Source organism: Toxotes jaculatrix, chromosome 5 (genome assembly GCF_017976425.1).
Source record: "Toxotes jaculatrix isolate fToxJac2 chromosome 5, fToxJac2.pri, whole genome shotgun sequence".
Lineage (NCBI taxonomy): Eukaryota > Metazoa > Chordata > Actinopteri > Toxotidae > Toxotes > Toxotes jaculatrix.
The window spans coordinates 13,768,836-13,882,846 of NC_054398.1; the positions used below are offsets into that span (position 1 = coordinate 13,768,836).

A 114,011-nucleotide genomic window follows, 5' to 3' on the forward strand; every position below is an offset into this window, starting at 1 on the left:
TGGTCCAGAGAGGCGTAAGTGTGTTTCTGTGCTGAGTGAATGCTGGGATAACTTTCGAAAACTGACTGTTTGCTAAACCCCTCCCCTGAACAGTGATTATCCAATCATAGCTTAGCAACCATAACGGAAGGCCTGTCAAGCTCTGGATTCTCCACACTCTGGAAAGACTCTTATAAGAGCAATATGCATTTAAAGAGCTTGGAGGGTGACATTTTTCTATCCTCTCCAAAACCAAAAACTTAAGAGCACAAGTGTAAAGAATGCATTAAATTGTGGGTTTATTTGCTCAAACATAAGTTGCAGTTGTTAGCATGTCCAGCTAACTGGCTAAAGTAATTGTAGTTATTGTAGGAAGCAAGCCTACAATAACAAAACATTACTTTCATACATTCAAAGGCCAAAAAGCACATTATTTTAGATTAGTCTGTGGCTCTATAGGTTATGTTAAACAAAAAGCCCTTTCACAGCCAGCACATCCACTGTGAAGTATTTCCTCATACCATGCCCCATACCTGAACAATATGATGGTATGGCCCTATATTGATATTAGAATATTTTCTGATTACTTTAATAAATTTTGTTATATACTGTATAGTCCAGCCCTATTTGGGTAACTTATGAGCCCCTCTCAAAACTGTAACTCCATAAAACTGCTCGTCTGTCTGGCTGCATAACTTCCCTCCTGTCCCCAGGTTCATGTGCACCGGCCTGGTGTTCTGGGTGTTTATCCGACACAACAACACACCACTGGTGAAAGCTTCAGGCAGGGAGCTGTGTTACATTCTACTCTCAGGAGTCTTCATGTCCTACGCCATGACTTTCCTCTTCTTAGCCAAACCTTCTCCTGCCATCTGTGCCCTGCGACGCCTGGGCCTGGGCACGTCGTTTGCTGTCTGCTACTCCGCCCTCCTCACCAAAACCAACAGAATTGCCAGGATTTTCAATGGCGTGAAAGACGGAGCGGGTGCAGCGAGGCCACGCTTCATTAGCCCATCCTCTCAGGTGAGCGATTGCAGCATCGTGTCCATCCATCCATGTCAGTCAGATGGATGGACAGACAGACAGTGGATCTTGATGACTTTACCTTTCCTCTCCTCTCATCTTTTTCAGGTCTTCATCTGTCTGAGTCTAATCTCCGTCCAGTTAGTGATGGTGTCAGTGTGGCTGCTGCTGGAGGTCCCCGGGACACGGCGCTTCACGTTGCCAGAGCGACGGCAGACTGTCATCCTCAAATGTAACGTACGCGACTCCAGCATGCTTCTGTCGCTGGGATATGATGTGCTCCTGGTCATCCTGTGTACTGTGTAAGTGTGTCATAGCTCCTAGGGTTTGCTGTGAACATTACATTAGAGGTTGTGTGTGTTTTGGGGCCATGTGACATGGTGCCAAATTCCTATGTACTCAACAATTGTACTGGAAAAAAAATTACAAATAAGTTTTTCTTTCAATTTTAGAAGTTTTGGTGTCTGTCTAATCAAAAACATGATTCTCTCCTCTAGGTATGCCTTCAAGACCAGGAAGTGCCCAGAGAACTTCAACGAGGCCAAGTTTATTGGATTCACAATGTACACCACTTGTATAATCTGGCTGGCCTTTCTTCCCATCTTTTATGTTACATCAAGTGATTACAGGGTATCTTGAACACACACACAAGCACAAATACTTGTCTCTGTGGTTTACATTTGCATTGACCCCAACCCAAATAAACATAACCCTAATCCTAAAGGAAAAGTCTGACATTTTCACAAAAACATGTTTATTTGCTTTCTTGTTGAGAGTTAGATAAGTGACTGGAAATCAATCTCTTGTCGTACAGCAGCCAGGCAAACTTAGCTTGGCATAAAAACTAAAAACTGGGCGAAACTAGTTGCCTGACTCTGTCCAAAGTTGGCAAAATCCGCTTACCCAAACCTCCAAAGCTCACTAATTAAAAGTAAGATATTAATTATAATATCTATTCTCTATAGATATTATCACAGACATGAGATTAGTATTAATCTTCTCAGCTAACACTTAGCAAGAAAGTAATTAAACGTATGTCGTCCCACTCCTTTGTTCACAAAATTTGGTGATTGTTTTTCTGGGGACCTGCTTTTTGTCCCCATTTGGGAGGGGAGTCCCCTACAATGTGACTGTGTGAGCAGTTTTTGTCTCCTCAACGTTGATTAATACAAGCACATAGGTCACAAAACAGTGAGTACACAAGTGTAGTGGCAACTTAAAACAATTTCTAATCCTGCTGGCAAATGTCCCAGCTCTGCAGTACTGGGATGACAAACAGACAGACTCTGTCAAACTGCTGACACATGTTCAGATTTAACAGCAAAGGGGAGTGAGTGTTCACCTGATCCATACAAATCTTAAGCACACATACACCTTAAGCACACACTTCCACAAACACACACTCAGAGCACTGTATCAAAGGACGTAAGAGAAGAGTGCTGATGCCAAGGCTGCTCATTTGATCCCCCGCCCCACTCCTCTCTTTCCCTCTCTCTCCCTCTCTCTCTCATTTCTTTGGCCTTGTAATCTGAATTTAAGATTAGTCAGGTAGAAGCACAACATCACCGGCATGGACAACCAGCCACTCACACACATACATAAGTATATATATATATACACTCACAAAGGAAGTGTTGAAGGGTTGATTACTGATGGGCGTCTTTGTAAAGTACTGTAATTTTACTGTGAGTTGCTGTTATAAAACTCTGTAACTATCTTTAACACTTTACAGCCACACAAAGTTAGGCACAGCAATTATTATGGCAATCTGAAAGGGACATGCAACATACACCTTTGCAGGCCTGTGATCAAGAACCAGGAAAGCATAAGATTGTATTTACAATTGATTTCATACAATAAATCATAGAGAATAGAGTTAAAGATACTGTTAAGTTTGGCCTCTGTGGTCTTTGTTGATTAAGTCTTTTATTGATCCATCCTGTAATTGTTATCCTCTGGACTGTTGCAAAGTAACAAAGTCTGCCAATGAAGAGTTGTCCTCTCACTTTACAGGCCTCATTGGCTCTGTGTACATTTAGAGATTGGTCAATTACTTTTTTATGCTCTGTGTTTATCTACTGTTTATCAAACTTGCTTGAATTTATGATTGTTTTATTTTCTGTGAAGCTCTTTGTAATCCACATTCAGAAAAGTGCCTTTGAAAAATGTTCGTTATTATAGATTATTATCATCAAATTAGCTCTTAACCACAGTTACTTTGTTCTACATTAGCATAAGATTTATCCATCAAAGTCTGGCAGCTAATTACTGTCTCCACTTTCCCCTTCTTTCCTCTGCAGGTTCAGACCACTACTATGTGTATCTCAGTCAGCCTGAGTGGCTTTGTGGTCCTGGGCTGTATGTTTGCACCTAAGGTCCATATCATCATGTTCCAGCCCCAGAAGAATGTGACCAGCCACAGGCTTAACCTCAATCGCTTCAGTGTCAGTGGGGCTGCCACCACATACGCATCTCACGGTAAGTTACATGCAGTTACCTCATTTTTAAAGAGACAGGGGTTTAGAGCAGCACTCTGTCTGTTGTTTTTTTATTTCCCCTCTGTCAAACGGGTCGGCTCAGGCTCAACATTCAATATCCAGCACAGCGGACAGCCCTCCATTCCCATGCGTACCCACACTATAGGGAATTCAAAATCTTGGATTTTCACGTATCTAGGGGTCTTTGTCTTCTTTAGTTTTCTGTATTTTGTTCCTATAGAGCAGTTTCAGAAATTCTGATGAGTCTAAAGCTATGACCCAAGCCAGGGAGGTGTCCAAATATGTGTGCATGATTGACAGGTTCACTCATGACCTAGTTAGACTGCAAACAATGGCATCCTGCTGATGGAGCTATAGCCCTGAGCAGTGCAGTGGGATATAAGGGAAGAGGGATGCCCCTAAGAAGTGAACACACAACAACATATTTCAAGACAACTTAAATAAATAAATAAATAAAATTATCCTTAGTGTTTATGGAGTACGTATTGCACCCCAGGCTAAATATAAAACCACTGTACTTAATTGGCTTCACTATCAGGTGACTTGTAAACTGATAGTGATACTACATTTCTTACCATTAGATTAAGTCTGTATTTAAACCTCCACTCACATTTTACTGCAGCTGTTGCTTTGTTGGACTTTTAACATGGAATATCTTGTTGATATTGTTAGGCTGAATTAATGTCACTTCTTCCCCGCAAACACACAAGCACATTGTGAAAAACCGGGTTATGTTATTCGATATTGCTGGATTGGTACTAATATGCATTTATGGTCCCTCAGTGTTCTAAAAATGCTTTTTCTTCTAGACTTCCATCACTATTATGTGACTTTTTTTTTATTATTGTAACATGATTTCAGATCAAGCTCCATACTGTAGATTTAAATGTAACGGCAAAATGTCTTGAAGATATTGCTAGTTTTAAGAGAATGCTTTTCATCCCTTTGGCGGAAAAATTCTTCTATGAATAATTACATGGACAAATCTAATGATCAAGAGATGCTTAATTTCCCTCTTTCTGTGTAATTATCTTCACTTTCCTTCCTCTTGCTCCATGTCCTAGCTTCTGTCAGTGCCCACTACGTACCAACCGTGTGCAACGGGAGAGAAATCGTCGATTCCACTACTTCCTCTCTGTGACCACATACAGTCCACTCTCTAAATCTCCCCTTGCGACTGTTAGCCAATCCATGAACAGTGTCCCCTTCTTTCTTTCCCCTCCTCATCCGCGCACTGTATACACTCATACACACACACAAAAACTCATACACGTGTGCACATACACACAAATTACACGCACAAACAAACAAACAAACAAACAACCTTCCTTGTGGACTAGAACTGTATCGTTTCACAAATGTAGAAAGTGTGTAACTATAATTAAATTATTTTCTAGGGATGTACATACATGGAATCGACATTGTTGTAAGTAGAGAAACAAAAGAACAAAAAAAGTTTTTAGGAGGAATTTTTGGAGCCTTTGTTTTTGATAGCTTTGTTATGATGCGGTGTAAATAGACATGCGCTTAATCATGGTAGGAGGGTGTGTGTCCCTCAGTCTGGATGCACATTTGTGGCTATGCTTGCCTCACCTGCAATATCCCACACACTTTTTATTCTCATGCTTTTTTGTAGGTCTCATTGTAATAACCAATTATGTATGCATTTCTATTGTGTATCTGTACATTTGTATATTATACTACTGATGGTTCAAACAGCACAATGTTGACAGTCTTGTAACCCTAAAATGAATGTGGACAGAAGTCTAAACTAGATAGGATATAGTGGCTGGAAAAGACATGTACAAAAAAAAAAGCATCAAATTAATCAACTTACAGTTTTATTGTGCCAGAACACAATTTTCATTTTGAGAATTTGTCCATTCACATCTTCATAGGTGTGATTTGAATCCTAGAATCCTGTATAAAGAACCCATGGTGGCTGTTTTTGAAGGAAAGTAGGTTTTTGCTTTTGATACAAAAGTTCATTTTTATATTTCTGATCATGGAATCCCTTTATCTAAATGGCCATAGTTACAGACATGTGTTCACCAAAGCAACATAATGTTCACTCCCACTCTCAAACTGCTGTTTCTTTAGAGGACTGCTGTAATGGATTGCTAATAATAACTAATAACAGGGCTAAAAAGTACATCAAATGTATTTCTTTTGCTTCAAAACTGTCAATACAGACAGTGCCGGGATAGTTCTGTCAACCAAAACAAATGGGTGTCTTACCTGGTTATTATAAATTTGTACCTGAATGACTCAAACAGTAATGAAGGAAAAGTGGCTGCTTTGCTGAACACGCGTTGAATTTTTCCAGTTACAGGGGAGTGGTAGCTTGTGTTTTTGTGCCCCACAGATACGGTATATGGTGACATTTTGAATATGGCTATGTGCCTTAATGTATGTTTGATAGTGTTCCAGGCAGAGGTTGTAAGAGGTCAGTTTTACATTATCAGCTGCGAATTGGCAAATGTAAACATGACCTCTTTATAGAGTACATGTTTCAGGGCAACACTATGCCATGTAGTTTTATTCCCTACCAAGCCTTCTGCCATTGATTGTTTACCTGAAGTGTTGAAACAGTGACTGAGGAATTCTTAGGTTAAAATGACTTTCTCCACCCCCCCCTTCTTTCGCTGTGATTAAAGAAAAAAAAAAAAGGATATTTCTAATAGACACCTTCACACCGATTTTACGTTTTCATGGCTTAGCAGCTCCAACAAAAGAAGGAAGGGGAAGAGAAGCTCATATACCATTAAGATGAAGTCACTGACTCGTCGACTTATTGAAGTGTGCGGTTTACATGCCTGTGTTAAATGTGTTGTCGTTGAGAGGCACAGTGGAGCAGCTGGCTTCGGCAGTCCCAGAGAGGCTCACGAGAGGAAGCAGAGCACACAGTGTCAGCTGCTGGCAGATCCCAGCTAACAAAAGGATGTTAGGGTAGAACTCATATGCAGAATATACATAACACTTTTCAAAACATCCATACCCATCAAACTCTGTGTTTGTGGCTGGAAATGTGACAGACTCTCTGCTGAGTGACATTTATGAGCCGGAGGAATAAATGACAAAAGCACATATGAATAAAGTTGTTCTAAGAAAATCTAAATAGCCAAAATTAGTGGATTAATTTAGCTTTACAGCATATTTAATTTTAAAGAGTGGCCTCTCATGCGAGAATTTATTGCATTTAGGATGGTAGTAAGTTATTATTACATTGAACTCTTAAGTGGTTACATACTATAATATGCTGTCTAAAATAAAGTGTGACTGTTATACTTGATACTTTTAACAAAATATGTGATCAGAATCACTTATTTGCCTCCCACACCAGAATTGTACATATATTTTCTCCATGTTTAAATTCATATAGTAGGTAAAGGCAGAACTGTTGAGCATTTATTGACCGGTCTACACCTTTGCACAGCCAGTCCTTGTGATTATCACACTGAATGATAGATTGAAAGAATTTTAGAGGATGCGCCAAGACGAGCCGACCTACATTGGGGCGTGTGTGTTAGGTGCAGAGAGCAGGAGGAGAGAGCGATGTGGCAGAGCAGAGGGGAGCTGCCGCTGGATTATGTAAAGCACTCCCACAGCCCAGAAGTCACAGCGCTTCTATGGAAGCTCAAAGCATCTCAGAGATTCACAGTCTTTGTTAGCAGAAGGCTTAGCCATTCACTCAGTGGTCCTGCTCCCACAAGATACACCCCGCATGGCAGGTTGCTATGGACAACCACCGCCACATCCGCTGCTGGAATGTGTATTTGTCTGCATGGAGAGGAGGGTGGGAGGAGGGGTGAGGAGAAGGCGAAAGAAGAGGAATAGAAAGAGGAAAAACGGGTTGCTGGTTCTGATTCAAATTGGCAGGGACTGATGAGACTTGGCTCAGCAAGACCCAGCACTCTACTCCCAGCTTTTAATGGCCGCACAAATAGAGCACTTAACCCTGATTCTCTTCTCACTTAGTCCAGGGACTAGTCTCGGACAACAGTCTCACACTCTTCCACTGACCCTCTCCTTCTCAATCCATCTCGCCCCTTCAACCCCCCCCCCCCCCCCCCACCACCACCACCACCTTTGTCCGCCTCAACTCCACTCCATGTGTGAAACTTTCTGCCGAGTCGGTCTCAGCCAGGACCACCTAAGCCACACCAACAGATTGGTAGCCCACACTTAAACTGAAGCACTCAGAACTGGGTGCCCACTGCAGCACATGCCAACCAGGCAGCCTTGAGGAGGTTGGATAATGGATAAGCGGAAGGCAGATAAAGGAGCTGGAGGGTGTTTGGGAAAATAAAAATGGGATTCAGATGTAAAGAATTGCATCACTTTGAAATACATCACCTTTCTTACTACGCTACACTCAGTTTGTCATCTCATGCACCCACTAACTCTCTCTGGAAGCTTCCTTAATTGGCTTTACTCATGAATATCCCTTTCAAACAGCAAGCCATCGACTACGGACATTGTTCCTCTATTCAGCCTCTGCCAACTGCCATGTGCTCTACAAAGGTCTCTGTGCTGTAGCCCCCGCTATATAACAGAATGTGTCCTTGGCCTCTTGGCTTTGAAACAAGACAAGATTTCTGCGGCGAAATGAAGCTGAGGTCAAGCTGAACTCTGGAGCTGGTCAGTCCCAAAGCAATAGTTCCGTGTTTATGATACGTGCAATAACGAGGCTGTGATGACATCATAATAAATAACAAACAAGCAAACAGCTGGTGTTGTCTGCTCGTCCTTCTGTGTCTGGTCTGTCTTGTTATCGAATGCAGTTCTGCGTGCCTGTCGGCAGAGTCTAAAATTCTCCTAACCAAATGTCGAATGCAAGTGTAGATAGATTTGTCTCTTCAGCGACATTAACAGCCCCACTCCGCCACTTCCACTTCCACACACACGGGCTCTATTCATAGTGTGGGTTGGCAAATGTTGAAAGATGTCTCTAACACTCCTGCCTAATCTGTTCCTTAAGTGATGGAACTCCAATTAAACCATCTAGTGGAGAGCTCCCTGCCTTAGGACAATGCACTCCAGTGTGTAGGCTCAGTCTCTTAAAGTAAGAAAGCCTGAGAGAAACAAAAGGAAAGAATAAAAGAAAAAAATAAATGCAATGAAAGAAAGAAAACTAACGATAGGACAGTGTGTGTCAATAGCTTTTTGTCCTATCCCATGTCCTTTCTGTCCTTGAGCGGATTTTTGTAGAAAAGTGAGAGACATGACAAGTTGTTGCTAAAATGCCTTAAATATTTGCAGATAATTTCCAGCTTTTTTTTTTCCTGGCGACAGCATAATGTCTGTAGTTATTACTTTTGCAGAGCTGCATGTTGACTCTTTTCTCGTAGCCTGGCTATGATCGCCCTCTGGTGGTAAGCTGAGGTCATTAGCTGAAAAAACTTAAAACCCTTCTGTTTAGTACAGGCAGGATTTTCCATCCTCCATTAAACACCTGGGCTGCATGCATGTTTAACAGACTAGTTGCAGGCTAGTTTGCACATTCTTGCGTTCCTGAATTCTTGCTTACAAGGAAGAAAAAAAAGCTGATAAAAATCAAAGATGTGATTAAACAATACGAGAAGTTGCTTTTCAACATCTCTCTGTTGTCCACTGTCCTCTACAGGAGAGCTCAGGTGAAAAGTGAAATCTAGGATCCATGCAGGCTCAAAGCTTCTTAAAAAATAAATTAAAAAAATAAAATTAAGCCACAGACATGTATCTTCACAATTTTCACACTTGCTGCTCAGACATGGTGTGACAACCTGAAATCTAGTTACTGTGCCCCACCTCATTAATATTGTTATGCTGTCTAAGATTATTTCAACCTTAAAGGGACACACTGGACAGTTTTTTCACTTAAGCTCCGTAAAGTGATATAACATTCACATTTTATCAGTAAAACCAAACTATGATATGAGGTAGCAAAATCACTGTAACCATAGCCAGAACAAAAAACTGCTGATTACACCATGAACCCATTTCTCATGAGGACATTTAGTTTCAAATAAAAGAAACCATTTAAGTGTAGCCAATTCTGACCCAACTGGTGGCATAACTTGTGTTAGGATCATTTTGAAAGTAATACATCATGTTAAAATAATACTAACCTGCTGTGCCCCCAGCTTGTAGGATATCACATCAGGGAGTAGCTCATTTCAGGCCACTGACATATCACAGATGTTATATAAAAGCAGGCCAAAACTCTACAGTTCGATAAAATTGTTTTGTAAGCAAAGAGACATAGGCGGTTAAAACACTGAATAAATTTAGGCCACACAAGACACAAATCTGTGCACAGATGAATGTTCACAAGGAAATAAATCTGGCCGAGTGCATAGTTCATTCCACCCCCATAACTAAAAACCTGAACTGCAAGTTGATCAGGAAAATCTTTGTATCAAGTGTTTGATCAAAAAAATGATAAATGATCAGCTTAAACTTACAAGCTTCATTCAGCCCTCACAAGAGATGAGACAAACTGAACTTTTCAGATAAATAATTCCAGTTCACAAGACATAGATCAGCTGCTGCACCACAGAGGTAGAGCACTCCCGTTTCATTTTACATGTCTGACATGTTCATATACAATAATATGTTTTGCCATGTTGGTAATGGATTATTCTGTCAATCTGCTATTTGGATCAAAAACCATTGTGCTGCTTAATCTCAAAACTAATCACACATAATTGTGAGAAACTGTTATTGTTAATCTCAAAGAAAAATCTGTTTCTTGTTGTTCTTTGTGTTGTTGTTATTTCACTTTGTAATTTGACTGCTTTAAAGCAATTTTTACCCAGATAGGCTATATATGTCTCCAAGTCCTCGGGTAGATTTCTCAGGAGAAACAGCTGAAAAGGGGAATTAATCAAACTTTGTCAACTTATACACAAATACACCATCGTTTATTTGACAGACACTGAGCGTCAACACCACAACCTCATACCAGATAATATGACATCTTCATTATCAATTGATCAGTCAATCTTAATGCAGTGACTTCAACAAAGCAAAAGAACAAACAGGTGAGAAGATGTAGGCTTTTATTGGCCAAAATCAATCAAATCAAATCAGTCTGTGTAAACGGCTATGGGAGAAGCACGCACACACTAACCATGGTGATCCTGACGGCAAAATACACCATGGCTGTCTGAAGAAATATTAAACACTACACAGACTGTAATAAATAAACAGAACATCTCAAATAGGTCCTCACCTTACCCTGAGCTCTCCTAACAGGCTTTCTGACATCAGTTTGAATCAGAATATTACCAGGAAGTGTCTATCACACACACCTTCCTCACAGTACTATGCTCCAAGTTGGACGGCTCTGTCATGCCAAGCTTTAAGGCCAGCATGTTAGTTTGACTTCTCTGAACCTGGCTCTAGGTGCCTGATGTGTCCGTATATGTGTATGCGTACACACAGCTGTTATTCCAGGTACCAGAGCTCATAAAGGGGATGGTTGATTAAAGGGGTCCGTCAGTGGAAAGTCTCTTGAGAGTCTGGTCTCGACCCCCTCACTCCCACTCACTTCACCACTATCCTAGCTCCACACCAATGCTTTCGAGTGAGATGAGTTTAGCTGCACATTTTCATACTTCTCACCATTTCCCTAAAATCAGAAACAAACACATTCATTTTTGCAGTAGTTTGAAAGACTTTCACCACAGCCAGCTTTTCTTACTGTAAAAGTAAAACGATACTGTAACTCTCACCTTGGATGCTATGGCTTTGAGTTTGCCAAGCAGAGAAGGCTTTGTGTAGACAACTTCATCCTCCATGTCTCCCTCGTTCTCTCCCTCCATCACAGCACAGCTGTCAGCTCCTGGCATCTCACACTCCTTATTGGCAGACATCACCAGCCGGGAGTACTTATACTCCAACCTAGGAAAGAGACAAGCGACAGAATCAGCACTGTTGGAAAATACAAGAAGAGGATCATTGTTGCCCACATGAATACTGACAAAAACTGTGATGGGGAAAGAATGGCAGGAGGGATGGAATCAAACAACAGGAGTCTGGTGGAACGGAAGAGAGAAAGTAGGAAAGGAGGGCATAGGGAAGGAAAAGAAATGAGTAAGAGAGGGATGAAGGCAAAAAAGAAGATGGGGCAACGGAAAAAAAGAAGGTGAGGAGGTGAGGAGTAAGACAGCGAGTAGGGGGAGGTGAAAGTGTGGCAGGAAGAAAAGAAGGAAAAAGGAAAGAAGGAAAGGAAAGGGAATAGGTAAAGGAGAGAATTAAGTAGGGGGTAAAAGAGGAAAGAAGGGGAGAGAGCAACAAAAAAATGGTACCGTTTGTTCTTCTTCCAGAAGTAGCAGGTGAGGGAGACGAGCAGCACTGCGGTGAAGGCTCCCAGCCCTGCACCGAGCCGTATCCACAACTCCATACCCTCACATGGTACCGTTTTCTTTTCGGGCAAGGTCACACCTCCCATGCAAAGCTTCGGTTCAGTCCACACATAAAGCAGGTCCTGTGGGTGAACAATAATGTAACAGAGCCAGAACATTATTCTGAAAATTTTATAGACAAAGTTTGCACACATACAGTGCTGTCTTTAGGTATTTGGGCAGTGAAGTGTTTTTCATCATTTTGGCTCTACTCCAGGACATTTCGAGTGAAACTGACTTTCAGCTTTAAGGATGTTTGCATGCACATTAGGTGAACAATGTGGGAATCATAACCCTTCTTACACTTGGGAGATGTTTAATAGGCCAGCCGGATGTGGGCGAAAACACACACATCCAATGTACTTTTGGTACACTGGATCAGATGTACCTTAAGTACATCTGCTGTACGCACGCTTATGGACTAAACTCCATGCCCACACACACCTGGTGTCCTCCCTTGCAGGCTCCCTCTATCCGATGGTAGTCTCTCTGTGTGCATGTAGGACAAGCCCCTGAGCTCTCCCATAAGAAGTAAAAGGTGCAGCCGTCACATGTTCCTGCAGGGCACTGACTGTAAAAGCCAAACACAGACTTCTGTCACTTCTACACCAGATCACAGAGTTACTCAAGACAGGAAACTGGAGAAACAGTGATAGAGATGTAGAACCTTGGAACTGAGAGCTCTCCTGTCGTGCTCTTCTCTGGGTTACACCGAAGCGTCACCACTGCACTCCGACCTGACACGCAAGATGACGTGGCCTCCAAGGATCTTATCCACAAATACAAAAAGCAAGAGAAAGAACCTTAGAGCACCGATATGTTTTTTTGATGTAGACCCAAAAATCGTCAGAAATGACAGAGGTACCTGTAATAAAAGTTGACATCAGGGACTTTCTTGGAGGTTTGGGGGTGCAGGTCTGGTCTAGCTGTTATTCCATCAAGTGTATTATCTACTGTTGCTCCTGTTGACAGCATACAAACAAAGGTCTGTTTATTGTGTACATGCACAATTTATGTTATGAATATTAACTTTTCTCTTGTGTCTTATCTCTTCTATACTGTGTATTTACCACTGAGAGACAGCAGTGCAAGATATATCAGATTCAGCTCTCTGCACCAACAATGAATGCACATTATATAAAGCCGGCACCTCATGACCGCACACTAACCGAGGAATGTGTCAGCCAGGTTAATGGACTGCGAGGAGAGTGCTGTGTGGAAGCCTCGTCCGCTAGCTGGGATTATTGTTGACTGGCAGATGAAGGTCTTGACAGCGTTGGCTCCATCGCCTTTCTCTCTCTGGGAGTCGGTGATGGATAGATCCGTCACATTGTCCGTGCATACTGCCAGCTGACCCTTAAATAAATAAAGAGAGCATATAGCAATGCATTTGTACACACAAAAAGCAGTCTTTACTGTGTCTGTGCATGCATGTTTTCATCTCTTCACACCTGTCCTCCACACAGGCTGATATTGAACTGGTGGAAGTACTTAGTTCCTTTGGAGGTAAAGCTCGGACCATTCATCAGTGATCCCACAGAACCAAGAGGGCTGAAGTCAAAAGTCAGAGTGACATTGCCCTCTGTGTGGGTGAAGTGACAGTCACTGTAACATAAACTGTGGTCCTGGAAAAGAAAAACACAAACACAGGTATGTAGTTGTGTGTCATATATATACAATAAAGTTTCACAAAAATGAATGATAAGAATAACTCGACTTCTTCTGTCCACAAGCAACAAACCTTGTCACTCTTGCTGCCTGGCCCGCAGGGTTTACAAGCATCAGGGCCCGGAGTGGCGTGAGAGACAAGGTACGTGTTACGTGGACACTCCGTGCACTGACTGGTACGTGCGTCTATGTAATGTCCAGGTGGGCAAGCCACACAGGTAGAGCTGGATGGCTGGGTGCTGAGGGCACAAGCCCGACACCCAGAGGACACCCCATCCACAGCGTTACTGACCGAGATGGAGTAGATTCGCGCCACGTCGTTGATGTACCGACGTATCTGAAGGTGAGAAACAAATTGAATGAACTAACAATGGCGACACAAGTGTGTGTGCAGATAAAAGGCGCTGAGGAATTTAAAGAGGTTTAAACTAAGACAAACCATCTTGTTTCAGAAGCTCTAAAACCAAGTCTGACACAAAAGTGGATCACAATATACAGTATTTGTACTTTGTACAAGATAAAGTTTTGCCCTCACTGGCCCACATTCCTGAAAAACAGATGGTTTATGAGAGCAAATTAATGATCCTAGCTTCAACTCTGCTACTGCCAGTGAAGTTGGAAGCATCTGGACTGGATGCTCTACCATAAAAAACATCTTTTCTCCACCGTTCACACATTACGCAGCATACTGTGTGAGAGCAGTGATAAATGTAGTTTGTATGATTTGTAGTTTGGTTTAAGCACCGCCTCAGAAATTATCTTAAAGACCAAACAGAAGGGAGTGTTCAGTGTACCAAGTGTGGAGTAGATTTACAAGAATAAGCGAGGATGATGAAACTGTCAGGACGTTTTTTTAAAGCTTTCTTGTTTTGGGACCTGAGGTGACAAACACAAGAGTTTGTCAGTCAGGCCAAGTTTCCAGGTCTTATAAAGGGCTCAGTGGCATGAAAATACTTAAACAGTCGTGTGCACATGTGTACTTGTACTTACATCTGAAGGTTGATTAGTTCTCTGGAAAGCCCATGTGTAGGAAACCGAGGCATTCTTCGTCATGACGTGTGTGTAGGTCTGTCTTTTTTTAGTTCTCTCCCATGACTCCACCACTGTGGTGCTCTTCCTGTTTACGTCCTAAAAGATTCATTCAACAAATTTCTCCTCCAAACATCTATATAACAATGTATGTACCAGCAAACATATGCCAGGATCTGTTCTCACCATCATGAAGTAGAGCTCACAATCAGCTGTGCACAAAGTTTCAAATTCAAATGTGATGCGACCAAATTCTGTCCCTGAACGGCTTGACACTGACGTAGGGAGCCTGACACATAGAGAAAAGAGGAGTCAGATCATCAGAATGACAAGGTTGATGCAGACTGAAAAACACAACATGACTCTACTTACTTGAAGCCAGGAACATGGATGTTGAGGATGAGGTAATCATTATCCGAGCTTCCCGCTCCACTCTGGATATGATCACCTCCCACCTCCCAGCCTGAAGGACAGAACACATCCACATTGCTCATGTGTTTCAAGAAACATACAATTAGATAACACTGACCAGTTTAACCACATTAAAGGATAAGTTCACACTGTGGGGAAATATGCCTATTTGCTTTTTTGCACAGAGTTGGATAAGTAGTTCGATACCACTCTTATAGTCTTATAGTAAATATGAGGCTACTACTAGCAGCCGGTTAGCTTAACTTAGTTAAGTACAAAGACTGGAAACTGAGAGAAACGGCTACAAATCCATACAAAAACCAATGTGTAAAAACTACATGTTGTGGTTTTTAAGGAGGGAAAACTTTTAAGGGGGGTGTTTGTGGTTATAATGAGTTAATTAATGAGCTTTAGAAATGCTGGTAGGACAGAGCTAGGCTAACGGTTTCTCCTCATTTCAGTCTCTGTGCTAAGCTACGCTAACTGGCTGCTGATGGTAGCCTGATATTTACCATACAGAAACAAGAGTAGTATCAATCTTCTCGTCTAACTCACAGCAAAGAAGCAGGTCAGGATATTTTTTAAAATGTTCCGAACGTAACTTGCCTAAAACAAACACCCACCATTCATACTGTCACATTTGGAGTTGCCCACATTGAAACAAGAGGTCTTCATGTTTGCTGGAAGAATATTCCACCATTTATACTCATAACCCAAGGTGGGCTCAGTGCCTGCTGGACACTGCTTACATGCTGGTGGAAAGACACAATGAAAAAATAATTAGGGAAACTGCACAGAAAACAGACAGAAAAAAAAAAAAAAAAAAGGCAGAGAAGAACACAAGATAAACAACAAAGTTTTCAGTACGTTCCATCCCGTCAGAGTAGGTCCCGGGTGGGCAGGGCGAACAGGTGGCTGTGTCATTGTTATAGAAACCAGGGTTACAAGGGGGGCAGGGCTCTCGTTCTCCACTTGGAGGCAAAGTCTCAGCTCCGGTCACACCCTCAAGACAGATCTTCGGCTCAACCCACTTATAGATCACCTGCGTCTGAAATGACACAGAGATGGAAGGTGACATAATTGAACAGAAACTGTGATTACAAAATAGGGTTCCTCTGGGTGTTGCATCTGAAAGTGGCCTCTTTTCTCTCACCTTGCCTTCATGGTCACATGCTGTGTGGATCTGGAAATAGTCCTTCTTGGAACATGGGGGTCTGTCCTTACACGCAGCTGATCCCTCAGCTTAGAAAAGTGGTGACATGGCAAAAAAAAAAAAGAACTATCATTTAAACGGAGCAACTGCAGAATACATTTCATTTACCTAGAATCCCACAAATACTGTTGTGCTTTAATAAATAATAACCTTTGTCAAAGACATCGTAAAGCCTTCACATAAAAGACATCAAGCTAAATAATTAAAACACAAGAATCCAAATGAAATAGAGAACCATTCAGTTCTATTTGAAATAGTAAAGCACATAATTGCACATAATTGTGTAACACAAGATGTGAATGCAAATGAAGAATAAAAGAATAACAGAAAGAATAATTTGCTCTTTGAAAAGACTGTTCTGGTAGGAGACTCACTACTAAAAACACAACAGTGAAGCACAGGTCATGCAATATGCATAAAGAGGTGTACTGAATTAAATATGCAATATGTTCAGAATACTCTAATCTTCTCTCTGCCACTTGAAAGCACTGATATAGTCTTTTCATTAGACTTGCATTTAATTTCATTAGACCAGGTTGAAATATCACAAATGTACAAAAAATGTAAGTAAGTCACATTACTTTATTTAAAACAGAGATTATTCACAACCTTCTATTGTACCTTGATTTGGAACATCTCCACCTACCTACCATTGACTGTTTTACATGTGGAAATGTATTCAGCTAAATCCCTTCTGAGAAATATACAAAGATAGATCAGGGAGTATATTATTTTGTCCTCATAAACAGCATATTAGAAAACAAATCTGTGAAGTGTAAGTATCTGCTGCTACTCCCTTGTGACCACTCAATCACACTACACTGAACTAACGAGCAGATTTCTTCTTCTAAAGTTTGTGGCTGAAAATAGGCTGAGCTCTCTTTCTATCCTTTGGCTGTGTTGTGCAATTCTGTGCGCAGCGCTGATAACAATTAGGCTGCACTGAATATAGCAGTGCAGCTTCATTATGTTGTTCCAAAGAGTCTCAATATGTGCACATCTTTTTCTGTGTGTCAGAGTGTGTTCCTACCTGCGTACTGAGTGGTGGTGTTACAGGGCGTGCAGGAGCTTGCACCGTGGCCAGAGTAGGTGTCCCGAGGACAAGGTTCACATGTGGAGGAGCCTGGGACCTGACTGAACGTCCCCGGTTTACATGGAAAACACTCCGATGTATAGGCAACTCCTGGTATAAGGTAATTACAAATAATTAGAGCATTAATGTCACTGAGTACAGAGTTTGGGTTAAAAAAAAAGAGGGAAATATGTTACTGACCTTCTATTTGGATATTTTTCAGAAAAACAGGCTTCACCACTTTGGTCCCCATCAAGACCCCTCCTGTCCTCCAATAGAGGATGTTGGTGCCAGATTTCAGGTTCACCTAGACACATAATTTCATGTACCATCAGTCAAACTATGAAACAAACACTTTAAGAGATCAGCTTAAATACTGGATCTGAAAAGTTGAGACTTCACTGCATTTTCACCCCAATCAGAATAAGGTATAAAACTTCACCCTTTAACTGTACAAATTACAAGTAGTTTGAGTTCATATGGTTTATTCCAGTAGTCCAAGTTATAAATCTGATTAGCCTAGATTCATTTCATATTGCAGAAACAGCAAAACAGCAAAAAATGGATTATTATTGCCCACAATACTTATTTCTTTACCCTTGACCATAAGCTAAAGAAAGGAAGAAAAAAAACATTTTGTGCTCTCTGGAGGATCGATAGACTGTATTAACACTCCTCCCAGCTAATTGTACTTTGTCCACATAATACAGAGCTGAACTAATTTCATTGTGTGTCTGGAAAAGTACTGGAAACAATAAGTGATGCCTGCCACTTTCTGTGGCAGCCTTCCTGCTTGTATCCACCCATTTCCTGCAGCTTAGCCTGAGTTCAACACATTTATTTGGGAAAAGTGAGGCCAGCTAACAAAGATCCATCTTCCATAGTCACTGTTCATCTGGCAGCGTGAAGCACTTACTGTATGGGTTGCCCATTCACCGTGATTGGTGAGCTTGAGCCACTTCGTATCAGTAGACTGATCCATCTCCTGACACTGGTCATTCTGGATCTAAGCACACACAAATGATGAGTGTTCAGCAGCTGATACTGTCATCTTTTTTAAGGTAGTGTTTTATGACTTAAATATTTATTAAGTACACTTGTGAACACATTTACAACACTTATTTCAAAATGAGCTGAAAGTTATAACAGACCTTACAGTCCTTAGCTCTATCTCAACCAGTCTGTCCAATCTAACAATGGACTGTTTTATTGTTTGCTACAGATTCATGTTGTGTTGATATTTTCCTCCAAAAAACATCTCACTGGCAGTGTATGCATAAACATGCTGTGTAAACTCACACAGAATCCACTTAAGCAGACAAACAAATAAAAAGAAACAATTTTCCCCAGAAGTAAAAAGATAAAAGATGATGAATGTGTGAAACTCACAAAGAACTCAAATAGCAGGTTATTGTCTGGATATTGATACTCAAAGCTGACAGAGCCCTGTTTCTTCAGATGGACAGCATAGATGAGTGACACTGTGCATTCGTCCCTGTTGGATTCCAGATAGTTTCCTTGAGGCACCCAGGAAGAACTGCAAGGAAGATAAAATAAAATTAATTTTTACAACTTACTTCTGTTCTAGCTTTCAGTTTTTCTCGCATCTTAGTCACACACCTATTGCAGGTGAGCCTGTCATCTCCTCGGGGGCCGTTTTCCAGGGAGGTTGCCAGGCTACTGAATCCAGTAGGCATGGAATCCCATTGGTCGAAGCGGATACCGCTGCCGAGGGAGTAGCTTCCTGCTGCACACTGGGTACACTCCTGAGCCGACATCTCCAGGAACTCCCCGGCCTCACAGGAGAAGGCTGGGGGACAAATTGGAAGAGACACAGACGGGTGGGGAAAAGGAGACATTTCACATTCTGCTTCAAAAATCATGCTGACAATATAAAATGAAACGGACTAAAGATGACAGAGAAATGTTCATGCAAATCCCAGCTGCTGCTGCTTTCAGCTGCTTTCTGTACAATGTAGACGCAGTGATCTAGGAACTTAATCCTTACATCCTGTTACACATAGTCTGTGTCTCTGCATTTTTTCCACTGAGCCATTATGTCTTCTGCATCTGTCAGTGTTTTGACCCTGTCAGCTTTTCCTCATACCTGACCTGGCCAAGTGCCATTATAATGCCTCGCCATGCTTCAATGCAAAAAAACTGAATGTGGGTATACAATTTCTGTAGTACAGTACATGCGACTGTGAACAGGAAGTGCTTGTAGGTGTGACTTGATTGATTGATTGATTTAAGAACAGTTTACTGTGGTTGATTAACCAGGCCTCTTGCATTTTATAATCATGAAATGGAAAGAATAATGATATCCTACATGGGATTTTTGTCAAGTTGTTATGAGGAAACAAGTGTCAAGTGTTCACCTAAAGTAAATTCTGTAGTCGTCGAAACAGGAAGAAGGAAACAGAAAAAAATGCCAAAATAGCAAAGGTGATAAGAGTTGTTGTTGTTGTTCTATTGCAGGACTGGAAACATTTCACCTTTACAAAAGGTATGCACCATGAAGGTACAAACGGCCACAAGCAACATGGAAGGAACTCTCCATTTTGTTGTTGAGGTCTAACAATGAAGGCAAATTAACATTCCTCAATACAATCTAATGTGCAATCAAATGTCCATGTCAACAAACACTAGCTTTCCATTAACATTCAGAGAGAAAACGCCCATGCACCTTATTCTGTGAGTGACCTTTCTGGTAGCACAATTATCTTACACACATATTTTGGCAGTGATAATCTCAATTGAGCCATAAGTGAAGCAGTGTTGCAACAGCTTGAGGCAAACCTGTTCTAGGGAGGTCTAACAAAAGACAAACGTGTATGACCACCTTGTAGTTGTAATTAAAATCTGCTTTTCTGTCTTCACTGATAAGCCACTTTTCACTAGTAGTCAGATGTCAGTGAGTACCCCCTGCCAACAAAAGGAAGAATTTAACACTCCCTATGACTCACCTTTTACTTAGCAGATCTGTTTCCATGGCAAAACATTAACACTGAAAGACTCTGCAAACTTACTGTCTTTGTATTTAAATGGTTTATAACTAAGAAACGACTTTTCAACAGATTTCCTACTGGTGACAGATGTTGGTGTTTCCTCGAGAAACACCAACATCTGTCATCAGTTTCTGCAACTCATATTAGACACATACAATAATTTTGAGCGGCAACATGGCTTTGTTGATGATGTGGGTTGTGCAGGAAACCAACAGAAAGCAATTATCTGCTCCAAGGCTATTGACCTGTGGCTTTGTTCTGCGGCTGGTTTGACGATATCCAAACAGTGTCAGTCAGGTTGTAGTGGTAGAAGTTCCAGGTTACTGATAAGTAGGTGAGATACACACAGCAACTTTCAGTCTCTTACAAGCACACACCAAAACATACTTACTGCACTCTGTGCCACGTACTGGCTCTGGTAATCCAGTGCAGGCCCCAGGTCTCTGTGGGATGGCCACTCTCCACCGAGATCCTGTACTGTCACACTCTGTGTACTCATAGTAGTAGTCTGTCTGCCAATTACACACACACACAAAACATCTGCATAAGAAATCAGCCACTACAACCCAAACATTAAGCAAATGTAGGCCAGAGGCAGGTCAGAAAACATCACACCACAAAAGGCCTCCACCCACTCATTCTGGATAAGAATGTTTTGCAAATCAAAGCAGACTAAGTGGATGGAGCTACTGTGTTAGCAAAAAACACTGTAATTAACTTGCATATGCAGCTGCTCGGGCTCACAAAAGATGAGTGCCGGTTACTGTGTTATCTCTTAAGCCACAACCACTCTTCTGCCCTGGATATACAACATGCCATCTCCATGGAGATGGCGACAGGGGTGAGGGTAGCAGAGGGCTGCTGGGGAACCAGGCGTTTTACCAGCAGCTCTTTACATTTCAGGAGGAACACTTAAGACACTTGATTGCTCCATGTAGTAGTTTTAATCTGTGGTCTGGAGTGAAAACCATTAGCTTAATGTTCTCGCTTCCACAGAGCTTCTCTACATCTTCCTATCTACAGAGCAGGGTGGCCTAATTTCTGACAGTTTACATAATGTTGCTCCTTGAGCCAAAGCAGATTTTGACACCACAGCGCATGCAGGCTGTTGTGTGTGGAATGGTTTTCCCTGGTGTCTGCGGGTCTAGTGATAGAGCCCAGTCACACTGTTGATAAAGGACAAGGGAAATGAGGCTGAATCGCATGTAGTTGTAGACCAAACGCAATGCTCAAACTCAAGACACACGAAATCTTCAAAGAACGGGATTGTATATTCTGAACTCTGTTGCACTAAACCCTTATTAGCTTTTGTGATACCTACAAGAACTGATATGACTTTCAATGTCCATCTCACACCATAATTCAGCATCTACTTCTCATTGTAATTTAAACCAATGCATCAGTTCAGATGTCATATGCAGACATCCCACCCAGAAAGGGGTCTTGCTGCACAAAAGCTAAAGCCAGCAGCACAGTAATTTATCACCATATAGGCCTTAACTGGGAGCTGCAGTAATCTCTCTGCCAGGGTGAAAACAGAGATTGAGCCAGTAACTTAGAGGAATGTTGCTCCCCTATCTTGGGACTGTCTTTGTGTGACGATGCTGCCAGCCTGGGCTGAGGAGGTGTTGAGCTGAGCCAGACCGGGGGGAGGAAAGGCCAGTTCATGCAGGAAACTGATAACAGCCAGAACAGCACTGAGTGGTGAAGTTCAACATAAACCAGAGCACATTAGAGATTCATGTTCCTCCATGTTGTTCAAACTTGTTCTCGTCAAAAACAGAGCAAGTGTTAAGGTGCATTTAGTCTATTCACCTGCTCTAAATTTAAACATCACACCATAAATCGACCCGGAAATGTGTCATCAATTTTTAATCGTATCCGATATGGACACTGGATTACTAACTCTCTGTCAGCGTGTGCAGCCACAGCCACCCAAGCAGTGCGTTTTTCTAAATTGTTATCCCCTGTGCCGATCTCTTCCAATAAAAACGGAGGTAGTGACAAAGGATGAAGCCTTATTGATCGACTGGGGCATCTCTCACCTCACTACACTGCCGCTGTCCTTTGGCCCCGTCAATCAGCCGGAGCGCGCAGAGGATGAGAGCGCAACTGGCGACGGACCAAGCCGAGGACCGCATTGTGGATCATCGAGGGGAAGGAAAAAAACAAACAACAACAACAACCTGGATCAAGGAGAGATAATTGTATCATAAACCTGGGACAGATTAAAGCTAGGTCGACACCTGCTTCTGTTGCCCCTTGTCGGCAGATTGTAACCCTCACCACCTGCGATTATCCTTTGACTGAGCGCTCCCAGGCTGCCTCATCAAAATTAAGCTAGATGAAATGTAGAAGCACTTCCGGTTATGATTTTCCAAAATAAAACACGCAACGCATTTGTGAGCGTAGGATCGGGCAGCAGTTTGTTCATGCCTATTTCTTTCCAGATATTGTGATACGCTTTTTATGTGTACACCAATTTTCATTTTGTGCAGTAAATCCTCTATTTTCCTAAAGATGAGCAATTTTGTCACTTTAATTTGAAAGCTAAGCAGAAATGCACCTGGTGTTTTTCTGGATGTACCCGCTCACTTGACGCAGCTGTGTTTGTGCCTTCACCCACCGGCTCTGACGCTTCAATGACGTCGCTCAAGAAAAAAAAATGTTTTGTCATCTGGTGTCAATCGTGACAAAATAATTGCAACATGATCCGTAATATAAATTATAAGCTATATACATTTAGGTTGTAAAATGAAGAGCCGCAGGCACGCGAACGGTCTCTGTCGACGTCACTGTTGCAGATTTCTTTAGGCTAATGTCATTGTGGGAATGGTCATTTTGAAAAGATGCAGCTGCATTTTGTCCTTTCCCTTAGAACAGCCTCGGGTAGATGCAGGATGTTGTTCTTATGTCTCAGCCATTGTAGTCCATATCAGTGACCGCCAGAGGGAAGCCAAGCTCTGCAACAGTTCATCATTACCGGACTGCTTTCTCTGTTATTTATCTGTCTATAATGACAACATCCGATTTGGATTTTGGACTTTAGTGCCTAAATGGAATAATTTTAATGGACATAAATGCCCTGCTGGTAACCATGACGGTCAAGCAGAGTGAGTGTAGTTTGTTCAGCTGCAAAGTCCACAATCAGGCTTGTCATGGAGGAGTGCAAAGAATGTAGGCGTGCATGGTGGGATATGAATAGCTGGTGCCAGTGAGGACCATAAACCTGTTTGGGGTTGCCAGAATTATTTAATGCATTAAGAATCCTACAGAAGTAGAGTGAAAATAAAGGGACACAAGAACAGTTATTATTATTATTATTATTATTTTTTAGGTGTGTATCAGGATTAATGTTACAGACAGTGTACACGTTACACAACATTACGTCTATGCCTCTAAACAGTGAGCGCAAACTTTATCTCCGTTTACATCTGGAGTCACAAGAGTTCAGATGTGTGTCATAATCACACCCTGGTTCAATTTGACAGGGTGTGATACACTCACAACACAAAGCTGCTTAAATGGGAAGTGTGTGGGAGAGATGGACTGAGAGACAGGAAAAACACAAATTGTGATTTTTTTCTTTTTTACATGAAAGCTTGTTGAAGTACATCTCTAGAGGACAGACTGTGTATAAGGTCTATATTATTATCCAAGCAATGTCTTTGTTAAATAAATGTTTACAAGAATATGTTTTATATATGTTCTGTATTATGCATACAGACATTAATCTTTCTTTGCTCCACATGAGTAAAGTCATTTAGTGTGATTGTTGTTGTGTTTGGTGAGTGACTAACGGCACACCCTACTACAAGACAGAGTCCTGCAACTATCAGACCTTAACAGAGCCAACAGGAACAGATCACTGTTCAGGAGAAGATGCTTGGTGTACAATGTGGTCACATCCCCACTGTAAAACAGAAGATCAAAACATGCTTGGTTACTTGGACAGTAGAGTGGGCAATATGAGCAAAGTCTATATTGCAACAATGAATTAATAAATAGTGTAGTTATTACTAGTTATTATTAAACAGAAGTTAACTGGTATAGTATTATACCAGGCGGGGGAGTAAGCCGCCCCTTTAAGAGTGTCGGGGGATTGTTTACATTGCTGCACTGTTTGTCCCCTGCGGGCTTCTGTAGTTCAAACTTTCAGTGTTGGTCAAGTTGTTGTCTCCACTTACGGTCGTTTTTCTTCCTGCTGTACCTGGAAAGGACATACTCTGTGAGTAATATTGTTGTTATGTAAATTACCTGTATGACTTACCGTTATGATGTCCCGCTTTGATTTATTGTTGTTTATTAAGTTAATAGCGCGACCGATGCGCTAATGCGCTAGCCCGTCAATGGGCTTTTCTGTGTTATGTTGCCATAAAGCTAACCGCTATTTTACCACGCATGTTGCGTGACGAAAATAATAATTTCAGTTTATGTTTATGAGTTTGAATTTATGATTACACAAGAAACAGGCAAAACGAAGTCTGACATATTTTTCTTCATTATGTTTTGTATTCCAGTTTTAGAAAAATCTTCTCAAAGCATCAAAAACTTACCTGAAGACTCTGCGATGTTTCAATGAGAAGCTGTTAAGCTATCTGCCACGTTTGAGTTCAGCACATTCTTACAAGGGCAGAATAATTTTTGTGCATTTCACCAAACAACAATCCACCATATACATAATAGAAAAGTTGACGTTACATAACTGAAGTTAATCCTAATTGCATGAATCTTGTATTGTTCAGTTTAGTTGAAACTGTTTTAAGTGCAGGTTTTGATTCAACTTTACAGTCATTCTGAAGGCTGTAGCTTGGGTTACTAGTGAATTGTATGACATGATACTGACAAGTGTTTATAACATTGTGTCTACCCTATGAAAGTAAATGAGAAAATGAATCATCTAAAATAGTATAATCAGCTGTGGTCCAAGAGAAGATCATCTTGCAGTCTGTCATCAGTCATCTTCCTGTTTTCCCATAGAGCCTAGGTGGATGATTTACAACATTCTGCATTAAACTGCATCGCATCCAGATTCCATGGGGCTGCCATGGCTGCAGAAGCTGCCCAAATTACTTTACTTTCTTTGAAAAGCCATGGACAGAATTCCAGGAATCTTGGAAGTAAAGTCTTCTGTTTTTGTTGATTGTCCTATTTCTGGACATCAGTAATGTTTTGGCTTTAATCTCATCACCATCTCTGCTATCACAAAAATGCAGCCTAACTTGCTACCTGGTGTACTAGTTTGACCAAAAGTACATCTGTGATTTAGCTTTAAGTACAGCTGTATGAGGTGTTTAATTTCCCTCTAAGAATAGATCAAAAAGGCTTTCATGAGTGCAGCCCTAACGTATACTTTACGACCAAGTGATTCTGTGGGAGATTTGGATTTTACTCTCCTGGGTGACTTTAATGGGAGGCTATTTGACCCCTGATGAAGCTTAGATAGTAAAGTGGGTGTTAGAAATGGGCATTAGTTTTTTATAGGTTATTTAACCACACCTGCATCCACATACACTATCTGCTGAATTTTGCATTTAGGACATTTTGGATATATACATTCAACTGAGTTTTCAAACATTTTATTGTGTAAAGATTGAGCCTCCTTTGACACAGTATCTGATTAAATAACCAGTGAACCAGTGCAAACCTGTACACACAACCTGACAGTCGGTAAGCTGCTCTGCATTTTTATCACAATTCTACTTCTGATATTGTCTTATGAAAAATACATACTCACCAGTAGACCAGCCTGGATAAAATATAGACGCTAGTCTGCTTTATGTGATTGTATGAATATTTAAGTAGGCATCCACCCAAGGGGCAGCTGGGTTCCTCCTATCTCACCCATTCTGTGAGGAGGGACACCAGGTCTCTCTCTTTCTCTCTCTCTCTCTCTCTCTCTCTCTCTCTCTCTCTCTCTCTCTCTCTTTCGCTCTCTCTCGCTCGCTCTCTCCTCCTTTCTCTTTCTCATCTGAGGCCTATCACTTACGGTGTTTGCCTGTAACTTGAACTCTCATATTCAACCATCTGTAACATTTCAGTAACCTTTACACTCTAGGCCACTGCTCTGTGATCAGATGAGTTCATTAATTAATAGTGGTGAAGTGTGGGGCAAGTGTGTTAGTAACTGACCCTGGATCAGATGGTAACCAGAGTCCTGCTGGAACAGTGAGGCCCAACCCCAGCTTCCAAACTCACAACAGACCAGGGACTACCTGGTCGAGTAATGAGACACCCAGCACTGACACAGTGCAACTCACGTACACACAAAAACCCTGAGACGCTCATACACCTGCAGGTAGACCAGGGAGGCAGACCAGAGACCATGAAGGTGTGCCACCAGAGAAAGAGTGGCTGAAGCCACTTAGAAGCAGCCGGGCTAGGAATCTATTTTCGGAGGAAGAGAGAATGATGCGATGACAGATCAACCTACTGACCAAGAGATGCCCGACACAGTGCAGACTTTTAAGGTTAAGTCTGAGATACACTGATGACCTAACTTGTACAGCTACTACTGGACAAACAGAAAATGAATGCTGCAAGAGGATGTACTTGAAGGAAGGATAACTATCAATAATTGTTGATATGGATCAAGAAGAAGAAAGAGATGTTTTTATTTCATACATCACAAGAGTGGAAAGGGTTGGCTCATTCCTACATAGTGCATATACTTTCAGAGCATTTGCCTTCATCCCACTTAAAGGTAATGATGTATACTTAACTGCCTAAAGCTGCCCCACAGACTGGGAAACCCCAGAACCACCTGATGTTAGTGCAATTAGGATTAGTTTTATTGTCTCTCTCTGTAACTTCACCAGAATGCACGGGCTACCTTGCTCATCTCTGGGACACTGTTTTGGTAATCCATCTGATGTTAACACTGATCCAGCCCCTCCTCAGGAGCCAAACAGCTCCAGACGAAGCAGAAATAACCACGGACTTTCAGCTGCAGATCCAGTTATTTCTCAGCCTGAAGTCCTACCAGGCACTCCACAGGATCAGCAGCACAAGCAGACTCAGAGGACTGTCAGCTGTATCTCCACCCACTCCACCAGAACCAGAAAAGTTAATGGTACCAGTTCAAACTCTGTCTGCCACCCGCAGGACCAAGATGATGATCCATGCTTTGAGTCACCTCCACCCTGCCGTAGCATCTCCCAGAGCTCAGAAGACGAGGCACTGGAAGCAGAGTGTAGTCCAGAGCTGGAGTTGAAATGTCCTCAAATACCCAGACCCTCCATTATTATCAGACAACCCAAGGTAAGAAGGCTGTGGTCAGCAAGTTCTGTTTTCAACTGATATATTCATTTTAAAGTTGACTCTTCTTTATCATTTAATTTGACTTTGGTATTTTACAAATCCACACTCTTTCCTTTTTACTTGACAGCTGGTGCAGGTGATTGTAGAGTTCATGTAATACATTACATAACCACAAGGGGGTGTAGAACCAAATTAAAAGTATTAATCCATTCTGTATGATATTTACAGTAAATTGAAGCTCGTGTCCCTTTGGCTGGATTTAATACATTAATTCCTCATCACACTACTATTTTTTATCAGTGAGGCATGAAAGTCAAAACACACGTGAACACTCACATACCCACTTTGCGGTCAGAGTGCTCAGTGACTGAAGATAGAATGTCAGTGAAATGTGTCCTGAGCTCCTGTTCAACATAATCTGTTTCCTGATCTCTCTAAACACCCGTGTGTGCGCTTGTGTCTGTGTGCTTGTGCATGTGTATTTGTGTGTTGAGAGAATTGTTTCTATTAAGTCTTGACCAAATGCTACCACGCACAAGCTTTTCCTCTTTATCCAAGGAAAGGGATGACACTTTATGCAGGCTAAGCCTTGTCCTCTGATCAATAGTGCTGATCAGCACTGGAAACCGCAGAAGAATGAAAGGGAGGAGGGGCGGGTTTTAATAGGAATCCTGGAATTTACACAGCTGATTACTTCATCCAAAGGGAGATATCTTACCAGCAGATGTTTAGACATCTGTCGGGTTGATCGTTTTAGGCCGGAGGATTGTCAGTTTGATACGGCCGAAGTTATTAAACGAGCCGTGAAAGTATTAAACACATGGTTGATTTATTATGGCAGCCTGGTACAAGCCTGGAATGAGAATTTTAAATTCCTTGACTGACTAAAACATTGAGCCAACTCTATTACTCAAATGTAAAAGCACTCTTTAACTACCTTGCAACAGCCCCCCCCCCCCCCCCCCCCAATAAAACTGCAGCAGAGTTGCTTGTTGGCCAGCAGCACAATGCATGTTTGTAGTGGACGGCAACAGGCCTGTGAATGTATAGAATCACCACTCCCCTGACATAGCTATTATTGTGCTGTACCAGAATGAATTACAAAACTGTTTTCCCTCTTTCAGTGGAAACAGGAACAAGATTTCACAATGTTTGTTTCAACAAAGTTAATATTAATCAAGTGTAACACCTAGGGTTACTTCCTCATCGAACTGTGTTCAAAAAAGGCTGACAGATCCACTGGAGCACAGGCATGGTCTGAGCATGTGCATTTAAAACCCCTATAGCACCTTATCAGCTGACCTCTCAAAAGTCATGGCATGTACCACTCCTTTGTGTCAGTCCACAGTGTGTAATTGTTCAAACTTAATCATTAGTGTCTTTGTAAAGACATCCAGCACAACAGATGAAGCTTTGATCCTTTGCACCCCAGTGCTATATCTTTGTGTGTGCATGTGCGTCTATGTGTGTCCATATCAGTGTGTGGCCAACGTGCTCATGGGGCGCTTTCTTTATCCAAAGTTGAAACCACTGTCATATCTGAACGTTCAGCACAGTACACACACACACACACACAGGAACACTGATTACATGGTTAGCGAAAGAATGTCCTGCTAGAAACAATAATACAAATTCTTATTCTCTCTCTCTCTCTCTTTCTCTCTCTCTCTCTCTCTCTCTCTCTCTCTCTCTTCTCTCTTTCTCTCTCTTTCTCTCTCTCTCTCTCTCTCTCTCTCTCTCTCTCTCTCTCTCTCTCTCTCTCTCTCTCTCTCACACACACACACACACACACACACACACACACACACACACACACACACACATAGCCACACACAGTAGTAAAAGATTACTGAACACTGTTATTAGGCAAATAGAGGGGTTGGTTTGAACAGGACGAGAGAGCAAAGAACAGGAACATTCCCCTATAGAACAATCACTGTCTTTCCTAACACTGGCCTCATACTGCCATCTGAGCTCTATTTACACATACAGTATTAGAAAGTATTTTCTTCCTGTGTTGGCACAGACATTTATGTTGTAAAAGTAGGTTTCAGTATTTCACAGATGAGAAACTGAGCATATTACCTACTTGCATCTGTGGCTGCAGGCCCTCTATGTGTAACCCCATATGCTAAAGATCTGTAAATGAATCTAAATCACAATGTTACTAAATGTGTCTGTTGTCCTCAAAAGGGATTTTTTTTTCCAAAATTAGCCATTGTACTAATGTCCGTGGCCTCACAGTCTTATTGCCCCATAATTACACCTTGCTTTACTCTGCTTGTACTTTTGTACTATTGACGTCTGACTGGTTGTGCCCATCAGATTAATGTTTGTTATTCAGTGATGACCTTACAGTGACTGACAGTATCCCTTTGTGTTCCCTTCCCACACACTCCCCTCAGGAATCAGAATTCCAGGAAACGGCGTCTGACAGGTCGGACTGTAGAGAGACAGAGGATGGAGGGTTATCAGGTACGGAAAACAACACAAGCTTCCTCTTCTTTTCTCTCCGCTCCCTTCTCCACCTCCAGCTCTTCCACCGGGCACAGATTTTGAAAATGGAAAATGTTCTGGCTGAAGTCTCATCTGCTGATGGAAAAACAACTTTTTATGTAGAGAGCAGCATATTTCTGAAAAGAATTACTCTGCGTGTGAGGAAATGATCAGGTCACACAGTTGTGCCCTCAGTGTGTCAGTGTGTCATTATGAAGGAATTTTTGTTCCATAACTTGTCTGCTTAGGCATGATTAGGGAGCCCTCTCTTTGTCTAGCTGTAGTAAATACTCATCCAGAGGAGAGGACGAGCATTCGTTTGTGTGATTTTATATGTGTATGTAGCGTGTGTGTGTGTGTTCCCTCACCTTGCCAGGATGTCTGGGAGGAGCTGAGTGCTGGCGGTTACCTTGGCAATGAGTCTTGGGGCAAAGTATTGGGAGGGGTGGAGGGCCACAAATGGGTAAAAGGATGGAGTTGAGTGGCTGATTAATAATGTGATTGAATGTGTACATTGTGTGTGTAGTAGTGTGTGCCAGTAGACCTGCAGGACAGAGTGTGTATCAAAGCCTTGGCATACACAAACCAAGGCCACCACATCTACAGAGAACCTCTCTGCCTTTTGTTTTCTAACCCCATCCGATAACATTACAAAGAATGGATTTTGGGGGTGGGGGTTGGGAGGTAAAAACACCTCCTGAAATTTGGCAAGTTTTAGTTTTAGAAAGGTGGTATTTATTGTATTTGATTTGGTAAAATTGTAAGCTGTTTTGTCCACCTCTGTATACAAAACATGTCGTGATTTTCATGAGGTATCTATCATATGTATTTAAGGTAAAGTTGGCTCTGTTCTCTTTTATGGAAGTTGGAACAACAGGCAGATAAGGTTAACCAACCTACAGCACTGTCATTTAATGCTTTACTAACCCAGCCCAGTGTTTTAGATGCTTTTAAAGGATTATAGTCTCTATGTCTCTGTGTCACAAGCACATGCACACACAGAGAAAGAGAAACAAGAGAACATCTGCTGCATGTGGTTCTCTAAGAGTTGTAAAATCAACACAATGGACACTGTAAGCCTTACAACAGAAGTCTCTTTATTCCAATGAGAGAAATTTAAACAATACAGGCACACTTTTGTACTCCCGCCCCCCCCCCAAGGATAAAATGGAAGAGATTATGATGCACCAGGGGGTAATGTAAGTACAGAACCTCCTCTGTCTCTTTCTCCCTGACACACGCACATGCACACAATTGTCATACTGACCTTGATTTCCTCTGGTCACGGTGTGAGCGTGTTGTTGGAAGGGCCTTCCTGCTCTCTGTGTTGGAAATCCCGCTTATTCAGCTTATTCACACAAACAAGTGGACGGACAGAGGGAGGGACACGTACATGTTTCTCTATTATGATGTGTTTCCCTGTGGAGGTTTACCCAGGCCCGTACACCTCCCACATTTGACCTGAATTCTTTTTTTTTTTTTTTTTTTTTATTCTTTATTGTTCCCATATGTTCATGTTTAACGAGCATTAATGCCCTTTGAGGATCCACATAACCTGTTATCTTATGTCAGTGCTGTGAAGAAATATTTGAGTTTCGTTGTACTGCATGTCTGCACACGCCCAAGTATAAAAACAGCTTTTCATGGCTTTTATTTAGAAAGTGTACCCAGAGTGATGAATTACTTCATCTGTGTGTCCATGAAAAGAAGTAAGTGTTCCTAAGAGTTTGAACATATGTGTGTTGTATAAATTCTTAAGGGTCCAGCAAAAGATATATAGATCCTCAACACACATTTTGTGTCTGTGGTCTGTTTGATAAAATAGACATGGTAAGCTGTGGACACTTTTGTCCAGCACTGTGGATATTTTACCCCTTTCTGTACTGTAACAGAGCCATCTGCTCTCATTCCTGTTGGCAGTCATCAGGCTAAGTGGAGAGGCTCTATACGGTAAAGCCCAATAAATCTGGGTGGCTTGACCAGTAATAACAGCCTCGGTGACAACAACTGGAGTGAAATTACTGTATCTTGATCTTTTTGCATGTGCTCGCATGCATGACATGCAAACACATGCAAACACATGCAAACGTGGACACATACATAGACATGCAAATGCAGGAAATTGCATGCAATCTGTAATTTGCTCATCTGCTACGCTTGAGTGAATTGTTATTCCCTTGAATAGAATGAATTTGTGGTCAAATTCACCATATATGGCCGGTAGCAGACAGATAAGAGGAAAATAAACTGCAATCAATGAAAAGTAAGAATGAAACTAGTGACAAAAACCTTTCCAGTGCCGTCTCTACCACAGAGAGGCTGCCCTGGAAAAAAAAAGGTTTAATGTTCTATGAAAATTAAACTTATTTGTCACAGGAATTCTTGTTGCTCCAGAGTGCACTTCATGTAAGGAGAAACATCAGGGTAGGTGTTAAAGAGAGACGTCAAGATATCGGGAATTCAGGCAAATCATGACAAAAAATATAAATAATAGAGAGAATGCCAAAGCATGAAGGTGCATCAGCTGATAAAAACCAGAGACAGGGAGAGTTTGAGTGACTGATGAAGCTGGAGAACAAGAGATCATTTCACGAGTGCGCCGAGAGGCTGACGCAGCACTGACCTCACAAGCCTCATCCAGCCAGGCACCACGGGTGCGTGTGTGAGTGTTTGGATGTACGTGTGTGTCTGTGCATCTGTGCAGTAAGGGACACTGTGGTGTGAGTCATCCAGCAGTGATTGAATTAGCTGAACTTTGGCTGAACACTCACAGGCAAAAGAGGAAAACGCTGAGTGCATTACGTTACCCCAAGAACTGGCGAACACATCTTGGAGACAGACAGGCTGACAGTGAGCGTGTCGCCCACATTTTATTAAAAAGATCACCCAGCTTTATAAAGCTGCACAAACAGCCTACGCACGCCCTCTTTGTTATACACACACATGCATGCGACCACACATAGACAACTCACCAAGACTTACAGTGACCTAATTGGCAATTTCTTCCAAAACACGTCATAAATGTGGAATATCGCTTCAGTACACAGTTTTATCTTGTGGTTTCTCCACCAGTGCACTGAGGTTATGAGCCCTAAACTGTTGCTGGGTCAGACGTGAGGGAGAAAACAGAGTGGAAAGAATGCATTAAGTCTGTTTGGGACAATCGAGAGGGAGACAGAAGAAAATGGTGGCTTGATGTTAAAAAAAGACATACTGAAATTTTTTATTTTTTTTATTTTTTAGTATCTCAGATTTAACTGAGGGCTCTTGAACATACACTGCTTCAGCATATGGTGGGTGTACTGCTGGTGTAAACCCCCAGTCATCCTGAAGTAGGTCATGCACATGGCGGGTGGTGTTTGCGTACTCTACAATTATGTGCAATTATTTACCATCTCCCCTTTTTCTATACCGGTTCAATGTTAAGCATGGTTTCACACTCACAACAAAACAGGAAAAGAGATTAAGTTCTCCCTGTGCATTTCTAAAATCTATTTGTTATTCATTTTGTGTTTTACTTCATCACAGAGCAACAGATGTGTACAAAATCAGTTCCTTTTAAAACAAGCATAGAGCCTTGTTTCATGTTTACGTCTTGCCCAGAAAAAAATATTCCTCCAAAAGAGATCCACTATGATCAGTTTTTAGATCTGCCCACACTTACAGGAAGGCCTATGTGTCACCATGGTTTTCAGATAACTGCCATATCCTGTTTAAAGTGGAGGCCCTTAGAGGCCTGACAAAGAAAAAACAAGGGGGCCTCACTTGCAATCCTACATACACACAAGAGCACACACACACAAGAACGGTGGGAAGCCCTCGGCCGATAACAGAAACATCTGTTCCTGAAATTTGACTTATACCAGCAGTGTGAGATAGTGAAGAGGAGGGAGCAAGACTGTCCAGTTCCAGGCAGCAGCTTTCAGTGAGGAAACCCCCATATACACACAGGAAGCAGAAACAAGATGACCTTCAGTGTCCAAACCTGTCCACATAACCCCATCAGCGTTTATTTACAACAAAACAATATATTCAGGATTATGGTCAGTGTCTTTCTGTTGACACGTGTCCCCACAGTGGTTTTGAATGAAATTTTGCATCTTTTCTGCAGAGGAAGGGGTTTTCACTTGTTCAAACCACTGTTTGCACCTCAGCCATGAAAATGTCCGCCTGAATCTCTTCATCTCATTTGTGGTTTAGTGTGCAACTTCCTTAAAACCATCTAAAATGGAAACTACTCACTTTCTGCCGATCAGTTGTGAAGTTGCTTTACATAAACAGGCCTGTTGCCATAGCAGTGAGAAAGTACTTTGTGAAGTGAAGGTTTTATCTCCAGCATGACTTGAGTTTTAACGATGAAAGTGTGTGCCTTAATGAGATGAAATGAATGAGATAATGTTTATTATTTTAAATTAAGGCTAGATTTTAAGTTTAAAGAGTAGCTCTGCATTATTAGAAATACACTCATTAACTCTCTTGACAAGAGTTTGATGAGGAGATTGATACACCTCTCGGATCTGTACGGCAGTTTGTTGTTTCACAGGGGGTTTTGCTGGACTTTGTCTTGACTGGGACCAGTAACTTCCCAGAGTATCCACTGATTACCTGGGAACTGGTCCCGGCTAAGAAAGAGTCAACACATAATCCCTTGCGAAATACTGAATCATTGTCTTTTACACTTAAGGTTTTGTACAGATTAAACCAACAAGATGCAACATTGGGCTTTAGATGTGCAGGTAAAAGGATTTACCTTTTAACAGAGGCAAGTTCTTTCCTTTTGTTTCCAACCAGCTGCTGGTACAAGCTCCAAATTTAGCATACAGATATGTGAGAAGCATACAGATATAAGAGTCGTGTAACTCATCTGACTCTCAGCAAGAGAGCAAGAAAAAGAATTAGTGTTTTGCAATGATAGTTGTTGCTATAATGTTTGGTTTCTCATCACTTTTATTCTCTTATGTACAACCACATGCATGCACAAACACACACGCACACATTCACTCAGTACACATCTGTTTCCTGCATAGTGGGAGCTCTGACTGTGGTGGTCTCTGAAGGGAGTGTCCTCTGTTAGAGGAGATCCCTGTCATGACTCATCCTATTGTTCAGCTCAACACTCGTAGTCACCCCTCTCCTAAATTATGAGAAGGTCCTTAGGAATGTTCTTCTTCTCTGATGCCCCAACCTCCCACATGTTTAGATTTCAAATCAGACCCTTGAGCCTTTTTGTACTCTTTTTTTTTTCTTTTTTTGTCATTTCCAGTAAGCCTGCTCTGTAGTTGTGCAGCAACTTAGAACTTTATCCAACAGAGATCAAACCCAGCCAGATGTAGTCAAGGAGGTTATTTGCCGACAGAACACCATGAAACTGGGGGTTTCGGTGAGCTGATTTAACAGAAGGAGGGTGGATAAGCAGATCCACCCTCCTTCATCAGTAAGCAGATTACTCTTCATCACAAAGAATGCTCAGGATATTCAGTCTGAGACAACAGCGGGCAGCAGACTGATCTGTTGTAATCAAAGTGATGAATGATCAAATGATCTGCATGAGGGAATACTGCAAACTTCCCCCTTGAGTTCTTTGATGAAAAAGCACAACAATTTTTGCATGGACACCAATGGTCACCAATCATTTCAAACTTATGCTGTGGAGCCAAGAGTTAAACTCACATACCTTTTATTCTAGTGCAGAGTTCAAAGTATCTAAATATATCAAATATATCAGGCTAAATTTTGAAGAAATCCGTATAAAATAATGAACTGCATATTCCCACTTAGATAAGATAGATGGGTGCAGCCATAAAAAAAAATCTAGGGTTTGAATATTTCATTCACTGTAAACATCATATCACTTCAATGATGAATTGAAACATGCTGATATGACAAAAAATAAAGCAGCATTAAAATGGAAGCTGTAAACACAATATCATAAAGATGTTGTGGCAAACATGTCAGTGTACAGTCACCTATTTATACATCGGCAGACACCGAGCAACATTAGCATTCCTTTGGAGTTGTGTGACCATCTGGCAAATTTAAGTTCAATATTTGCTCTCCTTCTTGCTCTGTTTTGGTCTCCACCAACTCCTGCATTGGGTTTATTCTGGTCGAAAGCAGCTGCAGCTGGAAACAAGGTTTGTGGGCTGGGGGCCATTAAACCAAAGCTGAGGGGAACTGCAACTAAGTGATAATTCTTTGTAGATTTGTCATAACTAAATACCCTTTTCACATTACATGTAAAGTCACTTAACCCACATGCTGTTTTAAGGGAAAGGGGAAACTATATGTTAAACTGACATGTTGTGGTTTAAAAGATCAATTTAAAAGTATGATTTAGTTATTGCTGCTGTACGCCATATACCATGTAAATTGTGTTTCAATACCCCTATAAATAATTTTAAAAAACAAAGTACAATTGGTCCACTAATAAATTTGGATGCACAGAAAAGCCTGTCCTACATAGAGTATACTTTATTAGAAAATAGTACTAAAACGTATTAAGTACCAAACGTAGCTCATCACAGGTTATAACAATTTTCAGTAAGACTTTAATGACAAAATTTTAAAAATCTAGTGATCCTGTGTTTGTGAGTGCTCCATCGCACGCCCCGCCCTGAGCGCGAGGAGTCCCTGCTCATCTACTTCAGAGAGCAGATGAAGAAAGAGGAGGAGGAGGAGCCCTTTGCCTACGTCACTCTATCCCTCCCACCCAGCTTAAATTTACATTTTCTATGGGTCCTAGCTGAGTGTGCGTGCGTGCGTGTGTGTGTGTGTATGCTGGAGCTATTGAACAGTTTTGAACAGCAGAGAGTCGCGTAGACACACCTCAACCCCAAGAAGTGATCCGGAGACGCGCTGATGCGACCTGAACCACTTTGTCATTTTAGAAATTGAACAGCTTGAGTTGGAGAAGTCGCGTCGGGGTCGACTTTGAGGTAGGTGTGTACGTGTATATATGTGTGTGTGTGTTAGTGTCTGGAGCTCGAGCGGTTTTCGTGAGGTTGTTTCACGAGCGCACTAACAAAAGCGGCACGTTTTAACTGTCTGTCTGGCCCCATCGGCGGAAGCAGCAGGTTTTTGCGTTTAAAAGCTGGAAAAGTGACGAGGAGGAGAAACAGACCGAGGAGAGAGAGAATGAGCTTGCAAAACACAAACTCTTGTTTCATTGTCTCCTTTTGTTGTAGCGCATGACTGTAGCCGACGGGACAGTGAGGAAAAAACACGTTGAGGTGGTTGTACAGCACGTACAGTCCACAGTTACATCTACTTTGGAGCAGACTGGTGTATACATGGCAGTTTACACTTAGTGCTTTGTGAGAAGAACAGTAGAAGAAAACATAAGCTTTTGTTATCTGTAGTGTGTCAGTGGTCTTCTGAGAAGATGATGTGGGGTACTTAACATGTAATGCTCACATGTGATATTACACTTGGCAATATGTGTACACAAGTCTTCTAAAACAAAGAATCACTCTTGTTTTTAATCTATTATAAAATCACATATGTGCCTCAAAGGGCTTTGCAACCTGTACAACACTTGACTTGCTGTTTTTTCTTGTCACCATAAGGTACAAGCAGTAACCCTTAAATACCATTAAAAATGATGCCTATTAGTAATCCAAGCATAGGAGGAGACCATATGATGCGGATGAGCTGTATCTGAATTTATCATTTGTGAGTAAGGCTGTGTGTAATAGCACAGCGATGACTAAAGCCGTCTGTGTCAAAGCACATGGCTTCAGTCAGAGCTGACACACTCTGGCCTGTGCTGTCATCAGGCACACAGGCCAACTGTCATGAGAAGTGGTATGTTTTGTGATATTGGAGCAGGTCCGTCAGTCTCCAACTTGTGGTGTTTCTTTTTCATAGTGGATTATACTTTCTGTCAAACTTTAACAAGACGTCAAACAAACAGTGATGAATCCAGCTCTAGCCTGAATGTTGGTTGAGTGTGTTTGCTGGGTGGAGACGAAATAGCAATGGCCTGGCAAATACAACCGAGCAGCTTCAGCATGTGAAGTAGTTTAACTCAGGGTCATCAGATGTGTTCAAGTGAGAGGTGAAGTGACAAAAGCAGGTGGTATGAATGAGAATGTTATCCTGCATAGGTGCAGAGCTTTCAGGAGGGCGAGTGTGTGTGTGTGTTTGCAGGGAGAGGAAAGTTTCTCGCACATGTGTTAGTCATTTGGAGGGGAGTTTGCAAAACGATTTACATCTGTTTTCTGATCTTTGAACCCCTCCTTCCCTCCTCTCTCTCCTGTTCCTCTTACTTGGTCTCTCTTGCTGTCTTCTGTTTCCCGTAAGGGCTGATGCTGTCACTGTGCATGTGTGTGTGTGAGTGAGTGTGTGGTGGGTGTTACAACTGGAATGCTCTCTGCTCCATTATTATTGCACTCAAAGGAATTTAAATATGTGAATGAAATGTCTGAGTTTCCATTCTATAATAGCATGTGTCCATTAGTGGTTCTGGTGCATTTCTCAGATGTATTATTATAAAATCTGAGTCCATGTCAAGGACTCACCCTGACCTCAAGAAAATCAAGGTATTTGGGTCAGGCATGGGTGTGTGTCCTGCAGGGGTATAACTGGCAACCACATGTGTGTTGACAGTATTATCTCCCACAGTCCTGCTGGTCTGTCTGTGGGCACAAAATCTTCATTACTCAGCAGATAGTACTGATCCTTAAGACCCACACAGCACCAGACAGTGTTACTACTGTGTGTGTGTTTCATGATCAGGCTCTGTTACTAGTTCTTCACAGACATATAGGTCGCTCGTGGTGAAAGACTACCTTGTAGCAAATGTTTTTAAATCTTTCCCCTGTAATGAGCCATGTAAATAAAGCGCGAGGTTTCAGAGGTTCTCTGTGCAGAGAGCTGAGTCCTTGTGGTTTTAGCAAACACATCTCCGCTCTGTCCAGTTCCAGTCTGCAGCTGCCAATGTTGTCTTTATACAAAACAGCCATACGAAGCATAATAAAACTGTTAGAAATTGTCACAGTTATGAACCAAATCAGCAAGTATCTAAGTCAACGAATGTATAAACATGACCCACGGTTTCCTCCGGAGTTTTATAGCAGAGGTAGACCCACATTATCTGAAACAAAGGCCACCTTTGCTAAGATCATCATTAATAGACTTTTTAAAATAAAATATTTACCTTCAGAAAAAGAGTTTTAGGTAGCCATAATTGATCACCAAAGTAGATATATAAAGTCTTTGGAAGGTTGTGCAACAACGTCATGCATTTTACTCCTTTTAGTTATTTTTCCTTTTTACTTGATAATTAAATTTTATTTAATAGTTGAAAACACATATGTCATTATGCAAAGTATCACAGTTCTTGCTACACCTCATAGTTAGGGGAATAAATACTCTTTTATGAAATAAGACACCTTTAGGGAAGAAAGTCAAAATGGGCTTTTATCTGTTTTCTAAAAACATGTTTTGGACAGCTTCTTTGTCTTTGTCTGATTTTGTTTTTTCACAGACACTAGGTGCATTACTGCCCCTCTCCGTCCAAGCTGCATGAAATATTGTGATGCAATGCAAACACAAGTGATGCAATCACAGCATCCAGCAACAGCACAAAGGATTTGTTTACACTGTACTCTAGTTTTGTTACCATGGTTTTAGATTATGATGTCACAATTTGGGTATTGAGTTTCCTGATCGAGAGCTGCTGTGGGATGGGTGGCGGGGTTTGTGTGGCTGGGGGCGGTCGATTCATATGAAATTCAGACATGCAGAGGCTTGACTTGCTTTTGTTTGAGCAGCCTCAGGACTTGATGTTGAGTTACTCATAAAAGAGAGATAAGATATACATGTATGCATACCAAAGACTAAAACAGACACACAACCTACAGAGACTCAGCTTCTCAAAGAATCCCATTGATTTTCCTGCTGTTATGCTGGAGCTTCAATCACAATAAAGCACCATTACTGTGCTGGCCACTTTGCGTAGTCTTGGAGAATGGATGACACACACACACGTGCACGCACGCAGACTCAAAATGCCTTCCTTCTTTCAGCTTGTTAGGTTGAAGTATAGGGAGATTGGGAGTCTGAGCTGCCTGAATCGGATTAAGCTCAATGTATGTCAGTATCAAGATATACGACCCTGTCTTATTATAAACACAAACAGGGACGTATGTCCACGGAAGAACCAGACCCCTTGTTTCTCTCACAGCCTGAAGCCAACAGGGTTTCCAGAATGTATACCCATACTGGCTTTGGAAAGTTTCATCAGACAATGAAACCACATGATTGCCTACTGTCCCAACTAAAAATATATGCATGCACGTACCGTATATTTTGTGACATGTCGAGCATAAAGCGAAGAATCTAAGAGAACAAAGACTCTTCATTAAGCCTGTTTTTGGTCACCTGGTTACCTCATTATCTGTGTGTGTGCGTGTGCGCGCGCACATGTTCAGCTTACACCCCGTGTGTCTGTCTGGCTAACTTGTCTGGTTGCCCAAGGTAACAGTTGTTATTTGGGGTTTTTTTTCTCCAGTAGCATGTAAACAAAGGAGAACCTCCCAAATCCTCCCTGGTATACCCCCCCAGCCAATGAGATTTGAGCTCCCAGCTGGGCTCAGCCACTAGACAGTGAGGAGGGGCGTGACTATGCTCCATAAGGGGGAACACAGCAGTAAAGCACAAAGCTTTGCATCTGGAACTGGAACAGACAGCAGAGCCATAACAAAGACTCTTCCTTTATAACAGTACTTGACACTACCAAGCCAGACGAAACGGCTGTGGCTTTTTTTTTACTATATGGCTTTTATACCACTTAAAAGACACATATTGGAATTGCATTTAAAAGGGTGATGTGTGTGAGGAATGTGCCGTTTATGGGCACATGTTTACATCTCAGTGAGGAGGAGCCACATGAAACATGAATATGCTCTGTCTATAATTTGTCTTCTTTGGGTATGTCTGTGTAGCAGAACAGTGTGGATTCTGTGCATGTGTTGTTTATCTGTCTCAGCCCACCTGTTCTCATTGGGTCTATACATATACATACAGGACCATGTGTCAGTGTCAGCTGTGAAAGAGTATAGACCAGCCTTTTGTGTTTGACTGACAGGTGTGACCCCAGTCTGTACCCACACAGGCCATGTGTTCAGAATTTGGTTTGAGTAAGCACTTTGATTTTAACCTTTTAAAGAAAAGTGCACATAGAGTGCACCCAAATGTTTCCGTCACTCAAAGATGTCAGTGTATGAATATAGGTCTCCGGCTGTGTGTCTGCGTGGCCCGGACATGTATATGCTGTTGTGTGCCCAAAGCAATAATCACTTTGCAGGTTCATCACATTCCCACAGCGTGACTCAAAGTGGTGTCTGTGCCTTTTCAGTCCATCCCATTCATTCTGTAATCTGCCTCACCCTGGGGCTCGCAACAGGGCTGCACACAAGCAAATCAGTGCTGAACACAAACTGTCAAACCAGGCATGTTTCAGTCCAGTAGGAGAGATCACAGCTAAGCTTGATCAGTAGGTGCTCATCTGAGAAACATCATCTTAACAAAAGGCATCGGTTACTCTTTATTTGACACGTCAGTGCATGTCAGATAACAGATCTGGATACTTGCTCATGCTGCTATCAACGCTTAAAAGCTGAATGTGGAAGTGGTCAAGCTCGCATTATAATCAGACAAGACCAAATGCAGTCATAGTGGTTATCCAAGAGATGCAAGACACAAAAAAGGATGGAACACAGACACAGATGTGAGGAACTACAGCCACAAGACATGACTGTTTTTAGGCCAAGATCACAACACTGTGATTTGCATCAGAGCCCAAAATCACATGAACATTATACATATAATCGTTGGCAAAGTGTTGAATGTACTCAGGATTGTGGGTTTGGTTTTTTTTGTTTGTTTTTTTACTTTTTTAAAATACAAAACAAGAACTTACTTGTGTAGAACATAGACCATTGTGCAACAAAAGCCTTTGTGTGATAGGATAGTTCAAACTTCTCACTTCTTTAATTTAAGTTCCTATTTAATGTTCAGATTCCTGAAGAGCATACAATCATCGTGAGAAGATAAGATGATGATTTCCAGGTTCAGTAGAAAAAGGCCATTAATATCACTCAGACTGCAAGTGCAGACAAAGAAAAAAGATGTTTTCCTTTTTTCACAGTAAGCTCTGGGTTGAGAGAGATGAGAACTGTATGTAAGTTTGAGGGAGAGAGTGACTGGAATTCAGATGTTTTCTTATGAACTATTACTGCTGGCTGGCAGGCGTGGTGATGTGTTTGGGTGTTTACTTTTTATCATGACAGTCTATAGAGCCGCCATCAGGGTTTTACACATCCACAGACACACACATGCACACACACTGCGTAGCTAAAGCCTAACAGCTCGAGCCTTCCTCACATGATGCACTGTGTGTTACATTATCCTTTTCTTGTGTGGGTGTTTGTGCATGTGTCCACATCTGCGCTTTATGAACCCTAAAGCCCTGATTGTAAATTCCCATACCCTTGCGTCTCCCTAGTGACATCATCGTATTGTGGGAGCGGGGCGGGAGCTTTAAGAGGTCAGTACATGATGAGGCCCCAGAATTCCCCAGCTCCTCTTCTCCTTTGCTCCAGACCCCCACTCCAAGGCAAGAAATACAAAACAGATCTCAACCCCCAAACTCCCCAGCATACTTTTGAGGAACCATTCTCTCTCTCTCTCTCTCTCTCTCTCTCTCTCTCTCTCTCTCTCTCTCTGTCTTTCTTTGTTTGTTTCTCCGTCAGAACATCCCATGATTTAGTTTTGTTTAGCCAAATGCGATGAATGTTAGATGTATTTGTCACCACTCACTCTATCATCCTCTGTATGCTGGTAGTAACTATAAATATGAGCTGTTTGCTCAGTCTAAACACAAATTATTGATAGCAGTCACGGGAGAGGAATTTTGCGTTTGTGTTGTTGAAACATGTTTGTGCTTCTTACCAGTTTATGGTGTTTATGTCTTGTCTTGTCTTCTCTCTTTGGCTGCTTCTCTCTTTGGCATGCACTGGCAGGTCTTTTTTTTTTCCCCGAAGGGAACATGAGTGTCATTTATACTCACACACAGTTTTGCTTACACATGCACATAACTACTAGACTGCAAACATGTACTGTGGGTACTGTATGTGGGCTGTTTTTTTTTTTTTTTGTTACTTGATGCTAACTTTGGATGTGTTCTGAGGTGCAAGTGACAGGAAAATATGTGATTCTGTTGTTTGAATCTGTGCTCTTGAAATATGTGTACATGTACATCATTGTGCTTCCCACCACAATTTATGTGATGACAGTGGCGGGGGGGGGGTTGTTAATGGCCACGTACGTATACAGGTTCTGTCCAGGAAATGAACTCATTGTCACTACTAGGTCACAACTCTCTGCTTCTCTTTCACTTTTTCTGTCACTTTCACTCTCTCTCTGAAAAACACACACCCCTGCTGTCCCTCCCCCACCCCTCTCAGCTGTCAGTTAAAAGCCCATCTATCTGTGTGTTTTAATTAGGGCCTACCCTGTTTATGGCTGAATGGCCGCTTCATTAACGGAAAGGCTAGGAGGTGCACACACAGATCTGTCCGGCTTAAAATGCACAGCAAGGGGGGGGGAAGATGTAGGATGTGTGTGTGAGGGAAAGAATGGGGTGTGGGGGTTGCTTTAGGGGTATTGATGACGCAATTTCCCCTGAGGGGCGGACCTCCCATCTGTGAGCGGAATAGACAGGATCTGGCCAAAAAAAAAAAAAAAAAGACTGAACAAGAGGAACTATACGGGACAAGGAAAAGATATCAGAATAAGAGAGCAGATGGTAAATTAAGTTTTAAGAAAATGTGAAGCTTTTTTTTTTCATGAAATTTACTGAGCCTGATTCTAAGTTGACTTTTTTTCACATATATATGCATCTATGATCAAAATATGGGGAAATTATACCCTTTGGTGAGCTTCTTTTGGTGAGTCTTGCATACACAAAGGCCAAAATCATGGTTTGCTTTCTTATTAATTCTTATGGAATTCCTCTCTAAGCTTCTTATTAACCAATAAGAAACAAATCATGTAAAAAAAAAAAAAAAAACATGAATTGACATTGGTCCCTTTTTCATGTTAGATGTGTCCTTTTATATTTGTTTATTTTGTAAACCTGACCCCTGTGTACCTTTGTGCTGAATACTGTGGAAAACAAATCCTGGGTAGGGGTTGATGCTGGAGTGGGTGTGGTCAGCCATGTATTCGTAAGCAACACACGACAGTTGAATGCCCAACCCCGCCCTGTGCGGAGCTCTAGATGGTCTGCTCTGTTTTTGCCTGTATCCTGGAGGAGGATAGGGGGGTCAGATGGTGAAGCAGGCCACCAGCTGCTCTCCTCGCCTCCGTTTTCTCTGTCTTTCGAGGCTGCAGCAGGAAGAGGGCCACTCATGAGTCATGAGGCGCTATGCCATGCCATTATTCAGCATCTATGTTTTTTTTTTTATCTAGTCTGTCCATCTTGGCACGTGGATAACATAAGGTTATCCAACTCTGTCTTGTCCATGTCAGTAGAAATCCACTTTTTGTAAGCGCTGAAAAAAATCACTGATAATGGCCAATTTATGTGCTCTCCCCCTCCATGATCATTACTCTTTCTGCCCATCTGTGCTTTTCTCTGTTGGGTTAGATCAGGAAGAGTGCCGGTCATGGATTTTCTTTTCATTTGGACTTTTGTTTCTTTTTATTATTTATTTTTTTTATAAAATGGACATTTTTTAATAAATGGACATTTGTGAGATTCTTCAGTTGTTGAACCTGCAAAAATTGATTTTTTTTTTGTGTGTGTGTGTGTGTTGGGGGGAGGGGGCAATGCAGACAAGCTGTGAGCCCAACAATAACATATTTATAACCTTTTTACACAAGAAGCAGACACAACATTAGTCATTTGAAGTTGTGTTTCTGGCCACCTGCCACATATAAGTCCAATATTCACTCACTTTTAGCTCTGTTTTTGGTCTCTGAGGTAAATATCTGGCTCTAGCTTCTAAATGCTAGATTATGTTTAACATCTTGTTGTTAAGTATGTTGTTTGGTGCTGAGCAGGTAGTGGACAGTGGGTCTTTTTTGCTAAAAACAGACAACTGCTGCAGAAACGCCTCTGTGAGAGCAGTGAGACTGATCCAAAACAGTGAAGTTGCAGGCTGGAAAACAAAAACTGTGAGCTGAAAGAAACTATAAAGCTATCTTCTGTTGCTGTTATTAAAAAAGAGCATTGATTATAGCTGCTCTAGGGTTGTTTTTGACATTATTTCATCTGTTAGAAGTGTTTTTAGCACTGCCCCAGAGGAAGCCTTGAGGTGTCGGTATGAGTTGGCATCAGCTATGTCCTGCTCCTGAGTGCTGTGTCACTAAATTAAGTGTGGGTGATGGCAGGTCTCCATGGTGACTCAGAGAAAATGACAGTTGAGGGGGAAATTGAGAAATGAGCCTGTATTATGAATGCAAGTCTGTGTGCGTGTTAGCTCATATAGCAGAGCTGGCTGCAGTGATGCAATCACTTGGCACAATGCGGGCGCTCTACCCTTCCAAGATAAGTCGTTCTTTCAGCTCTAATACAACCTGCCACGGTGGGATACACTTTCACACAAACACAGTCACAACTGCAAACACATTTATCAAGTGCATTCATCGAATTACTTCTTCTATTTAAAATAAACTACCACATGCACTTTTTTCACTTTTATACAGTGAAATGTCTCTGTGAGCATAATACGAGTGATATATTATTGAAAACGTATGTGTATTGTTCCAGCTTAACTTTGCATGCACTACATTTTTTTTAAAATCTTTCTTTTGGTATTTTTCCTCATGTGATTAATAGGCTATTTCCTGTAGCCAGCTCATTCAAAAATGTGACATTTCACAGTATGTGAGACCACAGTCATACACAGGTCATGAGGATGTCAGGGAGAGAGTGAAGTAAACAAAGGAAAACTGTCTTCAGCCAACTTCCTTTTCTCTTCTGCTAGACTTTCTTCTGACCCAGTTTTTCTCCTCTATTTTCCATTGTTTTCACCAACTTTCTTCCCGTTTTATCCCTTAATGCTTAGACATTTTGGATCCTCTAAATACTGTGTCCATTCTCCTGGAAATTCTTAGGCCTTTTGGAGTCTCATTAGCTGTGTGTGTGTATATCTGTGACAGTGTGCCTGTTGTCTCTGCTCTGAGGGTGTGTCTCCAGAACCAATAAACAAACAGTTTTAATGGGATTCCTGGAACAGCAGTAAGTGTAGTCCTGAAAACGGCATACCAATATCCATGTTCAGAGTGATGCTGTTGTAGTGCACGAGTTGGCATAGAGGTGTGTTGAAAATGGATCTGCAGGATGTACATGCATATGATCTACAGCATGTGTTGAAGTGGCTGATTGTTATGGTATAGTATAGTTCCAAAACCCACACCTAGGAACACATGTGTAGAAGGAGATATCAATGCATTCAATGCTGCTCCTTATCTGACCAGTAGTAGAACATATTAACTTGGTTATCTGTGTTGTTCTCAAGGTGTTATAGACTATAACTGATAGTGAAACATGCTGCTATGTGGCTTTTAAGTGAAACCAGAAGTAACATAAAATAAAACATGCAAACCTACCAGTGATAAGGCTGAGTTTAAGCAGGGCTCCAATTTGAGGTTGCAGGTCCCTTTTGAACTCCCTATGTCACTTCCCCTGTCCCTCGGGGCACAGAGGAAGTCGGAGCAGATGTGTTAAACTAACGGACACTTTGACAACACTGCCAGTCTGTAAGTTGCTCTACCCCCCCATACTTCCGGCATTAACAGAAACCTCCTTTGATGTACACAGCCTGTGTGTGCAGCCCCTGACACACACACCCTGATTACAGCCACAAGTAGTTCTGCCCACCTCTGCCATCTCACACGCACAAACACTGTCACCGTGTGCTGCCTGTACCAGGAAGCTATTTTATTTTTAGGAACAGATTTATGAATAGTGTTCTCCTTTCCAAACTTGACCCTAAACTTGTCTTACTTAGGTTGATGATTTTATAGATGTATTTACTCTATACATCGATTATAAGATGGGTTTGTAAAGTAAAGGCAATTTTTAAAAGGTTACTAATCTGAGATTAGAAAGGATTACCCACTGCTATCACTGTACATGACAATCAACTGGAAAAAGCAGTATTTACATTTGTTAACATATTCCATTGTATCCACCAAGAGTATTTACTGTGTGGCATTTCTCTCTCTCTCTTTGTTCTGCAGCCACAAACCATGTTTATCACAGGCTTCTTTGTTATGTAACTGACATTGTTTAGTTTCTGGAATGCATGAATATTGACCTCTAGTGGTTTCTTTAGGTCATTACACCAACCGTCTGCGTATATGTTTTGATTCTGAGGACAGACTTCCCCACCTTTGTGTTTAGCACGTGCTGTGTAATGATTATCTGGAACAACCAAAGACAGTGATTGGCCTGCTCACTTTCCAAAACATCCCTCCAGGTTCTCAGTCTTTATCAGTATGTACTTATCAGTCATAGACAGGAGAGACTTGTAACCGGGCAACGCCTTAAAATTACTGGCATTTGAGAAATGATTGTTTATAAATGTGAGTCATACTTCAGACTGTGGGAAAACAAAGTGCATGAGATTTTATATTTCATCTATCTAATACTGAAGTAAACAGACTGAGCTAATTTTGTATAATTTTGAAAATTGGCACTATTATACCAGTTTTACTGCTATTTTTAAAATCTATTACATTTAGGAAAAATGTCTCCAGCAAGATAAAAATACCTCAAAGTTCCATGAAGTAACAACTGAGAATATTTATTCATCAGTGAAGAATCTGTGTTTTAAGCAATAGCGACATTTTGGTCACAAATTTGTCTTTGTTTAGAGATGTGCACTGAAAGTGAGTGGGAGGGAATAGGTGAGGGAGGGAGCAGAGTGAGAGAGAGAGAGAGAGAGAGAGAGTGTCTATGTGTGTGTGTGTGTGTGTGTGTGTGTGTGTGTGTGTGAGCATAGCTATAAAACAGACTTTGAGCTCCAGTCGGCTCAGTAACAGACAGCTGTGCAGAACAAAGCACCTCTCCTATGTGAGGCTCAACAACATAGTGATAAACAGGACAGCGAGTTGTAATAGCTTCTCTTGGAAAAACAGATTCCGAATCAAAAGAGTGGAGATGACGACAATGTTCAGATACCCCGTCTTTCCTCATCTGCAGGGTGAGTTAAGCCAAGACTGAATTTTGTGCATTTTTTTAGGAGTAGGTAAAAGTGAAGCACTTAACTGTGTTAGTCTCTGTAAATATATATGTACTGCATATGTACATTATATATGTGTTAAAGTACATTTTAAATATGTTTTATGATATAGACCTTTTTATGCAGATATTATTCTTTTCTGATTTTAGTTGGTTAGATCTCCAGATATTTTATTTTGTTTCATCATCTAGAAATTCATAATCATTGATTCTTTAAACATGTGAGCCATCAAATCAGATGCAAGCAGGATTTTCATTGAGTCTGGAATAGAGTGGCACTCAGCTGCGATAAAAGTTATTTACTGTGGTGTTACTGCTTGGAGTCTGTGATTAACATGAGGTACTGATGAAACTTATTTCTCAGTTTTTTAATGGTTTGATACAGGTGATGGTGGTTTTCCACAAAGCATTGATTATATTTATTTAAATGGAAGAATACTGTATTTACAGCTGTTGTAATGCAAGTATTTCTAGTTAATAGTGGTAAATTTCAGAATACCTTATTTCCTTTAATTAAGTAAAATAGCCAAAGGATACATGCTCATATCTGGAGGAAGAATAAAAGTTGCTTTATTCTTGAGATCATGGACAACAATGAGCCTAACCTTTGGGTTAGATATGAATTAGCACCTTCTGAAATATTTACATAACTGTGAATATCTCTGAAAGACATTTAAGCATGGCTCCGTGCTGTCCTGATTCATCTTTTTATCATTTTGCATATGGTTTTTATATCATCTGTCAGGAGAATGAAATGTTCCTATTCACTCAGTGTGGAACAATTATGTAATTCCAGTACTGAGTCCCCCCCCTTCACTATAGAGACCATTCAGAAACTCTGGGCTGATGCCAGAGAATGAGGGAGATACTCATATCAGAGTTGGAAAGGAATGCAATTTCAGAGAAATAATAGATCCCAGAAAAATGTTTGGCTTTGTAACACACTGAGATTTCTGTCTCCACATAGACAAATACATGTCTTTGTTTGCTGCACCCGAACCCATTTCATAGTAGTGTTTACATGAAGGTCCTTTTCATTTGTTTGATTCAGATCCGTGTGACCCTGGTCTGTTTTTGTCATCAGGGAGGAGTGTCATGGCGGAGCCAGACTATCTGGAGGGAGACTGTGATGAGCTCATCAAACCTAAGAAGCTGATCAACCCAGTCAAGAATTCCCGTAACCACCAGGACCTGCACCGAGAGCTGCTCATGAACCAGAAGAGGTCAGGAGACGGGAAAACATACTTCTTTAATCTCTATCTCTCGGTGTCTCTTTTTTTCTGTCATGGCTTTTTATCACTTACCTGATAAACACAGCTGGTAATTCACAGCTTACTTCTAAGGAAATGATTCTTATTTTACAATTAGCATACTGCAGTTTTATTGAGGTTTATGGCACTTAAACAAGCCCAGAGCAGTGTTCAAACAAGAACAGCTGAATTCCAAGCCTGGGATTGGGACAATAATGATAAAGGAGCTAGTGACTTTTTCCACGTGCAGCAAATGATTGGACAGATAATGTTTTATTCATTGATTGAAGGCTATTTATTGAATGGTAAAACTCTGTTGCTGTCCAACATCAACATCCCCTTGTTTGTTTATGGCAAGAGCATCAAGTGGGCCACTATCCAAAACGGGTTAGACAGGGAAAATAGTACAGCATCCAGATCTAAGCTAATTTTGTTAAACCTCTACTAATGGAGGATGAGTTAATACAGTAACCCTGCTACTTTCCTGTAATTGGTTTGAAAGTATCCATGCAGACAGACTGTGCTGATGCTTCTGTAGTGTGTCACTGTAGCTCACTTCACTGGTCCCCTCAGCCTCCAGCAGCAGTATTATGTAAAGCTCAGGATATAAAACTTTCATAGAAGCCATTATATAAAACCTCAAGTGCATTAGTGTGTCAAAAATTGGTTATGTAAAGGTCATACAGATATACTGTACAGGATAAACCTGGACTGGCTGCTCAAATGAATTAATACAAAACATACACAAATACACAAACAAACAGAGAATTTCATGCAGCTTTAAATCTAGTCTTGTCTAGTTAGTATGTGTGTCTGTGTGTGTGTAGACGCACATAGGTACAGGCCTGTGATTACCCTTTTGACACTAAATGTTTGTATTTTCTGTCTCCATACACTGCCAGCAGCTTTGTGCCCGAGCTATAAATAGCTACGTAAACACACATGCTGATGACAGCTGTTGTATCACAGTAGCAATTCTCTGTCTTAAACCGGTCAAAGAGAGAGGTGCTTTTGTAGTGATGCAGGCAGGGCATTAATGAATGATGGGAACGAGGCTGGGATCGTCATGGAAAAAATGTAATAACAGTATTAGAAAAAGAAAAAAAGATTTTTCCATTCCAGAATATTGTTCCTAGCAGTCTAGACAGACAGTGTCCAGTTGAAGTCTGTGAGATAAACCTAGTGGGCTTTTCAAGGGATGAACCTGTTTTGATTGGGCTTTCTGTCGTGCATTGAAAGTATGGAAAGCTTGCCTGCATGGTGGATTACTCACAGTGATGAGAGTGGGGAGGGGTGGGGTGGGTGGATGGATGCAGGGATGGATGGATGGCTGTATGAAGAAGGGAAAAAAAACATATTATGTAATCAAGATTACAAAACAGTCTCTGGCTGAGGGCCTTTTGCTGCCTTTGCTACCTTAGCTGTAGTGACCCTTCCTACACACACACACACACACAGACATAAAGAGGAATTTCAGAAATTCAGCCATCAAGACTTGTGACGCATTTGAGCTGATGGAGGTATTGATGTGTGGGATTTGAACACACATTCCTCCCCCGTCTGCTGAAGGGCCTGCACTCATGGGAGGGGTCGTGGATAGGAGGGTCAGTGATTATGTAAACACTGCCCTCAGTGAAAGAGGAGCAGAGTGAGCATCTTTATAGCCTGTCTTATTGCTTTCAGTGACCTTGACCCTCCTCCCTTTCTGCACTAGGTGCTCGCAAACAGCTTGACCTGACCTACCTCTGCTCTGCTTCAGCTGGCTAAGTGCTATCATAAGACCCTCACTGTCAGGGAAACCAGGGTATTTAACTGCGGCAGTGACTTTAGATAACATAGTGCTGTGTTGGAAATTAACTCCCACTCCTCCTTGGAACATCATGGACTCGGTTATATAATCTTCAGGATTTAATAATGCATTTAATTAAGGGATTGTTGTTGCTAAACTGCAGTCAGGTGGGCATGCAGGGTTGTCTTTGAAGAACCGACACAGCCTGTACAGAGCTAGGATTTCAAGGAGAAAAGGAAAATGAGTAACCACGAGGAGAGTTAAGTAATCTGGATAATATGGTTTTTAAACTGAATTAATAAAGAGCATGGAGATAGAATTTTTGACCAAGGATGGCCTCTGTCCATTTACTGCTTCTGATGTTTTTTGTCTTGTGTGGCACTTGACTGTGCCCCCTAATCCTTTGCAGGCTTTGCAGTTTATTGGTTTTTGCCTTTTCTAGGCAAGAGATGACTTCAACCCATCTCTGTACCCCTCTGTCTTACGTACCTCTACTCTCAGTACTTATCCTCAGCTCCCACCCTTCTCTCTCGTAATTTGGAGGAGTTTAGAACATTACATAACATTTGGTGTTCTTGCTCCTCTTCACAAGACACTCTCACACTTTACTAAGATGTCCCTGTCCTCTTTTTTATTCGTGCTACACAAACCCAGGCAGTTGTGTAACAATCCCCCTGGCTCCCAATGATTTATCACCTCAAGACGGTTTTCATATGAGGAAAATATTCCTAAATTTTTTTTCTGAAATTTTGGGATTGTTTTTCAGTTCTTAGAAAAGGGGAAAAAAAGGAATCAAGGTCCATGTTTTCATATAATTTTTCCAAAGTCAGTTCCTGTGCTGGCAGCCATCATGTATGCAGATTGGTAAATGTGGAACAATCTGTGTTTGGCTCAAAATCAAAACTTTCCTAAAACACGACTGACATTTTTAATCCAGAACATCTCATTCAGATCTGCATGTCTGGAATGAGGTCACAGTCATCATCTGTTACGCATGAACTTGAATGCCACTCTGCCTCTGAGTGGGACTCAGCATGTGCTGCCGGAGGTTGTTCATTAAGCTTTATTTTAGTAACATGCTGTTTCCCTGATTGATTCTGCACAGGGGTCTGGCTCCTCAGAACAAACCTGAGCTGCAAAAGGTTCTGGAGAAAAGAAAGAGGGAGCAACTTCTTAAAGCTCACAAGGAGGAACAGGAGGCCCACAAGAAGAGGAGCGACCTCGAGATAGAGCTCATGAAAAGACAACAGAAACTAGAGCAGGTAAACGACTTAAAGAGTGAATATAAGCGGTCACTTTAGGACGTAGGTGGATGTACATTGTTACTGTATCTGAGCACAAGAGAAAACAAAGATTAAAGTTTATGACCGCTGCTTTTGGGCTTGGAATGCCTCTCATACATGTTGCTATCAACAGCTCATTGCCTCTATAATTTGAATTTACCAATGTCTGTATTCCTGCAGCTGGAGCAGGAGCAACAGAAAATTGAGGAGGAACAGGAGAACACCCCAGAGTTTGTGAAGATGAAAAGCAACCTGCGCAGGACCAAGCAGGAGACCGATGGGGAGGAACGAACCACCTAAAAACCAGCACGGGTGTCTGGGTCTGGCTGATTGTGCGTGTGTTTGTGAGCACGGAGGCGTCAGGAGTGTGTGTACAAAAGAGAGAGAGTGTTGTCTGTGGTGCACGGTGTTAACTTGACCGTGGTCCGAGACGAACTTCCTGGCTTTCCCAACCTAGCTGTTCCTTCCTGAAGTGAGGAGAGAGACTTTACAGACTAAAGGCCCCCCCTCTGTCTGACTGCCACGGACTGCCAGTACTCACCTCTGCTCCTCACGCACACCTAGCAGCACACAGCACCCCCCGCAGAAGGGACCTAACACAGACATGTTACATGTTACACGCCTTTCAAAGAGGGCAGTCGAGCTTCGAATGAGCTCTGATGGAGAAACAAAACAACCAAACACACACAGGAGTTTTCTTCCCCTCTGTTTCAGTCCTTTCTCCACATCAAGCTGTCGTTTCTCTTTACTGTTATCAGTGTTGTTATTGTTGTCGTTTTTTTTTTTTATTGTTCTCATCTTCAGAATCAAATAAGGAAAAGTGGACACTGGATGGACTCTTGAAGCTGTGTAATGTAAAAGCCAAACAAATGTGCTTTTGTTATTTATGTTTCTAGCTTTTAGCCCAGGTATAGGGGAGGACACTTTTAGTCGTTCTGTATTTTAGTTTGTTTTACGGTATAGTTTATGAAGCCAGAACAGGACAAAGGGAGTGTATGCTTGTGTGAAACATTCAAGTTTGCTTTGTTGTTTTTTTTTTTTATTTTATTTTATTTTAAACATGCCATTTCCTCAGCTAATGCAATTTTGAGCAATAGTAGAACTCCCAGGCATGAGAGTGACATTTTCTTTATATACTCTGTTGTTTTGTATGAATAAAAGTGTTACTTAATAAATAATTTAAGTTTTTTTTTTTAGGTTGATCAATAAGAATAAGCCTTGAGCCCTGTCTGATCAGTCCTTGTGTGCTTTTACCAACAAATAATTTCATAGAAGTCCTAAGTATAATTGCAAGTGTGAACTTGTAGGCCGCCTGTCATCTTGGGATATCTGCATGGCTCCTGAAACAGCTCTGAAAAGCATCCAAGAACTTTATCACTTCAGTATTTTGTCTTTATTTACATTGGAGCCATAGATGTGAAGACAGGTCATTTAAGTCAATAAATCTGAACTGAAGTGGGTGTTAACTGCAAAACTATTTAACTAGTATGTGTAGCCAGCACCACACACAAATTCCAAAATGGCTACACAATGTCAGAAACTGTGATTACTTTGGATGTTAAAGTGCATGTTTAGTGGTTATTGAAAAATCACACAAAATAATATTATGGGTCCAAAATTCTGGTTTGTGGGTCTCTGAGAGACGATAGCTGTTATTATCATGGGAAGAAGCAGATTTACAACAATATAACCCTGTGTTCCTCGCTCCTCAGAATTTTCTTTTAAATAAACATAATTTTAACATGTTCCATTTCTTTTTCTTTATTTGGTGTGCTGCTCTGCCACTCTGTGGATGTGTTATCTAACCAATAACAGGCTTTATTTTCCAAATGGACGTGATGGGAAAAAATAGCAGCGAAGCACTGGGCCTATCAAACAGTCATTACTTTGATAGGCCCAGTTTATTTAGTCTGCAGCTAATGTTGATTTTGTTCACAGACCGCAACAGTCAGATGTCTAGATGTAGAGCAGTATTTGGAACAGACACAGGATCTCAGCTTGTTTTCACTGATGGATTTAGAGATTTTGAAAATGGCACATCAGAGATTGTTATACATTTGGCATAACCTAGAATCCAGTGAAGTAATCGGGCACAATATATAACAATGATAGTATATCTGTTGGCATCATTGGCAGTAATTTGGGCTTCATGGTGGCTTTTAGTAGCACTGCTGTTTAGATGTGCTAGTATTATGGGTTGGTGCCAATAAAAAAAGAGAGGTCAAATTCTATTTTTAAAAAGAAAACACATAATTTAAGGTTTTGATGGGTAAAGCAGAGTACTATGGTGACTTATCATTAAAAATGAGTTCAGGATGGCGAGATGCTTGAAACCAGCAAGGGTAAGGCATTATTTCAAAATAAAGAATTGGATCAAAACCAGAATTTTAATAATGATGAGCTGTTAAGAGATATAGAGATGTAGACACGGCATCGTGCAGGACCAAATACTGTTTTTGTTTTTGTTCTTCCCCGAGCTATCAATAATTTTATCTTGATCAGTAGAGGGCAGTAAAGCGCCTTTGATGCCTCTAATAACCACGAAGAAGAACCCATGCTCTCATCAGTAAGCGACAAAGATGGCTGCCTGTGGGCTGTTCCGCTCCCTGTTTTCCAACTTTTCCACAGTTTTGCCTTTACTTACCCGCTCGGCACCGCTTTCTCCTTTGCGGCTGGCATGTAAACCTTATTTTCGAAGAACACTAGCCTCCTCCAGCCGACTATCAGCAGGTATTTGCCCTGTGAATGTGTTGTCGGGTCGCATGTTAGCATGCATTTTCAGTAGCCTTTGATTCACATTAGCTAGGGAGAAGGACATGAGAGCAATGGACGCTGTAGCATGTCTGTCGCGTTTCCCCTCCTGGTTCTCATACTGGGTTGGGATTACAAACTACTTAAAACCCTGTAGGGACGCTCTGTGTGTTCTGAGTCTGTTGTGTTGTCTTGCAGCGCTTAAATTCACAGACAAGCACGAATGGATTCGAGTAGGAGACGACGGAATCGGGACTGTGGGCATCAGCAACTTCGCGCAAGTAAGTTCCCGAGCCGTGCACACTCACACACTAAAGTACATGCTCTGGCTTTTACCTTTGACCTTTGTTTCTGTCGCGTGCAGGAGGCTCTGGGAGATGTAGTTTACTGTGGACTACCAGAGGTGGGGACACAGCTGGCTCAGCAAGGTATGAAGATGTGTCTCAGACTGTCACCACAGAACCTACTCGTAAAGGGCCAATATGAAAGGAATTAACCTTGATCTCATACGTCTCATTCCCTCTTTAGTTGATGATACTATTATTACATTAGGTTTCAGATATGAGCTTGAGCCCAGCCGATAAATTGGCTATATGATATCAGGTCACTGCCAATACAGTATATCAGTGTATACCCCGATACAGTATATTAGGGTATATGTCGATCAATAAATAAAAAGAAATTGAAGTGTAGAAATTTAAGATTAGTAGTGACAAATTTGTCAACTGCAAAATGTCCTGCCCAGTACATTTCTTTGTCACAAAGGTTAAAAAAAAAGGGAAGCATTATTAATAATGTTTATTTATTTTGTGGGTTTATGGGTCACAACTTCACAGAGTCAGGCAGGATGTCTTCAAATGTCTTTTGTTAGAGCAAAAGTCCAAATACAATTCAAGGAATATTTAGCATTATCTCTCTGTTTTTGCATCAAAAAGAACTGAAACAGTCGATTGTCAGAATAGTTGCTAACTCTTTTTCTGTCTATCAACTAATTGATTCATTAACTGATTTTTAAGTTGTAATTCTTTTGCCTGCTATATAGTGTTTCACCATAACCCTCCAAAGCACAAATATCAATATTATTGAAAAACAAACAATTAATCAGCTACTTTCTGTCCATATTCTAAATTACATTTGGTTTAAAATCCATTTAGGTGTCATAGTGCCACAAACACCTGCCTTAACTTCAGCATAGTTCAGCAATATTCGCCCATGCCTTTTGTGTAGTTGCCATTCTTTATAAATGACTTAACTTTGAATTGTTTCTCACCTTCACCATCACAGATGAGTTTGGAGCTCTGGAAAGTGTAAAGGCAGCCAGTGAACTCTATTCCCCGTTGACTGGAGAAGTTGTAGAGGTCAATACACTACTGGCAGACAACCCTGGTTTGGTCAACAAATCCTGCTACCAAGATGGTAAGCACACATATAACAATACCTTTCGATCCAAGATTTGATTTTTTTTTTATTTTGATATTGTATTATTTTACAAAAGAATTAATATATACTAATAAAACAAAACGTACAAATAATAATAATTCACAGTAACAGACTTAGGGGTTTAGGGCAGTGCTTCTCAATTATTTTCTGTTACGCCCCCCACCGCCGCCGCCGCGACTATAAATAGATAATAAATACACCGGTCTTTGCTCGTCTCCCACCGTAGTCACAGTGAAGCCAAGCGCTACAAACGCTTCGTTATATTTCCTCGTCTTAGCTTTCGGGTGACTTTTGTTTGTGTCGTTATCTCCGTCTCAGCGGTGCGATGCCGGGGTCACACGCGCCCCCGGCATCACACCGCGCCCCACTGTTTGAGAAGGACTGGTTTAAGGAAACCTAACTAGCAACATTATTTTTTGGACAGTAGATGGCAGTGATGCAACGTAGAAGACAGTCACTGTAGGATTACAAGTGTGAACCATCTTCAGTCTACAGCTGATCCATGCCAGTGGTTTAGCCTATTCTCTATGTCACAACTACTTCATATTACTGATAACCATTTTCAGTGACATACCTGTATGTTTACTTGTGGGTTTTTCTCTACCTGTGGGACAGCAACTAGGTTTCCTTTCAACTACAAATATTAAAATCCACAAAGAGACTTGAAATTTGGTTGATTTAGTTATTCACCACTCTGAACATTGTCTTCCTTTGTTGTCAGAATTACATTATCATTTCATGGTAATGCACTGCAGAATTTAAAAGTTAATTTTCAATCACAGTAGCTTTACTGTGCATTGATAATGTAAATTTGACAACAAAAAGGCAAACGTAATTGTCACTGAGACGGAGTACCAAACCCAAGCAAGTTCAAATTCTTAAAAGTTTATTCTTATACTGAAATGGTTTATAAAAAAAAAAGAAAAAGCCAGTGGTGATCTGGAACGGTGGTTTGGTGACTTGTGATAAAAAGGCTTACATATGCAGAAACACTGGCATTGTGGTTGACTCACAGCTTAACCTGATATTTAACCTATTAAAAATAGGTTGGCTGATGAAGATGACCATTGCCAAACCTGCTGAGCTTGACACTCTGATGGACGAAGCAGCCTATGAGAGATACATCCGCTCCATTGAGGACTAACCTACCACCTCCTGATAAGTGCTATGCTCCCTCTCTCCTTTTCAACACCACTGACAAGGAGATGCATGAGATGTGCCTGTGTCAGGAACAACACCATGCTTAGCATCCACTGGTGGAGCTCCAGAGCTCCAGTTTGCTGACCTGCCAATGTTGTAGAGCTGTGAACGTTAGGAATCCTTTATCTACTATTAAAGACTGGTTTTAGGGGACCTGCCAGTCTGCACTGACTGAACATTCAGTGCTGAGTTCTTGTAGCCTCAAAGCCCCAAACAGAGGAGACTGAGACTTACAGTCAATAGAACAGTTTCCAAGCATTTCAGTCAAACGTAAGCTTGAATTTCTGTTGTAGGGCATTGTTAGACTTTAAAAAGCACTTTGGTCTTTATGTTATTATTAATTATGTCAGTCTACATTACATGTATGACAGCTACACTGTAGACATGGGACCTGTACAAAAGAAAATAAACATTTCCTTACACATTTTGTTGCCTACCTCATTTTTTATTTTCAAAAGTTCAGAAAAATGAATCCAAAGTTGATTATAGACTTTTGATACACACACTGACAACTAAATCTCAGCATTTCTGATGCTCTTTCCATCAGCTTGTAAACTGTAAAATAGGCATATATTTTGAAAATGATCTGCTGAGAAATAGTAAATGCCACTTTTTGTAATACTTTACGCCGGATGTGCATAGTTACCTCAAGATTTCATGATAAAGAAAATACAGACCTTTAGGAAAGAAAGTATACTGGCTAACCTGAACCAGCATTTTTTTTTTTTACAGAGGATACTATAATACAATTAATACCTGAGACTGTATTCAATAGTGTAAAAAATGTTAAGAGTTTTTTGCAACCCTTTCACAAACTCACAAAGGCTTTTTCCTGTAACATTTTTATGTTTGCATTTTAAGGCTAGTAACTGTCTTCTTAAAACCTATAAACTTAAAGTCATGACCTCTGAGTCACCTGAGTGAAGCGACCGCCCCACCAGGTACTATAGAGAACCTGTCCTTGGCTGTTGGAGTTCGTCTGGCTCTGCCCCGAGGCGCAGGAGGCCGGGGCAGTCCCTCCATTCTGCGATAGTCACTCTCCAGCCTCTCCTTTCTCTGTGCTCCCTCGTACATTACACTAGCAGTAAAGTCTCTCTCATTAAGGAAGGCAATGGTCTCATCCCTTTTGCGGCTCACATACCCCTTTAGAACAGCATTGTAGGGATTTGAGGCGGCGTCTGCATCCGGATCTTCGAGCTGGTGTTTGAATTCCATGCGGGTGATAACAGGCAACAGGAACTGCTTCCCTTCAGCCACTGCACCACCATCCCTGTGTGACAGGCCCAGGGCCTCTGAGACGAGCCGTGGGGGCAGAGGCACCAAGTCACAGCCTGTGCGCTTGTCCACATACTGTCCAAACTCTTTTCGCACCAAGGCTACATCTTGCAGAGACTGACTCCTTCGCTCCTCCAGGTCTGTAATTATTCGCTCAGGGTATGTCTGGCCAAACACCACACCTGAACAGTGAGGACAGCAAGGAAGGGAAATTTTGATGTCTTGGTTTACAACCATACAGATGCCATTATTAAAAACATTTTTAGAAGTAGTAGTTCTTTTAGACACATAGGAAAAAAGTGACCACACATCACCACATTTCTCACCTGCACGTCGAAGCATAGACGCAGGACATTTCCAGGGTTTATGAATAAGCTCGTCGGGCAGATTCACAAGTTCAGGGCACCATTTCCTAACATAGCTGCCGTAGGGGTCACAGGTCATTGCTGCATCTACGGGGTGCATGACAAAGTTCCAGTGGTCCAGACCACACATGCCCCCATTCTGCCACATCATAGCGTCTATGGCAACATCTGCATCCACTAGGGTGTCCTAAACACATGTAAATGTTAGATACAGTCAGTAAGTAGTACTTGTTATACTGTGTGTTGCTATACACAATATCTATGTGAGTGCATTTGGTGCCCGTATGCATGCACGACTCACCTGGAACCAGCGGTATCCATCTTGCCAGGGCAGATGGAGGTACGCTATGAGGAAAGACGCCACCACATGTCTCATGTAGTTGTTCATCCAGCCTGTCAACCACAGCTGCCTCATGGCTGCATCCACCAGAGGGTAGCCTGTCCGACCACGCTGCCAGGCCTTCAGGTGACCACGATCACTGCTCCACCGCAGAGCCTGCGAATATCAATCGATGACTAACACGTTGTAATAAACATTCCAATGAAGAAAGTGAGGAGGTACGTTATATTTATGTGTAACTTAAAGTGAATGTTTATGTGTTATTGAGACAGCTGTAGCCAATTTCTACCTTGTATGGAGGTCTGAGGGACTCCCAGGGGAGGTCAGGAAACAGAGTTAGCTGCCAATAGGCCAAATCTCTCCAGGCCAGTTTGCGTTGGAACTTTGGGGGTCGACAGCGTGCCCCTTTAGCATCCCACAATAGCCAGCGTGGGCTGAGCTGACCAAAGTGAAGGTAGGGAGACAGACAGCTGGTATTTGGAGCATCCGCCCTGCCTGACTCTTTTTCATATCTATATACACCTAGGAAACATGGAAATAATCATAAGGTACTGTTAGATCAATGCTACTTAACATTTTTAAAAACATAATGTATGATACGTTTTCATTGTGCATGCAAGGTGTCTCACCATCATGAAGAAAGGCCTCGAGCTTGGCATGTGCTCCTTTCTCACTGAAATCCCAGGACTTACGAATGTTAACTGCCCAGTCAATCTGAATGCAAAAATGAACACAATGAAATCTTAAGGACTGCATGATTTAATTTTAACTGTACTCTGGGCTTTAGTTTGGCCCTAGAGGACTGTTGTGCTGTGGTTACTAACCGTTGTGCCATCCTTCCTGTGGGGCATGCGTGCCAGCCCTAGTGTGTCCAAAGAGACACCCTGAGGCCAGTGTGCAGATGTAGGGAGAGATACTGGAGGGTCCAGAGGAACTCCTAATGCAGACCCTGGGTTCTGTCTACAGCAGCTCATGAAGTGAGACACTGAACCTATTCCTACACCACACAAGAAAACAAAGTTCACCATAAATGGCCATATTGTTCACCTCAGCATAATTCAGCTCAGATTGCTAAACACATTTCGAGCTTTCATCACAAATATTTAAGCAACCTCAGTACACCATTATCAACTTATTGTGACTAACCTCTGAGTCCCACACCCTCCGTGCTGACAGAGTAAGGGTCTCTGAGACAGTAAGAGTGGTGCATCCTGAATTCAACACCATCTCTCTTCAGGGCTGACACCACCATGTCATCTCTCTCCTTCAGCCAGGGCTCATATAGGGCATTAGCCAGCACTGTTCTCGCCCCGGTCTCCTTTATCAGCTCCTTAAGGGTCTGCAGAGAAGATTCCATCCTGTTTCCCTCTCCATTTGCCTTGAGGAAGACAAGATGGCTGCCAATGCTCTCCAGAGATGAACAGAAAGAAGACAAAGCTTGATGAAGCCAGTATTTACCTGTAAAAAGAAGAATAAGTATGATTGAGGTGGCGTGCCTAAAGGGGCAGTAATGGACTGTATTTTAAAGAGGTCAACTTACAGGCTCCCCCAACAGCCACAGTAATCCCGGGTCCCTCCTCTTCTTCAGGGCTCCAGATGAAGACAGGGATGACAGGTGCTCCTACCTCCAATGAGCCAACAAGAGCAGGATTGTCACACAGTCGCAAATCCCTCCTAAACCACAGCAGTACCGGTGCTGGTGCTGACGGAGAGCAGGGCAAACCTACAACCTGCTGGCCACTCCCTTTACGCCGCTGTCGCCTGTTCTTGGAGCGTTTTGGTTTCTCCGATTGATTCAAATCTCCCTCTTCGATCATTTGTTCTCCTTCTTTAACTGTTCCTTGTTTGGAAAATGAGGCATATGTTCTGGACACACACACAGTTTTACTTGTCCCTGGTGTCTCTTTATCATGTTTGTCAACATGTGTGCTTTTCTGAAGCTCAGTCTCTTGGGTTGTCTGTGGTGGGCACACCATGCCCCAGGGTCCAGTTTGTGCTGAGTGGGTGTTTTTTCTCCTGCCAGCAACATCTGCTAACTGGGTGTGGCTGCTTCCCTGAGGTTGAGATACTGAGGTCAGCTGAACACAGCTGCTTTGATTCGGACTGTCTCCAGGCTGCTGAAGTCGGGACTGTTGACTGGGAGTTGACAGCTGGTGATCTTTCATTTCCAGTACGGAGAGAGCCAGTGCAAGTTCCAATTCATCATCTTCAGTCTGCAATGGAATTAGAACAAACCATTATTAGTACTGTTAAAATAACTGCTTAGCTGTCGGGATTGCATTACAGACAATAAAGGCTGCTGTTAGATAAAATGATGATCTTGCTAATGTTTTTGGTGAGTTTAGTAAGGTAACTTTTATAATAGATAGCTTCTTGGATATCTGCTTGCTAATGCATTTCTTAGGTTTGAGGACCTACATGCTCTTTGTGAAGCCTCTGACTTCTCTCTGTCTGCCCTGTTAGTTTTGTTGCCATTTTTATTAGTGCTGGACTTAAAATATAATAACTATTCTTATATCTAATATTTTTGTTTGTTTATTTTACTAATACTTGGTTTTAATGTCCTCATAATTCTTGAGGCAGCTCCTTTTTAAAACACATCTATTTGCTTATGCATAACGTTAGTGTTATTATTTATTTATTTATTTGTTTGTTTGTTTGTGTTTGATTACTATTCTTCTCATTTTTAAGAAATATTGCATTGTGGTCATGTTAAATTTATTCTGTTTTCTGCGTTAGCTTATCAAGAACTACCCAGATACATTTTTGTAAACAATACTCAGAATAATTTTTTAATATTTTCAATATTATAGAACTCTTACTTTTACATAAGTGATTTGAGTTAGAATCAAATCTAAAAAAAAAAAAAAAAAAAAAAAAGTATTAGCCTCAGCATGTACCCTTAACGTTAAGCTCACAACAATATCACCAAGAGCACAGGGAGAGCTGCTCCCAGATAGCACCTGTCAAGCCTTTGGTGCTGAGACCCATGTTCAGTGAAGAAGTGACTAGTGAAGACATGAGCATATTTAGCAAGCCAAGAGTCTGCTATTTTTCTCAGAAGTTGGAAGAAAAATAAAAGAGGGCGACAGTTACGGCGTGAGAGCCTTTTGAATTTAACAGGTGGCCAGGAACACGTATCCGAAAGGATGTCAATACATCTCTATTTCTCCTGAAGTCGAGTTGAGTTAGCTCACCTGTTAGCTGTTTGCTAACAGGCTAGCCATGACAGTTTACCTTTAAAAGTTTAGCTAACTTGGAGGTGGTGGTCAAGACTACGGCTAAATGCAACTCTAAGGAGTAAGTAAGACAAAACAGACCAACTGCCATGATTTTAATATAATACCGTAATATAAAAACAATATAACAATATAATGCTTTAAAATCAAGGGAAAACATTGTTGTTTTCTTGCTCTTATTTTAGCGTATTTACTCGTTTCTCGTCTTTGACTGATTACCGTAATACTTTTGTAGTATTCATGTCTTTTAGTGTTCATTTTCTTTTAGATGTGTTCTTTCATTTGTAACTTTAAACCACTTTGTAACCCTGGTATTTATAAGCATACTTACATACAACAAACATTCACTAACCTTAGAGAAATATTCCCTGTAGATGGAGGTCAGGGTGGAGTGCAGGGAGCTGTTGGCCGTGGACAGAGGCTGGATGAGGGACAGGAACCGTGAACGGGTCTCCTGGTGCCCCAGGACGGACACACACACCGCAAAAAACCCTTCTGGATCCTCGCGACCCACCAGCACTTCTCTCAACATCTTCCTCACAAAGGCTTTACTGTCTTCGGCACCAGCCGCTGAAGGAGGCATCTTCAAGTGAAAGGTAACGATATATTCTATATAAAATGTTTTTTTTTTTTTTAAACAAAAAACTAACTTGTTATAAACTATAGTTAAAACCCCAATCATTCAGACGCCCAGAACCTACCCTCTACCGGTTACCAAACAACAGCTGATTTTGAGTTACACAAGCCATGTGTCAGTGTTTTGTAACCTGCAAAACTAGAGTTTGTAATGGGTTAATATCACCAGTAGGCGGCATACAAGTCTAATAAATAAGAACTATGTAGGTAGGCCTGTAAACTTCGTACGTGCTTAGCTGCTTTTTTACAGCATGCCAGTAACAGTTGTTTTGATTTCATTCATTTCACGTTAAGGCAGAGACCTATAAATTTAATAATTGCTACAGAATTATTGTTATATATTTCACCCTCTCTCTCCCTCTTTCATTATCCTCTTTACAGTATAATCACTCCTGCACCAAATTATACCTATCACCTAAAATGTTTCATGACAGGGTTCCCCACAAGCAAAATTCAATCAAACAGAGATACATGTTTCAATTTGATCTGATGTAAAGATGGTGGGGGGCATCTCCCTTAAGATAATCATGCAGTCATTTTTACATAGCCTTCATCTTGACAGGAATGTGGTCCTTTTCAAATGTACTCTGTGATGTGAGACTGAAAAACAAACCAGGAGACAATGTACCCAGCAGGGAATTTTTAATCATGGTCTGTATTCACACTGTAGAGGGGTTGCAAAGTAATTGATTTTTTTAATGAGACCTTGCATAAGCTTTTGAATGTATGCAGCAGGGAACAATGGTTTGTGACACTTGTGGGCCAAACTCTAAAGTGCTTTGTATAGTTGAAAAGCTCCACTTACAGAACGATATTACAGAAATTACACAAAGTCTTATTTTTTCATGCTCAAATATTCTCAAGCATTCATCTAAAATGTGACTCGGGGCTTCATGTACATGAACTTACTGTACAGTCTCATTTATTCAGTCAGAGTGTATGAAGGGGTGATGTGTTGAGAGCTGTGGTATGTGGAGAGAGCAAGACAGAAAGAGAGGGAGAGAGAGAAAGAGATTGAGAGAGAGAGAGAATCAATAGTGTTTAGACAGAGAAGTGGAGTCTAAGTGTGTGATCAATAGAGAGCAGAGAGGAGAGATTAGCTGCTTTTCTCTCTCAAACTAACACTGACAAATTGGTGAATTGGTGTATCGGCCCTTGGGCTAAACGGATTGACCTGCTGTTTCCATGTTCTACCGTGTACTGTCAATAAAGATCTGTGTTCATTGTGGCTCTCAATGAAGAGAGTGAATGAAGCACCGGAAGAGAGAAAAAGGGAACGCAAGGAAGCGAAATGGAGAAGTAGAGAAGGGGGTAAAAGCAAAGTGCATCTCAGTTGGCCATGCAGACACGATGCTCACACACTGTCCACACCTCTGTCTCATTAACACATACGTGCACTCACATGTGAATTCTCGTGCACAGTGTTATAAAACCATAATAACGTCTCCAGGAAAATTAATGGAAAGACAGATTAAAAACTAAGTGAGGAGAAACGGGCCACTGGTGTAGCTATTTGCAACTCATAAATCATTCTGACACACCCACGCGCATGTAGACACATCCATAGACGCACACACACATACTGTAATTAACCACAGGCTATTTACTCTCTCCTGCTGTAAATTAGACATGCAGACACAGTTATTACATTAGGGGGATCTGCCATGCAGAATACTAACAGGAGGAGGAGGGGACATGCGTACACACAACAACCGGCTCATACAAACATAAACACACGCACACACGTACACAAGAAAGAGGGTATGGAAGAATCATAGACTGACGGGAGTGAAAATGAAGCTGCAGCACAGAGAATAGGGGCCCCCAGCTCTTTGTTCCCTGCTGCATTTCATTATCTGAAACGCCAGCCAACACACACGACACACACACACACACAGAAGGCACCTCCCCCCTCCCTAAAGCTGTCTACCTCCTCTCCATGCACCCAGCACAAAAAGAGAGGAAAATAGAGATACTGCGTCAGTGCCATTCACTGGCATCTAAACTCGGTCATGACAAGCATGTCTGCATGGTCATCCTGAGCTGATTAGCTGGTCCAGAAGCTGCTCTGACTTGAACAGTTCCCTTCAACCTGTGCTGGCAGAAAGCACTATCCCATAAATTCTATTTTAAGCAGAACAATTGGAGATGAGGACTTGATTAAAGCAGGTATTGATACTCTGTCTTGGGTGGCTTGTCTCCATTTAGTTCATCTGAAGTTTTTTTTTTTTTTCTGGCAGTCCACCTCGTTGTGTTTGTGTGTGTGTGTGTGTCCTCTGGTTCCCCCTGCCTCCCTCACCCCTCTCTGTCCCTCTGTTTTCCCACGGTGATCGATAGCTCATTACAATCATTGACTGCAGCTCATCAGCACCTGTTAAGGTCTGGAGAGACAGAGGAGAAGGTGCATGTGCGTCTGAGTGTGTGTGCTGTGTGATGCAAGCCGATAGATAAATATAAAAGACTGGTCTGGAATGAGTCAGAGTTCAATTCGACATTTGAATGGTTGTTTTCTGATTCACATTCATTGCTGCAGGTGTCTAGTTTGTCGCCGCTTTATGGTCCATGGTCTTGGGGAACATCTTATTATGCAACTCACGTGGGTACCATGGTTTGTTGCTATGGTGATTGCCAAGGGAGCCAGAGTATTATAGGTGTTTATCCTAGACAGGAGCAAGGCTACTCACCGTCTATAAGGACACGCTTCAATTTAATACACAGTTTGGACCCCACATTTATATCAACAGAGTCACAGGGAGAAAAAGGGAAAACACAGTATACAACACAGTCAACTGTTGATGTGATTTTGTGGATAGACTATTCAGCATTCATATTCCTGGAAGAAAGACCTTGTTCAAACACTCAATAGTTGGTTTAATGTGTCACTGCAGGGTTTGTTTTTGGAGAGGACAGGCTGTGGGCAGAAAGAAGCAAACAGGGAAAAGAGAGGGACTCTGAGAGACATAAAAATTACAAACCATGGTTAAAGGCAAGGAGAAGTGTGTAAAAAAAGACACTAAATAAAAGAGACAATAGTGAGACCTCAAGAAGTCTCCATGGATTCGTTCACAGGATGTGGTCTAAGAAAAGAGGAAAATTGGCGTAAGAGTGTGAAGGTTTGAAGGAAAAGGGGATATAAATAGAGTGAATACAATGGAGGACTGAAAAGAGAACAAGTCTTTCAGCCCATGCATAAATTACACACACCATTTACATATTCATTATGTTTTGTGTACTAATGAGAGTATTTGCTTAATAGCTTCACCACCACTGGCAGCTTTTGTTTGACATGAGAGATTTTAAAGTGGAGAAAAAAGAAGAAAAACAAGGGAGTACAGGTCATCGTGATGAAGTGGGTCAGGTCAATAGTACTCAATCGATTGTACTGATAATCGGATCAATCTTATTCCTGTAAAATGGGTGTGTGAACAAGCTCAACCTGCACAAGGCTAGAGATGTGAAGCGAAGCACATGATGGGGGTTGGTAAAAGTTAATTAAAACAACTCAAGCTTTCTCCAAACTCAGGGCTCTCTTCGTCTTTCTCGTCTTCTCTCAGTGGAATAAGTAACTGCTGCAGTAATTACCTACAGGGCAGTCACTCAGAGCATTCCTTCAGGTGCCAAAAAAGTCTCCCAAATGACAACAAAGAGCAACGATTTGCGGTGTTCATTTGAGAAATGAAAAGTTGGATATGCGTCAGTTAAGTAATATTGTGTATATATACACAAACGCGGCATTTAATACAAACAGAGAGTAAATGATTCAGAAAGTGGATGAATGAAATGAGGGGAAGAGAGAGGGATGTAAATGTAAAGACAGGGGGAAGGGCAACGGAGGGATGAGCTACAAATGAGAGCGATGGCGGTGGCAGGTTGGCACAGTGCCATCCAGTCAGGACTTGAGCGGGGGCGGGCATGGGCATGGGCGAAGGGGCGAGGAGAATAAGAATGGAAGAGGAAGAGAAACAGACCTCCATACTGCTGCCATAGTGCCACCTTGGCACAGGCACAATGGGGCGAAAGAACGGGCAGAGAAAATGTAGATATAGAAAATATTGCAGGACAGTGAAGCCTAGAAGGGAGCGAGATGCCAGCACACAGAGGATGACTCAGATGTAGTTGGATGAAGGGAAGCAGGGAAGAATGTTGAGGAGGAAAATGGAGAATACTACGAAATTGTAAGGTATAACTCCGTGATGAACACTGATACTATGAAGAAAAACGTCTGCGGAAACTCCTACGTTTTATCCATTTTCCCGACTTTTCTTTCTCTCTGTGCCAGTCACTGCGTGCCAGCCAGCGGGCACCGTGCCAGTCTGCAGTCGTGGCGTGCCCAAAGCGATCAAAGCGGTTGGCATAGAATTGTCTTAATCGAAGACAAGGGGACTCACCTCTGAGGATTTGCTGCTAATCACCGTTTGTTTGCTTGGACAAAGCCAAGAAGAGGTGCCCAGGCAACGGTTGCCAGCGATTCTGTGATGGCATCTTTTCAGGGGGCGGCAAGGGCACGGGAGAAAGATGGCACGCTGCCAAGCCAACATAACACACACATTTGTAAACAGAAACCTCCATACGGCGAGCAGAGCATTTCGGATGCCTTCAATGTTTTTGGCGATGGCATCCCCTCAAGGGAGAGACCAGTAACAGAGATGGCACCATGCCAAACGCAAGCTAGGAGGCATTCACAAGCGCCATCAGATGCTGCACAAAAGCGTTGTAAATGCGGACACGAAATAGTAGCATTTGGTTGGAACCAGAGCCACAAATGAACCTGTGGTGGGAGTATGTGGAAACAAAAGCATTTCCTCGATGCCAACTCATGACTGCTCGGTGCCAACTGCTGCACTGGAAAGAAGATGCTGCCCATTACAAAGAACTAAGACGAGGGACCGTACCATTCCATTATGGAGAGGAAGAACATGTGGAAGAAGAGGAGTAATGAGTAAACCGAATAAAGGATATAGAAAAAGAAAAAAGGGGAATTTTGTGCTTAACGAAGAACAGTGGGAGTGGGTGGACAAGGATGATGAAGAGCCTCTTTCCTACACATGCACACCTGGGATGTTCTTAAAGGGATATCCCCTCAGACTGCTGCTGTGTGTCTTAAAGGGAGGGATGTGTTGGCATCATCTCCAGGGTGTCAAGCTGTGTTTCTGTATTGCCAGTCAGGTAGGGTGCTGCAGTCGTCAGGGGCGGGCAACTGTCTGGGCATCTCATCTGCAGCTAATTAACAGCCACACACTAATTCTAACAGCCGATCATAATTAGCGATTTAATCGCTCGTCAACGCTTCTCTCCCCCCTTAAATTGTGCCTCCTATTTGGACACGTGCGGATAAGCTAAGGAACGCTGGATCCCCCTCCCCTCCTCCTCGTCCTTCTTTCCTTCATCCTTGGCTCCAGACTCCAGTGGGATCTTAATTAAGCCTGGGCTTCATTATGCAAATGGAGTACAATAAACGACAGCAGAGGTGGAGCTGGATCCAGACTGAAACGGAACGGTGGGAGGGGAGCATTGGAAGTGGAAGATGAAGAGATGTGGAAGGTTACCAAAATCGTCTATATGATGCTACTGCGTTACAATAATTGTATATTGTTGTAACATGCATGTCTTCAGTGTACCACTACCACATGTGGTGTGACAACTAACATTTCATGCTCTGATGCTCCATCCATACTACCACTGGGAAAACAAAAACTTCTATAACACTGGATACGCAAAATCTCGTCTCTCACAAAGAAAATTTATAAGGGAATGGTGACAGTGAACCGTTGATATCACCAGTTGGCCGTTGTCGTGGATACAAAGAAAGATGGTAGAGATAGGGAGAGAGAAAGGAGGCAGACAGAAACACTGACAGTGGCAGCAGCATGGCAGCTAATGTCATCTCAGTTTAATCATCGCATGGGATCATGGGGTTCATGAAAATTCATTTGCATATCATTAAATGGAGAGAGGTTATTTGGTGCGGGCAGCCAAAATGGGATTGGATGAAGGAAGGGAAAAAAAAGGCAAATGGAGGGGCTCGTTATTAAACAGCAATGTTTTATAGTCCGCCAGCCGATTCATTTAATTTGGGCGTAATTAAAATGTGTCAGACTCAATCAATCATTCCAACGGGGATACTATCAATGTTTCGGTCTGAAAAAAAGACTAATCAGTGGATATGCAGTCGGACATTTTCCAATAACAGTCTAAGTGCTCTAGTCTACTGTGAGCTTGACCCATCCACTCTTTTTTCTAATTTATCTGAAGGAGTGTATCAAAACGTCCATTGTGACTTCTGCGTGTGTGTCAAGACTGTCTGTCTCTGACAGGTGGCGATGCCACTCTGTGTTAGTCAATAAGAGGATAGCTCACACTGTCTTTTTGACCTTAGTAGTAAGCTGTCAGTGGTGTGTATGTATGTGCATGCATACATGCATTTCTCATTTGCATAAGTGATGTAATTAGACCGCCCTTTCACATGCAGATCAGTTTGACAACATGGCAATCACCCTAACACACACATACAGCCACAGACACATATGCACACTTACACACACGACAACACACGCTTACTGCCGTGACCACCCCCATATCATGGGGAGTCTGTTGTCTGTGAGCAGAGAGTGTAAAGATTAACATAATCCAGCTAATAAGTGTGAGTAATATTCACACAGTGACGCGTGGCGTAGACACTGTCCTGCTGATGCGTATTTGTATCTCATTATAGATGTAAAGTACTGAAGGGGGGCCAACCGGGGCGTGCCAGTATGGATGGGGGATGGTGAGGGGTCACAAAAAAAAGTGTGGACCTAAATGTAAAGACACTCAAGAATGACAATAAACATCAGTATTTTTACAAAGCTATGCTATCCATGCTTTGAGAGAGGTCTATAAAGTAACAGTATGGTATAAAGACAGATTACGCAGGGTACCTCAAGTAGGATGCTGGAAATCGGTCTTGGAAGTCTTGCTAATGTGTCCACAAAATCACAAAGACAGTTTTACTGATTTTTCTGTCTGTTTACAGTACTAAGAAGGCAGAGAGTCGTCAGATTTTGCAGCAGAATGTAGGAATTATAAATAGAGTGTATTTGCGCTTGCAGGCTAGCTCTGCCACATGATTGATTAGGATGGTGTGACGACCATTAAAAAGTCATTTAAAAGATGGATAGGGACCACATTTCCAAATAAAAACCACTTTATACCTGATGAAGTGCTGAACAAACTCTCCTTCAAAGACATTTACTGATTACCCTTGGTGTATGAGTGTAATGTGGGAAGCATCAGTGTACTGTGTGCTCTGCATCAGCTGTAGAAGATACCAAAGCAATTGTCAGGACACAGTCGGGCAGTGCATGGTGATGCTCGCAGTTTTAAAACTATTATTAGATAGTTTTTTAGATTAAAAGAAGCAGCGTGTTATGTCTTTGGACAGGGGTGTTATCTGTTTTCGTAAACACAAGTAGGCACAGACAGACATATAAATGCCACAAAGAGGCCTACACAACACGCACACTGATTGAAATGTATCTGATAGCACAGCGTCGCTTCGACTGATGCCTTATCCAAAGAGGCAGAGCTGTGTCTAAATGTGCGAATGTATTTCAGCTCTGTCTCTTTAACTCAGGGCTCCACCACAGCAGCATGCTTTGGGATTCATGCATAAACATGAGCTGGCCTTTCAGCTCTCTCCTCACATAACCAATCTAAATCTAAATGAGCCCCCACTACAGATACACCAGCAGGCAATGACATTACACCCCCCCACCCCCCGCCCCAACCCAACCCCCTACTCTACCCCACTACCCCCAGCGACACATATACACCAGCAGGCAATAATTTCACGCCATCCCTCAAAGCCCCCCCACCACCTCCTCCCCACACAGACACTCATACCTCTTTTTGCCGCAACCCCACCAGCTGCACAGTACTCATTTGATTAAGAGGGGGAGGACAGGGAAAAGGAGAAATGGTGGGGGATCACTTTATCAGGATGACTTTCTAAGATGGCTATCATCAGCTACGAAGCTATCTCAAGCCCTCTTCTGTGTTTACTTTGCTATTGTTCTCTCCCTGCATCCCCAACTTAAGAATGTTTCACGGTTACGTTTCCTGTTGTCGTATTTCTCTGTAATGGCTTGACAAATGGCTTGCTGCTAAAGAAAACACAGCGAAGATACCAGTTTGTACTTGAGACCCTGAATGAACACACATTCTCGTGTTCATTTAACTTTTTTGTCTTTGGCAAGTTGTCTCATGAACCACTGGACACAGAACACAGAAAAAGAACAAAATAATAAAATCTGCTCTACCAACCTACACTGTGGTCTTTGAAATGTTGCATATGAAAATCTGCATGTCCTAAATGTGCTGTAGTGTGCAATTTTCCTCCCCTCTCTCCCAGAGTCGTAAAACACATTATCATCATCAGCAGCAGCAGGAGCAGCAGTGTAATTCATCCGAGGTCGTTAATATTCATCATATCATTTAGTCACAAAGGAAACTCATCTGCCTGAATGTCACAGATGTAATTAATGAAGTGACCCCAGAGGTCATGGCTCCATTCACCAAAAGCCTTCCACACACAGCCGTGTTACACACACACGGTTGCACATCAAAAAACCTTCCAGCCAGACGCACACACTACCACCGAACATACAACCTGGAATATGAAACACATATATAAAATGCAGACACCCTTGCATGCCACAGCATTCGCAAAATGGCTTCTCTCGGTTACACCAAAGGGATGACACCAGAGCGTGCACCAAAGCAGACTTTATTTAGCTCAGTGGAGTATGGGGAGGGAAGGGAAGAGAAACACACACCAGCAAGGAAGAACTTGGGGAAGGAGAGAATAGAGACACACTAAACCACTGGAGCAGGACATAAGGACAGGTGCACATCACAGGTATCTTTTTGGTCATCACTATGGCAACAACATATCCAGAAAAAAATGAAAAGAATACTTTTACCTACAGTAAGGATAACAGAGTCCCTTCACCATAGAGGACCCCAATATGTACATCTTACAGTCACTAAGATCAAGAGAATATGAGAGAAATTAAATTTAAAATAATCAGTATACAAAAAAACTGCCTTTGTGGTATTTGGAATGCACATTTCTGTACAGAAGAAAGCTCATTGGTATTGTCGTAAACATTGGTTAGTTTAAGAACAAAACATGACAGAGTTATTCAGTCAGTCCACATCCTTTGGAAGTTTGGCTGTGATGTCAGTCTGAGTTCAGCAAAGCTGTTTTAGCTGGACAAATGGACTAGAGACATTGCAACACAGAATGACTGACACCATACCAGCGGAAGGTTTGGGGCTTAACTCCTTCAAATAGCTATGCAGTATCTCCACAAGTATTGAGAAATTAATGCCCCAAGCAGGTTTGTCTGAAACTGGAAGTTTGAAAAAATATTTCTGATACTACGAAAGCTATTTTGATCTTCTGAGTGGGGGTAATTGACAGGATACTGAAAACAAACTTGATGGAATTGAGCCCCATATATCCATTTGTTTTCAACAGAATAACAGAGGAGCAGTTTATCAACAGCATCACAGGTATCATTACAGTTTGTAGTCATTAAAGCCTAGTGGTAAAGCGATCAGAGCATGCATCTTTCTACAGTATCGTTAGAAACTACAGTACATTAGCAGCAAACTGGACATCCTTAAGGGCTGAAGTTCAACACTATGGTAAAAAAAGAAAGAAAAATAAACTGCAACGTTTCTCAAGAGAAGTAAAACTTTTTAACCGCTATATTACAGACTGCCATGGCTCTAGTTTGGGGTTTTGGTTACAGTCTCCAGTGTGCTTATGAGAGGCAGAAAACAGTAGCTTAGATATAGGGACTCCTTCCTTCTTTAAAAACAGCAGTACATCGTCAAGTAAACAGTAGCGCTTATTTTTGTAGGTCATATGGTTAAAGTATTATCACGTCTTTGGATTTTTGTCTTAAAGCATTAATTATTGTTTAGCTATTATTGTTATATTATCATTATTACAGTTAGAATAAGGACTGGTTGCAAATGAACAGAGGAAGAAAGGTAGAGAGAGAAAAAGAGGAAAGCAGGTAGGGAGGGAGAAAGAGGGAAAATAAATTAAGTGTACAAAAATAACATCAATAACATCCAAAGTTTTTTTTTCTCAGCTTTGCGCAGTAGCTCCCCATCTGTAAGTGGAAAAGGGAGCTAATGTCTCAAACATCCAATGAAGTCTTGAGTCAACCATACAAAAGCTAAATACTGTACATTTACCCCTCACACTATTAAACACTTTAGTTTCAATAAGGTTTTTGTAACAATCTATTACTCAAAGGTGAAAAGCTCAGATCTTTGAAATACAGAGATGTTTTTGTAGATATCTTTTAATACTTAGTCCAAGGTTAAACCATGTGTCTTCTGTTTTAAAAACAGAAAAATACAGTTTTAAGATCACATTTGAAGCGGAGCCATGTTGAGCTGTTGACCTGAGCATAGAAAGCTTTACATTAATCACATAACATTGGTAAGCCATTGGTATATTCAAATAGAACGGAAAGGCAGTAAGTCACCTTGCCTGAACATATCAAAGCTGTCATAATCTTTTTCATAATCATGACACTATTATATTGAAGCAAGACAGTTTATCTCAATCCATAAGATTTATATTAAGAAACTATTACTAAACACACACAATGTAAATTTGAGTTTGGTTAAAGTTTTCATATACAGCATAATGGTTGAGTGCTATAAAAAATAGTTTGCCCCTTTCAGGACAAACTGGCCTTTACGTTCTGTGCTATTTGGGCTGTTATCCACTAAAGGAACATAGAAGGTGTACATGTACAACAGAAGACTCATCATTGGCTTGTGGAGGGTGAAGCTGCATCCTAGCACCGTATCAGTCTATTGGTACTCGGCTTACCTATGCCAGCTGCAGATATCACCCCTTCACCATACAGACGTCAGCTCTGCAGTTTGTTATTGAAAACAAACATTTTGAAACTAAATCCACAGACATGTAAAATTTTGGTTACGAGCTTTGGAATCTGAGTCAGTCTTTACAAAAGCTCTATGCGAATACCTCAGTCTATTTCAAGGACATTATTCCATTTTTTTTTCTTCTTCTTCTTCTTCTTCTTTTTCCACTGTTAACTGCTTTGTTTTTCTTCAAGTTTATCTTTTGGAGCTCTCTATTTACACTAAAATCTCTTTGACAATTTCTTTTCCAGTCTTGTACAGACTGGCACTACATGCTACACAGCTAGTGATCTAGCACTGTCTGGTGGAGGGCCCACTGTGAGTCTGTCATGCAGACTGAGAGGTAGACTGCAGGTCTAGCTGGGCAGTGAGGTCACATACTTGGAGAATGCTCTTTGGCCTCTGTGGCATCTGGTTGGTTTTTATCAAGGTGGTGTTTGGTTGTAGTAAGGTGTCTGACGGAATAGGGAGAGGAGCTCTTTTCAACAAGAAAGGACAGACCAGGGAAGAGTTTACGATCAATATGAAAAGAGGAAAGCTGTGGTAGAGAGGACTTGTTTTGGACTCTCTCCTACTTTCAGTTGAGAGAGTTTCTCTTTGGGCCACTGTGGCTCTGCATCTTTGGGGTGTTCAGGTTACGGGTTTGGCAGCAAAGTGGACAGGGTATATGTTTAGAAGTCGACAGCAGGTGCAGGCGGGGTTTTGGGGAAACATAGTAGGAAGAAGCAAAGGGACCTTGGTCTGCCTCTTTAAGCTCTGTCTCTCTCTCCAGCCCCTGCGGACAGCTCGGCCTGCTCCCTCTCTGCAGAGTCAGAGCTCAGGCTCCTGGCCCTCTTCTCCTTGGCTCTGGCATTCTGGAACCACACCTGTAAAAGAAATTGTAGTTATTAACCTTAAATTTTTTTTGTATTTTAATTTGTTTTGAACATTTTTAATCTTTAGAAAATGCCGCATTTAATTACGTCTTCTGTATTTACAACATTTACCTGCACCACGCGGTGAGGCAGTCCTAATTCCTGGCCCAGTGCCTCACACTCATGTCGGTTGGGTGTACGATGGCTCCTGTAGAAGTCTCTGAGCTGGAGCACCTGGAAGTGGCTCATCTGTGTCCTTTGGCGCTGCTGCTGATGGTGGTGATGCTGCTGCAGAGTTTGTGTCTCACCCCAATCTGAGCTTGGTCCCCCAGATCCCTCAGGACTAGGAAACTCTTGATCTGCCATACTGGAGCCCTCCTCACATGGGTACTCCTCATCATCTTCCTCATAGTCATCATCCTCCTCTGGGTTGTTCAGATCAGTAGTTGACAAAGGGGTCACATGTGGCTTCACAGTTAACTCTTTGTTGCTGATAACATAGCCAGGGTTTGGGATGGGGTTGGAGGAGATAGATGGGCCTGGTCTGTCCATGACAGATGACATAGCCATCCCAGTCTGTCCACTGGATCCATTACTCGTTGATAAGTTGTAGCCTGCTCTTTCAGCCTCTGCCCAGTGGCGTGACCTCATATGGGCATCCAGAGCACTCTTTACCTTGAACAAAGCCCTGCAGAATGGGCAGCGTAGATGGTTCAAACCCAAGCTGAAACTGGATCCTGGCCCCATTGACCGGAACTGTCCTTTTCTCTCTCTTGCTCGTGTATTCTGAAACCAGACCTGTGAGGGAGATACACAACAGCATTATGTCATTTTCTTTGTCTCTGACTCTGTTCATCTCTCTCAAAAACATTCACACACAACAGATGTCCATAAAGTACCTGGACCACACGTCTTGTAAGGCCCACATCCCGTGCGATACTTTCAAGGACTCCTCTGGTGGGGTTAGAGTCCAAGCTGTAGCGCTGATACAACACTTCAAGCTGTTCTGGGGTGATGGTGGTTCTCTGACGTTTGTCCTTCCTATGCTCCTCCTCAACTTCTCTACCACCCCTCTGGCCCTCAAAACTGCTTTCTGACATAAGCTTTGCACTCTGCTTCATAGGTGTCAGGGAACTTGGAGAGAGGCTGGTGAGGGTATTATTCGAGTGATCAGAGAATGTGTTCTTAATTTGCATGCTGTTTAAGTGTGAAATCATGGGATGTGTGGGATTAGGGTGCATCTGTGACATAGCACCTGAAAGCATTTGGCTGGCCATCAGGGTGTGGTTAGGGTGAAGCATCATGTAAGGCATGGTACGGTCTGTGAAGCCAGAGTGGAGGAGTTGGACCTGGGACTGAGCTGCCAGGAGGTGCCTGGTCTGATGCTCCTGCCATAGCTGGAACGACGGCAAGGACACTGGACAGAGACTGCACTGGAACTGAGCTTGGGTTTGGAGTTGGAGCTGGCTTTGAGTTTCAGAGGGTAGGCCAGAGGTGGCATCAGGTGACCGAGTGTGGCTTGTTTCAGACTCTGGAGCAGAAGGGAGGCTGGATGATGGATCAGCAGACTTTTCAAGAACTTGATCAGAAGGAGGACTGTGCGTGTGCCCCTGGCTTGAATGAGACATAGACGTGGTGGTGGGTACTGTTTTTTGTGAAGAGGAGGAAGAGCAAGGCTGGGATCTTTCTGAAGTACATTCTGGCTGCAGCTTGGCCTCAGGTTGTGAAGTGGACCCTGTTTTCATGGCTTGAACAATTTCTTTACTCTGGATGTCTACATCTGAAATTCCATTTTGAGTTTGAGCAAGAGCTGGGCTATTCTCAGCCTTAGGAGAGACTGTTTTATCCTCTTGTTTCCTGGTTACAGGTGTTGGTTCACCTTTGGCTGTTAGATGGTCATTTTCTGTGCAGTGAGTGGAAGAATCAAGCACAGGTGAGTCGGGGTGGGTGTAATATTCATAAGTCAGATCCATCGAGTTTTCATTCTGAGAGTCATCTTGTCCTTCATGCCCACAGCTGTTATCTTCATTATCATCATCATTCTTGAAGCAGCCATTTCTCTGTCTGTGAATGTTGTCAGGCTGGTTCTTTCCCTCTAATCCATCGTCTGTCCCTCGGTCTTGATTTTTACGGGCTCTCTGTCTAGCATTTTGGAACCATACAACAATTACTCTGTTAGGGAGAGACAACAGAGCAGACAATCTGTCATATTCTTCCTCTCTGGGGTAGGGAGTGGCCTCAAACACCTCTTGCAGGGTCTCCAGCTGTTGCTCCGTGAAGCGGGTTCGGGAAGAGCGTCGACCCCTGTGGGGCTCTCCTCTCTGGAGGTCTGTTATCTGGGGCTGTGGGGAGATGTTGGTTGGGAGGCCTGGGGACAGTGAACACGGAGAAAGTGTCAGAGTTTGGTTTTGTGTTACTTCCTCTCTGCAGTCCTCCAGGACTGTGACTGGGGGGTTGTTAAAATTGTAAGGGGAATCCTTGTCTCGCTGGCGCTCTTTAAATAGGGTGTTGCGGAACCAGTGTTTGATGACTTTGTGAGGCAGACCAGACAGAGCAGACATCTTGCTGATCTCTTCATCACTGGGGAGGCTGTTAATATCAAAGTGTCTCCTCAGAACAGCCAGTTGCTCCTCAGAGATTCGGGTTCGGGTCCTCTTACCCTGCTGCTGTTCAAGTATCGTTGGGCTGACCTGGGGTTGCTGTCCTGTTGGGGGGCTGGGTTGGGATGGTTGACCCATCAATGCAGTACTGAGCTGTGGAGGCTGACTTAGCAAAGCTGGGCTGAGCTGGGATTGCTGGGCTAGCAAGGCTGGACTAAGCTGTGGCGGTTGCCCTAGCAGTGCTGGTTTGAGTTGAGATTGGTAGAGTTTTGCTAGCTCAGGGTTCACACTTGAGTCTAACCAAGGTTGGGGCTGGAGTGCCACAGACTGCATCACAACTGGAGGGAGGAGAGGTAGCTCCATGGGAAAAGGAATTGGGGGTAGGGGAAGCTTAGGTAAAGGCAGTGGGGGTATAGGAAGCTGGGGTAAGGGCAGAGAGAGCATAGGTATTTTAGGTAAGGGAAGAGGTATGGATGGGGATGTGGTTTGAGAAGTAGCTGAAGCAGACGTGCCTGGGATCAGTGCCTCCTGTTGTGGAAATTCTTGAGGTTGCAAAGGAGGTGGTGGAGAAGAAACTGCAGGGGCAGTTGGTGTTAGGTCTGTAGCTGTAGCACATGTTTTGGCAACAGGATCTGAACCTGAAGGTACAGGTGAGGGTTCAAGGGTTTTAACTTGAGGCTTAACTGGCTCCGGTGCTGCTTCTGATTCGGAAGATGTGGCTGATGCTGCAGACTGAGGGCAAGTAGATGAATTCTCCCCAGATTTAGTCTGTGTGAGGGGGTACATCTGGTCATACTGCAGCCTGTATTTTCTGGAAAACCTCTCCAGCACAGCAGTGGGAAACAGCATCCTGTGAATGTACTCCTGGTGGCTTTTTAAAATCAAGGCATCTGAAAAAAACTTGCCACAGTCTTTACACTTTTCTCCCCCTCCACAACACATTTTCTCTTTGTTTGCTGATTCCTCATCTTTGTTCTGTTCTCTCTCTCCATTGCCTTCTACTACCTTATCCTTCTTACAGCCTTCCGTCTTTCCATCCTCTGATCCACTAAACTCATATCTTTCTTCCTCTAAGCACACCTTCATCTTGTTGAGATCAGAGCACCCTTGTTTATCAGGTACCATTTGAGTTGCTATCTGCTGCTGGTGTCTGTGTCTACTTTGTATATATTGCAGTGCCAACTCATAGCCATAACTCTGCAGTAGGGCTCTCAGAGGCTCCCCATTCACAGCAGCATAGGGCACTCTGGGAGGAGGACACTGCAATCCAAGAAGATTAAATGAGGAGGAATCAGTTTTCTCTTTTTGACTCTCATTTTTAACAGTAGGAACATGCCTTTCTTCTTTTTCTTCCTCAAGATAAGAATTGTTGTGTTCTCTTTCCGTCTGGTTGATGGTGGATCCACTGCAGACTGCTTCAACCTTGGCTTTGCACTGCACATGATCCTTAGGTTGGCTACCAGCTGAGTTTGAACTTTGTCTCTTGGTTTGTTTCTCATCACTTTGAGGTGGAGTCTGTGAAGTCTCACTTTTAGCCTCTGCTTTAACCTGTTCTTTTGGAATAGAGATTGCAGATATTAACTGGCCAAGTTCTGGGCTCATGTCAAATTTCATGTCTCCTGACAAGTAAAATGGCAGAAGAAGTTGTTGCTGAAGAGAGAGCAAGTTATCTGGAGCCAGAGGGAAGTGTTGTTTTAGGAGGTTCTCTGGGCCTAAGGGAAACTGCTGTATCACTTGGGACTGGAGAAGAGCTGTTTGTTGTTGTAATTGAGCTTGGGCCTGAGCCTGAGCCTGGGCTAACTGCTGCTGCTGTATTAACATGAGCTGGTTTCGTGATGCAAGAAGCTCTGCCACTCTCTTTTTAGCCTGCTGGCTGTCAGTTGTGTTAGAGAGGGTTGGTTGGGCCTCAGCTGCTAAGCCAGGGCCTAATAGCGAAGAGGCTGAAGAGCTTACTGCGTCTGGCCTCTTGGCGAAAGGCAAACTTTTGGATATTTCTTCCCTGGTGGTAGCTGGCTGAGTAGCAGTACTGGGGACTGACACCGGAGCAGCTACACTAGATGCTGGGGTCTGTGGAGCTGAGTTCTGGGCGGCACGAGCTCTAGTCTGATGAAGGACAGAGCGAAGGTGTATGTCCAGTGTGGAGCTCTGGCTATAGCCCACTCCACAAAGTCTGCAGCGGTAGGGTCTAGGATCTGGGCCACGGGGAGCCTCGGGGGCTGCAACACTTGTGCCAGAGTCCTGCAGGGCTCGTCTGGCTCGGTGGAGATGGGACACAGAGTTAAAATGGACCAGAAGAATGGTTTTCTGTGTAAAAGATTCTGAACATATGGTGCATTTGTAGGGCCTGGATGGATCCAGATAGCGGTCCATTGTGGGGTTAGAGCCCTTTTTGACAAAAGAGCTGGAACTAGGTTCTGATATCATCTCCTCATGTGACCCTTTCTCTGGCTCAGTTAAATCTTCCTCTTCTCCATCAACTTCAGGGACCATGTCCTTCTCTTTCATTTTAGCTTCTTCTTTTTGTTCCTCCTTTCCCTCCATGCCTAGTGCTTCTTCCTCCATCTCTTCATCCTCACCCTCTCCTGCCTCTTGACCCACTTGAGGTGACAAACTAAACTCTTGTTGAACTGAACTCTTATTATGCTCCATATAGTGTGGAGTATGAGGCGGTAAGAGTGTATTCTGCCCCTGTGTGTTGTCCAGCTGTGAGTGTGTGTTCTGCATGTGTCTCTGCAGGGCCTCTTGACTACGGCATTGTCTAGAACAGAGGGGGCACTCTGTCGCCGCCCTCATGGCATGGTACTGCCAGTGCAGCTGGAGCTTCTCCTGAGTGGGGAATGCCAGGCTGCACCTGCTGCAACGGAACCGGTAACCATGGCGATCAGAAAGGGAAGGGGGATCGTTAGGTGGGGAAGTGGGTGGTGAAGAGGGGGGGATCTGAGTCGGGGACTGGGGAGCCAGTCTGCCATTGGAAGGGTGAGTGGTGTTGTCTTCTAGGGGTGGGGTAAGTAGAGCTGTGACATCTTTTGGTGTGGTTACATCTCCCTCAGTGTTTGCCACTGAAATGCCTGCAAAATGCATACAAACAGTGATGGTTAGCTTTAAAATAATTTACAACAACATTAGGCTAAATGTCTTTAACGAAAGAACATGACATAGCCTGGAATATTTAGGATTCTTTAATTAATACCTAAATTGTATTCAGTTCTGTCATGCACCAACCTTTGCTTTTCTGTGAATCAACAGAGGCAATGGAATCAGCAGTATGTGAACAATTTGCATTGTTATTCTTGGCAGTTTTATTTTTCTGAGTATCATCTGTCTGCGAGTCTGTCTGTAGTTCTATCTCCAGCTGAGGCTGCGGGTGTTCCATGGATGGTGTGACCTGGAAGAAAGAAAATGTAACGGTCTGTCAGTTTTGGTCTTCCTTGGCTTGTTTCTTTCCTTTCTTATTTTCATTTTATTGTAGTTACACTCAGTGTTGTTTTACCATTTCAGAGTAAAAGAAATATGGGATATTACCATATTTTCTTAATCCAACATTATGAATAAAACATGTTTAATTGTACAGCATAATAGCAAGCAAATATCAAGATGTATAAACATAGAGTGCCTGCACTCCCTGTCCTAATATCATAAAACATTAAAGCGTGAATCTGTAAGTGTATCGTTACATCTTGCATTTGCCTACACAGCAGTATGGGCAGCTAGGCACATCAATTTGGTAATAAGTGTATATGGGTGAGATATGTGGGTTTGCCCTTCAGCTCCTACGACACCCTCCAACATGCCCCAGGGGTTTAATAAAACTTTACTGAGGTGAATAATGAATTTATTTAAAATCATTCTTCATATAGAAAACCTCCATTTCCACAGCTTCAAGCGTTGAGAGCAAATACTATATCTATGTGAACAGCTAGCTACCCTAAGGAGAGGATGGACAGCTAAAGATGAGATTTACATGACAAGAGTTTTCTCTGCATAACAGCTTCATAAGAGAGAAAGAGAAGAACAACGACTCGCGCACACGCACATGCACACATACATACACACACACACACCCCACACACACTGCAGAGAAAACTGAAGGTCAGGCTTAATCTAGAGAGCGTAATTGGAAAGCAAGGTACATAATGGCCATCATCACCTCAGTCTGAATTAATGAACCTCAATTACTATCAGAGAGAGTGAGGGAGGGGTAGGAGGGGAAAGAGGGAGGATGATGGGGGGGCTTAGGGGTGTAGAATATGAAAAAGAGAGAGCAAGAAGAGGGAGGGAGGAAGTATGGGGCAATGAACAAAAAAAACTGCTTTGGAGAGAGAGAGCAAGTAAGGGAGGGGTAACGCATAAGAAATTGAGAGAGAGCTTGGGAGAGACAGAAAGGGAGGGGCAGGGACAGAGATTGCAGAATAGGAATGATAGGAGTAGCTGGAGGGGGAGGGAGGGACAGCAGAGGGGAGAAAGGGTGAAAAGCAGTCAGTGAAGTGGAGGCGAAGAGAGCAAGAGACAAAGGCCACTTAGCATACGGGCCAGGGAGATGGAGGATGGTGATGTGGATAGATGACCAGTCTTTGTTAGCTGGAGAGACACAGTAAAAAGCGTGGGGGCCCCTTTTTAGCTTGACTGCACTTCTGGTAATAGAGGGCTACTTAAACATGCATTATAGAAAGACTGGCTTTTCCCTCACTCACTCAGTCAAACCCTCTCTCTTCCACTCTAAAAGACGCGCATACACATACACACAGAAGGCACGGCTGCATCAAAGATGATAGCGAGGAGCTACTTAAACATGCATTAAAAAAAGCGCTGCCTTTCTCTCTGGTGCCTTTTTAATGGAATTGTCTCCCTACATTTCACTCTCCCCCATCCCCCATCGCTTTGCCTTCTCTTTTTTTTTTGCTTCCTGACAAACGCAAACACAACAAATACACACTTGCATATACTTACTGTGCTGATGAGCTTGTCCACACAGTCTTGCGCCACACTGTGCACATGTGTGAGATGCTGTCTTAGGTGTGTGTATGGGAGTTTAACCTGGCACAAAGGGCACTGGACAGTCTAAGAGATGAGAGAAGAGAAAAGAGAGAAGAGAGAGAGAGTGTGTGTTTTAATTAGAAAGCAACAAGCGAGCACAGGTGTGCGTGGGTTTGTGGGATTACACAAGCAACTGCCATGTGAACTGGATTTATTGTGTCCATTGTTACATTTTATATTCACATGTTCAGACGAAATGTGTGTCAACCACTCACCTGCTGGTTCTCATTTTGCTGGTGTATTCTGGGGCGTTTGGTTGAGATGGAGTTCTCCATTTCCCCGCATCCAGAAGATGGACGCTTGACTGAGGGCAATGATTCCCTCTTCTCTCTTTCCTCCTCCTTAGTTTCTTCTAGAAGTAAAAATGTGCATGAACATGTAAATAGGTTTATACTTACTACATATATAATATGTATATGTAATATAAGTATATTATCATACTATCATTTGAGTTATATATTGTAGAATGTGTTGACCTATTTTGCATGTAGAAGCAGCCATACCTGTCTCTTCAGAGATCTGCTTCGCCCCCAAGTTACATATGTCTTTGGTTGTTTCCAAAGGACCAGCCTTGGTCTCACTGGAAGGTTCCATATCCTCACTGAGTTCTCCTGTGGGGGGGAGACAAATACTTATGTTATGCAAACACAGTGATTCATACAATATCTTCTCACAAATTAGCAGGCTAATTGTAGTTTATGTTATCTTCCAGATAGCATCATTCAAAAAGACCAATGTCAGAGGTGGAGTAGAGGTAATATGGAGTTACAACACATCAGTTCACCTCAATAAGTCTTAATCCACACAGACAAATCACAGGATGGACTGAATTTACAATTAAACCGTTGAGCTACTCATTTTAGATGTTGGGAGCAGACAGTTCACACACTCCACACAATGTAAATTCAGTGTTTTATTTTGCACAGACTGGCGACTGGCCTCCACCACCCCCATTCTTGTCCAGGGGATTTGTATTGGTTCATTGATTAGCAGGTGCTAGTTAGCTGTTGTCAGGGGCGATTGGGGATATAACAAGGATGTGTATTGAATAATCAATTTACTCAATCAATATCTCAGCAACAGCCATTACTCATTTTCTCACTCTTTTCATCTTAACCCCGTCTGCTGCTCTGATGTCAGCAAGCACAAGCAACATGAAACCAAATACACCCACACAGTTCGTACTCTCACCTGTGACACCATCAGGGCTTTTCCTGATGGTAAAAATGGCTGCCAGCTCCTCTCCGCCCATTGGCTGCAGTTGTAGTAGCCCTTCCCTCTGCTGATGGGTCGGGGTTTGACTATGTTTCAGTACTTGAAGTTTAGAAGAGGAGGAGTGGTTGCATAGGAGACAATGGAACAGCCACGAACCTCCATCAACTTCACCATCATACTGCTGCAGGAACTAAAGTCATGGGGTAAAAAAATGGCATGAAAATTATTATGGATGGATAACATGGCTTACATCTGCTGTGATTATCACATATTGCTAAATACATTTTCATTTCAAAAAGGAGCTAAGGTTATTTTTCAGAATGCACTGACTCTGTAAACCCGGACGCTGGCCTCGTGGTGGGAGCTCAGGGAATGTCCTCGTAGCTTCTCCAAACTGCTGGTCACATAGTCACACAGGTTGCACCTCAGCTGGATGGGGTTGCCCTTAGCAATGAGGGCGGCCCCCTCCTGACCCCTGTCTCCGCCCTCCTGGAGGTGAGCAGTAAGCTGGTACCGGGTGCGGTGTCTGTCAGTCTGGCAGTGCAAGGAGAAGTTAGCCCTCAGCGGGGTGGTGTAGCCGCACAGCCTGCAGTGGCATCCACCAGCGACCAGGGAGCACCACTCAGACTGGGGTAAGGAGCGAGGGGCGTTCAGGTGCTGCTCCACAGCCTCTAAGCTGTCGGACGAAAAGCAGGAGCAGACAAGGCATTGGAACACGCCCTGAGAGAGCGGTCCGGTGGGGGACAAAGATGGGGCTGGAGGCGGAGAGGGAGAGGGGGAGGGAGAAGGAGTCAACGTAGACCCAAGGCTGACCGGCTGTTCTGCGACTTGTTGACTGGTTAGTCGCATGTTCAAGGAGAGCTCAGCACCTAAAACAAAAAGAGAAACCTTGTAAGAATTTTTTAAATGATCAGATTTCACACTGGATGACAGCAGGAGATGTGACGCATTACTCACCCGTGTTTTGTAGGTGTTTAAGCTGTGGCGCAAGGCTCCTGCAGTGAGACAGATAGTAACCTCTCTGGAGCCGTAGCATATTATGTGTGTGTTTCTCGCTGGTGGTGTGTATGCGCAGGTTGCGGGCAATGCTGGTCTCATAGTCACACACATCACACCGCCACCGCTTACCATGAGAGTGAGAGTGTGCAGGTGGTGTAAGCTTGGCAGGCTGGGTAGTAGGCGTGGGAATAGAGAGTGGGAGCTTGTATGGCGGCTCATCCACTGTGTGACCGTTGGAGGAGCTGCTGTTATTGGTAATGTGAGAGGTGTGAATGTGACCATTCGAGTGTCCCCCATTTTGAACGTTATTAAGGTGTTTATCCGACTGCATGTGTATGCTAAGGTTGCCTTTCGACGAGGTAGCATAGTCACACACCTCGCAGCGGTACGGCTTGTAGCCACAGGCATAGGTTTCACCACGGGCCAAGCGAGGATGGGGTTTCCCCGAACTGCAATATCCACACACACCTCGTGTTGCACCGCCACACACACATTTTCCCCCAGAGGCGCCACACACACACTGGCCTCCTGTCTCCGGATGTTTTTCTTTCATGTGGACTTGCAGTGTATGCTGAGACTTGTAGTGCCAGTTACACTTGGGGCATTTCAGGGTCTTGCAGGAATTGCGTGAGTGCATTATGGTCATGTGACTGGTCAGTGAATTAGGAGAGAGGTCTTGGTTGAGGTTTTTAAGGACAGCTTCTTTCTGTTCTCCTTCTTTGTCTCTCTCATCATCCACCTCTGTGTCTAGCTGGCTGTCATTTGGTTCTGGAGCTTTGGCACCATCTCCATTGGAAATGGAAGAGTAAGGAACCCCTGCCGGCCCATCATCCTCAGCAGGTGTGCTGGCAGGCTCCGTACCTGCCAGTGGAAAAGCCAGAGTAGACTGCTGGGATTTAAAGCTCTGAGGAAACCCAGAAATCCAGCCCTGATCTCCCTTAATGTCTTTTACCTCTGTCTCGCTCAGCAGGGCAGAAGAGGAGGACGGACTATTGAAGTGCTTTGGAGAGGTGGAAAGAAAAGGGGAGGGCTTTGGAGAGGTGGAAGGAGTGGGGGAGGGCTTTGGAGAGGCGGCTATTTTGCTGTTGAGTGTGCCACTGGCCTTTGCAGTGCTGGAAGAAGAGCTGTGCTGGCTCTGTTGAGGTAATAAAGAACATTTGGATTTGGTTTGGCTTTGGTTTGAGATGGCCTCCTCCTCTTCGCCTCTGCTGCTAAGGGCTTCTAGGAGGCCCCCTGTAACTGACGCCTCTCCCACACCTACATGCACCTCCCCTTCTTCCTTCCTTTGCCCTGACAAATATCCCTCCCCGAAGTCTTCCTTCATCCCCTGCTTTTGACACACTCCATTCTCCTGCGAATGTCGGCCTCCTTCTTTCCGCTCACCTCCCTGGGTCTCTTCTCTAGCCTGGGACCCCTCTGCGCCCTCCTCCTCCTGCTGAGGCAGGGTCAGGGGCTCTTTGGCAGGGGCCATGGCTGAGGTATGAGAGGATGACCCCTCCTCAGGAATGACCGCCAGGGTCAGGAGAGGAAGAGATAAAGCCTGGGGACTGAGGTCACCATCTCTCTCCTCTCCTCCCCCTCCATCCCCTCCTCCTCCCTCACCGCTGTCCATACCAGAGGCTACAGCTGCCACGCATTACTACCCCACCTGTGTGTTTCAGATACAGAGAAAGAGAAGACAGCAGGACAGACAGAGACAGAAGGAAAGGGAAAGAAAATGAGGAGACAATGAAATACATGAGTCATGTAAATAATATTGCATAACAGTGGAGGCCATTGATTAGAGTCCCTGGATAGCATCTGTTCAATACAGCCTTCACAGAGCGCAATACTGAAGCTGGTTACTCAGGGGTTAGCGTTAGCCCTTAATGGGAAAATCAATAGCATGAGCACTAAACTAGGTAGAGGAATGCGGGTAAAGGCTATGCAGGAGGTCTATAATATTCCTCAGGGGATAGGATTAAATAAAGAACTGAATGCTTCTGAGCTAAAGGGCTTCCACTAAATTGCCACACTTAGATAAAAGCGGATAAAAGAACAGTTTTTAAAGCCAGTGTATCAGTCTCCACATCTTTTGCTGCTCATTAGTACAGAGATATTATGAGAGTCACAAGCCATTTTATAACACATGGTGCAAACACAAGGGATGGGCACAATATAATAAACACCTGTATAATTAATTTAGTGTCAAATACAATAAATACTTGTGAAGCTTCTACAATTTTTCGTGCTGATTATGTCTGATTAAAATTTGTGGTAATTTTGGAGGCAATAGTTTGTAATGTTGCAGAACAGTGTATTATATTTTGACCTGTTCCTCATTGTATGTGTATAATATTGTGTCAGTCCCCAAAGTTCCATTGCTTCCACAGTTTAAGCACACCCATCCACATAATTTTAAAGCTAAGTTTAAAAAAAATCTGTTTTAAATCATTCAGTTTTAATGAAACTAGCAAGGGTCGGTGGCATTTTAGTATGCACAAATGATTATAAACATTTGAGTAAGTCCTTAAATTTCAAAAAATAAAAAATGAAAATTGGTTTCACAAAAATTCTGAATCACCAGTACAATTATGCATCACTACAGAAGCTTCGTAAAACAAAAAAAAAAAAAAGAAAGAAATCGGGTCTCTCCTCCTCCTCTGTCTGACTGACAGATGGATGCCAGATGAGACAGATACATCTCTCTTAGTCTGTGTGTGTCCCACAATCTCATTACTGACCTTTTTTAATCAAGGAGAGACCTTAATGTACCCTTTCACCTTCTCCTTCAACCAACCCCCTCCTCCTCCTTCAACACCGTCTCCTCTCTCCTTCGCTCCTGTAGCCACCCCCCTCTCCCCTCTCTGCAGCTTAAAGATATATGGCTCATATCGGCACTCTGATAGTGCTTTAATGTACTGTGTTTATGTCACAGGCCACAGACCCTTGCCCACTGCAGCTGTCCACTGTCCTGCCGGGGAGTGCTGAGGGGCTGAGCCTGGCTGCCAGCAGCTGAGAACAGTCTCTAATCTGATAAAGATTTTCATTTACACTGCAATCAATAACCTGGGTCTATCGGCAATGTAACTATTTATACAAGCATTCCTGGCTCTCTATCGATCACAAGTGCGGGAAACCATCATTTAACAACGTGTGTGTGTACATCTATGTGTGTGTTAATATGTGTGCATCTTGTTGTGCACTGCACTGCAGACTGATTCTGATAATGTCAATCAGGAACACACACAAACACACACACATAGCACCTGAAATTTAACATGCATAATAGAAGTGTCTGAAAATATGAATTCACAAGACATTTTTGTTGTGAGGTCTGAATACTACTTACTTAGCAACATAAAATCAAGTCCAAATATCTAAAAAAAAAAAAAAAAAAAAAAAAAAAAGTGTGTTGCCTGAATCCCTATCTTAAGCTTGTGTGTGTGTGTGTGTGTGTGTGTGTGTGTGTGTGTGTGTGTGTGTGTGTGTGTGTGTGTTAAGAAGAGAGAGAAGGGAGAGACAGGGTTGTGAAAGGGAGAGAGAAAGACAGAGGGAGAAGAGTTGTGTGGCTATACATTAGGAAAATGCCTTTTGTTTTGTCATTGTAGGACTTGGACAAATACAGCTGGACGTGGACAAACACTGTTTTTAACACAGCTGCTTTGCGTGAGGACCCAGCGGACCGCATAAAGCCTCCTCCAGTACCAAGGTAATAGCACTAAGCTGTGTTTTACACTATTCCGGAACCAACAGTCGCGGGGCTGTTTTGAGAATACAGCGACTTGAATAGTTCACTCCCCGTCTCTTGTCTGTGTTGACAAGCCACTGACCAACATTCAGCCACCAGAGTACTTCGGCCTTTGTTTACAATGGATCGCACCGTACCACACTCCGATTTAGCGAAACCAAGAGCGATCGTGTTCAGTATCCAGTAACAGGTGACTCAATGCACAAACAGATCATCAAAAGCTAGATTTGGACGAATTACAGACTGCACTGACCAAACAACCCCTCCTCCCCACCGCTTCCTTGCTTTCTCCCCCAGTTCTCTCTTTTTTTTTTTAAATATCGTAAACAAATGTCAGACTTACATTTCTGCAGCGGCTCTGGTACAAAGCTCCGTACGCTGAATGTGTAGTAGTCCAGAAAACAATCGTATAGAGAGCCCACTCATTCCTTATGAATGATCCTCTGCGTTTTTACGGAGCCAGGAGGAGAGAAAAAAATGGGGAGAGGGAGAGAGAGCAGCGGGGTCCAAGTTGTTACCAAACAACAGTGTAATTAAAGCTACATATAGGCTGTAGTAAACAGAAGATGGGGGACGGAGGGGTTTGTGCGAGCTCCAGAGGTAGAATGAGTTCTGATCACTGTGGGGGGAAAAACACTTGGCTCTTTATTCCTGCTAATTAGTTTCCTTCAAAAAATGGCTGAGATTACGCCCAGTGCGCATGTGCGTAATTGCGCAGACACCGCTAATTAGCCCGTTTGGATCAATAGGATTCCGCGAGAGAGAGAAAGAGAGAGAGAGAGAGAGAGAGAGAGAGAGAGAGAGAGAGGGGAAGGGAGGGAGGGGGAGAGGCTACAAGGGACGCATAGAGAAGACAAGGAAGCGAGGAAAATATTAAAAAGTACGAGAAATTACAGCAGAAACGTTGAATTTTATTCATACGAATAGATAATATGGCTGGGAAATTCCAATAATAGATTTTAGATGGATATAAAGCCAAATCTCCGCTTATCTAAAAAAAAAAAAAAATTACAAAGAGGAAACAGTATCGCAGAAAAATCTTTAGTTACACAAAAGGCATAATAAAATACTACGAAGTAAAATAACGTGTAAATAAAGTTAATATTGACAAAAAATAATAACACAACATTTTTTTTTAGAGAAAAATTGTAATGCCAGAAAATCTGCCACAAAATGCGACACTGTCACCGCGATTCACTATTGAGAACTACAGACACACCGCAAGGCCCTGGAGGATTTTTTCATAAGTACCACATTGATATTTTGTTTGAAATAAAGCCGAGGTCAGACGCTCAGATGTAGGGTCAGACATTATGTCCTATCGACTTAAATCGCACCGTGTTTCACGAAATATTGAAATTTCTGTGTGATTGCTTTCTTTGGAAAAGTTGTAACCTGCAATCACCATGTTGTAGCAGACAAATATTCACGTCACACAAAGATATGCGAAAGAAAATGTGAGCTTAAATCAAAAAGAAAACAAAAAGTCTCCTCTAAATGTGCTTGTATGTGAAATGAGACATTCCACCTTTGTTTCTGAACTGAGCAGGTTAAGGCTGCGGGTCTGGGTTGCGGGTGTTGGTTTGCTGTTTACTTCTTTCGGAGTGGAAAACAATAAAATATATATATTTACGCTTAATTTGATGTGTCCATTTCTCTGTTTGTCATGGCAGAGGACCTTCAGGGTTTTTTTCTGCTCCGGCCGTCCCATCCTCGCCCCTCGGCCCTATTGTTATGATAATACCATTGTGAATTTCACGCTGGATGTGCAATCTGTCGATCTTCCATATTTTAGAAGGTGAAAACTGCTTTTATTTGGAAAATCAAATCCTATCTTTTGTCTGTCTTTGACTGTCAAAGCTGACCTCCACCTTATTTAAGAATTACAATTAATGCAATCTTAGAAAGGTATTAAAGCTACAAGGTTGCAGCAAAAACTCCCTATTGAAAATACATAGGAATACTGTAGTATTACCACGAGGTAAAAAATAAAAAGCTATACCGCAGTAAGGTTACTATCAGCTCACTGTTGCGTAAAACAACCGCACTACAAGGCTAAATCGAAATATTACATGAATATTAATGATATTTCGTTATGTTGGTTTTGAGTGCACTGATATTTTGATTTTGGTTTGTCCTCTTTCGGTTTCACTATTTCCTTTCATTTGTGTCTCTATAAACTTGTAAAGGATCAGTGCATTGGCCAATTAATTAAGTGCCAAGTGATTGTCCTACGTTTGCAGTGAATCTACTAATTATTTGACGATTTGAAAACATTTTAAAAGATTGTCTGCGTGGCACATGCCACCCAAGCAAAGACTGCAGGTTATCACAAACATAAATCAGGGACTGTTCAGTTGTCTTTATGTGTACATGGATATTTTCTGTTGTTGTTAAGGCTTTTTTAATTTCATTTTATGAGAAACAGACAATGGCACTAAAGGGTGATATAACTGTAACATCAGTCAATGTGGCACAGTATTGTGTGTGTGTGTGTGTGTGTGTGTGTGTTTGTGAGTGACAGAAACAACAATATATCTGCTAGGTGCGTCCGTGCTTTTGTTTTATGGGATTAAATAAAATGAAAAATGTTAAAATGTTAATTGAGGCTAAAGCAATAAGGGGATCTGCTGTGTATCTGTTGATCCTGACACATACTTATGTTTTGAATATCTGGTATATTTATAGCACATATATAACATTATTACTTATTTTATGCATGTAACACAATCACCTGTAAACAGATGTGATGTTAGAGGAAAAACATTTTTTTTTAAATTGAATTTGATAATTGTGCTTTGATTTCCAACCAATCATCATATCATCATAATAACATCATAATTTCATCATAAACAAATTATATTAAACTTTACAGTACAGTTCTGTGATATGACCCCTCATGTTATTTGCATGACTGGTTATTGATGTCAATTTCCATTAACATTTAAATTTGCAACTGCATTTTATTGGCCCGTTTAAAACAATAAAAGGCAACTGAATACACACACATTTGATGTTTACATTGTGTGCAGGGAATGTGTCACATACTGTATGTTTTTTAAATACACATAAATGCACAGTCCTCACACTTTTCCAGAAAAGAATAGAATAATTTTTCTGATTGGTGTAAATGTACGCCTTGAGAAAGTTCAGCAGAGATATGAGAGGAGACGTTCTCCCAGACTGACACTGGGAGTTCATTTCCGTAGTGATAAATATAGAATTGTAATATTTTACTAATATTACAGCTCTCAGGTGAATGTTCATTTACATTTACACACACAATTTACACACACACACACACACACACACACACACACGCTGGTGTAGACACTTGCACATGCACAGGCCGTACTGTAAAACCATTCTTTCCATGCCCTCAGGTGTATGCCAGGGGTTGTTGTTTTCGCTGTAATATATAGTTAGCCCTTCCACCAATTTACCCTGTCAGTGCTAATGGGGCAATTAACCACTGTGATACCCCCCAGGCAGAAAGAGAGCCAAAAGCTCCCCAACTCCAAACTTGTCTTTATGACATTTATATGACAAAATGTGGGGGAAGCTGGGGACCCATCTGACACCTTGGAGGGTCCTTAATGTCACTCCCTCCCTTGCCCCCACCCCTTTCTGCCCCAGGGTATGGCACTGAGGAGGAAGTGTAATACATCATGTACAGGAGAGGCTCAGGCCTCGTCCAGGAGGGAGAAAACTTTGTAGTGCATCCAAACATTCAATGGGGCAACTCTGACTTACACACTGTGTCCAATTATGCACAATCATGAATGTGAACTGGCCTCACACATAGGCAAACACACTTCAAGGTAACATACTCCAACTTGACCTCTCCCTTCATTTAAGCCTTTTTGGTGTCTATAAGTCCCTCTATCTTTGTCTCCGCTCACATTCCCCCTGTCCTTCTTACATCCCCAAGGAGGCAATAACCTCCCTAGCAAGTGCTTCCCCTTGAGCCGTTGTCATAGTAACTTGTGGGCTGGTCGACATGACAACCCCACCATGGTCCAGAGATAGATGATAGGCCAGAAATGGGGAGGGAGAAGGCACATGGGGGATTTGCACCCCCTTTAATTTGGTTTTCCTGATGCTGATTCAAGATGTTATTTTTTCCCCCTCTCTCTGAGGGTGAGGTGCAGTCAGCATCAACCTGCTTTACATTTACGCAGGTATTCTCAAACACGGTCGGCCTACGAGCAGCTCCACTAAACAGCTACCTGCTTTGCTTTGTGGCACCTGAATAGACATCCCTGTATTATCAGCCTTGTTCCATAATCCCATAAATATATATATATATATATATTTTTTTGTAATCATGGAAATACAATTTAGTATAAAATATTGTGCTATTTTTCTATTCTATATTTCTTCAACAGACCATATAAAACAGTTATTATCTTATTATTATTTTCTTCTAACCTGAGTGTTATCACACTTTGCCCTTTTTGGGCACTAACTCCAGATTCTGCTATTTACCTCTACGTTTAATACGTAAAAAAAGATATTTACATTTAAACCCCCCGCCTTCCCAAGATTTTATCTCCTAAATCTGACAGAAGTCCTGTAACTGTCCCAGCATCAGTTTACAGACTTTGTCAAACCACAAGTTAAAGTATGAGTCAAAACATCAGTCCGTGATACTTGCTTTCTGTGGAAGAGAATCCATTGCTGTTTCTCAAAGAAAAAGCAAAAACGTCAGTTTGTCACAAAATATACTAAATAATGTACATGGGTAAAAGGCACCAACAGTAATTGACAGTAGATAATAGATGACCTAGTAGATTTGCATGAATACATTTCATTTATTTATTACATTTTCTATTTATTATGACTACTCTGTTTTTCAAAAAGGACAGGTAGGATATAGTCCTTCAAGTGGAGGACTCAGTGAGAAGAACCGTTCTCTCTACAGACGTTCTGAGCAGGATGATGAATCCCAGCCAGCTCCAGGAATCCTGCCCCTCAGCTGACCCTGATCTCTGACCCCTGTGTAGAGGGGAGCAAGCAAAAAGAGATATTTCCTATAAGGATCAATAAGTATGATTATTAATCAGGACTATTAAAGACATATTATACTTAAAATATATCAAAACATAAAAACATGTTATGCTCAGTCAAACATTTTTATGCTAAAAAATATTAAAACAAAATCACAAAAGTGCAAACGATAAATTAATTAAAAATATTTCACCCTTATTTGTTTGATTTAAAATAAACAGGTTGTTTGCCAAAAATTCTGTGATGCACCAAAAAATTAAACACTGGATAATTCCCCAACTATTAATACAACTAATAAAATCTCTTTCTCTCAGTTTTTAATTATTTTACAGTTCCTCAAATGAATAGGAACAATTTTGTGATGACAGACTTTCAGGTGGATTTTTACTATTGATGTGTGTCTATCAGGAAAAGGTTTGTTTGGGCTGTGGCCTTACATGTTTCACTCAAGGTCCCCAAAGTCACTTTGTCACAGCAACTGCAATCGTAACAAGGCAAAACTGAAACACTACTACCTCTTCTACCTCAGATGCTCCCTTGTATGTTCACATCACAGAACCACATAGTTAGCTTTTTGTTCTTAGTAATTTTCCTGATTGTGCACTTTGATTATGATTTAGTAACGTTTCTTATCTGGCCTGTTTTGTGTGTGTTTTTTAGGGTGGGGGATATGTTTGATGTGCTTCTTTTTCGTTTTTGTTGCCTCTGCCTTTGATAGATGAATTCCCCCTTGGGGATCAATAAAGTGTATCGTCTCATCTCATCTCATCTCATCTCATCTCATCTCATCTCATCTCATCACTCCGGCTATGGCCTCCTGCAGGAGGACATTAATGACATTAATGTTAGATGTAGATGAGTGTGTCTACAGCTAGCCAGTATTTAGATCCACTGATAAATAGATCGATAGATAGATAGATAGATAGATAGATAGATAGATAGATAGATAGATAGATAGATAGATAGATAGATAGATAGATAGATAGATAGATAGATAGGAGGGAGAGGGGGAGATTTAATTGTTACTCGTTCTATTTCCAGTTCACATTAAATGGCTCAGCCACTAAACGTGGCTGTAAAACTGAACAACAGCGCCCCTCGATGGTCTAAACCTGTAACTGAAAGCAGCCCAGGAGCAATAACATTGAAGGTGTCCTCTCGGGCACCGTACATTCGCGGAAGTCGTCTATCACATTGTATAGGAAGATACTGTGGCAGTGTTTTCTGGATAATATTTGCAGAATTTGACTTTTTAATTCTTATCACTACCCTTTTATTACAGGACTTTTGAATATGGATGATGAATGGGAGGAGGAGGTATGAAATGAGATAAAACACGGATAGCGGTATCAACATTAGCTTCATGGAGCTAACACGTTAGCTATGGATTATAGGGAACAAATGACATTCATTTCGCCTCTGACCTAAATATTGTGTCAGGCCCCTGTAAATGTAAATAGTTAAGTTATAGTAATTTACTTTTATTTGCCTGTTGCAAATTCATCGTTGTTTGTAGAGCAAGTTGTGTTCATTTCTATAATAATTCTTTAAAAAGCACCCATTTTGTCTGTTTGTTTTGTTTAGGAGAAGCTTGTTGTGGTGGAGCTCTCCGGTATAATCAACAACGACTTTCTGTCCAAGTGTCGGGGCACATGCAAGATACTGGTGAGTTGCAGGAATTGTTGTGTTTAGGTGAAGACAGAGAAGATACCTGACCACTGTGCATGACATTGACATAAACATCACTGTCCGTCCCTCACTGCTGATCCACTGACTTAGTTTTTTTTCCATTTGTCTTCAAGGATATTGACAGTGAGAAGCCCATGATGCAGGTTGGACAGTATGTGTTTGCAGGAGAATATGAAGGTGAGAATGAATAAAATTAAATTTAAAAAACCCTCTCCTTCCGTTCTTCTTTAAACAAGTTATGTTGCAACATGTCACCTCAAAAGAGCCATTTTCTAGTCTGAAATACTGTTTTTGCAACCATTGCTCAGCTACTGCAGTTTCAGTAATGACCTTCAGAAAACTGAGAATCGTTTAATCAACACCATTAATAATATATTGTTTTGCAGTAAACAGTGCAAAAATAGAAGCAGAGTTTTAGACTCATTATTTCAAAATAAAATGTACAAACTATTTTTGACTAGCACTGAAAGAGCATCCATGAACTTGTAAACAAAAGTTTTACTTTTTACCTTTCCCTTATGAAAGACGCTTTGGGAACTTGTGTGCTATTCGAGGAGGGACCACAGAAAGGTAAGGCTCTCCTCCATACGTTCTCACTGTTCATTCCTGTGTTTGAGTTAGTCATCATTATTATTATTTTAATTCCTTTTGGTGTATATCTGTAGGAAAAGCAGACAGTGGTCCAGAGCTCAAGTACATGTGCCACACCGTGAAGAAGCTGATGATGCAACGAATCTTCCTCACTGAGAAAAAAGATAGTGAAACCAGTACAGGTTAGCCAAAACAGCTGAACTCAACATTGTGCAAATGTGTTGTGATTGTTTTCATCTAATACAGTTAATATCACTTGTGTTTTGTGATACACACTTTAAAATATCACTGCTTTTTAGGAGTAGATTGAGCCAACCTGCCCTTTTTATCTGCAGTTTGACAAAGAATCAGCCTTTCACAAGATTGCTAAAAAACCCAAATATGGATTTTTTTGTGTGTGTTGTCCCAGCAGGAAGCGGTGATGGTGATGAACAGAAGGACACAACCTGTCAGTCCAGTCAAGAAGAAAATGACAAGCAACAGGCAGAAGCAGAAGAAGAGATGAACAACACAGATTTGGAAGACTCAGCAGTGGGTTGAGAAACAGGGGGGTTTGTTACATTATGACCCTGCTATGCATGTGCAGAGACGTCAGCATTTTGTGAGGCTGTGCGAGGACTCTGGTTATTCAAAGACAGAAGTGACTGAACAGTGGTAGGAATACTCAGCTTAGCGGCAGGAAGTGCTTTCATTGTGCTTCTCTGATCTCTGATATCAACAATCTAACCAGCAGAGGGAAAGAATCACAACTGCAGAAATTGATCAATAGATAAAAAATGAGTCAGCAACTCTTTTGATACTCAAGTCATTTCTCATGTGAATATGTCAAATGTAGTGTTTCAGTCCTCTGAAATGTGAGAATTTGTTGATTTTACTTGTTTACATTTATTGGGGGTTTTATACTGTTGTTTGGGCAAAAAAGAGACTTGATTACATCATCTTGAGAAGTATGAAAGTGTAGTGGGTATGTCTTATTGTTTTGGATTTTGGGTGCAGATTAATAGATAATGAGAATTATCTTTATTTGCAGCCCTAGTCAGAAATCTACTTCAACGGCAAGGTTATAGCAGAAATGTGCTCACTGGACAATGAGCCATTTGTACATTTAGTGACAAGGGTGCTTGACTTAAAAATATAAAGACCTTATTTTCTGATTTGTAATAATTTTATCAGCACTATTATAGAGATAATGTTTACAGTGTTACTGCTAAAAGTAAGTGAAAATGTTTTATTTGTTGATTAAATAAATTTGGCTCACGGAAAACTCGCCATCTTTATTTTTTGAATGTACACTGATTTGGAATGAGCAAAAGTTTGCCACTCAGGCCCCAGTGCCTTCCATGTTTTAAAAAACTTAATATTAATTAAATAAATAACACTGCTACTGCAGTTTATGGTGTTGTTCCTCTTCACTAGAGCGGGAAAATTACGGCTTTTGGTGCTGCTTCTGTCCAGCTTACTTGTCTCAAACACTGTAGTGTCAGTTTTATGAATGAACGGGGTTTTGTTGACTTTGAGGACGTGGCGGTTCTCGGCCAATCCAATCACCGATGTTCTCCTGAAGTAGACCAATCAGCGAGCGACATCACACTCGCCTTCTCAGAGCCTGATTGGTCGGTTGGTGTTTTAGCACAGGAAGTGCATGGGTGTGTTTCCGAGGGGAGGGTCGAAAACTGCAACGACGAACTTCCCTGAAGACACCGGTGAGTTACTCCGATAAATGTTTGTTTTAAAATACAAAAAGTAACAAAGAAGTGTTTCTCCTGTAGCTAGTCTTTGGAAAGATGCATTATGAGCGATTATGTAGTTGCCTAATTACCTTCACCGGACGAGTGAAACGGCAGGTTAAACTAACGGCACCCTAGGTTAGCCAGTATAATGTTAGTCTCTATCCTTTGGTTTGGATGGAAACGGTGGTAAATGGAAATAACTTTACACAAACTACTGCTACTGAGAGACAGTATGATGTGCCACAGTAATGCAGTCAACAGTGGACATCTTTTAAGAAGGAATCGACCGATCATAATGCTTTTTCCCCGTATCCGAATACTAGTATTTCGCTGATGTTGCAATGATATTAACGTAACCATCTCTTTTTAAAACGATTTGGTTCCTGGCAGATTACCTTTAAATAGATTATCATGGAGTAAATGCAAATTGTGTGTGTTGCATTTTTGCCTCTTTACCTTACTTTTTCTTGATTTGCTTAAGTTAATACAACAGCCCTGCAATAAATCAAATCTTAATGAAGGTCTCAATGTGTAGTTTTTTTATAGCAAGTCTGTAGTTTGTGGTGCTTTGGATTGTATTGGGTGATATGGTGTGATACAGTGATACGGACAAAAACTTGAATCAATACCTCTTTAAAACAGCCCAAACATAACCTGAAAACTATAACCTTCATGGAGGGAAGATGTGTTGCAGGGCTGTTGTATCAGAGGGCATGAGTTTTAGTAAAGTATTCCCAATAAAGTAACAGTAGTTTGTAATCTAGTTTGATAAATTCAAAATTCAGAGGTATTAGTTAAAAACAAATTAATAACTTGTTGTGTGTGAATGATTATGTTAATGTTTTGAGAATTGCTGAGCTGGTGGTAATACAATATATAGGATGTCAGCTGCTACAGAAGTAAAACAAACGTGAGATTGCATCAGCTGTAACAGTTGACCCTAGTAATTCCTGGCATAGCTGGAGTATTTGCCTGCACCATGAGTCATACACTTCTAAACTGGCATGTGCAGAGTTGAGTAGCACCAAGTCAAAAGCTGTGCTGACACAATCTGTTTGTACGCCAGTATGAAAAAGTACACAGTTAACTTAGATATGCATGCAAAGTTGTTTTTTGGGTTTTTTTTTTTCCAAAATCTGTATGAGCAATAACCATCGCTCTTTTTTTTCTTTGTTTGGACTTGTTGCCCAGACGGCTTTTGCACATACGCAAGATGGAGCTGCGGCCACTTGTCATGTGCTTTGCTCTCTGTGTGGTTTATGCCACCAGCAAACCCACCGAGAAAAAAGACCGTGTTCACCACGATGAACCCCTGAGTAACCGAGAGCACGATGATGCAGAGAACTTCGACTATGACCATGAAGCATTTCTGGGACAGGAGGAGGCCAAGACATTCGACCAGCTCACACCAGAGGAGAGCAAGGAGAGACTCGGGTAATTATACATGTTAGGGGGACTGTGTGAATCTGTTGAATTACTGGGGATATACGAGGTTTCTTCTTCTTTTACAGCCATAATGGAAATAATTTTTCTAGCGGAATGCATGAATAATAGTTGTTGTGTTACTGTGGTTTCACCTGAGGGTTCTGTAAATTTCATCTGAGGTGACACACCACTAGACATTGTGAAGGAACAATCTGAACGTTTGCCATTTCTCTGCAGCATGTTGGTTGAACGTATAGATGAGGATAAGGATGGCTATGTGACAGTCGAGGAGATGAAGAAGTGGATCAAGCACGCTCAGAAGAGGTGGATCTACGATGATGTGGATAGACAGTGGAAGAGTCATGACCTCAACGGGGATGAGGTGGTGTCCTGGGAGGAGTACAAGAACGCCACATATGGATACATTCTTGGTACGGCTGCAGATTGTTTTAATTCATTTGATGTATCCCAGTTGTGCTACCTGTATACTAAACAGACATAAATGAACTTTTCCACACTTGTGCACACACACTATACAAAGCTGTGCCCTCTGACTTGCAGATGATCCTGACCCCGATGATGGCTTCAGCTACAGGCAGATGATGGCTCGCGATGAGAGAAGATTCAAAATGGCTGACCAAGACAATGACATGAAAGCCAACAAGGAGGAGTTCACAGCCTTCCTTCACCCCGAGGAGTATGACCACATGAAAGACATTGTAGTTCTGGTGAGTGACAAACACACACACATACTCTCTCTCACACATAGGTGTTAAATGATGACACTAACACTGTTTCTTCTACATGCCCTCTCACTGCCTGGTCTTCTCTTTCTTTTCCACAGGAAACTATGGAAGACATTGACAAGAATGGAGATGGTTTAATTGATCTGGATGAGTACATAGGTGAGTTCATATACCCTAGTGTCTTATAAGTTTCATCAGTTTGTGCCACATTATTTTTGGGTATTATTCTTGCCAAGACAGATGACAGAGTAAAAAAGTTTATCAGTAAATGTTTGAGGAACCATTATGATGAAACAGCAATTCCTTATGCAATTGCAAAACACTAATAGCACTTGTACAAAGAATCATTGCAACATCATCAACACCCTCTTACTCAGCCTGCTCTTATCTTTTTTTTTTTTGTACTCTAGGTGACATGTACAACCAGGAGGGAGACGCTACAGAACCAGAGTGGGTGAAGACAGAGAGGGAGCAGTTTACCGAGTTTAGAGATAAAAACAAAGACGGGAAGATGGACAAGGAGGAGACCAGAGACTGGATCCTGCCCAATGACTACGATCATGCTGAAGCGGAGGCCAAGCATCTGGTCTACGAGTCAGATGCAGACAAAGTATGTACAGGAGAAGTTTCAGATCATTTCAGATTTCAACAGAACAACAACATTCACACTTCTTATGAATTTTACTTCCTATCTCATTCACTGAATGTTGAAAGGGAAGTAAAAGCGTGTTTGAAAGCACACCTTAGTTTTGCTGATATATTGTAGCCCTTTAGGGCTTATTTGGGATGCTTATTTGTGTACTGACACAAATACAAAGCCTATCCTGTTTGTTACTCTCCCTCCATCAGGATGGCCGTCTGACCAAGGCAGAAATCGTGGACAAGTACGACCTCTTCGTGGGCAGCCAGGCGACCGACTTCGGAGAGGCTCTGACTCGACACGACGAGTTCTAACATCCACCTGCCTCTAAAGACTTTTGTATTCATCTTGTGTATACCACCTTACTCCTCCAACAGTAGACTGCCACGGACAATAATTTATTTGATTTCTTGAATGTGTCCCATTGTACACACACACACACACTAACATTTTAAGTAACATGTCCATGCTCGGCCAGTGTTTCCTCGTTCTCAGTCGTGCATAAGATTGGGATATATCGCCAGCCTTTTTTTCTGCTTCCACCCCCTATCCCTGTCTTGTTCAGGTCAGGCGAATGACAGTGTTAGATGACACTTTTTTGTTTGTTTGAAAGTATGTTTTATGATGAAATAGCCATGTTTTGTTACAAAACCTTTGACGGATTAACAAGTTTAGGCTTGCAGTTCACAGAATAGTTGGCCATAGCATTTCTTTTTGCAATGCACTGGACTGTGAAGAACAAAGCTTATTTCTAGCCATTAGAATTTGTCCTACTCCTCTGTCTAATCGTGTAATCAGACTCTCACTGAGAATACTAGTTTCTGATTCACTTGAACTTTGTTTTGATGTTTTTATTGATCATTCGTTACATAGTATAGGTGTTTGGAGCGAGGAGTAAATTTCAGTTGACAATGAAGACTATTTGGACTAGTGCAATACAGTATCATCAGTGGGACCACGCTGTGTTTGCTATACTGGCCCCCAAAGCATCCATGTTGACACAAGCTGGTTGTGCTGTTTGTAAGTTGAAGAAATCAAGATGAACTTAGGGACTGATGGATGCTTTGTCCTCGAAGCTGCCTCTTTTCTTCTTTCTCATCACCTCAACAGTGTGCGTGTGAGAGTATGTGAGAGTGAGCATGTGAATTTATGTGTGTACATAGTCCTCCTGATGACTGGCTTCCCCTGTTGTTTTGAGGCTATGTTTTGATTTTGTTTGATTCAGCTGAACTATTAACTCATTTGTGTGCCAAGCAAAAACCTTTGTCCTTTTTTTGTAAAGGCAAAAAAAAATATGCTCCTTTTCCTTCCTATATATGTTTATGCTCGTATTATCACTACCACCATTTATAACCACTGTTGATAATTTTTATGCTATACTGTAATGTATATGATAATGTTTTTTTACAGGCTCACTGCAGCAACAAGCCTTTCACTAGTGACTTTACTGTAAATAAGTTGTTGGTCTGCAAACGGAGCACTAAAACAAGCAGGTCCAGTTTTTGCGATTGATGAGAATGTCTCAGTAAAAACAAATAAAATTGGAGCTTTTAGTCTGATGTATTCTTTTGACTTGTACTAGTTGTGAGGTGTCCTTTACATGGCACTTGATATTATAAATGATTTGGTGCTTATCACGCTCTGTTGCCAAGCTAGTGCTCTCAGAAGTTGTTTCTGTGGGGGAAAAAGAGGCAGACTCAGTTTTTTTTGCCCCAAAACCTTCACATTTTGTATAAATATGATTTAAAAGATCTTTAATAGCTTTAAGTTGGCATTGAAATTTGTCAGTGTTGCATTAATGTGTTTTGTTTTTTTGTTTTTCAGCTTTCTGCCTCTTTAGGAAATGTTCTGTTTCCTGGTTTCCTTCAGGCAGCTGACTCACTGAATCTCTGGATTACTGTTTCAGACTCTTTTCCTGTCACCGTTGCTCTCAGGAGAACACTTTGTTTCCTAATCTCCACATAATAAATCAAATATTGTCAATTTGAATCTACAGACACTCAAAAATATCACAACTGATTATGGTATACAATGCTTGCGGTCTATTCTCAAGGCATATCACTGTTCTAATCACCACGTGTCAGATGTAGATTATTTATTGTTTCAATTTACCCAGATAAATGCTGATGAACATACAGCTTTCCCTTTTTAAATTGTCGATTTAGGACTTTTAGTGGCTTGGGGCCCAACTCAAACCTAAACCCAACCCTCTTGTTCACCTGGCCAAGCGGAGCAGGCAGCACAGTTTCTCTTCAATAACTTCTCATGGCTCATTGTTTCAGTCCAACAATAACTTTACTCATGTTCAAAGAAAAAACTGAGGCAGCTTGTAGAGTAGGCAAACCAAAACAATTATCGCTGCAGTACACTATGTAAAAGTTTTAAACATACAGTACTCTGCAGCTATTAAAAGGGTAATTCCACAGGGAACCGCGCAGGGTGCAACACAGCTGCTGGACATTTCTCTGTGAGTTTAAAGGGTCCAGCATTCCGTACTCCCGTGATGTCACAGCTGAAATAGAACACCCGCTGTGACATCACTGAGCGGAATGTGGGGGGTCAGACGTTCTGTCCTTGTGGAATTTTAATTCCAGAGAGGAGCCGTTTTCTGTGATTTCTTGTGGATTTACCCTTTAAGAGAACACAATCTCATCATTCGTAAACAAAGAGAAAAAATCTTGACTCATGACAAGATGGTATATAGGTGCTATTGTTACAGTGGGTGAATATTGTATACTGTATTGTTGAAAAATACATAATACACAGTAAGTTTGATTTTTTTTTTAATGAACCTTGTGCATTAAAGGTCGCTTATCCCTGTCATCTAGGTTAATGATGTGGTAAGAATGTAACAGAAACGTGTATTGTTGTTAAGTGCTTTTGTAAGAGTTTACATATGGTCTATACGGTGTGTGAACATACACATCTTTCCTTTTGTAGCCCCTGAGCTGTGTATCTTGTATATGTACAATATTCTGTCCTCTTTCATGTCTCTGTAGTACCTACAGCACTGCAGAATCAGACTGTAGTGTTTCTTTCTTGCTCGATGACGTGCCCGCTGTCTGCTCTCTGTCATCCGTCTTCACTTTACCTCCTGCGTGCTCTGTCGTCCACCCCGTCACTCTCGGTGCCTGCGATATTATAGTAACATCACTTACTAAATGTGATAAAAATGGGATTACATCGAGCAATCACTCTCAGCAGCTCCTCTTCGTCTGACTCTAACTCACCCTCACCCTCACTGTTCTTGTCTGCATCTTCATCTCCTAGAAAACCATCATCATCCTCATCCCCCTTCCTTTGGCCATCCTGGGTGTGTCCAGAGTTCGCTGAGGACCTTCTGTCCTGAGATGGAGTACCACCATCTGCAACTGGGAGTTCTGATTGGTCTGTTTGGTCCAGTGATGTGGAGGGCTGGTCTACTTCTGCGCTTAGAGTCATAGATGTTCGCTCTGGTGTCACTGGAGGTGTGTCAGTGGGTGACTTATCTATATGTACCAGTCTGGCTTTTAAAGGTGCATGCTCGGGGGTGGGTGGGGGTGTGCTCCCCTGCTTGGGAAGGGGTGAGGACAGTAAAGGTGAATATGGGGGTGTCTTCACACGAGGTTTGCGGAACGGTTTGTCTATTTCTGCTGACGCAATTCGGGTGTGACTGCATGGAATACTGGTTTGAGAGGAGGGGCTGGTCACAGGGTCATCACTGGTGGTTGTTTGCGGGGTTTGTGAATCAGGGCAAGTGAAAGGAGGAGTGCTAGTGGCATCATGAGTTTCAGGGCCTGGACTGTTGTTAGGTAGTGTCTCAGTAGGGTCCAGGAATGTAGCAGGTGGTGAGTCAAGGTTTTCTTTGGATGGTGCAGCGTCTTGAGCCATGTGTGTATGATTCACGTCCTCAGTGGCTGGGTGAAAGGTAGGTGAACTAGAGGAGCTTTTGATTGGTGCAGAAACATTGTGATTGAATGTCACAGGGCTGCACACATTTTCGGTGGGGATGACTCTGGTGTCAGGTGCAGCAGTCGTACTGGGCGGAACAGGTCCTCGGCAGGAGGGGAGGTCTTGGTGGGCGTAAACACTAGGTTTTTCAGGAAAGCTGAAGGAGGGATTGCAGGTTCCATATTCTTCATTATTAAAGGGTACTTCCTCCATGTGCGGCATGGCACTGCGATGACTCACCTGAGGAGTGACCACAGTCATTAAGTCAATGTTTGGAAAGAAGACATGGTGTACAGCCACTGTTTGTTTTTTTGTTTGCTTTTGTTTTTGTTTAGTTTTTTCACCCATCAGCTGGTAGGGTGAGTGAAAGGATGGTTGAGGTTAAAACATGATGTGACAGTCTCTAACACGCTTTCGTGGTATATTCAGGTGAACTGTTATGCATCCACATCCTGTGGATATACTCATGCAAAAAACCCTGTCCAGTAATATTTGCAACAAAAAGTCTATGGCCATGCTAGCATATCTGTGAGTCTGTCCTGATGTGCACTGGTGTTTTGAGCTAAATGCTAATGTCAACATGTTAATGTTGCAGTAGCTAATGGTACAATGGTAACATGCCTTTGTTTACCAGGCACAATGTTTACCATGTTCACCATCTTACTTTAATAGAAATTACGGCAGTTCACTCTCATTAGATCACTGGATCAAATTTATAGTAATCACATACAGTGAATTCTTTATAAAGTAGTTGTTTGTAAAGGAATGGGACTGGAAATCAGGGCAAGAGTGAAGGAGTTACAAAAGAAAGTAAGTAACTCACCAGTTGGAACCACTGTAAGCTCTGTGGGAATATATGCAGTAGAGAACATTTCAGAACTTATTTACAAACAAATCCTTCTAAATGTTAACTTACATTATTGTCATAATAATCTCACCACATTGGGGTGTTTGCCCTGGGCCACACAGCCTCTCTCCAACGGGTCCCTCTTTACCTTATGTTTCCTCTTCAACCACATCACCACAAACAAGATACATCCAAGCACAGTCATGAATACCATGCTCAGGAACAAAGCTTTGCCCACAGTGCAGCCTATCAGACGGTCATCTCCCAGCGGACTTAGAGGGACTGCAGTGTACACAGACAGATACACAGTGTTTCAGTCTGAAGGCTCAATAGCAATAAGCAGTGTATGTGAACATCTAAGTGTATATCCTTACTTGATTGTCCTTCAGACAACACCTCGACCACTACAGTAGCAGAGGCGGCATCGCCTGACTCCTGGTCTATAGCTGTTACCTGTAAAGTATTTTGACTGTTTATCACATCGTTGTTTTTATACCTTTAGTCATTACGAGATTTTGATAAAAGACAAAGAGGTTGTGCAATAGGATAAGCTGGATTAACTGATTTAGCAGCATGTGAATATTCAGTAAAACTATGTTTTAGTTGTTGCAACAGGACATGTTCATTGAATATCAGATCAGTCTTGTTTTTAGTAAGGTTTAGGACATGCTGGTTAATTTTATTTCCATCCATCCATCTCCTATACCGCTTAATCCGTCAGGGTCGCGGGGAGTTGGAGTCTATCCCAGCTGACTACAGATGAGAGGTAAATTTTATTTCCTTAATTTTCATTTCCTTTTTTTCCCTTAATTTTATTTTCTTCTAGTTCCTGTTGGACAGAAATAGTTAACCTTTACTAACTGGTTTTCTTATTGCATTTGTGTAATTATACTACAGTGAGTGATGTTGCTGTGCTTGAAAAAAAATAGTGTATTACTACCTATAGGATTTCTTTGCTTTTAACCATCTGATCAGCCTTATGATGGATTTACTATGTCAATCAGCTTTCATGCAATACAGGAAATCAATCTAAACACTTTCATTAAAAAGAAAACCATATATGTAAAATAACATTTTTTAAATGTAGTTATTGGTCTAAAAGTGAAAAATCAAATATGAGGTTTGAAACTCACCTCTAGAATGTGTCTCTGTTTTGGTTTGAGTTGATTTGCCCTGGCGATCAGAAGCCCCTCCTGTGTAAGTTGGTAGATCTCTGTGTGATTGGATGTAGGACTTAATGTGAAGTAGATCATGGGGTTGAAACCCTGTCAATTCATGGAGGAAAGGAGTTGATGGGTAACAGAAAACTAAACAAATATGGAACTGCACTGATCATTTGTGGACCATGATGATTGTTCTATATCTGTTCATGTAGCAGTGCATACGTAGTTAAAGTCGTGGTCTTGGACATGTAACATCAGTGCTTTGCTGCCATAGGTATTGACCAGAGAGGCAGGGCTCTTTCCAGCATTTACAAAGCCATAATATTCAGCTTTGTCAAACTCTGGATGAAACTGGTTCTCTGCCAGGATTCGGACCAACACTGTAGCAACAGAGTATTTCCTGGGGTCATCGTCTTGGTATGCCTGGGTGAGAGACACAGAGACAATAGAGAGAATAGTATTGTGAGTAAGAAAGAAAAGTTGGTATCTTGCTATGAACCCTGCTATGATCACTGAGTATGTGGGTCTTACCATGACCTTAAGATGCAGCACTGGAGTTGTGAGTCTGTCTCTCACCCCCTGAATGAGTTTCACAACCCCTGTCTCTTTATCCATCAGGAAACGGCCATCGTCGTCTCCTAGCATGAACACAAACACAGTTACAGATGTACACAAAAAAGTACAGCACATTTTAAATGTTGTAAGCTGTGTATGGTACCTGAGAGAATGGCATAACTGAGTGGAGAGCTGAGTCCTCTATCTCCATCCACCGCATGAATGGGACCAGGAGAGAAGTCCAGCACAATGTCCTGCAGCATGAAACACATTTAGTGGTCTTCTAATCAGATCCTTATATATTGTAGTCATAAACAGACGCCTGAGAAGCCTGGATCTTGCAATTTGGCAGAAACTGAGCTTGTCAAATATCCATATGATCTCAGAATGTTTTCAGAGTCAGAGTTAAGACTTAATCATGCAGTTACACAATGTCATTTGAATATGAGTGCTAAAACACAAGATTGCCTCACAAATAGGGCAGTAAATCTGCTATTTATGAGTATAGATATAACATGATCACACCACAAGTACGCTTTCAAAGCCTACGAATGGTTGCTGCACAACACCAAACACCTGCGTTGCTGGGATTTTTCATTTTCAAGTCAGTTAAATGATTATGTATGTGCACATTAAACCCTTTCTGAACCTATTGCATTATCTCAAAAACGCTTTGTAACCAAGCTTTACATGAGGTAAATGATGTGGAAAATACAACCCAGAATATTATATGGAAATTCTACAGTATATAACACTAATATGTGTGTTCTGTGACTGAGGGAAGGTTTTTATCTACTGACCTCTTCCCCCTCTGTGACGTTGACTGTGTACACAGGGCTGGTGCAGATGCGACTGGTCTCATCTTGGAAAAGCAGCGTGCAGGGCAGAAACTGTGGGTACTGGTCATCTCCATCCAGGACAGTGATGGTGATGTTGGTGCTGGTGTTGAAGCGCTCAACAGTACTCATTTCCTGAGGTAATGACAAGTCAAGTTTTCCTTAGAGGATATTACACTGGTAAAGCATTCTTTCATGGAGAAATGGATGGATGCATGAACTGACGTATGGTTCAGCGTCTGTAGTAGTAATTCTCAGGAGAATCAGGGAATGAAATCTTGACTTTGGGATAAATTATAGAAATGTAGAGATGAATTCAATTATTTAGATGAATGTGTGTACCATACCGAGGCATGGATGGTGACAGTGAGAAGAATTTTAGTCTCATAGTCTAGAGGCTTGGACAGGATCACCTCTCCACTGTTTGGGAGATCAACTTTGAAGTACTCCGCATCAGGCTGCAGAACACATACAAAAACATGAACAGCAATGCAGTGATTATGTGTGTGTGCTCCTTCTTGTTAAGAGTGTAAAGAGTAAAACTCACAGATGTCTGGTCAATGGAGTAAATGATCTTGTCGTTATCTGCATCTGTGGCCTGAACAGTAAAGACCACAGTATTCACTGGAGTCAGCTGGAAATCACACAGACAGAAACGCAGGCAGGAATCACTAAAAACAGTAGTAGTAGTGATATTTTAGTCTTATATGTTTTTAGTATGCATGCACAGATTTGTGCACATGTTTGTGAAAATGTCATACCTCACTGATAATAAGAGACTGGACAGTGTTTTCTGCAAACCCAGGTGAGTTATCATTCTCATTTAGAATCTCCACCATGACCCTGTACACGCTCTACAACAACAACAACAGCAAATAAATACATAAAAGGACACATACAAGTTTGAATGTCAGATGACACATTGAGGAAAAATTAGTAAGATGGTGGGATGAAGTGCACCTGAAGTGTGTCTTCTTCATAACATAATAACTCAGCCATTAGGACAGGACCTTGGGCCTGAGAGGGGGAAACAGAGAGATGAGAACAGATATGAAAAGAAGACCATTTAACGTGATCAAATATTTTAACACAAATACAGCAGGTACAGCAATGCATGTTGTCAGCATAGCTATGGAATGGGGTCTAAAAGGCGTGTTGCTGGTTTTAATTGGGAAATTACTCTGCCAAGCATCTCAGCAGCAACCAGGACAAATTTCTCTAGTGTTTCCTCACATAAAGACAAAGATTCTGGGGTCAATCCAGCAAAAATCCAAGCAGTAGATGGCTAAAATCATTTGACCTTGGTAAAGCAACCAGAGTCTAAAACCTGTGGCATAAAAAAGCTCTTAAAAGTTCTTATGACAAAAATTGTCAAATAACAAAACTATTAGGACACATAGAACACTTTTTTTGTTATTGAATTGTCTATGGCTTCTCAGTCATCCAGGTCATGGCTGTCCAAGAAGGTCTGAACTGAGGGCAACTGGACTTGGTTGTAGATCCTGAAAGTGTTCCAGCTGAAGAAGCCTCACGGATGAAAGGTGAAACGTCTCCAAGATCTACAAGTCTGTTTGCCCTCTATTCAGCTCTTCTTTAACATAATGAACTGGTCTTTTTTCAGGACAGAGTGAGACAGAGAAGAGACTGCTAATCTTTTTGACCCTTTAACAGCTGCCATGATGTAAGACAGCTGGCTGGGAAGAGGATGACGGTAAGAGAGATTGTGTTCAGTCCAAGGATGAGGTTCAATCTGTGATAGTTTGTTCTAAACTTAGATACAGCCTCCTGATTGCTGCCCCACACTATTCCAAGCCTTCCTACAGACTCGACAAATAGTCTGCAAACACAAAATCCATCATCCTTGAATTATATTCATGGCTTACCAATTATAAGAAAGTTCCAACATTCGGATCAATGTGTTTAGGGGGACGAATCCTAAGTCATTACCTCTCGATCCAGAATCTTGTCAGCTGACGTGTTCAGTCGGATGTTTCTTGCGTCCAAGAAGAACCAATCAGCATCCTTTCCGTCCAGGCTCCAGTGTACTCCATCCATTGTGGTGTCAGCCATGAGCTCAGCAACAACTTCCCCCGAAAGGCTGTTTTCTTTGATGGCCGCAAATATATCCTGACCATCCAAACATCCACCCCACCCTGACATTCCTGTGTAAATGTACATGCAGACAAATTTATGCACAGAGTTAGAAACCCATTCATTCCAGCCAAGAACCAAACTCCACTAGGAACAAATGTGAATTAGCTCTACCTGTGGCTGTGTGCAGACATAGGAAGGCCAGCAGCGAGCAGACTAGAGCGCTGGCCTGAAACACAGTCCATTTCAGCCCAGTGAGGGCCATTCCTGGGCTTTGTCAAGCCTCAGGATATAGTTCTGCCTGGAGAGAGTGGAGAGAGAAAGAAAAAGAATGAAGTCTATGAACTAAACAGAGTTATCCATTCATCCTCTACAGTGTAAATGAATGGGTTAGACTGAGCTTTACTCCGTGCCTTGATGGCAATACGTCTTAAGAATCATCATTAGGTTAAGAACCTCTCCTAATGTACAAATACAAACACGCACTCTCTACTCTGTCCCATAATTCCCTTTAATCCCCAGTACATGGGTTTCTGCCTCGCTTTCCCCAGTCTGAGAGAGCAGACCAGTACAATAGCAGCCAACTATCGTTCTCTTCATGTTTCTTGGTTGCCCTTTTTACCTTTCCCTGTTGAGCTCTGCAGTCAAGTGCTGTCCTGACTGTAGACTGTTAATCTGTTAAGACTGACAGTACCTAGTGTAGACCCTTTGACTTAAATACTTCCTGTGACTGTGGCTTTCTAAAGGTTGCATTTTCCATAGGTGCAAAAATTATTGAGCATTCATGAATCCCTCTAGCAGCAACTCTGCCCTTACACGTCTGCTTAGAAACTTGACCCTATTTCCGTATCACAACATTCAACTTCAGATATGTTTCAAGTATATTCAGTCGTGTGACTACATGTCTGTCATGCTCTTGTGAGCCTCTGGGTGCACTGGGGTGTGTGTTTGTTCATGTATTTGAATGTGGGGGCGGGGTTAGCAAGATCTGGGGTCACATCCTACTAATACAACGATTCTGATGCTAATATAAGGTAAAAAAAAAAAAAAAACACATAGAAGCTTTCTGTTACACACTCAGTATTATGATCGTTATGAACACAGACCATATATACGGTTGTTCAGCTGACTGACCTGTTGTTGTCAGACCCTCTGCAGTGTGTCTGTCAGTCTCCATATCCTCCTGACTTGCGATGGAAGCAGCATCCCTAATTCTCGAACACAAAACCCTGAAAAGCCACTCAAAAAGCCCCACTGAAGCTTTTAGGAATAAACAAAGTGACAACAACAACAACAGATAACACCGGCCACACACACACCGTCACACACACTAACACACGCACTGACCCCCTCCCCGCACACATTAAAAAGCAGACAGCGGCTTATGGTGTGTATCCTGGGATAAAAGTCAGCTCAAAGGGCTAAAGCCTGAGGGTGGGGCCTACCTGGTCAGGGACAGAGACTGAGCCAATCAGATTAAAGATGGCAAGAACCTGATGGTAAGGTCAGCGACTGGGGTCACAAGTAAATTTAAGAGATTTGTCTGGTACAAAAACACTTGACCTTCATAAACTTTGTCATGCAATGGAAGCAGTCACAGTGTCCGGTCAGCTCTTGTTCAAGCTGGACTTGCTGTATTACAGAGAATGACCAGAAATGCCCTTTTGTTTAATAAAGTCTTGGCAGCGTGTGTCATACTTTAAATGCATATGTATATTTCAGGGTATTGTATAGGTTAGAACTTGTTAAAAGAGTTTTAGCATGTACTTTGGCTACACAGCTTGTGCGTGTTGGATTTATTCAATTAGCAATGTGTGACAACTAATGGGGCCTGACAAGGGATTAACTATCAAACATCAGCTGTTCACCTCCTGAAGATTAACCCACATCCTTTTACACTCTTGTCCCAGCATGCACAGGCACACACACTCACACACAAAGGCACACTTAGATGAGTGTATCACCACATATCTTCTGGGCTCCTGTGATGAAAGAAATTGTCTGGCTCCATGAGAGATGTTTTGGTTTGTACAGACATGTGAGTGGTTTCCATTGTCAGAGAAAGGAGGGGGGGCAGAGCAGAGGTGTTTAAAGACTAAAATGTGCCTCAGGGGAAAAGGCTGAACAGTCTGTGTTCCTGACAGAGTGCAGAGAACAAGCATTCCTCAGAGTAAATAAATGTTTAAAGATGCAATAGTGAACAGAGACATCAAGACCTTGCTTGTTTTTTTTATGTTATAGCTTTGTCATAACATGCTACACTTAACAATATTTGTAAGTAAATAATAAATCTCACCACTCGGCTTACAAACTGTGAACAAATCTGGTGTTTGTTTTTATCTGCTGTGAATGGACATGGCCACTGGATGTCAGCAGAGATGTTGTAAAAAAAATGAAGTTGATAGATAACAGCTGGTTGTGACAACTGTTTTGTTTTTTCTTGTTAGATGAAAATCATTTAAAAACTGAGATGACCGTTTGTTTAATCCTGTGGATTCTACTAAAGAAAGACATCTCACTAGATAAAATCACTGTTTGGAGATTAACTCACACTTTATACTCACCCATGAAATATTTATACATGCATGCATGCTTTTATGCAAATGAAATGATTTGTTTCCTGAGTGTAATTATGCATGTATGTGTAAACATTTCATGGGCAAAGCAAAGTTTGCATTATGCACTTGTGGTACGTTGAATAATGAAACACTGCAATAACTAATGTTGCATTAATTAAAAGTATTATGACACTGGAATTTGTCCTGCATATCTACCTAACATTGGTTGAGTACAACACTAATCTACATCTGCACAAGAGAAAAGACCCACTGTATACAATGTCGGTGTGAAAGCAACTTTTTGTTCCTGTCAGTATTCCTCTGGGAGACAATTCTGGACTGTGAAGGTGTTACATTAAGAACTGCCTTTATAAAGCTCAATTCTGCATTTAAAATTAAATCCCTCTGGTTTCAATCACTTTATCATTGTCCTAAATCAGTCCTCTCAGCATGAAGGCACCATTACCATCCAGTGGGATTGGGTGTATGTTGAAAAACAAACAACCAAACAAGCAAATCTGTGGAAAAATGTTGTAATTGTGATATATCGTGTGATTATTCCTGTGTAACTTGCTGGAATAATCACAAGATATAAACACAGATTAAATCACCAACTCCACAGTGATACAACTACATGGCTTTCCTGTCTGCTTTATACCAAACAAAGACTCTGCAGTCTGCTTCATCCATTAGGAACACCTGGGTGTCCCATCATCACACCAAAAATAATCCAAGACACAGAGGCATGTCTGTCTTTCTGTGTGGCAAATCTCAGATCCGTTGTTTAAGAGGGTGTACTTAGAGAAATGTTCTGAAGTAATAAACACAGCAGAAATGAGCAGGACAACAACATGAGGGAAAGGGGTTGAGCACTGCACACTGGGACTGTGTCCAAGGCGGTGAAACATGACTACTTGGGTTTCTCCCCCGCCCTTTCTTTC

At 42.0% G+C, this 114,011-nt stretch overlaps 9 protein-coding genes across 19 annotated transcripts in view; 5 read left to right on the top strand and 4 right to left on the bottom strand.

Moving 5' to 3' along the window:
* grm3 (glutamate receptor, metabotropic 3) overlaps positions 1 to 4,654 on the top strand; it is an 18,183-nt gene extending 13,529 nt beyond the window's left edge. For 4 of the 5 annotated variants that reach the window (XM_041038080.1, XM_041038082.1, XM_041038083.1 and 1 more), the window contains 5 exons: positions 693 to 1,002; positions 1,111 to 1,304; positions 1,500 to 1,632; positions 3,303 to 3,480; positions 4,565 to 4,654. In XM_041038080.1, coding sequence (XP_040894014.1) covers positions 693 to 1,002; positions 1,111 to 1,304; positions 1,500 to 1,632; positions 3,303 to 3,480; positions 4,565 to 4,641 — 892 coding nt within the window. In that variant the 3' untranslated portion in view covers positions 4,642 to 4,654. Of the gene's footprint in view, positions 1 to 692; positions 1,003 to 1,110; positions 1,305 to 1,499; positions 1,633 to 3,302; positions 3,485 to 4,564 lie in introns of all 5 variants that reach the window. The other variant, XM_041038085.1, reaches the window with a different exon arrangement.
* Positions 4,655 to 10,388: 5,734 nt separating this feature from the next.
* elapor2a (endosome-lysosome associated apoptosis and autophagy regulator family member 2a) lies at positions 10,389 to 22,580 on the bottom strand. The gene is made up of 22 exons (XM_041037576.1): positions 22,337 to 22,580; positions 20,683 to 20,803; positions 18,904 to 19,093; positions 18,673 to 18,820; positions 18,200 to 18,289; positions 17,485 to 17,590; positions 17,242 to 17,394; positions 16,152 to 16,240; positions 15,866 to 16,046; positions 15,622 to 15,750; positions 14,960 to 15,050; positions 14,774 to 14,876; positions 14,549 to 14,686; positions 13,632 to 13,895; positions 13,342 to 13,515; positions 13,060 to 13,246; positions 12,756 to 12,852; positions 12,558 to 12,659; positions 12,335 to 12,461; positions 11,795 to 11,973; positions 11,219 to 11,387; positions 10,389 to 11,115 (listed from the first exon to the last, which is right to left on the bottom strand). Exons 1-22 carry the CDS (start codon positions 22,430 to 22,432, stop codon positions 11,047 to 11,049), a joined length of 3,003 nt encoding a protein of 1,000 aa, XP_040893510.1. The 5' UTR covers positions 22,433 to 22,580; the 3' UTR covers positions 10,389 to 11,046.
* Positions 22,581 to 27,131: 4,551 nt separating this feature from the next.
* On the top strand, positions 27,132 to 54,370 carry fam107b (family with sequence similarity 107 member B). 5 transcript variants are annotated; one of them, XM_041037577.1, is made up of 5 exons: positions 27,132 to 27,551; positions 29,957 to 30,026; positions 49,388 to 49,526; positions 52,448 to 52,604; positions 52,806 to 54,370. In XM_041037577.1, the coding sequence occupies exons 3-5, from the start codon at positions 49,399 to 49,401 to the stop codon at positions 52,923 to 52,925; spliced, it is 405 nt and encodes a 134-aa protein (XP_040893511.1). In that variant the 5' UTR covers positions 27,132 to 27,551; positions 29,957 to 30,026; positions 49,388 to 49,398; the 3' UTR covers positions 52,926 to 54,370. The 5 variants fall into 5 exon arrangements, with proteins under 5 accessions (XP_040893511.1, XP_040893515.1, XP_040893514.1 ...); XM_041037581.1 differs by lacking the exons at positions 27,132 to 27,551; positions 29,957 to 30,026 and adding an exon at positions 36,787 to 36,986; XM_041037580.1 differs by lacking the exons at positions 27,132 to 27,551; positions 29,957 to 30,026 and adding an exon at positions 36,787 to 36,982.
* An 832-nt stretch (positions 54,371 to 55,202) lies between these two features.
* On the top strand, positions 55,203 to 58,432 carry LOC121181872 (glycine cleavage system H protein, mitochondrial-like). The gene is made up of 5 exons (XM_041038068.1): positions 55,203 to 55,355; positions 55,575 to 55,657; positions 55,741 to 55,804; positions 56,661 to 56,792; positions 57,863 to 58,432. Exons 1-5 carry the CDS (start codon positions 55,205 to 55,207, stop codon positions 57,958 to 57,960), a joined length of 528 nt encoding a protein of 175 aa, XP_040894002.1. The 5' UTR covers positions 55,203 to 55,204; the 3' UTR covers positions 57,961 to 58,432.
* Positions 58,433 to 58,446: 14 nt separating this feature from the next.
* Positions 58,447 to 63,942, bottom strand: si:ch1073-390k14.1 (deoxyribodipyrimidine photo-lyase). Its single transcript, XM_041038070.1, has 9 exons — positions 63,588 to 63,942; positions 61,537 to 62,209; positions 61,143 to 61,454; positions 60,821 to 60,993; positions 60,626 to 60,710; positions 60,286 to 60,518; positions 59,958 to 60,152; positions 59,618 to 59,843; positions 58,447 to 59,473 (listed from the first exon to the last, which is right to left on the bottom strand). Exons 1-9 carry the CDS (start codon positions 63,915 to 63,917, stop codon positions 58,929 to 58,931), a joined length of 2,772 nt encoding a protein of 923 aa, XP_040894004.1. The 5' UTR covers positions 63,918 to 63,942; the 3' UTR covers positions 58,447 to 58,928.
* Positions 63,943 to 72,648: 8,706 nt separating this feature from the next.
* Positions 72,649 to 87,141, bottom strand: LOC121181873 (zinc finger homeobox protein 3-like). Its single transcript, XM_041038069.1, has 10 exons — positions 85,488 to 87,141; positions 84,861 to 85,399; positions 84,507 to 84,720; positions 83,819 to 83,926; positions 83,531 to 83,667; positions 83,229 to 83,339; positions 81,504 to 81,666; positions 76,581 to 81,349; positions 75,814 to 76,479; positions 72,649 to 75,693 (listed from the first exon to the last, which is right to left on the bottom strand). Exons 1-10 carry the CDS (start codon positions 87,139 to 87,141, stop codon positions 75,577 to 75,579), a joined length of 8,478 nt encoding a protein of 2,825 aa, XP_040894003.1. The 3' UTR covers positions 72,649 to 75,576.
* An 8,300-nt stretch (positions 87,142 to 95,441) lies between these two features.
* Positions 95,442 to 97,813, top strand: gtf3c6 (general transcription factor IIIC, polypeptide 6, alpha). Of its 3 annotated transcripts, XM_041038073.1 has the most exons (7): positions 95,442 to 95,586; positions 95,854 to 95,934; positions 96,072 to 96,135; positions 96,484 to 96,528; positions 96,624 to 96,731; positions 96,959 to 97,109; positions 97,155 to 97,813. In XM_041038073.1, exons 1-6 carry the CDS (start codon positions 95,563 to 95,565, stop codon positions 97,087 to 97,089), a joined length of 453 nt encoding a protein of 150 aa, XP_040894007.1. In that variant the 5' UTR covers positions 95,442 to 95,562; the 3' UTR covers positions 97,090 to 97,109; positions 97,155 to 97,813. The 3 variants fall into 3 exon arrangements, with proteins under 3 accessions (XP_040894007.1, XP_040894005.1, XP_040894008.1); XM_041038071.1 differs by having other exon boundaries at positions 96,959 to 97,813; XM_041038074.1 differs by having other exon boundaries at positions 96,962 to 97,813.
* A 359-nt stretch (positions 97,814 to 98,172) lies between these two features.
* On the top strand, positions 98,173 to 102,643 carry calub (calumenin b). The gene is made up of 7 exons (XM_041038950.1): positions 98,173 to 98,252; positions 99,471 to 99,713; positions 99,942 to 100,135; positions 100,266 to 100,432; positions 100,549 to 100,609; positions 100,861 to 101,060; positions 101,300 to 102,643. The coding sequence occupies exons 2-7, from the start codon at positions 99,493 to 99,495 to the stop codon at positions 101,402 to 101,404; spliced, it is 948 nt and encodes a 315-aa protein (XP_040894884.1). The 5' UTR covers positions 98,173 to 98,252; positions 99,471 to 99,492; the 3' UTR covers positions 101,405 to 102,643.
* Positions 102,644 to 104,240: 1,597 nt separating this feature from the next.
* Positions 104,241 to 110,777, bottom strand: LOC121182452 (cadherin-related family member 5). The gene is made up of 15 exons (XM_041038954.1): positions 110,687 to 110,777; positions 110,369 to 110,583; positions 109,382 to 109,438; positions 109,183 to 109,275; positions 108,969 to 109,055; positions 108,769 to 108,879; positions 108,386 to 108,556; positions 107,749 to 107,839; positions 107,562 to 107,668; positions 107,253 to 107,453; positions 107,001 to 107,132; positions 106,242 to 106,320; positions 105,959 to 106,149; positions 105,844 to 105,864; positions 104,241 to 105,260 (listed from the first exon to the last, which is right to left on the bottom strand). The coding sequence occupies exons 1-15, from the start codon at positions 110,775 to 110,777 to the stop codon at positions 104,241 to 104,243; spliced, it is 2,667 nt and encodes an 888-aa protein (XP_040894888.1).
* Positions 110,778 to 114,011: the final 3,234 nt, after the last annotated feature.

Excerpts from the sequence above, each read along its gene's own strand:
- elapor2a (XM_041037576.1), bottom strand. The coding sequence starts at position 22,432 with ATGCGGTCCTCGGCTTGGTCCGTCGCCAGTTGCGCTCTCATCCTCTGC. Across the intron at positions 14,687-14,773 it reads GTGAGCTCTACTTCATGATG|GACGTAAACAGGAAGAGCAC; the intron begins GTGAGAACAGAT and ends TGAATCTTTTAG. Across the intron at positions 12,660-12,755 it reads GATGTCAACTTTTATTACAG|ATCCTTGGAGGCCACGTCAT; the intron begins GTACCTCTGTCA and ends TTTGTGGATAAG.
- fam107b (XM_041037578.1), top strand. The coding sequence starts at position 48,223 with ATGACGACAATGTTCAGATACCCCGTCTTTCCTCATCTGCAGG. Across the intron at positions 48,266-49,354 it reads CGTCTTTCCTCATCTGCAGG|ATCCGTGTGACCCTGGTCTG; the intron begins GTGAGTTAAGCC and ends TGTTTGATTCAG. Across the intron at positions 49,527-52,447 it reads CTGCTCATGAACCAGAAGAG|GGGTCTGGCTCCTCAGAACA; the intron begins GTCAGGAGACGG and ends GATTCTGCACAG.
- LOC121181872 (XM_041038068.1), top strand. The coding sequence starts at position 55,205 with ATGGCTGCCTGTGGGCTGTTCCGCTCCCTGTTTTCCAACTTTTCCACA. Across the intron at positions 55,356-55,574 it reads CTCCAGCCGACTATCAGCAG|CGCTTAAATTCACAGACAAG; the intron begins GTATTTGCCCTG and ends GTTGTCTTGCAG. Across the intron at positions 55,658-55,740 it reads GCATCAGCAACTTCGCGCAA|GAGGCTCTGGGAGATGTAGT; the intron begins GTAAGTTCCCGA and ends TGTCGCGTGCAG.
- si:ch1073-390k14.1 (XM_041038070.1), bottom strand. The coding sequence starts at position 63,917 with ATGATTGGGGTTTTAACTATAGTTTATAACAAGTTAGTTTTTTGTTTA. Across the intron at positions 60,994-61,142 it reads GGAGGGTGTGGGACTCAGAG|GAATAGGTTCAGTGTCTCAC; the intron begins GTTAGTCACAAT and ends TGTGTGGTGTAG. Across the intron at positions 59,844-59,957 it reads ATGGATACCGCTGGTTCCAG|GACACCCTAGTGGATGCAGA; the intron begins GTGAGTCGTGCA and ends ACATGTGTTTAG.
- LOC121181873 (XM_041038069.1), bottom strand. The coding sequence starts at position 87,141 with ATGGACAGCGGTGAGGGAGGAGGAGGGGATGGAGGGGGAGGAGAGGAG. Across the intron at positions 84,721-84,860 it reads CCAGCGTCCGGGTTTACAGA|TTCCTGCAGCAGTATGATGG; the intron begins GTCAGTGCATTC and ends CCATGACTTTAG. Across the intron at positions 81,667-83,228 it reads TGGACAAGCTCATCAGCACA|GTCACACCATCCATGGAACA; the intron begins GTAAGTATATGC and ends TCTTTCTTCCAG.
- gtf3c6 (XM_041038071.1), top strand. The coding sequence starts at position 95,563 with ATGGATGATGAATGGGAGGAGGAG. Across the intron at positions 95,587-95,853 it reads ATGATGAATGGGAGGAGGAG|GAGAAGCTTGTTGTGGTGGA; the intron begins GTATGAAATGAG and ends TGTTTTGTTTAG. Across the intron at positions 96,529-96,623 it reads CGAGGAGGGACCACAGAAAG|GAAAAGCAGACAGTGGTCCA; the intron begins GTAAGGCTCTCC and ends GTATATCTGTAG.
- calub (XM_041038950.1), top strand. The coding sequence starts at position 99,493 with ATGGAGCTGCGGCCACTTGTCATGTGCTTTGCTCTCTGTGTGGTTTAT. Across the intron at positions 100,433-100,548 it reads TGAAAGACATTGTAGTTCTG|GAAACTATGGAAGACATTGA; the intron begins GTGAGTGACAAA and ends TCTTTTCCACAG. Across the intron at positions 100,610-100,860 it reads TGATCTGGATGAGTACATAG|GTGACATGTACAACCAGGAG; the intron begins GTGAGTTCATAT and ends TTTGTACTCTAG.
- LOC121182452 (XM_041038954.1), bottom strand. The coding sequence starts at position 110,777 with ATGGCCCTCACTGGGCTGAAATGGACTGTGTTTCAGGCCAGCGCTCTA. Across the intron at positions 107,669-107,748 it reads CAGTTATGCCATTCTCTCAG|GAGACGACGATGGCCGTTTC; the intron begins GTACCATACACA and ends TGTTCATGCTAG. Across the intron at positions 105,261-105,843 it reads GCTTACAGTGGTTCCAACTG|GTGAGTCATCGCAGTGCCAT; the intron begins GTGAGTTACTTA and ends GTCACTCCTCAG.